Consider the following 133,031-nt stretch of genomic DNA (forward strand, 5'->3'; position numbering starts at 1 on the left):
ACGGGGTAATTGCTGGTCGGCGCGGACTCGGTTGGCCGAAGGGCCTGTTTCCACGCTGTATCACTAAATTCCAAAAGGTGAGCAGTCTGTTCAGTGGGATAGCCACGGCACAAACCGGAATAATTATCAGTCTGGGTTCCAATATCAGTCTGGAGCTTTTGAGAGGTTGTACTAACTCCCTCTGAGGCCAGAGGAAGAAACTGAGGCCAGAGTCTAGTCCAGGCTTTTATAGTTGGGCAACGCATCAGAAAGCAACTGATACCCATTGTAGGGAAGTGTGAGTTAGCAGCAGCCTATGGGTTGGAAGACTGGTTGGACACTGAAAATGTGATTTATAGCTGCTGGATAATGAATGCAGGCAGGTAACTGGAAACAAAGTCATCTTTGAAGGAGAAGGGGACCACACCAGGAGGTTTCAAACTCTTCCTCACCCGGTGATGCATTTTCACTGTACATTCCGATTAAATGAACATTCCTTGCCACTCTGGAACCACGCTGATGAGTAAATGTTTTGAAATTGTTTAAGATTATCGCAGCCTACCTTGCCATTATTTGCAATTACTGGACAGTTCTTATGAGTTGTTTTAAATAAAAAAAGTAATGGGCATCAGAAGGCAGGAGTAAGGCTTCAGTCACTGAGTGATCCAGAGGCATGCTCTTTGGTGCAACGATAACAAACTGACCATCAAATATCCAAGGTCCAAGCTTCTTCAATCATTCAATGCAATCTCGCCTGATCATCCATCTCAATGTCACATTCCCTGTATTTGCCACATATGGTGGCACGGTGGCCCACAGCGCCAGGGACCCAGGGTCAATCCTGACCCCTTTGCACTTTCTCCCTGTGACCGCACGGGTTTTCTCCGGTGCTCCAGTTTCCTCCTTCAGACTGCTAAAATGTCTGAAGAAGGATTCCAACCCAAAATGTCACCTATTATCTTTCTCCAGAGATGCTGCCTGACTCGCTGAGTTACACCAGGATTTTGTGTCTATTTTGGGTTGGTTAATTGCCTGCTATAAATTACCCCGAGGAGAGAGGAAGTGGCAAAATAATTAAAAAGGGAATTGATTGGCATGGGAGAGGAAAGGGGAAGAGGTAGAGGGGAAATGAGGGAAAAGGAAACTGAAAACTGGCATGAACCCAATAGGCTGAATGGCCAGCTCTTGTGTTGCATTGGGAAGTCAATTTGGAACTTGCTGCTTGGATGGAAGCAGCTAATCAGGAGCCCAGGTTGACAAGTTGACAAGTGAGATTACACAGTTACATGTCCGAGGGTGAAAGGCACTGATTAGCACACACAGCTGGCATGGATTTGATGGGCCACAAGTTTCTGATGAGCAAAGAAGCGGCTACCAGTGCTGTTCCCCAACAAGTTAAAGGAAAGATTCCCGGAATGAGAGTTTGCACAGGGACTGTACAGGATTACTCTCGCCCGATTAATCCCATTGTCCTGAAAGATTCAGTTGGGAGCTTGTTCGGAAGAATGTTTCTGTCTTTCCATCCGGAAGTGATAGAACTTGACACCCTGGGAAGTCCAAGCCAGGCTGTCTGATTCCATCCTTCCAAGGGATGTGTTTGGAAACCGGGCAAGTCATAGAATGACGCATCCAGAAGCTCAGCAACAGCCCATCAAAAATATGCTGGTTCTCCCGACATCTTACCAATCGGATCCATTCAAGTTCTCTTCCTATTTTTGATGTGCTCCTTAAAATAGAGACATTAGAGATGTACAGCATACAATTGGGCCCTTTGGCCCACCATGTCTATGGTACCTTCATGTCTATGGTACCTTCATACCCATCTACATGAATCCCATTTGTCTGCAGAGGTGCAGCTGGAAGAGCTGCTGACGCATCGATCCTAACCTCGGTTGTTGTCTTTGTGGAGTCTTTGCACATTCTCCCTGTGACCGCGTGGGTTTCCTCCGGGTATCTCGGTTTCCTGCAGCATTCCCAAGACGTGCGGGTTTGTTGGTTAATTGGCCCTCTGTAAATTGCCCCTAGTGTGGAGGGAGTGGATGAGACCATGGAATAACATAGAACCAGCGTGGATGGCTGATTGTGGGTTGGTGTTGACACAATGGGCTGGCCAGAGGGTCGTTTACATGCAATATCTTTCAACTAGGACTGTATCCTTCTGATCTGTGCCTATTTAAGTGTCTGTGTTACTGTCTGTTAAAGGTAGTGATCGTATCTGATTCCACCATTTCTGCCAGCATAATGCAGGTATCAACCATTCATTGTGGTCTCAATAAAAACAGAAAATGCTGCAAGCACTCAGCTGGTCAAGCAGCATCACAGCAAATCGGGGACATGTGGGAGACCGAATTGTTGGGACACTTATTTGGGAGGTTTGTGCAGCCTATCTGCTGACAGCATTTCTGAGAACTTCAGAATGGTCAGGGAATACGGAATAATCGTCAGGGCGGCACGATGGCGCAGCGGTAGAGTTGCTGCCTTACAGCGAATGCAGCGCCGGAGACTCAGGATCGATCCTGACTACGGGCGCCGTCTGTACGGAGTTTGTACGTTCTGCCCCGTGACCTGCGTGGGTTTTCTCCGAGATCTTCGGTTTCCTCCCACACTCCAGGTATGCAGTACAGGTATGTAGGTTAATTGGCTGGGCAAATGTAAAAACTGTCCCTTGTGGGTGTAGGATAGTATTAGTGTGCGGGGATCGCTGGGCGGCGCGGACCCGGTGGGCCGAAGGGCCTATTTCTGCGCTGTATCTCTAAATCTAGAAGGCTATGGGTCAGGTGCTGGGAGACTGGTCAGTGTGGACATGTTTCCGTATTAGTTTAGTTTAGAGATACAGCGTGGAAACAGGCCCTTCAGTCCACTGGGTCCGCACCAACCAGCGGTCCCCGCACATAAACACTATCCTACACACACTAGAGACAATTTTTGCATTTGCCAAGCCAATTTACTTACAAAGCTGTACGTCTTTGGAGTGTGGGAAGAAACTGAAGATCTCGGAGAAAGCCCACGCGGTCACGGGGAGAATGTACAAATTCCATACAGACAGCACCCGTACATGGGATCGAACCCGGGTCTCTGGCGCTGCAAGGACTGTAAGGCAGCAACTCTACCACGGCGCCACCCTATAGAGTTCAAAATAATGTATGGAATTTGATGCATTCGAACGAGGTAAATCAGCCTTGGTTTAACATCACACGTGTAAACTACACTGCAGCATTCTCAATACTGTGCTGAATCATCAGCCTGAACCCAACTCTGAGGACACACATAACTGCAGATGTTAGACAGGAATCCTGCGTAGAATACTAGAGCACTATGTTAGAACGGCACTGTAGCACGAGCGGTAGTTGCCGCCTTACAGTGCCAGAGAGCGGGATTTGACCCTGACTATGGGTGTTGTCTGAAAGGAGTTTACATGTTCTCCCTGAGTGAGACCAGGTGGGTTTCCTCTCACACTCCAAAGACGTACAGGTTTGTAGGTTTATTGGCTTGGGTAAAATTGTAAATTGTCCCTCGTGTCTGCACTGCTCTCTAAAGTCTGGAACACAAAGTGCTGGAATAACTCAGCGGGTCGGGCAGCATCCCTGGAGGACAAGGGTAGGTGGCGTTTTGGGTCAGGACCCTTCTTCAGACTGCTCTCTGGAGGAAGAAGGATCTCGACCGGAAACATCACCCATTCCTTCTCTCCAGAGATGCTGCCTGACCCGCTGAGTTACTCCAGCATTTTGTGTCCACCTTCGATTTCAACCAGCATCTGCAGTTATTTTTTCTATGCTCTCTGGAGGACATGGATAGCTGACGTTTCACATCGGGATATGCTCTGGAGTGACCCTTTGTACCCAGCGTCTCCTGAGTGCAAATCACTGAACCCATTGCAGAAATGGTGTTGCCGTTCCAAAGCTTTCTTTCGATAGTTATTTGACTGTTACACACTGTACTTAAGAGCAATGTTTAACAGAAGGAATGTGCATGTATTATAACGTTCCCTCCCATTACCTTGTCGCAGTGGTATATTTTGTGGTGTGAAATGTACGGAGTATGCAGATAATTAGTGAGTCTCCACTGGGTTCTTAAATCAGCCCTAAAGACTGATGTTTAAAGGCAGCAACAGAAAAACGATGCAGTTGTGGAGGTTTTATGGCAGGATTTGAATATGTGCTGCTTCGTTCGCTATTCTTCTGCTGTTAACGAGCCAAAAACATCACCCTCTCTGACCCTTCTTCCCTCTCGCTCTCTGTGAAATCATTTATTGCCATCGCACCTTAACCTGGACGTGGCAGCATTCCATTTTTACTACCCTTGCTCACAGAGGAACAATCTCCTTAGACCCAATTCCCCTTCTCCTTTATTTCCCCGAATTCGAGGGCACAAGCTTCTTTGTTTTTACATTAATCTATGCCAAAGAGAGTTCACCGTGACCAATTAATCTCCCAACACGCCCGTGTTCGTGATGTAAGAGGAAACCCACATGGTCACGGGGAGAATGTCTCATACTCCAGGAATAAAGGATGAATTCTTGATCCCCGCCCTACTTCTTGCATTTTATTTTAAACTGCATTTTCTCTGCAGCTGTGATGCTATTTTGCATTTGTTTTTTCTCTCTTGTACCCATGTGGAGTATGATTTGCCTGGATGGTCAGCATGGTTTTTCCACTATATCTCAGTTAAGTGACAATAATAAACCCACCCAACGGGACCCAAGGTCAGGATTGAACCAGCATCTCAGGAACTGTGAACTGAACACTGCAGTGTGTTGCCCTGACGGATGGCTCTTGGGAATTGCTTTTCGAATGTCAGACGTTGCCTGACAAAAACTAGGAATTTAAAATAATAAATTTTAACTTGACTTCACCTCGGTAAAAGTACAAGTTTTCTCCAAAAACAGAAGTTTGACGCACACGTGATAGTTGTCAACCAATTCATTTTAATTGCCATCAGGTTAACATTTCAGCTTTAAAATAACTTCCAAACAAAATATTGGTCACCAGTTACTTGGCAAAAAAAAAAAAGAAGCACAAATCAGAAAACTCGTTACAAACGTATTGGGATTTCCCCGTGGGCTCAAATCCTCCCAAGAAGGAGATCCGAAGGCCACTGAGACCAGAGTTTCCACACTAGAGTACAAAATAGAAATAGGCTTTACTCAACACCCTAATCTTGCAAAACTCCTTGGTACAAAACGTACACTAAATGGAAACAGTACTAAGCATTGCGTGCCACATTTACACGTAGGGAAATGGATCAGTGGTCAGTACAGAATGCACATTACATTTCAACAGGTTAGGTGGCTGGCTTTTTTGTCTTCCTCCGATGTTAATTATTAAAAGTTTCTGTTAGGTTGACCACTCGAAATGTAGATTTTGTCAGTCAATTAAGGCGTGTCTGCAAGATAAATGGAAGATTAGGTTAAGAAACATTTGTGTACATTAAAATAAGAAATTCTGCTTTTCAATGAGTAGAACATAGCACAATGCCTGTGCTGAACACGACACCAAGACCAATTCTTATCCACATGCACATAATCCATATCCCTCCATTTATCGCATATCCATACGCCTATCCAAGTCTTTTGAATGCCACTATATGTCTCCACTACCCTTGGCAGCACGTTCCAGACACTTACCACACTCTGTAAAAAAAACATTTCCAGACCTCCCAACATTTGACATTTAAAAAAATCAGAATTTTGACGTCCAAAATTCAGAATTTTACATAAAAATTCATAATATGGCGCGTAATGCAACTTTTCAGCAAAAAAAAAGTATGCACGCCAAATGCGCGTACGCGTTGCGCTACATTCATGTGTGAAAAAACGACTATTATTTCCAACAGCCTGTAGTTCTTGGACTACATGTACAATGTCAGGCCTCTCATGAGTATATTCTGCTATTTATAGAAAGGTTATTGAACAGAAATACTTGTTACAACACAAAGAAAAAAATGTTTTGTTTTCTCTATTTTGCTTTTTCCTTACACAAAATGTATGACTAAGTTATGAAGAGTTTCATTTAAAACTGCACATACCTAATTTCATTGAAGACATACTTGCCCCAGTGGTCTTCAACAGCACATCACAACAGTCCATGTGTCACTCCCACTCCCCTCCCACCCCACTCTCCCCTCCCACCCCACTCTCCCCTCCCACCCCACTCTCCCTTCCCCACCTTTTCCCCCCACCTCCCTCCCCTCCACCCCCACCCTTCCCCCGCACCCCATCCCCTCTCTGTGGAAGCAGGCCCTTCGGTCCACCGAGTCCACGCCGACCATTGCCGATCACCCGTTCACACTCGTTCTATGTTATCTCACTTCCTACATCCTAACACTAGGAGCAATTTACAGAGGGCCAATTAACCCACAAAGCCGCACGTCTTTGGGTTGTGGGTGGAACCCAGAGGAAACCCACGCAGTCACAGGGAGAACATGCAAACTCCACACAAACAGCACCGATGCAGCGGCTCTACTAGCTGTGCCGCCCACTGGAATGTATAGTGAATGTTTTCCTGCTGTATGAAATACTGACTTCTGCGGCAAGGGCAAAACTACAGAATGGTCCATTAGCTCGCTGGCACCAGGATCGTAATGTCTCTGATCAGGTACAGAACATTCTGAAGGGGGAGGGAGAACAGTCAGTACACATATTGGTTGTAATAACACAGATCGGAAAGAGGAAAAAACAAAGTGCTGGAGGAATTGCTCTGAAGGAAAGGATAGAGTGGACATGGAGATGATGTTTCCACTAGTGGGAGAGTCTAGGACCAGAGGCCACAGCCTCAGAATAAAAGGACATGCCTTTAGATAGATGAGAAGGAAAGATAGATCAGCCATGATTGAATGGCAGAGTAGACTTGATGGGCCGAATGGCCTGATTCTCCTACAACTTATGAACATGACACGCGGGTCAGGTAGCATCTGTGGAGGGAACCGGAGAGACGACATTTTGCATCAGGCATCTTCTTAAGACCCATCTGAAACTTCTCTCTTCAGTTCAGTTCAGTTTGTCACGTGTACTGAGGTACAGTGAAAGGCTTTGCCATACACAGAGGCTGCCTGGACTGCTAAGTTCCTCCAGCACTTTGTTTTTTTTTGCTCAAACTCCGTGCATCTGCCTCTCCTGGGATAGAAACGATAGGATACTGCAAAGTGAGATTAGGGAGTCACGCAGAAGGATAAAAAAACGACATCCAGCGCCAGTGGATTGCTCCCTGCACCATGTGCTAGAGAGGGTAGAAATACAGGTGCTCCTCAACTTACAATGGGGTTACATTCCGATAAACCCATCGTAAACCCAAAATATCATAAGTCAAAATGCATTTAATACACCTGATCATGTGGCCGGAAGCGAGTTGCGGCTCACTGCCGTTGCCCAGCGTTTGCACCATTGTAAAGTCAAAGCATCGTAAGTCGAAGCATCGTAAGTCGGGGAGCATCTGCAGGTGGATAGGACAGATAAAAAGCTGGTGCAGCAGGAAGGGCTTTAGTTACTTGGATCTTTAGTAATTTCAGGGGGTGCATGGGACCTGAATGGTGCCATTATGTTCCAATTCTATCCCAATCAAAACTAATCAGAGTTATTGGTTTACTTTGCAAAACTGGCTTTCTTAATCTGTTTTGGTTTAACGATTAAAGTACTTATTGCCGGATCCCAAAACAATTGAAGTCGCAACAATTAAAATTATGTCCCAATTGGGAGTGGGCATTATAAAACTAAACATATTAATCTAATGAATGCATTCTTATAGAAACTAGTGTGGCAGCAGTAGTGTCTCTGCCATACAGCACCAGAGACCCGGGCTCGATCCTGACTACGGGTCCTGTTTGTACGGTCCCCCTGTGCACCACGGTTTTTGTCCCGGGTGCTCCAGTTTCCTCCCACACTCCACAAATGGGCAGGTTTACAGGCTAATTGGCCTCTGTAAATTGACTCTTGTGTCCAGGATTGGACTAGTGTATGGGCACGTATTCAGTGGGCCTGGGGCCTTTTTCCAGGCTGTATCATGAAACAAAATCTAAACCGAGGGAAAACAAGTTAAGAGAACGGGTCGATAAAGTAGGTCAAGCGAGACGCGTAAATTCACCGTTCCACTTTGTTGAGTCGTAACACACTCGAATCAGCGAAGCAGCAAATGTAAATACTGAGTAACTATTGCAAGCCTGGAAAGTCCAAGGATCAGGGCCAAACATGTACAGTGTGGACAGTTACCAAGTCCACAGCTGGCGGAGCTGCCGCCTCACTGTATCCAGAGACCTGGGTTCAATCTTGATCTCCATACAGTGTGGAGTTTCCACTCTCTCAATAGACAGTAGGTGCAGGAGGAGGCCATTCGGCCCTTCGAGCCAGCACCGCCATTCAATGTGATCATGGCTGATCATTCTCAATCAGTACCCCGTTCCTGCCTTCTCCCCATACCCCCTGACTCCGTTATCCCTGTGACTATGCGGGTTTCCTCCAGGTGTTGTTTTTTGCCCCCGTATAAAAGACGGTGCCTCTGTAAAATTGCCTCTAGTGTGCAGGGAGTGGATGCGAAAGTAGCATAACATAAAACTAGTATGAACATGTGATTGGTGTGCATCCTTGCTGGGCTGAATGGCCAGTTTCCATGCCATAACCCTAAAACTAAAGGAACTAAGCTGATAGGCTTGGATAGAGTGGATGTAGAGAGGATGTTTCCACTAGTGGGAGAGTCTAGGAATAGAGGTCACAGCCTCAGAATTAAAGGACGTTCTTTTAGGAAGGAAGATGAAAAATCTCTGAAGAAGATTTCTCGACCCGAAACGTCGCCCATTCCTTCTCTCCTGAGATGCTGCCTGACCTGCTGAGTTACTCCAGCATTTTGTGAATAAATACCGTTGAAAAATCTCTCTAGTCAGAGAGTGGTGAATCTGTGGAATTCTTTGCCACAGAAGGCTGCGGAGGCCAAGTCAATGGACAATTTTAAGGCAGAGATAGATAGATTCTTGATTAGTACATGTGTCAGAGGTTATGGGGAGATGCCAGCAGAATGGGGTTAGGAAAGAGAGATAGATCAGCCATGATTGGGCCGAATGGCCTAATTCTATTCCTATTCCTTATGATAGAGCTGCTGCCTCACCGCACCAGCAACCCAGATCACGTATGACCTCCAATGCAGTGTGGAGTTTGCACGTTCTCTCTCTGACTGTGTGGTCACAAGAACGTGCAAACTCCACACTGCATGGTGTGGGTTTCTTCCAGGTGCTCTGGTTTCCTCCCATATTGTTTGGTAGGTTACCAGCTGCTGTAGATTGTCCCTTGATGAGTAGTAAAATCTTTGGGGAGCTGACTGAATGCGGGAAGGTTAAATAGTCAAGTAAATGGGTGCTTGTTGGGCCAGACTCCACTCCTCTCTCCATTGTCACGGTCAGTGAGTTCAGTGTCTTCAGAAGCAGCCTCCAAAATTCCCATGTGTACATTAACAGTGTGGTTGAGACATTAGCCCGTTTGCTTTCCAATTGCCAATGAAACTTAAAGTAGGCAAGATTTATACAGTGATTGATCGAATTAATTGGGACATGGCACAGAAACAGTGAGGTGAGTCTACGCCAACCATCGATCACACGTTCACGCAATTTCTATGTTATCCCGCTGTCTCATTCACCCCCTCGTCTCCATTCAAAAGGCACGCCATTTTATTCTGAGGCTGCGCCCTCTGGTCCTAGACTCTCCCACAACTGGAAACATCCTCTCCAATACCCACTCTATTCAGGACGTTCATTGTATCTAACAGACTCCTGATGTTTACAGGGAAATGACATCCAATGTAGCTGCTCTAGTCCTGGCGTTGAGGAGATTAATGCTGAAGGAGATTTAGATGACAGAACCCAAAGCACTTCCTACAGGGTGGAAATCAGAGGAGTGCGGTTTTACCCAGTCCACTCACTGCCTTGAAGGTTAATGCTTATTGAAACTTTATTGCCAAGGAATAACTGACACCCATCAACTATTCCTAAATATTACATCTGTAAGAAATAATGGAGAATTGCAGATCTACACCAGCACGAAAAGCAGACCAACAACCTTAACTATTCTTTTTTTACACAACTATCATAATCATACAGCGTGCAAACAGGCCCTTCGGCCCAACATGCCTCATTCTCACTAGTTCCACCTGCCTGCGTTTGGCCCATATCCTTTAAACCTGTCCTATCCATGTACCTGTCTAATTATTTCTTAAACATTGCAATAGTCCCAGCCTCAACTACCTCTTCTGGCAGCTCGTTCCATGCACCCACAACATTACCCCTCAGATTCCTATTAAATATTTCCCCCATCATCGTAAACCTATGTCCTCTGGTTCTCAATTCCTATTCTGGGCAAGGGACTGTGCATCTACCCGATCTATTTCGCTGATGATTTTATTCACCTCTATAAGATCACCCCTCATTCTCCTGCATTCCCAAGAATAGAGTCCCAGTCTGCTCAACCTCTCCCTATAGCTCAGACCCTCGAGTCCTGGCAACATCCTCGTAGTTGCACTCTTGTTACATAGCACACTTATTGTGCTTACGTATAGTATGATTTTACTGGACTGTATGGAAACCAAAGCATTTCACTGTGACAATAAAGTACTATTGAACTATATATACTAAACAACTCAAATAAATCCTGATAAAATGTTTCAAACTCCAGGCTGAAGTCCATCCCTTTCACCAGTCCTTATCCCTGGGTCATGCATCGTGGAATTAATGTAATCACAGATTGACCTTTGCTTTTCCATCTTAATGGGCGCTAACTCAGATAAACCTGATTTGTCACGCACGTCGTGAAGGTTTCAATTTCTTTTGAGGCAACATTAGCAAGAAGCACTGGAGAGTCTGGTGCTGCATCCATCCATCCAACCTCCCTCCCCGGATCACAGCATGGTTTGGGAACAGCTCTATCCAAGACTTGAAGAAATTGCAGTGTGTTGTGGACACATCCCAGACCATCACACAACCCAACTCAACCTCCCTTCCATTGACTCCATCTACACCTCATGCTGCCACCCGCATAATCAAGGACCAGTCTCACACCCAGTCATTCCCTCTTATCACCTCACCCATTGGGCAAAAAGTACATAGCAGGTTCAAAACGTGCACCTTCAGGGACAGTTTCTTCCCAGTTGTTATCTGGCAACTGAACCGTCCTCATCAGCTGGAGACGTTCTGACCGTTGAATTATCATTATTTGACTTTGTCTCACTACAATGTTATATCTTTGCCCGTTATCCTTTGTGCACTCGATTGTACTCATTGAGCAGGGTTCGTACACTTGGAACAGCAAAGAGTTGTGAAGCTGTGGAACTCTGTGCCTCAGAAGGCAGTGGAGGCCAATTCTCTGGATGCTTTCAAGAGGGAGCGAGATAGATCTCTTAAGGATAGCGGAGTCAGGGGGTATGGGGAGAAGGCAGGAACGGGGTACTGATTGTGGATGATCAGCCATGACTACAGCGAATGGCGGTGTTGGCTCGAAGGGCCGAATGGCCAACTCCTGCACCTATTGTCTTTATCTGAGTACTGTGGACTGCTTGGTTGTTTTCATGTAGTCTTTTCATTGATTGAATAGCCTGCAGGCAAAAGGGCTTTACTGTACCTCAGTACACGTGACGATTTACAAGCAAAAGGGTTTTACTGTACAGATGCTCCCCGAATAACGATGCTTCCACTTCCGATATTGTGACTTTACAATGGTTCATTCGCTGGGCAAGGGCAGTGAGCCGCAGCTCGCCTCCGGCTACGCGATCAGGTGTATTAAATGCATTTCGACGTACGATATTTTCGGTTTACAATGGGTTTATCGGAACGTGACCCCATTGTAAGTTGAGGAGCACCTGTACCTCGGTACAGGTGACTACGATAAATTAAACGACATTCCCTCTACCCCAGTACATGATCCACCAATAGTACCCTGCCCTGGGGCAAATCCTCACTGGTCATTGATCCAGTACCGTCAGCTCTGTTCCTGTATCCAAACGCTAACACACTTCTCCTCAGCTCCCCAGACCTGCGGCAAACAGCACGGGTCTCCACTCTGGTCAAACAACCGAGACCCCGACATGAATCCCTACTACTTTAATGGCCCTTCGGCCCACCGGGTCCACGCTGCCCAGCGATCCCCGCACATTAACACTATCCTACACACACGAGGGACAATTTTTACATTTACCCAGTCAATTAACCTACATATCTGTACGTCTTTGGAGTGTGGGAGGAAACCGAAGATCTCGGAGAAATGGGGTAGGTCATGGGGAGAACGTACAAACTCCGTACAGACAGCGCCCGTAGTCAGGATCGAACCTGAGTCTCCGGCGCTGCATTCACTGTAAGGCAGCCACTCTACCGCTGCGCCACCGTGCCGCCATTGTCACCTGTACCTAGGTACTAGTGAAATTCACTCTTTTTTTTTGTGCATCCAATTAAGAAACAATCTTACTATACATTGGCGCGATCACACTTAAGCACAAGAATAGTAGATGACACTGAGGCAGTACACAAGAGTCATCACATTCCTGGTGCAGGTCAAAGTTGTTTAAAATGTAGTGTCTTAACTCGGCAATAAAGGCCTGTTTCAGCACTAGGTTGGAGTTGCAGCCTGGCCTGTCTTCACAGATGCTGCCTGACCTGCTGTGCATTCCCCGTGTTTGCTCAGAGCAACCTCAACAGCTGCAGCAGGGTATTGATCTATTTTAGGTAGCAGGATTAATATAAATCTAGGCTTGCATATCATCCTCTCCTCCGTTACTTAGAAGCCTTTACGATATTTCTTTTATAATTTTCCTTTATCATTTTAAAACGGAAAGCAATAGATGCTGGGAATACTAAACCCGAAGCATCACCCATCCCAAGTTCTCCAGAGATGCTGCCAGACCCGCTGAGTTACTCCAGCTTTTTGTGTCTATCTCACTGAAAACCATATCATTATGGTGGTGGCGCAGCGGTAGAGTTGCTGCCTTACAGTGCCAGGGCTCCGTGTTCTACCCTGACTACGGGCGCTGTCTACGGAGTTTGTACGTTCTCCGTGACCATGTGGGGTTTCTTCAGGTGCCCGTTTCCTCCCTCGCTCCAAAGACGTGCAGGTTTGTTCGTAGGTTAATTGGCTTTGGTAAAAATTGTAAATTCACCCTCGTGTGTAGGATAGCGCGAGTGTAACGGAGATTGCCGGCCGGCGTGGACTGAGCTGGGCTGAAGGGCCCGTTTCCGCGCTGTATCACTAAAGTCTACAGGGCATTTAATCTTTTACTGTGAAACTTTGCAGAGACCTGCTGGAACACGGGCAGGGAAGAAACAGGCAGTCCATTGCAAAGAGGCGCGTTAGACAAGAGTTAAGACGAGTTTAGTAGCTTTTACCAGTGATCAATATCTGCATCGTCAAACTGCCCAGCCTCCACCAGCGTGGCATCTACCTCCATCCCATCTGCAGAGAGAAGTTAGAGGCCATTAGAGTTACAGAGTAACTGTGCTATAACTGTAGCCCCAATCTTCCAACCTACCTCATTGAGGCCGGTGTACGTTTAAAAATAGAATCTACGCTTTCTTTCTGCCGCTGTCATGGTATAACTTGATAATGCTACACCATAGACAGACACAAAATGCTGGAGTTACTCAGCGGGACAGGCGGCATTTCTGGAGAGAAAGAACGGGCGATGTTTCGGGTCGAGGCCCTTCTCCTGCACTCTGGTAACACAAGGAACTGCAGATGCTGGTTAACAGAAAAACCCCCCACAAAATCCTGGAGTAACTGAGCGGGTCAGGCAGTATCTCGGGGGAACACGGACCGGTGACGTTTCAGGTCGGGACCCTTCTTCAGTCTGAAAAAAGATCCTCACAAAAATCGCCACCTATCCATGTTCTCCAGAGATGCTGCCTGAGTTACTCCAGTGAGCAGGCAGTGAAGAAAGCCAATGGAATGTTGGTCTTCATAACAAGAGGAGTTGAGTATAGGAACAAAGAGGTCCTTCTGCAGTTGTACAGGGCCCTAGTGAGACCGCACCTGGAGTACTGTGTGCAGTTTTGGTCTCCAAATTTGAGGAAGAATATTCTTGCTATTGAGGGGTGCAGCGTAGGTTTACTAGGTTAATTCCCGGAATGGCGGGACTATCATATGTTGAAAGACTGGAGCGACTAGGCTTGTATACATTGGAATTTAGAAGGATGAGAGGAGATCTTAACTAAACGTATAAGATTATTAAGGGGTTGGACATGTTAGAGGCAGGAAACATGCTCCCAATGTTGGGGGAGTCCAGAACAAGGGGCCACAGTTTAAGAATAAGGGGTAGGCCATTTAGAACTGAGATGAGGAAAAACTTTTTCAGTCAGAGAGTTGTGAATCTGTGGAATTCTCTGCCTCAGAAGGCAGTGGAGGCCAATTCTCTGAATGCATTCAAGAGAGAGCTAGATAGAGCTCTTAAGGATAGCGGAGTCAGGGGGTATGGGGAGAAGGCAGGAACGGGGTACTGATTGAGAATGATCAGCCATGATCACATTGAATGGTGGTGCTGGCTCGAAGGGCCGAATGGCCTCCTCCTGCACCTATTGTCTATAGTAACCGCCAGTTACTCCAGCACTTTGTGTCTTTTTCTGCACTGTGGTGTATTTCCCTTTGCACTGCCTGTTACATTTGTGTAGGGTTTGATTGTACTCATGCATGGTATAACTTGGGCGACACAGTGGCGCAGAGGTAAGTTGCCGTCTTACAGCACCAGAGCAGCTGCAGTTGTTTAAGAAAATAGCTGCAGATGCTGGTACAAATCGAAGGTATTTATTCACAAAGTGCTGGAGTAACTCAGCAGGTCAGGCAGCATCCCAGGAGAGAAGGAATGGGTGACGTTTCGGGTCGAGACCCATTCCTTCTGGCCTGAGATGCTGCCTGACCTGCTGAGTTACTCCAGCACTTTGTGAATAAAAGCTGCAGTTGTTTGTTTAGTTTAGAGATACAGCGCGGAAACAGGCCCTTCGGCCCACCGAGTCCGTGCCGACCAGCGATCCCCGCACGCTAACACTACCCTACACACACTAGGGACAATTTAACATTTTTTTACCAGCCAGTTAAACCCACGAACCTGTGCATTCTTGGAGTGTGGGAGGAAACAGAAGATGTCGGAGAAAACGTATGCGGTCACGGGGAGATCAAACCCGGGTCTCCGGCACCGTAAGGCAGTAACTCCACCGCTACGCCACGGTGCCGCCCTTCCCGCCCAAGACACGGGATGAGCTCCCCTCACCTTCGTTGTCGGCGGCCGATTCGTCCGTCCGCACTCCAGCCATGTGGAAGGGCTGCTGGCTGACCGACTGGGCCAGCATGCCCTCCAGCCTCTGCAGCGTGGCGTGTCCATCCGGGTTCAGGTGGGAGAAGGCTTCGTCATAGGTGCAGAAGGTGGGGATGTCTCCCTGGCCTCGTTCTGTTGGGGAGGGAGGACGATGAGGTTTAAAACCGCAACAGGTTCAGCTCAGTTTATTGCCACGTGTACCGAGCTACGGTGAAAAGCTTTTGTAGCGTGCTAACCAGCCAGCAGAAAGACAAGAACTGCCTTACAGCGAATAATAATAATAATAATAAACATTTATTTTATATAGCGCTTTTCCAAATGCTCAAAGACGCTTTACAAAAACAGTCAAGACATAAAAACAAACAGATGAACTATCCTGACGGAGAAGCGCCGAACAAATAGCGCCAGCGTCCTCTCACGTCAGAGTCCGGCAGTAGACAATAAAAACACAAGACACACAATTACAATTTTAACACAAACAGCCATCACAGTGATTGCTCCAGGCACACCCTCATTGTGATGGAAGGCAAAGAAAAGTCTTATCTCCTCCTCATTCCTCTCCCGTGGTGCCACGAGGCGATCGAAGCTCCCGACTTTTGAAGCCCCCACCGGGCGATGGAAAGTCCCAGGCCGAGCCGAGCAGGCCGATGAAGGTCCTGAGCCCCCACCGGGCGATGGAAAGTGCCGCGGCCAGGCCACGCAGGGCGATGAAGGGCCTGCGAGTGGGTCGATCAAACCTCACGCTTCGGGGCGGTCGAAGCTGCTACGGCTGGAGCTCCCGAAAGCCGGTCGCCAGCCAGGGACCTGCGAACTCCAGATGTTGCGGTCTGCAGTGCCCATGGCCGAAGCCGCCGAGATGGTAAGTCCAGGCCCTGCGACCGGAGTCTTCAAGGTCGATCCCAGCTGGAGGCCGCCGACTCCACAGTGTTAGGCCGTAGCGCGAACGGAGACACAACACGGAAAAAGGTCGCATCTCCGTTGAAGAGGAGATTGGAAAAAAAGGTTTCCCCCACCCCCCCACACATATACAGAGTTAAAAATAGATCAAAACATACATTTAAACGATGACAATAGACAAAAACAAAAAAAGACAGAGACTGCCGGTGAGCCGCAGCTGCAGAACACAGCCACGCCCCTTATCAATGCAGCGCCGGAGACTCGGGTTCGGTCCTGACTACGGGCGCTGTCTGTACGGAGTTTGTACTTTCTCCCTGTGACCTGCGTGGGTTTTCTCCAAGATCTTCGGTTTCCTCCCACACTCCAGAGACGTACAGGTTTGTAGGTTAATTGACTGGGTAAATGTAAAAATTGTCACTAGTGTGTGTAGGAGTGTTAGTGTGCAGGGATCGCTGGGCGGCGCGGGCTCGGTGGGCCGAAGGGCCTGTTTCCGCGCTGTATTTCTAAATCTAAAATCTACGTGATTACAATCGATCCATTTACAGTGTGTAGATCGATGATAAGTGAATAACGTTTAGTGCGAGGTAAAGCCAGCAAAATCCCATCAAGGATACCAATGAGGTAGACAGTAATTCAGCACTGCTCTCTGGTTGTGGTCGGATGGTTCAGTTGCCTGATACCAGCTGGGAAGAAACTGTCCCTGAATCTGGAGGTGTGCGTTATCACACTTCTGTACCTTTTGACTGATGGGAGAGGGCAGACGAGGGAGTAGCCAGGCTGCGACTGGTCCTTGATTATGTTGCTGGCCTTGCTGAGGCAGCGCAGGGTATAAATGGAGTCAATGGAAGGGAGGTTCCGCTGCAAACCTGGCAGCCCCACTGCAGAGCAGTACACAGACCCCAGGTGGCCAGGGGGCTCCAGAACTAAACCATCTTTCCCTCCCCAACAACGCGCTGCCTGAGAAACGATTAGATCAAAACCCAAAGATGGACACAAAATGCCAGAGTAACTGGACAGGCAGCACCACTGGAGAGTAGGAATGGGTATGACGTTTCGGATTGAGACCCTTCTTCACGCTCGACCTGAAACGTCACCCATTCCTTTTCTATGGAGATGCTGAGTTACTCCAGCATCGTGTGTCTATCTTTGGTGTAAACCAGCATCTGCTGTTTCTTCCTACACAGAGTTCAGAACCCATCCAGCTTCCAACTGGGTGACTCAGGGACCACCACAGGCAGTGTTTGTCCAGTTTAGAGAGTATAGTGCGGGAACAAGCCCTTCGGCCCACCAAGTCCGCTCCAACCAACAATCGCCCTGTACACTAGTTCTACCTTACACACCAGGGACAATTTACAGAAACCAATTAACCAAACAAACCTGCGCATCTTTGCAATGTGGAGCACCCGGGGAATACCCAAGTGGTCACGGGGAAGAACATAAAACTCCGCACCCGTAGATAGCACCCGGAGCCAGAATCGAACCCGGGTCTCTGGCGCTGTAAGGCAAGCAATCTTACTCTGAAGGTAGGAACATTGAATACTCCAAATATAGGCATCTTAACCTACAAACCCCCACTCCAGTGCACCCATTTCTCCCTCCCTCCTTCCACCTATATTCCTTCCTCAGGCTTCACAATTTGTACCTCTCCTATCTTTATCTCACACATTTGGTCTTTTCATCTCTGGCCTTTGTCCAGCCATCTGCCTATCAAAACCGCCTCCCCTCACCTATCACGTCCCAGGGCACTGCATGGACCTGGTGGGCCCAAAGGCCTGTTTCCTCACTGTATCTTTCAATTAATTCAATGAATAAGCCACAGGGCAGCAACAGTGGTAGAGTTGCTGCCTCGCAGCTCCAGAGTCCCAGGTTTGATCCTGTCTGTATGGAGTTTGTACGTTCTCCCTGGGACCGCGTGGGTTTTCTCCGGGTGCTCCGGTTTCCTCCCACATTCCAAAGACGTGCAGGTTTGTGGCTTAATTGGCTTCGGTAAATTGTCACCGAACAGTGGTACGGGTGATTGCCGGTTGTCGTGGTCTCGGTGGGTCGAAGGCCTGTTGCCACGCTGCTGCATCTCCAAACTAAACCGTCCTGGACATTTATTGCAAGGGAGAGGTTGGCAACCTTTGCTCAGCTACTGCCATCTGGTGGTTGAAACCAAAATGTCCATGATTCAACCAAAACTAAATCCCGTAGAAGTATTATGACCGGGACCACGTCGATAATGCGAGCCCACTCTGCCCTATGGTTTAGTGCGATCATCATGCCAGCACCACTCCTACACTGAGACATATAGAACAGAAACAGTCCCTCTGGCTCAACTCGTCCATTCAAAACAAGTTGCCCACCAAGAACACGCCGATCGTCAAACACCCCTTCACACATTAGTTCGATGTTATCCCACTTTTGCATCCACTCCCTACACATTAGGGCCAATTTTACAGAGGCCAATTAACCTGAAAACTCCCGCATGTCTTTGGGATGGAGGAGGAAACTGGAGCGCCCAGAGGAAACCCACACGGTCACAGGGAGAATGTGCACACTTCTACACAGATAACACCCGAGGTCAGGATCAAACCCGGGTCTCTACCCATTGCATTTGAGTTTGACTTGATTATGTTTATGTATGGTATTAACTGATTTGATTAGATAGCAAGCAAAACAAAGCTTTTGACTGTACCTATACAACATTTAAAAGACATTTGGATGGGTACATGGATGAGAAAGGTTTAGAGGGATATGGGCCAAACCCGGGCAAGTGAGACTAGGGTAGATGGGAATCCTAATTGGCATGGACAAGTTGGGCTGAAGGGCCTGTATCCATGCTGTATGACTCTATGACTCTACCCGTGTACACGTGACGTTAAGTGTAGGAAGGAACTGCAGACACTGGTTTAAATCGTAGACAAAGAATGCTGGAGTAACTCAGCGGGACAGGCAGCATCTCTGGAGATAAGGAATGGGTGTTTATCGGGTTGAGAAGTCTGAAGAGGTCACCCATTCCTTCTCTCCAGAGATGCTCCCATCCCACGGAGGCTAGACGTGACGATAATATACCTCGACTTAATGGTAGGTACAGTTGCAAAGATCCAACAGGGTTGTAAGTGGCATCTTTAGGTCTACAGCCTTTAAAGAAGAAAGTGATACGCAGTGACATTACCGCCCTGATAATTGTGACACAGAGGAACGAGCTTTCACCCACCGTGTGCCTCCACATCATACTCCTCTCCCTCTTCGTTGTCCTCCTCAAAGTCGTTCTCCGAGTCCGTGTCGTTGGGGTCTGGGTGCAAGGCCTGGCAATCGCACATGGCTGTGAACATCTGCTCCACTGTGAAGGAACGGCAGCAAAGGACTCGTCTTAACAGGAGGTGAAGCTCCAGCCTTTTGGCTGGGGAATACTACAGCAATTAAAATATAAACGCAGAGGGACCTGGCACAAACAAGGAACACTCTGGCACAACTGGTATACCATATGACACAGGAGCAGAATGAAGCCATTCGGCCCATCGAGTCTACTCCGCCATTCAATCATGGATTGATTGGTAGCACTAGATGTTACAATCCCTAAGGTTTGCACTACAATTGACTGGTGTTGTTCTTGGGGGTGACCACTAGGTAATGTTGCTTGGGGGTGTTGCTCTTGGGGGTGACCACTAGGTAATGTTGCTTGGGGGTGTTGTTCTTGGGGGTGACCACTAGGTGATGTTGCTTGGGGGTGTTGTTCTTGGGAGTGACCACTAGGTGATGTTGCTACCATTCAGACACATCTTCAGTTGTGTACCTCAACGTCACTGGGCGTTTCGGCCTTTTATCACAAGACACCCTCAGTCGAGGCAGGCCCACCGCAGGGTGATCAGAACTGGGTGGGTGCCTTATGGTTAGCCTCTAGATGGTCACGTGGCAGCCCAGACAGCATCTTTTCTTTTCATCCACAGCCAGTGACTGCTCCACATTTGCAAGTTCTTTGATTGCCCTCCTTTGGGCCTGCCCTCTGACTCCTACTTCCCTCAGGAGCCCGGCGGTGGAACTGGCTACAAAGCCCCTGCACCCCACCTCCACTGGACGCACCCTTACACTACAACCTTGCTCCTCTGCTGATTTATCTCATTGTTTCCAAAAGGACCCCATTCTCCTGCCTTCTCCCCATAACCCCAGACACCCTTACTAATCAAGAATCTGTCAATCTCGACTTTAAAAATACCCAATGACTTGGTGTCTACAACCTTCCGTGGCAATGAATTACACAGACTCACCACCGTCTGGCTAAAGAAATTCCTCCTCATCTCTTTTCTAAAGGTACGTCCTTTTATTGTGAGGCTGGGCCCTCTGGTTCTAGACTTTCCCGCTACTGGGAATATGGTTTCCACATCCACTTTGTGTGTGGAGTTTGTACGGTGTGGAGTGGAGTGTGTGGAGGTGTGGGTTTCCTCCCACATCCCAAAAATGTGTGGGTTTGCAGGTTAATTGGCCTCTGGAAAACTGCCCCTAGTGTAAGGCGTGGATGTGAAAGTGGGATAACATAGACTAGTATGAACGGGTGATCAATGGTCTCGCGGGCTTAATGGCCCCTTCCCACGCTGGGCCTTTCAATCAATCAACCATTTTGGGGCGAATGAAGGAGGGAACAGAGTTACCGACAGCATTTTCTGCAGACCTGGTACTCACGTGCTGTTTTGTCCACTGGTACAAACCGAACCTCGGTGATCGGGCTGGCGTCTTCATCGTCCTCATCCTCCTCTCCCTCGGATGCCTTTTCTTCCATATTTCCATCTTTACTCTCGTCTGTCACGTGCAGAGATATCAATCAATTAAACTAGCACCGCCACAGTGTTTCCTGATCTCATAACTCCCCCCACGACTGGTGACTTTCCGCTGACTGGTTAGCATGCAACAAAAGGGCGGCACGGTAGCGCAGCGGTAGAGTTGCTGCTTTACAGCGAATGCAGCGCCGGAGACTCAGGTTCGATCCTGACTACGGGTGCTGCACTGTAAGGAGTTTGTACGTTCTCCCCGTGACCTGCGTGGGTTTTCTCCGAGATCTTCGGTTTCCTCCCACACTCCAAAGACGTACAGGTATGTAGGTTAATTGGCTGGGTAAATGTAAAAATTGTCCCTAGTGGGTGTAGGATAGTGTTAATGTGCGGGGATCGCTGGGCGGCACGGACTTGGTGGGCCGAAAAGGCCTGTTTCCGGCTGTATATATATGATATGATGCAATAAGGCTGCAGGGTGACCTGGACAGGTTGTGTGAGTGGGCGGATACATGGCAGATGCAGTTTAATGTAGATAAGTGTGAGGTTATTCACTTTGGAAGTAAGAATAGAAAGGCAGATTATTATCTGAATGGTGTCAAGTTAGGAGGAGGGGGAGTTCAACGAGATCTGGGTGTCCTAGTGCATCAGTCAATGAAAGGAAGCATGCAGGTTCAGCAGGCAGTGAAGAAAGCCAATGGAATGTTGGCCTTCGTAACAAGAGGAGTTGAGTATAGGAGCAAAGAGGTCCTTCTACAGTTGTACCGGGCCCTGGTGAGACCGCACCTGGAGTACTGTGTGCAGTTTTGGTCTCCAAATTTGAGGAAGGATATTCTTGCTATGGAGGGCGTGCAGCGTAGGTTCACTAGATTAATTCCCGGAATGGCGGGACTGTCGTATGTTGAAAGGCTGGAGCGATTGGGCTTGTATACACTGGAATTTAGAAGGATGAGGGGGGATCTTATTGAAACATATAAGATAATTAGGGGATTGGACACATTAGAGGCAGATAACATGTTCCCAATGTTGGGGGAGTCCAGAACAAGGGGCCACAGTTTGAGAATAAGGGGTAGGCCATTTAGAACGGAGATGAGGAAGAACTTTTTCAGTCAGAGGGTGGTGAAGGTGTGGAATTCTCTGCCTCAGAAGGCAGTGGAGGCCAGTTCGTTGGATGCTTTCAAGAGAGAGCTGGATAGAGCTCTTAAGGATAGCGGAGTGAGGGGGTATGGGGAGAAGGCAGGAACGGGGTACTGATTGATAGTGATCAGCCATGATCGCATTGAATGGCGGTGCTGGCTCGAAGGGCTGAATGGCCTACTCCTGCACCTATTGTCTATTGTCTATTGTCTATGATATGATATGATATGAAAAGCTTTTCAATGTATCCAGGTTCACGTGACAATAAACTAAACTCTAAAGCTCTCATAGACATCTTTTAAACTTCTGATGCACTTTGTTTTGTACTTGAAGCTAACAGGATTCTTCACAAGCACAAAATGCTGGAGTAATTCAGCGGGCCAGGCAGCGTCTGTAGGAATGGACGGACTTGGTTTTAGATTCCTCCATTCTAAATCTAGTGGATATAATTTTAAGGTGGGAAGGGGGAAAGATTTAAATAGAACCTGAGGGGTGGCTTTTTCCACACAGAGGGCAGCGGGTGTATGGAACAAGCTGCCAGAGGTAGTTGAGGCAGGGACCATAGCAGCATTTAAAACTATATTTGGAGAGGTACATTAATAGGAAAGGTTTAGAGGGATATGGGGCAAGATCACAGCAGGTGGGACCAGCGTAGATGGGAACTCTTGGGCCGCGTGGGCAAGTTGCTCTGAGGTGCCTGTTTCCATGATGTATGATTCTATGACTCTACATTTTAAATGTTTAAAACCAAAGATACCAAAACCAATCCCAAAACCTTAAACAAGAGGACCAGGGCTGGGAACTGAATATTCAGGGGTACACAACGTATAGAAAAGACAGACAGGTGGGCAGAGGGGGTGGGGTCGCTCTGTTGGTAAGGAATGATATTCACTCCCTTGCAAGGGGTGACATAGAAACAGGAGATGTAGAATCAGTATGGGTAGAAATGAGGAATTGTAAGGTGTAAAATGGGAGTTATCTACAGGCCCCCAAACAGTAGCCTCGACATAGGGTGCAAGTTGAATCAAGAGCTAAATTTGGCATGTCGCAAATGTAATGTTACGGTGGTTATGGGAGATTTCAACATGCAGGTAGACTGGGAAAATCAGGTTGGTACTGGACCCCAGGAAAGGGAGTTTGTGGAGTACCTCCGAGATGGATTCTTAGAACAGCTTGTACTGGAGCCTACCAGGGAGAAGGCAATTCTGGATTTAGTGTTGTGTAATGAACCTGATTTGATAAGGGAACTCAAGGTAAAAGAGCCATTAGGAGGCAGTGATCACAGTATGATAAGTTTTACTCTACAAATTGAGAGGGAGAAGGGAAAATCGGAAGTGTCAGTATTACAGTATAGCAAAGGGGATTACAGAGGCATGAGGCAGGAGCTGGCCAGATTTGACTGGAAGGAGGCCCTAGCAGGGAAGACGGTGGAACAGCAATGGCAGGTATTCCTGGGAATAATGCAGAAGTTGCAGGATCAATTTATCCCAAAGAGGAGGAAAGATTCTAAGGGGAGTAAGAGGCACCCGTGGCTGGCAAGGGAAGTCAAGGACAGCATAAAAATAAAAGAGAAGTTAACATAGCAAAGCAGAATGGGAAGCCAGAGGATTGGGACTCTTTTAAAGAGCAACAGAAGATAACTAAAAAGGCAATATGGGGAGAAAAGATGAGGTACGAGGGTAAGCTAGCCAATAATATAAAGGAGGATAGTAAAAGCATTTTTAGGTATGTGAAAAGGAAAAAAATAGTCAAGGCAAATGTGGGTCCCTTGAAGACAGAAGCAGGGGAATTTATTATGGGGAACAAGGAAATGGCAGACGAGTTGAACCAGTACTTTGGATCTGTCTTCACTAAGGAAGATACAAACAATCTCCCAGATGTTCTAGTGGCCAGATTCACATTAGGGGGGCAATGGTGTTGAGTAGAATGATGGGACTGAAGGCTGATAAATCCCGAGGGCCTGATGGTCTGCATCCCATGGTACTTAAGGAGGTGGCTCTAGAAATTGGTGATCATTTTCCAATGTTCTATAGATTCAGGATCAGTTCCTGTGGATTGGAGGGTAGCTAATATTATCCCACTTTTTAAGAAAGGAGGGAGAGAGAAAACTGGAAATTATAGACCAGTTAGTCTGACATCAGTGGTGGGGAAGATGTTGGAGTCAATTATAAAAGACGAAATTGCAGAGCATTTGGATAGCAGTAACAGGATCGTTCCGAGTCAGCATGGATTTACGAAGGGAAAATCATGCTTGACTAATCTTCTGGAATTTTTTGAGGATGTAACGAGGAAAATTGACAGGGGAGAACCAGTGGATGTGGTGTACCTCGACTTTCAGAAAGCCTTCGACAAGGTCCCAGATAGATGTGGGCAAAATGAGAACACATGGTATTGGGGGTAGGGTACTGACATGGATAGAAAATTGGTTGGCAGACAGAAAGCAAAGAGTGGGGATAAATGGGTCCCTTTCAGAATGGCAGACAGTGACTAGTGGGGTACCGCAAGGCTCGGAGCTGGGACTGCAGCTATTTACAATATACATTAATGACTTGGATGAAGGGATTAAAAGTACCATCAGCAAATTTGCAGATGATACAAAGCTGGGTGGCAGTGCGAACTGTGAGGAAGATGCTATGAGTTTGCAGGGTGACTTGGACAGGTTGTGTGAGTGGGCGGATGCATGGAAGATGCAGTTTAATGTGGATAAGTGTGAGGTTATCCACTTTGGTGGTAAGAATAGGAAGGCAGATTATTATCTGAATGGTGTCAAGTTAGGAAAAGGGGACGTACAACGAGATCTGGGTGTCCTAGTGCATCAGTCACTGAAAGGAAGCATGCAGGTACAGCAGGCAGTGAAGAAAGCCAACGGAATGTTGGCCTTCATAACAAGAGGAGTATAGGAGCAAAGAGGTCCTTCTGCAGTTGTACAGGGCCCTAGTGAGACCGCACCTGGAGTACTGTGTGCAGTTTTAGTCTCCAAATTTGAGGAAGGATATTCTTGCTATTGAGGGCGTGCAGCGCAGGTTTACTAGGTTAATTCCCGGAATGGCGGGACAGTCATACGTTGAAAGACTGGAGCGACTAGGCTTGTATACACTAGAATTTAGACGGATGAGAGGGGATCTTATCGAAACATATAAGATTATTCAGTCTGAAGAAGGGTGTCGACCCGAAACGTCACCCATTCCTTCTCTCCCGAGATGCTGCCTGACCTGCTGAGTTACTCCAGCATTTTGTGAAAAAATCGATTTGTACCAGCATCTGCTGTTATTTTCTTATAGATTATTAAGGGGTTGGACACTTTAGAGGCAGGAAACATGTTGCCAATGTTGGGGGAGTCCAGAACCAGGAGCCACGGTTTAAGAATAAGGGGTAGGCCATTTAGAACGGAGATGAGGAAAAACATTTTCAGTCAGAGAGTTGTAAATCTATAGAATTCTCTGCCTCAGAAGGCAGTGGAGGCCAATTCTCCGAAAGCATTCAAGAGAGAGCTAGATAGAGCTCTTAAGGATAGCGGATTCAGGGGGTATGGGGAGAAGGCAGGAACGGGGTACTAATTGAGAATGATCAGCCATGATCACATTGAATGGCGGTGCTGGCTCAAAGGGCCGAATGGCCTATTCCTGCACCTATTGTCTATTGTCTAAACCTGTACCGAACACTTCCTAGAATGGGAGGGATATGGGCCAAATTGGACTAGCTCAAGGTGACACCTTGGTTGCCATGGATAAGTTGGGCCCAGAGGACTCGCACCCTGTCCTGTATAACTCTACCAAACAAAGATAGACACAAAACGCTGGAGTAACTCAGTGGGTCAGGCAGCATCCATGAAGAAAAAGAATAGGTGACATTTCAGGTAACTCTTCCATTCCCTCCCCTCCCCTTTCTCTTTCCTGTTTAGTCATCCTGGTTCTACTGGTCTGATCTTTGCATTGTTATCACACCTTCCCACACCTTGATTAGTATGGGCGTCTGGGGTTATGGGAAGAAGGCAGGAGAATGTAGTTAAGAGGGATAGACTTGATGGGCTGAATGGCCTAATTTTGCTCCTATCATTAATGAACAATGGGCCATTATGGTTTTCACCATTCCCGAGGTCAGCTGTTGCCGGCCCCGATTAGTTCTGGCCTTTTCTCACCTGCAGATTACCTCCTGAAATGTAGGTACATCCCACATTTCAGTCTACAGAAGGGTTCCAACGCGAAACATCACCTATTCCTTTTCTCCAGAGATGCTGCCTGACCCACTGAGTTACTCCAGCCTTTTGTGTCTATCTTAGATATAGAAACATAGAAAATAGGTGCAGGAGGAGGCCTTTTGGCCCTTTGAGCCAGCACCGCCATCCATTGTGATCATGGCTGATTATCCACAATCAGTAACCCGTGCCTGCCTTCTCCCCATATCCCTCGATTCCGCTAGCCCCTAGAGCTCTATCTAACTCTCTTTTAAATTCATCCAGTGAATTGGCCTCCACTGCCCTCTGTGGCAGAGAATTCCACAAATTCACAACTCTCTGGGTGAAAAAGTTTCTTCTCACCTCAGTTTTAAATGGACTCCCCTTTATTCTTAGACTGTGTGGCCCCCTGGTTCTGGACTCCCCCAACATTGGGAACATTTTTCCTGCATCTAGCTTGTCCAGTCCTTTTATCATTTTATATGTTTCTATAAGATCCCCTCTCATTCCTCGAAACTCCAGTGAATACAAGCTTAGTCTTTACAATCTTTCCTCATATGTCAGTCACGCCATCCCAGGGATCAATCTCGTGCACCTATGCTGCACTGCCTCAATTACAAGGATGTCCTTCCTCAAATTAGACGACCAAAACTGTACACAATAGAAGACTCTGAAAATCATTCCTAACATGATTTTATTTATTTATATATATGCTTGACCAAGTGGACCCATTGGGCCCAAACCTCTCCTGCATTGGTGCAGCACCCTCTCCTCACCTCCTCTTCCCCTCACCCCCAGCACCCTCAACCCCCCCTTATCCACCAGCATCTGCACTTCCTTCCTTCCTACACATGCTGTCTACTGTGGGAATGGCACGCACTCACCCCCCAGCTTGGCATTCACCATCACATACAGGTGCTCCTGCGGATAAACCGTCGAGTCTCGGGACACTGCGTGTAAACTGATGGTCGGATATTCCAGCGAGAATCCCATACCAGATCCATCAAACCAAGATAGTCGGCTGCAAGGCAAAACAAGGTGCAGATATGAATGAACAAAAGGCATGCAAACAGTAACACTCCATGCTCTAAGATTAACGAGGATTTGCCAGGATTCAAGGGCCTGAGCAATGGGGTGAGTTGGACTTGGAGTGCAGGAGGCTGAGGGGTGATCTTATCTTATATACTAAAACTCTTGTTTGTTTGTTTGTTCCTGAACGACAGCCAAAACGATACAGGATAGCACGAGTATTTTAGGCCCACCTTACTCATTGGTGATAATGGAAGAAGTTTCATTGAAATCGGGTGTTATATATTTAAAGTTATTCACATTTTTAAGTTTAAATCTATCTCCTAGCGAGGGAGGGATGGGGGTGGAAAAGGGGGGGTTGAGGGTGCTGGGGGTGAGGGGAGGAGGGAAGGGGGAAGGAGGTGAGGAGAGGGTGCTGCACCAATGCAGGAGAGATTTGGGCCCAACGGGTCCACTTGGTCAAGCATATATATAAATATATAAAGTCACGTTAGGAATGATTTTCAGAGTCTTCCACTTGCAGCATCAGTCTAGCAGGTTCGTTAACAGAGATAGGGAAATATGCACAGTATTTTGTCCAGAGTATTGGGAATCAAGAACCAGAAGACATCGGCTTAGGGTGAGAGGAGAAAGGTTTAATATGAACTTGAGGGGCAAATTATTTACAGAGGGTGGTGGGTGTATGGAACGAGCCGCCAGAGGAAGCGGTTGAGGCAGGTTCTATAATGGCATTTAAGATATTTGGACAGGTACATGGATCGGAAGATTTAGTGGGATATGGGCCAAATGGGACTAGCATAGATGGGACTTCTTGAGTTATAGACAATAGACGATAGGCCATTCGACCCTTCGAGCCAGCACCACCATTCAATGTGATCATGGCTGATCATTCTCAATCAGTACCCTGTTCCTGCCTTCTCCCCATACCCCCTGACTCCGCTATCCTTAAGAGCTCTATCTAGCTCTCTCTTGAATGCAATGAACAAGTTGGCATGAACAAGTTGAGCTGAAGACCTTGTGTCCCGGCTTGTCTGGTTCTTAATTCTGTAAAATAATCCGAAATGAATAGCAACCACGCAACAAAAGCTTTTCACTGTACCTTGGTGCATGTGACAATATACTAAACTCAACGATTCCTTCTGAAGTTATCTGACACTCTAGGCATCAGAAAGTACAGACAAGCCACTGTAGTCATGGACTCTGTACGTAAAGCCACACACATATCTCTAACCAGTGTTTAAAGATCACATTACAATTGCTTTTTCCTCTATAATAACCAGTTACCTTTCATAACAGTCAAGGAATAAGCTGCCCACGCTGGGCATGCTGCAGACAGGCAAAAAACAGGCAGGATTGCCAGAGGATCTACCAGGTACTGGTCTCCTTAAATAAGCAACCAATGGATTCATGATTCATGTTTCTAGGTTTCTCGCTCTGTCTACCCGGCTAGAATTAACCAAGGATAACACCAAGGACCCTGTGTTTCAGCACTTCAATGACACCAACTTCTGCTTATGCAATATCTCCAACATTGCAGAAACATCAAAAGGTACTTCACGGAACATAAAACAGAACAGCAAAGGAATGGGGCCCTTTGGCCCACAGTGTTTGTGCCGAACATGATGCCAAGTTAATAAAAAGGAACTGTGGACGCTGGTTTATACCAAAGATAGACACAAAATGGTGGAGAAACTCAGCGGGTCAGGCAGCATCTCTGGAGAAAATGGATAGGTGAAGAAGGATCCCGACCCAAAGTCTGAAGAAAGGTCCAGACCCGAAATGCCACCTATCTATTTTCTCCAGAGATGCTGCCTGACCCGCTGAGTTACTCCAGCATTTTGGGTCAATCAATGATGCCAAATTAAACTGATCTCATCTGCTGGTACATGATCCATATCCCTCTTTTCCCTGCACTTCCATGTACCTATCTAAAAGCCTCGTAAAACACGACAATGGTATCTGCCTCCACCGCCACTTGCCCTTCACATCTCCATTGAAAAGTCCCCCTTCACCTTATAGCTATGACCTCCAGTATTGGACATATCCACCCTGGGGAAAAGAGGTCCGACTGTCTATCCTATCTATGCCTCTCATGAATTTACGAGAGCCATTCATGGGAGCATTTAGGAAGATACCCAGAATCTTAAGTTAGAGAGACAGGCGTTCAGCCGCATATTGAAAGAAGCACAAAGGTAGCTCAAGACTCAAGTTGTACAAGACTCAAGGCATGTCCATCGAGGATGTGAGGAGATAGTTCCTAGGGAAATAAGAGATAGGGAAGGGCAAGGCAAGGAGGATTAGAGCACAAGGATGATGAGGCTGTTACAACGAAAACACTGATAGACCGGGAACCAATGTAGGTCAGTGGATAAAGAGGGCATAGGTAGATTAGGCAAAGCATAAACCAGGATAAGATTAGTTTAGATCAAATTATCTCAGTTACCTTAGGCCGGAGAGTCAACCGATACTCTTTCCATTAGTTCTAAAACCACTAATCATCCATTTAAAATGGCCTTTTCTTTCTAATCGCCATCCCTGTGCTTGACAACATCAGATGCAAACCGAGTCAAAGTTGAAAAGGACATAAAGTGCTGGAGTAACTCAATGGGTCAGGTAGCATCTCTGGATAGAGGACATTTCAGGTCAGGACTGTTGTTCAGACTGCCAACGTTTCATATTCTATTACTTAGCTTGCCTGTTGTCAATCTGATTATCGTTCAGATTTAATCCCAACTGTTGGGAGGACGACAAAAAGGTGATAGGAGCATTCGGTCCATCAAGTCTACTCCGCCATTCAATCATGGTTGATCTATCTAACCCCATTCTCCTGCTTTCTCCCCTTAACCCCTGACACACATACTAAGCAAGAATCTATCTATCTCTGCCTGAAAAATGGAAGGAAACAACGATTCTGAAGAAGGGCCAGGGCCCGAGACGTTGACTGCCCATTTCCCTCCACAGATGCTGCCTGACCTGCCATGCAGAATTCAATGGCACCTTATTGTCACATGTACCCAAGAATAGGGAAATTCCTTTTCCACACACAGTTGGTTCTGATTCTAATGCAGAGTTCATACAACTCTGTCAGCTGAGTCAAATCATACTGTACACGAACACACAACTCTGTGGCAGCCTTGTATCCAAGTGAAACTTCATGTCGATGCCAGCCCCTTGATGAATGAAATAATCGGAGCTAATGATAGCATCCAGAGAAACAACCCCCCAATTTAAGAGTAGCGCTGGCACTGGCTCTGCCACGTCGCCGGGTTACACAAAGGATGGAGAGTTCTTCCCACACTGCCTGGGACCAATGCCAAAGCTTCAACTATGGGCTGGGTCAAAGGAAGCAAATGAACACGGGTGGCAAAAATGCCAGTGGGATTTTGATGCAACAACTCACAGGCAGTGGATAGTCAGGGAACATGAACTGTGTAGAAAGGCTGAAGAAGGGTCCCAACCCAAGACGTCACCTATCCTTTTTTTCCAGAGATGCTGCCTGACCTGCTGAGTTATTCCAGCACTTTGTGTGTAACTGGAAGAACTGCTTGTTTTCCCACGTAACTGCTACCCCAGGAGCTTTGATTAACAACTCCCCCCTCGCTTCATGTTTACTTTAGAGATACACACGGAAATAGATCCTTTGCCCACTGAGTCCACGTCGACCATCGATCACCTGTTCCCACCCGAGACGTCACCCATCCTTTTCCTCCAGAGATGCTGCCTGACGCGCTGAGTTATTCCAGCAGTTTGTGTCCAACTGGAGAAACTGATTGTTATCCCCCCATTTTCTCATCCACTCCCTGCACACTAGAGGCAATTTACAGGAGGTAAATTCATCGTCTTTGGGATGAGGGAGGAAACCGGAGCACCCGGAGGAAACCCACAAGGTCACGGGGAGAATGTGTAGCGGTGGGCTATAATCCAGCTGGATGCTTTTTATTGGGAGGTTAAAATAGGCAGTTGGCTTTACCTTTGTGCCACTGTGCTGTAAGTAAGCATTGCACCTTGTCAGTGCAGACAAACACTCGTCTCGACATCATGAAACACCATTAGCACTGCACGTAGCATGATTACTGGACTTGTGTGTAGGAAGGAACTGCAGATGCTGGTTTAAACCAGATAGATATAAAACAGCCATAATCATAGAAACATAAAAAATAGGTGCGGGAGTAGGCCATTCGGCCCTTCGAGCTAGCACCGTTCTTGCCACCAAAGCTCACATTTATCCACATTCTACTGCATCTGCCCATTCACCCAACCTATCCAAGTCACCCTGCAGCCTCGTAGCATCCTCCTCACAGCTCACACTGTCACCCAGCTTTGTGCCATCCGCAAACTTGGAGATGTTACATTTTATTATTTCATCTAAATCGTTAATATATATTGTAAATAGCTGGGATCCCAGCACCTAGCTTTGCGGCACCCCACTCATCACTGCCTGCCATTCTGAAAAGGACCCGTTAATTCCTACTCTTTGCTTCCTGTCTGCCAACCAGTTCTCTATCCATGTCAATACCCTGCCCCCAATACCATGTACTCTAATTTTGCACTAATCTCTTGTGTGGGACCTTGTCAAAGGCTTTTTGAAAGTCCAGATACACCACATCCACTGGCTCTCCCTTATCCATTCTACTTGTCACATCCTCAAAAAATTCCAGATTAGTCAAGCATGATTTCCCCTTCATAAATCCATGCTGACATTGACCGAATGCGCTGCTATAACATCTTTAATAATCGACTCAAGCATCTTCCCCACTACCGATGTCAGGCTAACTGGTCTATAATTACCTGTTTTCTCTTTCCCTCCATTCTTAAAAAGTGAGGTTAGATTAGCTACCCGCCAGTCCACAGGAACTGATCCAGAGTCTATAGAACATTGGAAAAAGATCACCAATGCATCCACGATTTCTAGAGCCACTATCTTGAGTACTCTGGGATGCAGACCATCAGGCCCTGGGGATTAATCTGCCTTCAGCCCCAACAGTTTACCCAACACCATTTCATGACTAATGTGAATTTTCTTCAGTTCCTTCTTCACGCTCGATCCTCAGTCTATCATCCATTTATTTGTCTGATGTGCCTTTTATACATCTCTCTTTCCCCTTTCCCCTGAGTCTGATAAAGGGTCTCGACCCGAAACGTCATCTAATCTTTTTCTCCAGAAGTGCTGCCTGACCCGCTGAGTTACTTCAGCTTTTTGTGTCTATTGGTGGAGTTACGACAAGCCCGGGGAACACGAGCTGAACCGCAGTGAGAATCCTACTTTTTTAGCAAAAACAACCGGCCGCTTTTCCCTTTCACATTGGGGCTATTGTTCACGAGCTGCAGAGTCAGCAGACTGCAGGAGCGAAGCACCCGGCTGCTTCGCTGGAGTGAGAATGGCCCTCGGGCTCCGAGCTGCCCAACGCGCTTGTACGAGCCGTGCACACGCCGACAGAGGGGGGCAACGTGTGAGTGGGACACAGAGTGGCAGAAGGATGGTGGATCTGTGGGATTCATTGCCACAGACGGCGGTGGAGGCTGTTAATGGATATTTTCATGGCAGAGATTGACATATTTTTTATTATTACAGGTGTCAGGGGTTATGGGGTGAAGGCAAGAGAATGGGGAAAGAAAAATCAGCCATGATTGAATGGCGGAGTAGACTTGATGGGCCAAATGGCTTAATTCTGCTCCTAGAACTTGTGAACAGGCAGCACTGACTACAGAGGTGACTGGGGATGGCTGGCACTTAACCAACGCCGGGCACGATGGCGCAGCGGTATTGCTGCCTTCCAGCGGCGGATACCCGGGTTCGATCCACGGGTGCTTGTTTGTACGGAGTTTGCACGTTCTTCCTGTGACCGTCTGGGTTTCCTCCAGATGCTCCGGTTTCCTCCTACACACCAAAGGCGTGCAGGCTTGCAGGTTAATTGGCTTCTGCAAATTGTCCCTAGTGTGCGGGACGAAATGAGTGTATGGGTGATCGCTGCTTTGCGCAGACTTGGTTGGTTAAAGGGCCAGCTTCCACGCAGTATCTCAAAGTTAAACTAAAGCTGGTGGAGCAACTTCCACTGGCCAGAGTGAGGCCACACGCAAACGACACCTCGTATTCTGCTTGGGGAGCTTACAACCCAATGGTATGAACACTGAATTTTCCAATAGGTAACACTCTTCCCCCACCTTCCAACTCTTCTTCCCTGTGCTTCCCCCCACCCCCAGACCCGACCCCATTCCTCCCACAATCTCCCCCCCCCCCATATCTCTACATCTGGCATCACATTTCAACAGTCGAGAGCGTTTTATTGTCGTAAGTTCCAAAACGGAACAATGCAGCACCATGACAGATGTGTAAGCAGGGTGGTCAGGAAGGAACTGCAGATGCTGGTTTATACCGAAGGTCGACACATAATTCTGGAGTAACTCAGTGGGTCAGGCAGCATCTCAGGAGAAAAGGAATAGGTGATGTTTCTGGTCAGAAGCGAGTCTGATGAAGGTTCCCGAACCGAAACTCTACTGGCGGAGTAGACTTGATGAGCCGAATTTCACTCATAACACTTATGATCTTATGACCATGCACACACAATAAGTCTGAAGAAGGGTCTCGACCCAAAACCCCACCTATTGCTTTTCTCCAGAGGTGCTACCTGACCCGCTGAGTTACTCCAGCTTGTGTAGGAAGGAACTGCAGATGCTGGTTTAAACCCAAGATAGACACAAAAAGCTGGAGTAACTCAGCGGGACAGGCAGCATCTCTGGAGAGAAGGAATAGGTGACGTTTTGGGTCGAGACCCTTCTTCAGACTTATTGTGTGTGCATGGTCATAAGATCATAAGTGTTATGAGTGAAATTAGGCCATTCGGCTCATCAAGCTTACTCCACCATAAAATCATGGCTGAGCCAACTTTCCCTCTCAACCCCATTCTCCTGCTTTTCCCCCCATAACCCCTGACACCCACACTAATCAAGAATCTGTCAATCTCCGACACCAATGGCGACCTCAATTTAACAAAAACAAATATCTGTGAAAATAGTTGGGTCATCACAGCTTGCCAACACTGAACGACAGCCAACTAAAGGAAGGAGTGAATCAGAAAACACTTACTCCCTGCCCACACTTTACACAGTAACCCTCTTTGTGCCCCCCCCCCATCACCCCCACCTTTTCTCCATCTCCCCACACCCCTCCTCCTCTCCCTACTCTCTCCCTCCTCCCACCCACAACTCTCCGTCCTCCAAACCCTCATCATCCCCCCCCCTTCACCGTCTCCAATACCCCCTTACCCCATCCTCCCATTCGTCCCTCTCCTTCAACAACTCCCGCCCTCCCTCCTCCCAACACCCCTCTCATTCCCCCTTTCCCTCCTCCTCCCATCCGTTCATCTCCCTCCTCCCTCATGAACTCTCCCTCTTTCTCCACCCTTCCCTTCTCCTCTAACTCCCCTCTAGTCCTCCCTCTCCCTCCTTCAACAACCCCTCCCTCCTCCCAGTCCCCTCCTCAAAACACCCCTCTCATTCCCTCCTCCCCATCCATCTCCCTCCAACTCCCTTGTGAACTCTCCCTCTTTCTCCACCCTTCCCTTGTCCTCTAAGTCCCCCCTCTCCTCCAATACCCACTCCCACCACCTCTAAGTCCCTCCTCCTCGCCCATCCCATCCCACCCAACTCCCCATCCTCATACTCCTCCTACTCAACCTCTCGTTCCCCAAACCCTCCTTCCTCAACCTCTCCCTCCTCCTACCACCCTCTCGCCCTCCAACTCCTACCCACTCCTTCCCCCAAACCCTCCTCTCCCCCTTCAACACTCTCCACATATCCCCTCTCCCCCAACTTCCCCTCCTCATCCTCCCTCCGTCCACCCATCCTTCCCTCTTCCTCTATCTCCCTCTCTCCCATCTTCAACTATATCCCCATCTCCCCTTTCCCTCCTCCAATTCCTCCTCCAATTCCCCCTTCACCTCCTCCCTCTCTTTCTCCACCCTCTCCCCAATTCCACTTTTCCCCTCCCTCTCCCCCCACCCCCCCTCCATCTTCCACCCTCTCTCTTTCCCCCCCACCTCCCATCCTCTCTCCCCCTCCCTCTCTCTTCCCCCCCCCACCTCCCCCATCCCTCTCTCCCCCCTCCATCTCTCCCCCCTCCATCTTCCTCCCTCTCTCTTCCCCCCCCTCTCTTCCTCCCCCCATCTCCCCCCTCTCTCCCCCTCCCCCTCTCTCTCTCTCCCCCGCTCCCCCGCCCCCCCCCCCTCTCCCCGGGCCTCACCTCTCGGCGATGTACAGGGTGCCGGTGCCCAGGCCCAGTCCGCCCAGCACCGCCGTGATCTCGGACTGCTGCAGCCGCACACCCTCGGCCGGGGGCGGGAAACACTGCAGGAAAACCATCGTCTCGCCCGGGCCCGCCGCCGCCGCCGCCGCCGCCTCTCCTCCTCCTCCCGTCGCTATCACCGCCCCGACCCCGGGCCCTCGGAGCCGCCGCCGCTCCCGCTCCTCCCTCAGCACTCCATGCGGCTGCCCGCAGCAACGACCACCCACAGCGCCGCCAGCGGCCGGGAGGTGTCATGTCGTCGTTCACACCGCAGCGCCACCAGCGGCCGGGAGGTGTCATGTCATCGCTCACACCGCAGCGCCGCCAGCGGCCGGGAGGTATCCTGTCATGTCGTCGCTCACACCGCAGCGCCGCCAGAGGCCGGGAGTGTCATGTCGTCGCTCACACCGCAGCGCCGCCAGAGGCCGGGAGTGTCATGTCGTCGCTCACACCGCAGCGCCGCCAGCGGCCGGGAGGTGTCAATTCATCGCTCACACCGCAGCGCCGCTAGAGGCCGGGAGGTGTCATGTCGTCGCTCACACCGCAGCGCCGCCAACGGCCCGGAGGGCGGCATCAGAAACCTCACGCTACAATGCCGCCAGCGGGCGGGAGGTGTCACTGTTCACACCATCAATGGTCGGGTCGGAGTGGTCTGAGGAACAGTGTCGGGTGACCCGAAGCGTTGCCCATTCCTTCTCTCCAGAGATGCTGCCCGTCCCGCTGAGTTACTTCAACATTTTGTGTCTACCTTCGGGGGTGACTACCTTCGGGAGTCATAACTGACTCCACAGCGCCACCTGCGGCCGGGAGGTGTCATAACTGACGATACAGCGCCCCATACCGCAGCGCCGCCGTCGGCCGGGAGGTGTCATTGTTCACACCATCAATGGCGGGGTATCATAACTGACACCGGCAGCGCCGTCAGCGGGCGGGAGGTGTCATAGCTGTCTGCGCCAGCGGCCATCACAGTGCCGTCAGCGGCTGGGAGGTATCATTGTTCACACCATCGCACCCCCCACCGGCCGGGGGATGTCATTGTTTGATCTCAAAGCGCTACCATCCCGAGCGCTACCATCCCTAAAACTCTAACCTAACCATCAATGGTACAATCTCTGGCGAGAATGAATGGGTGACGTTTTGGGTCGAGACCCTTCTTCAGACTCGACCCGATCCAGAATGTCACCCATTCTTTCTATCTAGAAATGCTGCCAGTTACTCCAGCATTTTGTGTCTATCTTCAGTTTAAACCAGCATGCATCACCCATTCATAATAGTTCTATGTTGCCCTACTTTCTCATCCACTCCCTGCACACTAGGGGGCAATTAACCTACAAACCCCGCACGTCTTCAGGATGTGGGAGGAAACCGGAGCACCCGGAGAAAACCCACGCGGTCACAGGGAGAACCCGCTGGCACGGTGAAGCAGCAGCTCTACCTGCTGCATAGCTATGCCACCCATTCAGTTTGCAACTAAACGAGGCCTGCCACTTTTTCAGTTGACGACTGTCCTTCCTGTTGAAATTCTGAGGAATGTTTGATTTTCAAATTGATTTGGGATAACATTTTCAACCTGACTATATTGTCATAAACTGCAGAATATTTGCAGCATTCTCAGTTTTCGTTCAGATTTTCAGCATCTGCTTTATTTCCGCTGCTTGTGTAACGACCAGCCTGTTGGTTAATGGGGTTAAGTGTATGACAAGTCAGGGGTGGACGGTGCACACACTGTTCCTGTTAGAAACAGGAACATAGAAAATAGGTGCAGGAGGAGGCCATTCGGCCCTTCGAGCCAGCACCACCATTCATTGTGATCATGGCTGATCGTCCCCAATCAATACCCCGTGCCTGCCTTCTCCCCATATCCCTTGATTCCACTAGCCCCGAGAGCTCTATCTAACTCTCTCTTAAATCCATCCAGTGATTTGGCTTGCACTGCCCTCTGTGGCAGAGAATTCTACAAATTCACAACTCTGGGTGAAAACGTTTTTTCTCACCTCAGTTTTAAATGGCCTCCCCTTTATTCTAAGACTGTGGCCCCTGGTTCTGGACTCCCCCAACATTGGGAACATTTTTCCTGCATCTAGCTTGTCCAGTCCTTCTATAATTTTATATGTTTCTATAAGATCCCCTCTCATTCTTCTAAACTCCAGTGAATACAAGCCTAGTCTTTTCAATCTTTCCTCATTTGTCAGTCCAGCCATCCCAGGGATCAATCTCGTGAACCTATGCTGCACTGCCTCAATTACAAGGATGTCCTTCCTCAAATTAGGAGACCAAAACTGTACACAATACTCCAGATGTGGTCTTACCAGGGCCCTATACAACTGCAGAAGAACCTCTTTACTCCTATACTGAAATCCTCTTGTTATGAAGGCCAACATTCCATTAGCTTTCTTCACTGCCTACTGTACCTGTACGCCAACTTTCAGTGACTGGTGTACAAGGACACCCAGGTCTCGCTGGACCTCCCCTTACCTAACCTAACTCCATTGAGATAATAATCTGCCTCCTTATTTCTGCTGCCAAAGTGGATAACCTCACATTTATCTATATTATACTGCATCTGCCACGCATCTGCCCACTCACTCAACCTGTCCAGGTCAACCTGCAACCTCCTAACATCCTCTTCACAGTTTACACTGCCACCCAGCTTTATGTCATCCAAAAGCTTGCTAGTGTTCCTTCTAATTCCTGCTTCCAAACCATTAATATGTATGGTAAACAGATGTGGCCCCAACAGTTGTGGCTCTAATTTTAGTCACCAATCTCCCGTGCGGGACCTTATCAAAGGCTTTCTGAAAGTTTAGATGCACTACATGCACTGGCTCCCCTTCATCCATTTTACTTGTCACGTCCTCAAACAATTCCAGAAGATTAGTGAAGCATAATTTCCCTTTCATAAATCCATGCTGACGTGGACTTATCCTTTTACTGCTATCCAAGTGCACCGTTATTACCTCTTTAATAATTGACTCCAGCATCTTTCCCACCACCGAAGTCAGGCTAACTGGTCTGTAATTCCCCGTTTTCTCTCTCGCTCCTTTCTTGAAAAGTGGGATAACATTAGCTATCCTCCAATCCACAGGAACTGATCCCGAATCTATTGAACATTGGAAAATGATCGCCAATGCGTCCACTATTTCTAGAACCACCTCCCTGAGGACCCTGGGATGCAGACCATCAGGCCCAGGGGTTTTATCATCCTTCAGTCCCATTAGTCTACCCAATACTATTTCTCGCCTAATGAAAATTTATTTCAGTTCCTCTACCCCCCTTGATCCTCTGTCCTCCAGTACATCTGGGAGATTGTTTGTGTCTTCCTTAGTGAAGACAGATCCGAAGTACCTGTTCAACTCTGTCGCTGTAAAAATATTCTCGTTGTTGGGGGAGTCCAGACCCAGGAGTCACAGTTTAAGATTAAGGGGTAGGCCATTTAGGACTGAGATGAGGAAAAACTTTTTTCACCCAGAGAGTTGTGAATCTGTGGAATTCTCTGCCACAGAAGGCAGTGGAGGCCAATTCACTGGGTGTTTTCAAGAGAGAGTTAGATTTAGCTCTTAGGGCTAACGGAATCAAAGGATATGGGGGAAAAAGCAGTAACTGGGTACTGATATTGGATGATCAGCCATGATCATATTGAATGGCGGTGCTGGCTCGAAGGGCCGAATGGCCGATTCCTACACCAATTGTCTATGTTTCTATGTCTCTATGTGCAGTTCTTTCCTACACATTCCGTAGCACCGCCATCAATGGTAGGGATTCATAACTGACTCCGCAGCGCCCCCAAGCAGCCGGGAGGTGTCAATGTTCCCACCTCAGCGCCATTGTTCACAGCGTCATTGTCAATCCTGGTGGTAAACCGAATAAAACTCGTGTTATAGCGGCATGGTTCTTGCCAAGTTCAAAAGTAACCTGCCTGCGAAGGGCATGTGATCCTGTGCCCATCCAGAGTTTAAAGCAAAGGTGTACATTCATTGAAAAATAAGTAGTAAATTGGTTTAAAATAAATGTTCCCAGCACAGCGCCGCCAACGGCCGGGGGAGGCATTGTGTGGTCCCAAAGCGCCGCCATCAATGGTCGGTTATCATAACTGACACTGCATCGCCAGTCTGAAGAAGGGTCTCGACCCGAAATATCACCCATTCCTTCTCTCCTGAGATGCTGCCTGACCTGCTGAGTTACTCCAGCATTTTGTGAATAAATACCTTCAATTTGTACCAGCATCTGCAGTTATTTTCTTATGCTACAGCGCCGCCACCGGGCGCGAGGTGTCATTGTGTGGTACCAAAGCGCCGCCAGCGGCCGAGAGGTGTCATAACCGTCTGCGCCAGCGGCGGCCGCAGTGCCGCCAGCGGCTGGGAGGTGTCATAACAGTCTGCGCCAGCGGCGGCCGCAGCGCCGCCAGCGGCTGGGAGGTGTCATAACAGTCTGCGTCAGCGGCGGCCGCAGCGCCGCCAGCGGTCAGGAGGTGTCATAACCGACTCCGTCGCGCCTCCATCAATCAGATCTTTCACTCTGGAAAAGTACCTTGAGCAAACTTCGGAATTAAAGTCTGACGCAAAAAGGCCCATAACGCTCTCGAGTCGAGACCCTTATGGGACGTCCTAAAACATGCAGGCGCCATAGGGGAATGTCAGCGCAGCGTCGCTTCCCTGTTTAAGCGCAAGGGGGGGGGGGGGGGGGGGGGGCGGCGTCGGCGTCGGGGCGCGGATCACGTCGGCGTCGGCGTCGGCGTCGGCGTCAGCGTGAGCGTCGGCGTCCCCCATCGCTAACGGCGGCCCTTAGCAACCGGCCGCCGGGCCGAGCCTAGCCTGCGGATAGAAATAATCGGTGAACCAAGCTGCTGCTACCGGGCATTGATGCTGTCCTCTGCTGGCGCCGCCCTCCCTACCGTGAGTGTGGGGCCTGGGAAGCTGAACCTAGATGATAAATAATCCATAAATACCAAATGTCACTGACTGTATCCTCTCCAAATACAATATATCTTACAATTAATCCAACAAACAGCATCCCTCTCCCCATCAGAACTGCCCCCTTCATCGACTCCTTTAAGTCCAGGCTCAAAACCTATTTCTACTCCCTAGCGTTTGAGGCCCTCTGAGGGGGGGGGGCCGCTGTGAACTGTTTATGTATGTGCTGTTATGTTTGTGTGCCATTGTATGTTCGTCCTTGGTACCTGAACTGATGTACAACACTTTGATCATCGTGGGTTGTTTTTAAATGTGCTATACAAATAAAATTGACTTGACTTGACTTTCTGCCATGGCTGGGGCTTCCTCCATTGTCTATTGTCTATTGTCCATTGTCAGAGTGAAGTTAACCGCAAATTGGAGGAACAGCACCTCATATTTCGCTTGGGATAGCCTGCAGCCCAGTGGTATGAATATTAATTTCTTTCACTTCAATAGACAATAGGTGCAGGAGGCTGCCATTCGGCCCTTCGAGCCAGCACCGCCATTCAATGTGATCATGGCTGATCATTCTCAATCAGTACCCCGTTCCTGCCTTCTCCCCATACCCCCTGACTCCGCTATCCTTAAGAGCTCTATCTAGCTCTCTCTTGAATGTATTCAGAGAATTGGCCTCCACTGCCTTCTGAGGCAGAGAATTCCACAGATTTACAACTCTCTGACTAAAAAAGTTTTTCCTCATCTCTGTTCTAAATGGCCTACCCCTTATTCTTAAACTGTGGCCCCTGGTTCTGGACTCCCCCAACATTGGGAACATGTTTCCTGCCTCTAACATGTCCAACCTGTTAATAATCTTATACATTTCGATAAGATCCCCTCTCATCCTTCTAAATTCCAGTGTGTACAAACCTAGTCGCTCCAGTTGTTCAACATATGACCGTCCCGCCATTCCGGGAATTAACCTAGTAAACCTACGCTGCATGCCCTCAATAGCAAGAATATCCTTCCTCAAATTTGGAGACCAAAACTGCACAGAGTACTCCAGGTGCGGTCTCACTAGGGCCCTGTACAACTGCAGAAGGACCTCTGCACAGGTTGCCCCGACATTCCCTCTCTCTCTCCCCATCCCTCCCCCACCCCCAAGTCGCACCAGCTTCTCGTTCTCACCCAGCAAACAACACTGGCCTGTTTCTGTATTACCATTAGACAATAGACAATAGACAATAGGTGCCGGAGTAGGGCCAGACGCACCAGCTTCTCCTTCTCACCCAGCAAACAACTAACAATGCCCCTGTTTCCTTTTTTTGCCTGTCATTCTTTTTGCCTGTCTACATCGCTCGCTGATTCACATGCTGTGATTTAAGTATGTATGCTGCTTGACCCGCTGTGTTACAGTTATCTGTGATTTAAAAAAAACAAACTTATTTTCCAATTTCTCCACCATGTTCTTGATACAATACAATACAATACAATACAATACAATATATCTTTATTGTCATTGTACCCAGGGGTACAACGAGATTGGGAATGCGCCTCCCATACGATGCACTAATTTAGGTAATTTAGACAGCAGCAACCCAACGAAACGAACAGTTGTAACAGTTTTGGACAGGGTAAAGTGCAAGTTGATCTATGCGTTGTGGCCATCCGGCTCAGCAGGACCGGTTCATAGCAGCTATGGCCCTGGGGATGAAGCTGTTCCTGAGTCTGGAGGTGCGGGCATAGAAGGCCTTGTATCGTCTGCCCGATGGAAGGAGTTCGAACAGACTGTTGCAGGGGTGTGAAGAGTCTTTGTGGATGCTGGTGGCTTTTCTGAGGCATCGTGTGTTGTAGATGCCCTCCAAGTCTGGTAGCTGTGTTCCGATGGCCCTCTGAGCTCTATGGACTACCCGCTGTAGAGCTTTCCTTTCTGCCTCCGTGCAGCTGAGGTACCACACAGGGATTCCATGCGTTAGGATGCTCTCTATGGTGCAGCGGTAGAAGGTCGTCAGCAGCTGTTGGGGTAGACCAGACTTTTTCAGTGTTCTTAAGTAGAACAGTCTTTGTTGTGCCTTCTTGACCAGCGCAGCAGTGTTATTGGACCATGTTAGGTCCTCCGAAATGTGAGTGCCCAGAAACTTGAAGCTGGACACTCTCTCCACACTGACCCCATTGATAGAGATCGGGGCATATTCCCCGTTATGTGACCTACGGAAGTTGATGATCAGCTCCTTGGTCTTGGTGGTATTTAGGGACAGGTTGTTATCCGAGCACCAGTCCGCCAGGTTCTGCACCTCCGCTCTATAGTTTGTTTCATCCCCGTTGGTGATCAGCCCGATCACCGTTGTGTCATCTGCAAACTTGACAATGGTGTTGGTGTCGAATGCAGGAACACAGTCGTGTGTGAAGAGGGAGTAGAGCATGGGGCTCAGAACACAGCCCTGTGGTGTGCCGGTACTCAGGGTGATAGTGGAGGACAGGTGCGGGCCCATTCTCACTGCCTGCGGTCGTTCCAGCAGGAAGTCCAGGATCCAGTCACATAATGACGAGCTAAGGCCTAGCTGGTGGAGTTTGGTGATGAGCTTGGTGGGGATGACCGTGTTGAAGGCGGAGCTATAGTCTATGAATAGCATCCTCACGTACGTGCCCTGTCTCTCTAGGTGAGTCAGGACAGTGTGAAGAGCCAGAGAGATGGCGTCCTCTGTAGATCTATTTGCCCTGTATGCAAATTGATGTGGGTCCAGTGAGTCAGGGATGCTGGATTTGATGTGTGAGAGGACTAGCCTCTCAAAGCACTTCATGACAATCGGCGTTAGGGCAACCGGGCGGTAGTCGTTCAGGTTGGAGATCTTTGCTTTTTTCGGCACCGGAACTATGATAGCCGACTTCAGGCACTTGGGGACCGTAGCCAGAGATAATGACAGGTTAAAGATCCTGGTGAATACCTCAGCCAGCTGTTCAGCACAGTCCTTCAGTACCCTTCCTTGAACACCATCCGGTCCTGCAGCCTTGCGTGGGTTGACCCTTTGCAGAGCGCGTTGTACCTCCTGTGTGCTCAGTTGCAAGACCTGTCCCACCGCCTCGGCTGGGGTTCTTTCACTCAAGGTGGTTTTGCCAGTTTCAAAGCGGGCAAAGAAGGTGTTAAGCTCGTTGGTCAATGCCATATCGCTGTGGGGGCAGGCAGGGCTGCTCTTGTAGCCAGTGATGTCCCTGACACCCTGCCACATGCTTCTGGTGTCCGTGGTGTTGACCATCTTGGTATTTCCTAACCCTACAACCTTCAGCATCCCCTTCCTCCTCCAATTCTGACCTCTTTATCATAAGCATAGAGTCCATACAGCGTAGAACAGGACCTTCAGCCCAACTTGCCCACGTTGACCAAGATGCTCCATTTATACCAGCACCACGAAACTAGCTTCTCTAACTAGTATCTCCAAACTAAACTAAACCACCTGCCCTCGTTTGGCCCATATCCCTCTGAAGCTTTAATATCCATGCAGCTGTCCAAATGCCTTTTAAATGCTGGTGTAGTACCTGCCTCAACTACCTTCTCTGGCCTGAAGAAGGGTCTCGATCCGAAACGTCCACCCATTCCTTCTCTCCAGAGATGCTGCCTGTCCCGCTGAGTTACTCCAGCATTTTGTGTCTATCTTTGGTTTAAACCAGCAACTTCAGTTCCTTCCTACACTTATCTTCTCTGGCAGCTCGTTCCACATATCCACCACCCTCTGAAAATGTCACCTTTCAGGTTCTATCAAAGCTTTTCCCTTTCACCTTTCACTTCTGGTTCTTGATTCCTCTACTTTGGGTAAAAGACCCTAACGATTCCCCTCATCATTTTACAATATCACCTCTCAGCCTCCTGAGCTCCAATGAATAAAGTCCTAGCCTGCCCAACCTCTCACTATAGCTCAAGTCCTCAAGTCCTGGCAACATTCTCATGAATCTTCGCTGCATTCAACATCCTTCCCATAGCATGAAGAATGTATGAATAAGGAGCAGGTGTAGGCTATTTGGCCTTACAAACTTGCAACGTCATTTAGTAAAATTATAACTAGTCTTGCCGTAACTTCAACTCTGCTTTGACATCTGCTTCTGATAATCCTTCATCCCCATACTTATGAAATGTCCAGCTACTTCTGCCATAAACATATTCAAAGACGCAGTTCGTAGAAGATCATAGGCACTGAGGAAGGTATTTATTCACAAAATCCTGGAGTAACTCAGCAGGTCAGGCAGCATCTCAGAAGAGAAGGAATGGGTGACGTTTCGGGTCGAGACCCTTCTTCAGACTGAAGTTACTACAGCATTTTGTGAATAAATACCTTTGATTTGTACCAGCATCTGCAGTTATTTTCTTACACTATAGGTATTGAGGAAGTAGGTTGGGTTGTATAGTGTTCAAGCGCCTGATGGTTATTAGGAAGAAACTGCTCTTGAACCTGGTGGTCATGTTTTTCAGGCTCCTATACCTTCCTTATGGTTGGAGTGAAATGAGATTGTGGCCAGGGTGGCGTGGGTCCCTGATGCTGGCTGCCTTTTTGAGGCAGTGACTCCTGTAGATCCCTTCAGTGGAGGGGATGTCAGTACTAAGGGTGCCAACTTTCTCACTCCCAAATACGGGACAAGGTGACGTCATCGCCCCGCGTCCCACGTGACCTCACCCAGCCAACGGCCACGTGCTCCCGCTCCCCTAATAGCGGTCGCCCGGGCCCGGAGGCAGGTTGCTACGGAACTCCGGACCTAGACTATCCGGAGCTAAAATGTCGTAAACCTAGAGTGTCGGGACCTAAACTGTCGGGACCTACAGCGTCCGGGCCTACAGCGTCCGGGCCTACAGCGTCCGGGCCTACAGCGTCGGGGCCTACAGCGTCGGGGCCTACAGCGTCGTGGCCTACAGCGTCGTGGCCTACAGCGTCCGGGCCTACAGCGTCCGGGCCTACAGCGTCCGGGCCTACAGCATCCGGGCCTACAGCGTCCGGGCCTACAGCGTCCGGGCCTACAGCGTCGGGGCCTACAGCGTCGGGGCCTACAGCGTCCGGGCCTACAGCGTCCGGGCCTACAGCGTCCGGGCCTACATCATCCGGGCCTACAGCGCCCCCCCGGGCCTAACAAGGGACAAGGACAGTCCCGTATGGGACAAACCAATTTAGCCCAAAATACGGGATGTCCCGGCTAATAGTGGACAGTTGGCAACCCTAGTCAGTACCCATGATGGACCAGACAGTGTTCACCACTTTATGTAATTACCTTCCTTCCTGTGTGTGTACAAGTTACCAAACCAGGCTGTGATGCAACCAGTCAGTAAGCTCTCTACCATACTTCTATAGAAGGTCAAGAAAGTCTTTGTCGACGTACAGAATCTCCTCAAAGGAAATAAGGGAAATGACGGGCATTCTTTGTCATTGCACGGGCTGGGCCAAGGACAGATCTTCAGAAATATGCATTCCCAGGAACTTGAAGTCATTGACTCTCTCCACCGCTGCCCAGTCGATGAAGACAGGTCATGGATCCTTGGCTTTCCCTTCCTGAAGTCAAGTCAACAATCAGCTCCTTGGCCTTGTTGACAATGAGAGAACGATTGTCGTCCTGACACCCTTCAATCAGATTTTCAATCTCCCTCCTGTACTCTGACTCAGCATTACATGCAAGTGGTCCATCACCGCTGGTATCGTCAGCTAAATTAAAGATGGCATTGGAGTTGTGTCTGACTACACAACCAGAGGTATAGAGAGAGAGTCAGGCAGCATCTCTGGAGAACACGGATAGGTGACGTTTCGGGTTGGGACCCTTCTTCAATCTGAAGGGGACTTTCAGCAGGGGACGAGAGCAGGGGACTGAGTACACAACCTTGACGTGCTCTTGTGTTGATGGCTATTGAGGAGGAAGAGAAGAATATGAATGCAAGTTGTTTTAGATTTATATTTTTAGATTTAGAGATACAGCGCGGAAACAGGCCCTTCGGCCCACCGGGTCCGCGCCGCCCAGCGATTCCCGCACATTAACACTATCCTACACACACTAGGGACAATTTTTACATTTGCCCAGCAAATTAACCTACATACCTGTACGTCTTTGGAGTGTAGGAGGAAACCGAAGATCTCGGAGAAAACCCACGAATGTCATGGAGAGAACGTACAAACGCCGTACAGACGGCGCCCGTAGTCAGGATCGAACCTGAGTCTCGCGCTGCATTCGCTGTAAGGTAGCAACTCTAACGCTGCGCCACCGTGCTGCCCTGTGTTATAAAGCATATTTTTGGTGAGAGTACTAGTATTCTATTGTGCAAAATGTAGTGTTAACGGGATGTGTCTGTACCATCAAGACCACAAAGACTGAGTAGTCTCAAGTTTCAAGGGCGGCACGGTGGCATTGCGGTAGAACTACTGCCTTACAGCACCAGAGACCTGGGCTCAATCCTGACTGTGGGTGTTTGTCTGGACGGAGTTTGTAAAGTTCTCTGCATGATCTGTGTGGGTTTTCTCCCGAGATCTTCGGTTTCCTCCCACACTCCAAAGATGTACAGGTTAAGTGGCTTGGTATAAAATGTAAACATGTTCCTTGTGTGTGTAGGATAGTGTTTCTGTGCGGGGATCGCTGGTCAGTGCGGACTCGATGGGCCGAAGGGCCTGCTTCTGCACTGTATCTCTAAACTAAACTAAACTAAATAGGGGGACGGTGCATCCTCAGGTCAGACGAATGAATAATACTGTGACTGAAAGAAGATAGCAAGAATGCTCCCCGGGGCACGTTAGTCTTTTCAATACTTTATGAAATACTGTCACTGGTAATACAGCAGGCAGTTTATGCACACATAATCTGCTTTGTTTTTGTTTTTGTTTTAAACCCATTTTGTGGGCTACGGATGCCACTGGTAATGTTAGCATTTATTAGAGTCAGACAGCATGGAAACAGACCCTTCGGCCTAACTTGCCCACGCCGACTAGCATGCGGTCAACAACCTCCACTGTGCCGACACCTCGAGTCCCCGTGAACGGTTCCGTCCCCTCGCCTATCGCAACCCCCAGACCTAGCAACCCCCAGAGCGAAGCCACGGGGTGGTCAACGCCACTGATCCTCTCCTCCGTCCAACACCGCTGCCATCTTGAAGGACCATCCCGGGAACAAAATGGCCGCTCAGGCTAGAGTTCTGAGCTTGAGGCTCTGGAGTGGGATTCGGACATTATTGCACTGTTATTGTTTATTTATTTATCTGTTTGTTTATTGCACTATTATTTATTAATTTGTCTATTTTCTTTTATAGTTTAGTTTAGTTTAGAGATATAGCGTGGAAACAGGCCCTTCAGCCCACCGAGTCCGCGCCGTACACTAGTGCTATCCTACACACACACACACACTAGGGACTATTTTTCATTTACAATTATACCAAGCCAATTAGCCTACAAACCTGTATGTCGTTGGAGTGTGGGAGAAAACCGGAGCACCCGGAGAAAACTCACACAGTCAGGGGCAGAACGTACAAACTCCGTACCGACAGCACCCATAGTCAGGACCAAACCCGGGTGTCTGGCGCTGTAAGGCAGCAACTCTACCGCTGCAGCACCGTGCCGCCCCTTTTATACGTACTATTTATTATGGGTTTTGCAGAGTACTATGTCTATTTATCTGTTGTGCTGCTGCCAGTAAGAATGTAATTGTTTTGTTTGGGGACATTTGACATTAAAATACGCTTGACTCTCTTGAACAACCAGTCAAGAGGTGCTCCTAGCCTTCCACATCGAGTGAAATAATGTGAAAGGAACTCCATTGGGTCTTCAAATTATTTTTGCATGCATCTAATATTAATTTATTTGGCCAGTGATCCAGAGACCAGGGCTAACGATGCAGAGACAGGAGTTGCAGCACATGGCTGCAGGGGAATTGGTACAGTTAATGAAGTAAATCCGAAGAGATAATAAAAGCAGCTCGGCCGGCACAGTGGTGCAGCGGGTAGAGCTGCTGCCTCATAGCACCAGAAGCCCGGGTTCGATCCAGACCTCAGGTGCTGTCTGTGTGGAGTTTGCACGTTCTCCCTGCGACCGGTGGTCCGGCACGGTGGCGCGGCGGTAGAGTTGCTGCCTTACGGCAAATGCAGCGCCGAAGACCCGGGTTCGATCCCGACTACGGGTGCTGTCTGTACGGAGTTTGTACGTTCTCCCCGTGACCCGCGTGGGTTTTCTCCGAGATCTTCGGTTTCCTCCCACACTCCAAATACGTACAGGTTTGTAGGTTAATTGGCTTGGTAAATGTAAAAATTGTCCCTAGTGTGTGTAGGATAGTGTTAAGGGCCTGTCCCACTTTAGGCGATTTAAAAGCGACTGCCGGCGATTAGGCTGTCGCCGACAGTTCGCCGGGGTGTCGCGGGCATGATCGTGAGGAGTCTTCCAAGAATCGCAGCGCGTCGCTGAGAAATCAACCGGAGTGAAATTTCTCGGCGACAGCTGGCTTGTCGCCAGGTATCATTGCTTATTGCGGGCACTGTCGCATGCTGTCCCCAGGTTTGCTAGGTTGTGTTAGATGTATTTAGAAGCACATAATATTAAAATAAGTAAAGTTGTTTCAAGATACCATAAAATACTTGTGTTTAACCAATTTATTTACCGTCAGGCCATTTGACAGATAGATTGGAGGCGACAGTTTGACAGTCAGGTAAGCGTGGGAATCTTCACGATGTTTATGGCCATCAGCCATTACATTTAAAGTGGGCTCCCAACCCAGATATGCAACCCAGGAACCAGATATGCATCTCCCGTACATTTTCAAAGATTGCCCACACACTTTTCACAAAAATCCATTTGACCACTTTTAAAATTAAATTTTTTAATACTGCTAATAGTAAACTGGAAGTCATCCAGTTTATGCCTTGTTACCGTGAAGCTTGGCTTTCAAGTAACCCGGGCAAGATGTTATATTTCAAAACTCTCAGGTACTTACCGACTTGTCAGTGATTTCAGCGAAAATTAGGACGCCGGAGAAGCATTGCAGCGTGGGAATTTTCGCGATGTTTCCGAAGACGCTGTAATCTCGACCTGACTCGGCATTGTCGTGGTCATTGTCGTCGGGTAAAAGAAAATTTCAACGATCTGCTACAACTTTGACAGTCGCCTAAAAAATCGCCTAAGTGGGACAGGCCCTTTAATGTGCGGGGATCGCTGGTCGGCGCGGACTCGGTGGGCCGAAGGGCCTGCTTCCGCACTGTATCTCTAAACTAAACATAACTAAAGACCGCGTGAGTTTTCTCCGGGTGCTCCGGTTTCCTTCCGCGTCAGAAAAGATGTGCGTGTTTGTAGGTTAATTGGCCTCTGCAAACACCTGTCATTTGCCAGGCTTTGCCCTGGAGCCTTCCTTGCTTTTCAAACTTTCTCCCCATTACTCTTTGTCGTTGCACGGGTTGGGCCAAGGACAGATCTTCAAAAATATGCATTCCCAGGAACTTGAAGTCATTGACTCTCTCCACCGCCGTCATCGATGAGGACAGGTCCTTGGCTTTCCCTTCCTGAAGTCAAAAATCAGCTCCTTGGTCTTGTTGACAATGAAAGAAAGATTGTTGTTCTGGCACCCTTCAATCGGACTTTCCACCTCCCTCCTGCGCCCTGTGACTCATCGTTACCAGCGGCGGCGTTACCAGCAGCGGATGGAGGGGAGGTTGGTTTGTGTGATGGCCTGGGCTGCGTCCACGACTCTCTGCAATTCCTTGCGGTCTTGCATGGAACTGTTCCCAAACCGTGCCATGATGCATCCCAATACAATGCTTTGTGCGGACCCTCTGCAGAGGTTGGGACGAGTTGTTGGAGAGATGCCGAGCGGACTAAGTCTTGTAGTCCAGGTGTTCCAGAGGTGGGTTTGGGGTCTGGGAGATGGCCTCTGCTGTGGACCTGTTGCGACGGTAAGCAAACTGGAGAGGATCAAATTATTTTACCGTGCTATCTCGTCGGAGAGACGAGGCCCCTCGGGACTCATGCGCTCGATGGAGTACTCGGTCCTTGTCCCTGCACTGTGCTGCAGGTGGACATGAGCACGGCTATTTAATGCCAGGCTTCGGCTTAAAGGATGTTCAGTAGAAAAGCTGGCATTGTTATCTCTGGAGCTGAGGGAGATGAGAGAGATTTTAACAGAAGTGTTCAGAGTCATGAATAGAGATTCGCGCTGGCAGCAGGGATCAGTAAGCAGAGGTCAGACTCTCGGGGTAATCGGTGAAAGAACTGGAAGAGAATGGAGAATTGTCTTTGATGCGGCGAATTTTTGTTCATCTGCCCTGACAGGTGGTTGGGGCGGGATAGTATTTTTCCTAAGAAACTTGAAAGGAACGGGATTAAGGGCGGGTAGACGCACAGTGCTGGGACAGGCAGCATCGCACGAGAGAAGGAATGGGCGACATTTCGGGTCGAGACCCTTTTACAGACTGAGATTAACAGCCTTACTGTTCAGTGGCTGTGTCTGGCTTTGTGAGATAACAGGCCACTCTAAGGTGGCACAACACGATACTGGTATTGCAGATAGCAGACACTAACTCTTGCGAGTGTAATATCTTAAACACACGCCTCTGGGATCTCCCGAAGGCGGTGAAGCTGCTGCCTTCATGTTTTGAGCAAAAAAGGCATAACATGGATAGGTGTTCTCCAGAGATGGTTCCTGATCCACTGAGTGACTCCAACACTTTGTGTCATTTTCATAAGTTCGTGTCATAGGAGCAGAATTAGGCCATTCGGCCCTTCGAGTCTACTCTGTCATTCAATCATGGCTGATCTATCTTTCTCTCTCAACCCCATTCTCCTGCTTTCTCCCCATAACCTTTGACATCCTTACTAATCAAGAACCTGTCAATATCTGCCTTAAAAATACTCTCCCCAATGCATCATAGAGTGATACAGTGTGGAAACATTCCCATCACCCAACACCCTGTCGCCGGTTTGTGATTTGTCCCTACTCAGACCACTGTCGGCAGGTGCTCACCACTGCTGACCGGGAGCACCCCACAAGCCTTGCCGTTTCAGAGATGCTCTGACCCAGTCGTCTGGCCATAACAATTTGGCCCTTGTCAAAGTCGCTCAGGTCTTTACTCCTGCCCATTTCTCCAGCATCCTACAGATCAATTTCAAGAACTGACTGTTCACTTGCTGCCTAATATATCCCACCCCTTGACAGGTGTCATTGTAACAAGATAATCAATGTTATTCACTATACACTGATCAGCCAAAACATTATGACCACTGACAGGCGAAGTAAATAACAATGTTACAATGGCACCTGTATATATATATATATATATATATATATATATATATATATATATATATATATGTGTATATGTATACACACATACGAAAACACAAAAACCCCCAATAATAGTTCAATGATAATGAAAATAGTTTATGTAGTTCAGAGCTTATTTGAGGTTGTAATGTTTAATAGCCGAAATCTTGCTGTTTCAGCAATGACTATGATGCACCTGACCTTCAGTGCCTGTGGCTTCATGGCGATCTATCAACTGGGGGCAGCAGTGGCCCTCCACAGACATGGCAGCAGAGTGCTCAGTAAGATACAGAACTACGCCGGAGCCTCAGGTGGGGCTTTAGTTGCTGCCGTTCTCCTCTCACAGCCCGAAACACTGGAGGTGGGTAGTGTTTCTTTGACCAACAATCGTGGTCTTATATTTTTTAAGTTAGAGAGATTTTAAAGTTTCAAAATTTCAATTCAAATTTCATTTCAAACCAAATTTTTCAAAGTGCTCTGCGTATGACGTCACTATGGGGCACGTACGACCACTCTCCTCACTTGACCGAACAAGATGGACGCCATTAGCGAGGCCGCTGCCCACCCCTCTCCTCTCTCTCCTCTCTCCCCTCTCCCCACTCTCCCACACCCGGGGGACACTCCGAGCAGGAGGGAGATGGTCGGACTGATGGTCCGCTGATCCTTCCCTTCCGTCCCTTCAACCCACGGCGTCCTCGAGTCGCCGTTCGCGCCCGGGCCCAGCGCGCCGCCCATTACCGCAACAGAAGCCTCAGCGGGCAGCTTCTTCTCCTCCTCCTTCAGCGGCCGCTTCCACCGATGACGTCGTCGACGAGGGCCGCTGCCACCGACGGCCCCGTCGCGACTTCAGAAAGACGGCGGCCGCTCTCCTCCTCCTCCTCCTCTTCACGCTCCGCCATCTTGTGCACGCCTCCCGCCACGCCACCAGCCTCGAGTAGTCCCGCCGCCCTGCCACGCTGTCCGCCTCTCACCTCTGCCGGGTCACAGCCACTGCGCTGTCCGCCTCGAGTAGTCCCGGCTTGGCCAGGCCACAGCCGCCGCCGCACTCCGCCGCACTCCGGAGCTCCCTCCTCCTCCCTCCACGCATGGATAGTGGTTAGTGTCTTTCGCCGCCAACGGGTCCACGGAGGGGAGTGGGCGTGGGGGCCGAGTGGGTGGAGGGGAGGGTGGGGGTAGGAGGGGAGAGGAGAGAGTGGGAGTGAGGGGGAAAGGGGGGGGTGGTGGAGAGTGAGAGTGCGGGTGGGGGAGGAGAGAGTGAGGGAGAGGGGGTGGGGGAGGAGAGAGTGAGGGGAGGAGAGAGTGGGGGAGAGTGGGGCTGGGGAGGAGGGCAAGCTGGGGTAGGGAGGAGGGAAGAGTGGGGATGGGGAGAGTGGGGGTGGGGAGGAGGAGGGGTGGGGGGAAGGGGGACAGTGGGGTGGGGGCGGGGAAGGGGAGTGGCGGTGGGGGGAAGAGAGAGTGGGGGTGGGGGGGAAGAGGGACAGTGGGGGTGGGGAAGAGGGGAGAATGGGGGGGAGGGGATGGGGAGGAGAGAGTGGGGGTGGGGCGAAAAGGGGTGGGGGAAATGGGGGGTGGGGAGAGGGAGGGGGGGTGGGGAGGAGAAAGTGGGGGGGTGGAGGGGGAGGGTGGGGTAGGAGAGGGGGTGGGGGGAGAGTAGGGCAGGGGAGGAGGGGGGGTTGGGGAGGAGGGAAGATTGGGGTGGGTGGGAGAGTGGGGTGCGGGCAGGGAGTGAGGGGAATGGCGGCCAATCGGGGGGTGAGGAGAGCTCTCCTGCTGCTGGCCGCCCGGGGCTGAGGTGAGTGGTTCCCTCGCCCCTTTCCTCTCCCCCCTCGCCCGCCCCCGGCCCCGGGGGAGACTCCCCGACCGGCAACGGGTCCACGGGTCGCCAGTTGGGAGAGGGTTGCTGGGCCTGCAGGAGAGTTTTGGGCCTAGCGGGAGTTGCCGGGCCTGCAGGAGAGGTTTGGGCTCAACGGGAGTTGCCGGGCCTGCAGGAGAGGTTTGGGCCCAACGGGTCCACGCCCGGCTAGTATATTCTAAAAACCATCATCTTGGGAAAAAAACCTTTTTCCAGCACAAATTCTAGATTTAACTAGGTACTACATATTCATTAAAGTACATTTAGTCAGTCTGAAGAAGGGTCTCGACCAGAAACGTCACCCATTCCTTCTCTCCTGAGATGCTGCCTGACCTGCTGAGTTACTCCAGCATTTTGTGAAATAAATACCTTCGATTTGTACCAGCATCTGCAGTTATTTTCTTACACTTTAGTCATGAAGTCATACAAGCACGGAAACAGGCCCCTTCTGTCCAACTTATCCATACCGGCCAAGGTGCCCCATCTAAGTTGTCTTTCTCCCCTTACTACAATTAGACTGAAGAAAAGTCCCAACCTGAAACGTCGCCAGTCCATAGCCTTCACACCTGCTGCCTGACCTGCTGAGTTACACCAGCACTTTCTGCGCAAGATTCCAGCATCTGCAGTTCCCTTTGTCATCAAATTCACGGTCTTTAAGGCATTACTTTAGACTTTAGAGATACAGCTGACCGAGTCCGCGCCAACCAGCGATCCACAGACCGACACACTAGGGACAATTTACAATGTTATAACCAAAACCTATTGACCTACAAACCTTGCATGTCTTCGGAGTGCGGAAGGAAATCGGAGCACCCGGAGAAAACCCACGCAGGTCACGGGGAGAACATACAAACTCCGTACAGACAGCTCCCGTGGTCAGGATCGAACCCTGGTCTCTGGCGCTGTAAGGCAGCAACTCTACCGTGCCACCGTGCCGCGTTGAGTTAACCATTTATTTCTGCCATTGTGGTGCATTGCCCTGAGTGGACCGCGCAAGGAGGGATAGGGATAGGCTATTCATCCCAGTGAGTCCAATAGACTGCATGGCAAACTCCTGCACTCTGAAGGCAACAACTCTACCGCTGTGCCATTGTGCCGCTGTACAGTGACGCAGCGGTATTCATATTTGTCCGAGGGTCTAATGCCTTGCAGTACATCAATATATATATTTGCTCGGTGTTGAACTGGCCACTTGCACCACAGGTTTCCTCTCCTGGAGGTGATAACTGAAGCGATTTGTTGGCACATTTCCAATATCTTATCCATGGCATAAGCCTTGACAGTGATTTTTGGCTCGTTGCAAGAACTGGGAAACACAATTTCAGTTATGTAGAGCATCTTGTTCAACTTGGAGCAGAGAAGGTGAAGGAGAGATTTGAGGGACGTGCTCAGAATCGCAAAAGGTGCAAAGGAACTAATTGGATATCTCTTTCCAAAAGCTGACACAAGTACACCCCCCCCCCGCTGTGTCAGCAACTTGTTCTTACAAAACAGTACAGCAGGGGAACAGACCCTTCAGCCCACGGTGTCTGTGCTGACTATGATGCTGAGTTGTACTAGTTATTATGACTGGAGGCCTATGACTAGTGGTTTAGTTTAGTTTAGTTTAGAGATACAGCGCAGAAACAGGCCCACCAGGTCCGTGCCGACCAGCGATCCCCGCACATTAACACTATCCTACCACCCACTAGGGACAATTTTTACATTTACCAAGCCAATTAACCCACATACCTGCACGTCTTTGGAGTGTGGGAGGAAACCGAAGATCTCGGAGAAAACCCACGCAGGTCATGGGGAGAACGTACAAACTCCGTGCAGACAGCGCCCGTAGTCGGGATCGAATCCGGGTCTCCGGCGCTGCATTCGCTGTAAGGCAGCGACTCTACCGCTGCGCCACTGTGTTAGATTGTATTTTAGAGACACAGCGTAGAAACAGGCTCTTCGGCCCACCGAGTCTGTGCCGACCAGCGATCACCCCGTACACTATCAGTTTTATTCGTTTAGTTTATTGTTACGTGTACCGAGGGACAGTGAAAAGCTTTTGTCGCGAGCTAACCGGACAGCAGAAGGACAATACATGATTACAATGGAGCCATTTACAGTGTGTACATACATGATGTGGGAGTAACGTTTAGTGCAAGGTAAAGCCGGTAAGGTCCGATCAAAGATAGTCCGAGGGTCACCAAGATAGTAGTCCAGGACTGCTCTCCAGATGTGGTAGGATGATTCCAGCACTATCCTACGCACGAGAGACAATTTACAATTTACAGATGCCAATTAACCTACAAGCCTGCATGTCTTTGGAATGTGGGAGGAAACCGGAGCACCCGGAGAAAACCCACGTGGTCTCAGGGAGAACGTTCAAACTCCGTACAGACAGCACCCGTAGTCAGGATCGAACCCTGGTCTCTGGTGCTGTGAGGCAGCAACTCTACCGCTGTGCCACTATTCCACCCCGGGGATTAGTGCTGGGACCTCTGGTGTTTGTGAATATATATGAATGACTGAATGAAAATGTAGATGGGCTGATTAGTAAGTTTGTAGATGACACAATGGAAAATTGGTGGGGTAAAAAAAGCTGGTGTAACTCAGCTGATCCGACCTGAAACGTCACCTATCCATGTTCTCCAGAAATGTTGCCTGACCTGCTGGGTTATTCTAGCACTTTCACTTAAAAAATTTTTTTCAACCACATCTGCACTTATAGCAGAGTCATACAGCATGAAAACAGGCCCTTCGGCCCAACTTGCCCACACCGACCAGCATGTCCCATCTACACTAGCCCCACCTGTCTGCGTTTGGCTCATATCCCTCTAAACCTGTCCTATCCATGTACCTGCCTAAATGTTTCTTTAACGTTGCAATAGACCCTGCCTCAACTACCTCCTCCGGCAGCTTGTTTCATGTTTTTTGTTGTTCACTCCCTTGTTTTTTCACAAAATTTGTGGAGTTGGGAAAGATGTGTAGGCTGGTCGGTTAATTGGCCTCTTTAAATTGCTTCTGTTACATGGACGAGTGGTAGAATCTGGAGGGAACTGTTGGGAATGTGGCAAAAATAAAAAAAACTAAGGTGGGATTAAGGTAGGATTAGTTGATTAGTTTAGTTTAGAGATGCAGTGCGGAAACAGGCCCTTCGGTCCACCGGGTCCGCACCGACCAGCGATCCCCACGCATTAACACTATCCTACACACACTAGGGACAATTTACACATTCACCAAGCCAATTAACTTACATGCACGTCTTTGGAGTGTGGAAGGAAACCGAAGATCTCAGAGAAAACCCACGCAGGTCACGGGGAGAACGTACAGACAGCACCCGTAGTTGGAATCGAACCCGGGTCTCCGGCGCTGTAAGCGCTGTAAGGCAGCGACTCTACCGCTGCGCCACCGTGGCCGCCTTAATTGTTGGCACGGACTTGGTGGGCCGAAGAGCCTGTTTCCATCCTGCATCTCACTATGACTCTGAAGTTGTATACAGCCTGGTAGAGATCCATTTGGTATCATTTAACTTACCAAATAGTGAAAGGCCTGGAAAGAGTGGATGTGGAGAGGATGTTTCCACTAGTGGGAGAGTCTAAGACTAGAGGACACGGCCTCAGAATAAAAGGACGAACCATTAGAAAGGAGATGAGGAGGAATGTTTTTAGTCAGAGGGTGGTGAATCTGTGGAATTCATTGCCACAAACTTCTGTGAAGGCCAAGTCAAGGGGTATTTGTAAAGCAGAAATTGCCAGGATCTTGATTAGTAAGGGTGTCAGGGTTTATGGGGAGAAGGCAGGAGAATGGGGTTGAGAAGGAAAAATAGATCAGCCATTATTGAATGGCGGAATAAACTCGATGGGCTGAATGGCCTAATTCTGCTACAATGACTTATGAACTTATTAGATAAGTGTCTAATGAGGAAAAACGTTTTCAGTCAGAGAGTTGTAAATCTGTGGAATTCTCTGCCTCAGAAGGCAGTGGAGGCCAATTCTCTGAATGCATTCAAGAGAGAGCTAGATAGAGCTCTTAAGGATAGCGGAGTCAGGGGGTACGGGGAGAAGGCAGGAACGGGGTACTGATTGAGAATGATCAGCCATGATCACATTGAATGGTGGTGCTGGCTCGAAGGGCCGAATGGCCTACTCCTGCACCTATTGTCTATTGATACTTTCCCCTGACTCCGGTCTGAAGAAGGGTCTCGACCCAAAACGTCACCCATTCCTTCTCTCCAGAGATGCTGCCTGTCCCTCTGAGTTGCTCCAGCATTTTGTGTGTAATGATACTGTTCTAATGACAGTGTTATCTATCATTTGACCTGACACACTGGCGGGTAATTTGGAGCTTAAATAAACAATGTCTGTTCTATTAGGCTCAGTCAGCTCCCTAAATGACTGCAGTGAGGCCATTTTAATCATTTGTTTCCTTTCCCACTTCCAGCAATGTAAAGAATTTACTTTCGAGTTTGCAGCTGACGTCAGGCGACAGATGTTTGGAGCAATAACTCCCGGCTATGACTTTATGAAGCTACTTAGGTAAGAGACAAATAAAGGAGAGTGCAGGAGTTTGCCATTCAGTCCTTTGGATTTACTGGGCTGAATAGCCTATTCCTATCCCTGCTAGAATGGCCCACTCAGGGCGATGTACCAGAATGGCAGAGATAAATGTTTAACTCAAGGCGGCACGGTGGCGCTGCGGTAGAGTTGCTGCCTTACAGCGCCAGAGACCCAGGTTCGATCCTGGCCACGGGTGTTTGTCTGTACGGAGTTTGTGCATTCTCCCTGTGACCTGCGTGGGTTTTCTCCGGGTGCTCCGGTTTCTTCCCACTTCAGCAAGGTTTGTAGGTTAATCGGCTTGTGTAAATTGTAAATTATCCCCAGTGTGTAAGAAACGTGCTGGTGTGTGGGGTGGTCAGCACGGACTCAGCGGGCCGAACGGTCTGTTTCCCCACTGTATCTCCAAAGTCTAAAGACATAAACATGGTAAAAGTAGATGCATATTTAATTTAGCTTGAATATGTAAAGCCTGTGTACAAGACATATGGGTTGTTTATTTCAATTTTATAAAAAGGCAATTTATAGTTATGGTGATAGTAAAAGGGAAAGAAACCAGATACAGAATAATGAGAGGCATAGATAGAGTGGATGTGGAGAGGAGAGCACACAAACTCCATACAGGCAAGCACCTGTAGTGAGGGCAGACACAAAATGCTGGAGTAACTCAGCGGGACAGGCAGCATCTCTGGAGACACAAAATGCTGGAGTAACTCCAGAGATGCTGCCTGTCCCGCTGAGTTACTCCAGCATTTTGTGCCTACCTTCAATTTGAACCAGCATCTGCAGTTCTTTCCTACACCTGCAGTCGGGATCGAACTCGGGTCTCTGGCGCCGTAAGGCAGCAACTCAACCGCTACGCCACCATGCCACGCTGAGAACTGGGGGCATTGCTTTGGTATTCACCAAGGGGAAGGACATGGAAAGTCCTGGGGTGGCAGGACTTTCATATGAAGAAAGACTGGATAGACTCGGCTTGTACTCGCTGGAATTTAGAAGATTGAGGGGGGATCTTATAGAAACTTACAAAATTCTTAAGGGGTTGGACAGGCTAGATGATTGTTCCCGATGTTGGGGAAGTCCAGAACAAGGGGTCACAGTTTAAGGATAAGGGGGAAGTCTTTTAGGACCGAGATGAGAAAGTTTTTTTTCACACAGAGAGTGGTGAATCTGTGGAATTCTCTGCCACAGAGGGTAGTTGAGGCCAGTTCATTGGCTATATTTAAGAAGGAGTTAGATGTGGCCCTTGTGGCTAAAGGGATCAGGGGTATGGAGAGAAGGCAGGTACAGGATACTGAGTTGGATGATCAGCCATGATCATATTGAATTGCGGTGCAGGCTCGAAGGGCTGAATGGCCTACTTCTGCAACTATTTTCTATAGTGAGATCAGGGAATGGTAGCCTTATAAAGGTTAACCTAGGTTAACCTATGATGAGCGTTTGTCGGCACTGGGCCTGTACTCGCTGGAGTTTAGAAGGATGAGGGGGGGGGACCTCATTGAAACATACAGAATAGTGAAAGGCTTGGATAGAGTGGACGTGGAGAGGATGTTTCCACTAGTGGGAGAGCCTAAGACTAGAGGTCATAGCCTCAGAATTAAAGAACGTTCTTTTAGGAAGGAGATGAGAGAAATTTCTTTCATCAAAGGGTGGTGAACCTGTGGAATTCTTTCCCACAGAAGGCTGCAGAGGCCAAGTCAGTGGATATTTTTAAGGCGGAGATAGATAGATTTTTGATTAGGACAGGTGTCAGGTTATGGGGAGAAGGCAGGAGAATGGGGTTAGGAGTGAGAGATAGATCAGCCATGATTGAATGGCTGGCTGATGGGCTGAATGGCCTAATTCTAGTCCTATCACTTATGACCTTATGACATTCTCGGAACATGTTGATATTAAGGTCTAATAAAGAACATTAAGTTTGTTAAGTCTCATTTCTTTAAAAAAAATAAACGTTATTATACAGTCACTGACAATACAGCAGGTGGTTTATGCACACATAATCTGCTTTATTTTTGTTTTAAACCCAATTTTGAGTTGTGGATGCCACTAATAATGTCAGCATTTGTTCGTGTCATAGAGTCATACAGGCTCCATTAGCCCACCCCGACCAACATGCCCCATCAACACTAGTCATGGATAGGACAGGTTTAGAGGGGCTTGGGCAAATGCAGGCAAGTGGGACTAGTGTAAATGGGACATGTTTGGTCGGTGTGGGCAAATTGGCAGAAGGGCCTGTTTCCACACTGTATCACTCTCTGACCCTAGTTCCACCTGCCTGCGCTTGGCCCATAACCTTCTAAACCTATCCTATCCATGTTGCTGTCTAAGCGTCTCTTTTAAATGTTATAATAATCCATGCCTCAACTACCTTTTCCGGCAGCTCGTTCCGTACACCCACCACCTTTAGTCATTGTACTTTCTGTTCGGCCCACTCTTTAAATGGGCAGATTTCTGATCTGCTTGCCATTGTTTATTGTACGAGGGAATATCAGCTGTGAACCATTGCCCTGCTCAACCCCAATCTCGTTGCCTGATGAAATGTTGTCAATAAATATTGTTGATAGCAGTTCAGCCAGGCCGGGAGCATGACTGAGAAATGTTGTGATTTGCTGTTTCTCCTTCGAAGGGAGGGCATGGACTCGATCCTTACGGCAGACGCCCATGAAGAGGCCCACGGCCGGCTTTACGTCTCGGTCACAAATGCCAAGACGCTGAAGAATTGCCTGATCTCCTCGTTTCCCACCAGGGACGATCTCATGACGGTAACTACCCTCGGGGTTCAGTTTCGCTTGTTGTCACGTGAACCGAGCTGCCGCGAAAAGCTTCTGTTCACGTTCAGAAGTGATAGGAGCAGAATTTGGGCCATTCGGCCTGTCAAGTCCACTCCGCCATTCAATCATGGCTGATCTATCACTCTCTCCGAACCCCATTCTCCTGCCTTCTCCCCCATAACCCAGTATTAATCAAGAATCTATCTATCTCTGCCTTAAAAATATCCATTGACTTGGCCTCCACAGCCTTCCGTGGCAATGAATTCCACAGATTCACCACCCTCTGACTAAAGAAATTCCTCCTCATCTTCCTAAAGGAAAGTCCTTTAATTCTGAGGCTGTGACCTCTGGTCTTGGACTCTCCCACGAATGGAAACACCCTCTCCACATCCACTCTATCCCTGGCCTTTCACTATTTGCTGATTCAGTGAGGTCCTCCCTCATCCTTCTGAACTCCAGCGAGTACAGGCCCAGTGCCGTCAAGCGTTTTGTCATGTTTTAACCCACTCATTCCTGGGATCGTTCTCGTAAACCTCCTCTGGACCCTCTCCAGAGCCAGCACATCCTTCCTAAAAATACGGGGCCTAAAATTGCTCACAATGCTCCAAATGCGGCCCGACCAGCGCCTTATAGAGCTCCAGCATTACATCCCTGTTTTGGTTTTCTAATTCTCTCGAAATAAATGCTGTCTGTTGTGTTTGTTTGTGTACGTTGTGCGCTAACAACGTTTGTTGTGTGCTAACCAGTCAGCGGAAATGCAATACATGATTACGATTGAGCCATTTCCAGTGTACAGATACACCATAAGGGAATAACACTTAGTGCAAGTTTGTGAATGCTGGTAAATGTGAGTGTGGTGAATCTGTGGCATTCATTGCCACATACGGCTGTGGAGGGCAAGTCTTTGAGCATTGTTAAAGATGAGATTGGCAGGTTCTTGACTAGTACGGGTGTCAAAAGTCATGGGGAGAGAGTAGGAGAATGGGGTTGAGAGGTTAGAATGGGGTTAGATCAGCTGTAATAGAATGATGGAGTAGAGCCGATGGGCCGAGTGGCCTAATTCTATTCTGATGACTTATGAGTGGGTATTTGGATGATGCTAAAGGAAATAGGTATTTGCTTATCGGTTAGGCCTTTCAAAATCTCAAGAGGGGAGAAGAGGGAGTGAGAAGAGGGGAGAAGAGGGAGTGAGACTCATCCTTGATAAATAATGCTGGTGATCTTGCCAAGGTAATGGAATGAGAGAATGTTAGCTACAGCGAAGGCTCTTGATCCATAACGTCGCCTATCCACGCTCTCCGGAGATGCTGTCTGACCTGCTGCGTTACTCCAGCACTTTGTGTCCTTGCTTGGCAGCAAGGCAGAGATCATAGAGTCATAGAGTGTGGAAATAGGCCCTTCGGCCCAACTTGCTCACGCCGACCAACATGTCCCATCCACACTAGCCCCACCTGCCTGTGTTTGGCCCGTATCCCTTAAACCTACCCTGTTCACATATCTGTCTAAATGTTTCTTAATCATTGCAGTAGTACCTGTCTCAACTACCTCCTCCGGCAACTCGTTCCATGCACCCACCACCCTTTGTGTAAAAATGTTACCCCTCAGGCTCCCATTAAATCTTTTCCCCCCTCACCTTAAACCCACGTCCACTGGTTCTCGATTCTCCTACTCTGTACCTTTCCATACCTCCACTTTCCTCTCCCCTGACTCTCAGTCTGACGAATGGTTGTTGCCAAAGCGTCACGTATTCCACATCTCCAGAGATGCTGCCTGACCCGCTGAGTTACTCCAGCACTTTGTGCCTTTCTTCGGTGTGAACCAGCAACTGCTGTTCCTTCCTACACAGGGTCCACCGCTCTTATGTACATTAACGATTAGGCTGACAATGCAGTTAACATTGTTCGTAAATTTACAGATTATTCCTCTCGTGATTTTGTCTAGGGGTCTAGAATATTTGGAGACCCTGAAAAATGTTATGGACGGAGGGTTTAATGAGGAAGACGAGAAATGATAGATATAAGGGTCATAATGTTGATGTCCAAAACTAACACAGGGGAACTTTTATCACAGAGCTGATTCTGGTCGTAACATTACTCATTGCCCACTATATTTCTTGCTTTACTGTTCACTGCCGTGATTTATTACCACTGACCTTCCCTTAATATTAACAAATTCTTATAAATGTCATGTTTTGTTCACCAAACAGTTTTAATTTAGATCCACCTTGGACATTGCAAATTAGATCTTGTCCAAAGTATGAAAAATTGCTTTTTTTGCCCCTCTGTTGAAATAACCAGGATTTCAAAAATGTCGTTTTTCAGAAGTTTATAAATAATTTCTGGGCCTATTTATAATTCTTAAACTATAAAAATGTTATTATTTTTGTATTCCTTTCCGTTCCACTGAGATTGATGAGAGGGGATCCTATTGAAACATAGAAGGATGAGAGGGGATCTTATTGAAACGTATAAGATTATTAAAGGATTGGACACGCTAGATGGAGGAAACATGTCCCCGATGTTGGGGGGAGTCCAGAACCAGGGGCCACAGTTTAAGAATAAGGGGTAGGTCATTTAGAATAGAGATGAGGAAAAACGTTTTCACCCAGAGAGTTGTGAATCTGGAATTCTCTGCCTCAGAAGGCAGTGGAGGCCAATTCTCTGGATGCTTCAAAGAGAGAGTTAGATAGAGCTCTTAAAGATAGCGGAGTCAAGGGATATGGGGCGAAGGCAGGAACGGGGTACTGATTGTGGATGATCAGCCATGATCACAGTGAATGGCGGTGCTGGCGCGAAGGGCCGAATGGCCTACTCCTGCACCTATTGTCTATTGTTTATTGTATCATTCCCTGCTGGAGTGTAAGATGGGAAAGATTTACTAGGAACCTGAGCGGCAACTTTTTCCACACACAGGCTGGTGAGTATATAGAACGAGCTGCCATAAGAGGTAGTTGAAGCAGGGACTACAACATTGAAAAGACATTTGGACAGGTACATGAAGAGGAAAGGTTTAGAGGGATATGGGCCAAATACGGGCAGGTGTGTCGGAAGGAACTGCAGATACTGGTTTATACCAAAGATAGACACAAAATGCTGGAGTAACTCAGCGGGTCAGGCTGGAGAACATGAACGGGTGACATTTTGGGTCGGGACCCTTCTTCAGACTGATTGTTGGGGGTTGGGGAACTGGTAGCAAGAAATGACCAGGACAAATCAGGGCTGGCAACAGATGACTTCAAGGCAGGGTGTGATCCCATCATAAGGGTGTCACGGTGGCGCAGCGGTAGAGTTGCTGTCTTACAGCGAATGCAGCGCCGGAGACCCCGGTTCGATCCCGACCACGGGCGCCGTCTGTACGGAGTTTGTACGTTCTCCCCGTGACCTGCGTGGGTTTTCTCTGAGATCTTCGGTTTCCTCCCACACTCCAAAGACGTACAGGTTTATAGGTTAATTGACTTGGCAAATGTAAAAAATGTCCCTAATGGGTGTAGGATAGTGTTAGTGTGCGGGGATCGCTGGGCGGCGCGGACCCGGTGGGCCGAAGGGCCTGTTTCCGCGCTGTATCTCTAAACTAAACTAAACTGTGGAACCGGTGAACTACATTTTCGTGGAGGAAAGGAAGGGAGGGAAGAGTGTTTGTAGAAGTTACTTAAAATTAGAGAATTCAACGTTCATACCACTGGGTTGTAGGTTACCCAAACGAAATATGGGGTCGTAATCCGAAACGTCACTTGTCCATGTTCTCCCGAGCTGTTGCCTGACCCGCTGAGTTCAGCTTTTTTGTGTCTATCTGCTAAATGAATTAAGTCTCATGCACGGTCTGAAAAAGGGTGTCGACCTGAAATGTCACCTATCCATGTTCTCCAGAGATGCTGCCTGACCCGCTGAGTTACTCCAGCACTCTGTGAAACGTCACCTATCCATGTTCTCCAGAGATGCTGCCTGACCCGCTGAGTTACTCCAGCACTCTGTGAAACGTCACCTATCCATGTTCTCCAGAGATGCTGCCTGACCCGCTGAGTTACTCCAGCACTCTGTGAAACGTCACCTATCCATGTTCTCCAGAGATGCTGCCTGACCCGCTGAGTTACTCCAGCACTCTGTGAAACGTCACCTATCCATGTTCTCCAGAGACGCTGCCTGACCTGCCGAGTTACTCCAGCACATCGTGTCTAAGTGTCTAAGAACGGCACGTTCATTCTTCGAATGAATCACGGACTGAGCATGAATGCAAAGTTTAGCAAGGACATAAATCTTTGCAGATTCACCACTGACGCTTGCTATTTCTCGACAGGTTCTACTTGCCAGCAGCTTTGTGCCATTCTATGCTGGGATCAACACAGTGAAGTACAAAGGAGAAGTGAGTATAAAATTAAATAAAGATTGCTGGAAATAACCAGCAGGTCGGGCAGCAGCTGTGAGGAGAGAAATTATTAAAGTTGCAGACCAACCAGCCAAGTCGAGTTTATTGTCAGAAGGATGACACACAATGCTGGAGTAACTCAGCGGGTCATGCAGCATCTCGGGAGAGAAGGAATGGGTGACGTTTCGGGTCGAGACCCTTCTGAAGATGCTGCATGACCCGCTGAGTTACTCCAGCATTGTGTGTCTTCCTTCGATTTTATCCAGCATCTGCAGTTTATTTCCTACACGAGTTTATTGTCATGTGCATTAGCATGATAAGGTAGAGGTACAATGGAAATCTTGCTGGCACCAGCAGCACAAGAATCTAGACCATGACAATGCACAAAAACATATCGGATAGGATAGGTATAGAGGATGAGGCCGCATTTAGAGCATTGTGTTCAGTTCTGGGCACCATGTTATGGGAAAGATGTTGTTAAGTTGGAAATGGTGCAGAGAAGATTTACGAGGATGTTTTTTTAGATTTAGATTTAGATTTAGAGATACAGCGCAGAAACAGGCCCTTCGGCCCACCGGGTCCGCGCCGCCCAGCGATCCCCGCACACTAACACTGTCCTACATCCACTCAGGACAATTTTTACATTTGCCCAGCCAATTAACCTACATACTTGTACGTCTTTGGAGTGTGGGAGGAAACCGAAGATCTCAGAGAAAACCCACGCAGGTCACGGGGAGAACATACAAACTCCGTACAGTACAGCACCCGTAGTCAGGATCGAACCTGAGTCTCCGGCACTGCATTCGCTGTAAGGCAGCAACTCTACCGCTGCGCCCGATGTTGCCAGGACTAGAGGGAGCTCTAGGGAGAGGTTGAGCAAGCTGGAACTCTATTCCCTGGAGCGCAGTTGAGGGGTGATCATAGGTGTATTAACTTATGAGAGAGATAGATCTAGCAGTTGCGCCACTTAGCTGTGCTATGACCTTCTTTAACTGAAATGGCCGAATCCCTTATTCCAGAAAGCTGCAATCCCAACCCGAAACGTCAACAATCCGTGTCCTCCAGATATGCTGCCTGACCCGCTGAGTTACTCCAGCACTTTGTACACCAAAATCTGCAGAAGGTATTTATTCACAAAGTGCTGGAGTAACTCAGCAGGTCAGGCAGCATCTCAGGAGAGAAGGAATGGGTGACGTTTCGGGTCGAGACCCTTCTTCAGACTGATGTGAGGGGAGTGGGCGGTACATAGATAAGGAAATGTAGAGATAAGGAAGTGGTGGGTGTGAAAATAGGACAAAGGGAATGAAGATCAAGGAAAATGTAGAATAGATCATTGTTAGCTGGGAGAAGGTAACGACAAAGCAAACAGAGATAAAATGTAGTCGGAGACAGTAAGACTGGTCGGAGAACTGGGAAGGGGGAGGGGATGCAGAGAGAAGGAAATCAAGGGTTACTTGAAGTTAGAGAAGTCAATGTTCATACCGCTGGGGTGTAAGCTGCACAGGTGAAATATGAGGTGCTGTTATTCCAATTTGCACTGGGCGTCACTCTGACAATGGAGGAGGCCCAGGACAGAAAGGTCAGTGTGGGAATGGGAGGGGGAGTTAAAGTGTTTAGCAACCGGGAGATCAGGTTGGTTAAGACGGACTGAGCGGAGGTGTTCAGCGAAACGATCGCCGAGCTGCGCTTGGTCTCGCCGATATTTAAGCGTCCATACCTGGAACTGCGGATACAGTAGATGAGGTTGGAGGATGTGCAAGTGAACCTCTGCCTCACCTGAAAAGACTGTCGGGGTCCTTGGACGGAGTTGCGGGGGGTGGTATAGGGACAGGTGTTGAGAGGGGGTGGTTTGGGTGGGGAGGGATGAGTTGACCAGGGGAGTCGCAGAGTGAACGGTCTCTGCGGAAAGTGGAAAGAGGTGGAGACGAGAAGGAATCGCCAGTGGTGGCATTCCATTGGAGGTGGCGAAAATGACGGAGGATTATGCGCTGACTGCGTGCGACGGCTGATGGGGTGGAAGGGGAGGACTAGGGGGACTCTGTCCCCGTTTCAACTGGGGGGAGGGGGTGCAAGAGCGGAGCTGCGGGATATCGAGAAGACCCTAGTGAGGGCCGTATCCACGATGGAAGAGGGGAACCCCCGCGTTCCCTGCAGTTCTTTGCTTTTAATGTAATACCGCATCTGGAGTACTGTGTGCAGTTTTGGTCTCCAAATTTGAGGAAGGATATTCTTGCTATTGAGGGCGTGCAGCGTAGGTTCACCAGGTTAATTCCCGGAATGGCGGGACTGTCATATGTTGAAAGACTGGAGCGGCTAGGCTTGTGTACACTGGAATTTAGAAGGATGAGAGGGGATCTTATCGAAACGTATAAGATTATTAAGGGGTTGGACACGTTAGAGGCAGGAAAAATGTTCCCAATGTTGGGGGAGTCCAGAACAAGGGGCCACAGTTTAAGAATAAGGGGCAGGCCATTTAGAACGGAGATGAGGAAAAACATTTTCAGTCAGAGAGTTGTAAATCTGTGGAATTCACTGCCTCAGAAGGCAGTGGAGGCCAATTCTCTGGATGCATTCAAGAGAGAGCTAGATAGAGCTCTTAAGGATAGCGGAGTCACGGGGTATGGGGAGAAGGCAGGAACGGGGTACTGATTGAGAATGATCAGCCATGATCACATTGAATGGCGGTGCTGGCTCGAAGGGCCGAATGGCCTACTCCTGCACCTATTGTCTATTGTCTATTGTCTAAACATCGAAGCTCTACAGCAGTTCCAGAGATGGACACTTGAGGGCAGAAGTGTAACAGTCTTGAGGTGCAGTTGATGCGAGGGTCAGGGTGGGAGGCTGCCTGTTTAAAATGGAGTGCGATTTCCTTTCACTCGATGGAAGGAGATACAGATTGAAATAACCTTGGATGGTTTAGCTGGGAATTACCCCTGTCAATGCTGGCCTGCTAAGTACATTCGCCTGAAAGTGGAGAAGACAGAGATTTATTTCTGGAAGATCATTCAATTGAAGGCTGTGGGAATCGGAACAGAAGAGTTGTAGAGACTTTTGAGACATAATCTTTGTCTTATTTTCTTTTGTTCTTCTGCTGGCTGCATTACAGAGTCAATAGAGCACAGAAATAGGACCTTAGCCCAACTTGTCCATCCCAACTGAGATTCCTATCTAATCTAGTAGCAGAGAGTCAGAAGATAGACACAAAAAGACTCCTCAGACCGCAGTGACAATAATACACTGAACTAAACCGCAGAGATCCTGCCTGGCGTTGTTATTCCGGCACATTGTGTTTTAGTTTAGGAAGAAGCCTATCCATACTTTTCAATCCTATTAATTTCCTTTAACGTAACAAATCGAGTGATTTGTGGCCTCCATAGATCATAATTTCATTGTCCTAGGAAGGAACTGCAGATGCTGGTTTAAATCGCAGATAGACGCAAAATGCTGGAGTAACTCAGCGAGACAGGTAGCATCTCTGGAGAGAAGGAATGGACGACGTTTCGGATCGAGACCCTTCTTCAGACTCGTTCCTTCTCTCCAGAGATGCTGCCTGACCCGCTGAGTTACTCCAGCATTTTGTGTCAATAGACAATAGACGCAGGAGTAGGCCATTCGGCCCTTCGAGCCAACACCGCCATTCAATGTGATAGAAACATAGAAACATAGAAAATAGGTGCAGGAGTAGGCCATTCGGCCCTTCGAGCCTGCACCGCCATTCAATATGATCATGGCTGATCATCCAGCTCAGTAGCCTGTACCTGCCTTCTCTCCATACCCCCTGATCCCTTTAGCAAAAAGGGCCACATCTAACTCCCTCTTAAATATAGCCAATGAACTGGCCTCAACTACCTTCTGTGGCAGAGAATTCCACAGACTCACCACTCTCTGTGTGAAGAAATGTTTTCTCATCTCGGTCCTAAAAGACTTCCCCCTTATCCTTAAGCTGTGACCCCTGGTTCTGGACTCCCCCAACATCGGGAACAATCTTCCCGCATCTAGCCTCTCCAACTCCTTAAGAATTTTATATGTTTCTATAAGATCCCCTATCAGTCTTCTAAATTCCAGCGAGTACAAGCCCAGTCTATCCAGTCTTTCCTCATATGCAAGTCCCGCCATCCCAGGGATTAATCTGGTGAACCTTCTCTGTACTCCCTCTAAGGCAAGAACGTCTTTCCTCAGGTTAGGAGACCAAAACTGCACACAATACTCCAGGTGCGGTCTCACCAAGGCCCTGTACAACTGCAGCAGAACCTCCCTGCTCCTAAACTCAAATCCTCTTGCTATGAATGCCAACGTACCATTCGCTTTCTTCACTGCCTGCTGCACCTGCATGCTTGCTTTCAATGACTGGTGCACCATGACACCCAGGTCACGTTGCATCTCCCCTTCTTCCAATCGGTCACCATTCAGGTAATACTCTGCTTTCCTGTTCTTGCCGCCAAAGTGGATAACCTCACATTTATCCACATTATATTGCATCTGCCATGCATTTGCCCACTCTCCTAATCTATCCAAGTCACTCTGCAGCCTCCTAGCATCCTCCTCGCAGCTAACACTGCCACCCAGCTTCGTGTCATCCGCAAACTTAGAGATGTTGCATTCAATTCCCTCGTCCAAATCATTAATATACACTGTAAATAACTGGGGTCCCAGCACTGAGCCTTGCGGTACCCCACTAGTCACTGCCTGCCATTCCGAAAAGGACCCGTTTATTCCTACTCTTTGCTTCCTGTCCGCCAACCAATTTTCTATCCACCTCAAAACTGAACCCTCAATACCGTGTGCTTTAAGTTTGTACACCAATCTCCTATGTGGGACCTTGTCGAAGGCCTTCTGAAAGTCCAGATATAACACATCGACTGGTTCTCCCTTATCCACTCTACTAGTTACATCCTCGAAAAATTCTATAAGATTCGTCAGACATGATTTGCCTTTGGTAAATCCATGCTGACTTTGTCCGATGATTTCACCACTTTCCAAATGTGATGCTATCACATCTTTAATAACTGACTCTAGTATTTTCCCCACTACCGATGTTAGGCTAACTGGTCTATAATTCCCCGTTTTCTCTCTCCCTCCCTTTTTAAAAAGTGGGGTTACATTAGCTACCCTCCAGTCCTCAGGAACTACTCCAGAATCTAAAGAGTTTTGAAAAATTATCACTAATGCATCCACTATTTCTGAGGCTACTTCCTTAAGCACTCTGGGATGCAGCCTATCTGCCCTGGGGATTTATCTGCCTTTAATCCATTTAATTTACCTAACACCACTTCCCGACTAACCTGGATTTCCCTCAGTTCCTCCATCTCATTAGACCACCGGTCCCCGACTATTTCCGGCAGACTGTTTATGTCTTCCTTAGTGAAGACAGAACCAAAGTATTTGTTCAATTGGTCTGCCATCTCCTTGTTCCCTATGATCAATTCACCTGTTTCCGACTGCAAGGGACCTACATTTGCCTTAACTAATCTTTTTCTCTTGACATATCTATAAAAGCTTTTGCAGTCTGTTTTTATGTTCCTTGCCAGGTTTCCCCTCATAGTCTATTTTCCCTTTCCTAATTAAGCCCTTTGTCCTCCTCTGCTGGACTCTGAATTTCTCCCAGTCCTCTGGTATGCTACTTTTTCTGGCTAATCTGTATGCTTCATCTTTTGTTTTATGGCTGTGTTTTGTTTTGTGATCATGGCTGATCATTCACAATCAGTACCCCGTTCCTGCCTTCTCCCCATACCCCCTGACTCCGCTATCCTTAAGAGCTCTATCCAGCTCTCTCTTGAATGCATTCAGAGAATTGGCCTCCACTGCCTTCTGAGGCAGAGAATTCCACAGATTCACAACTCTCTGACTGAAAAAGTTTTTCCTCATCTCAGTTCTAAATGGCCTACCCCTTATTCTTAAACTGTGGCCCCTTGTTCTGGACTCCCCCAACATTGGGAACATGTTTCCTGCCTCTAACGTGTCCAACCCCTTAATAATCTTATACGTTTCGATAAGATCCCCTCTCATCCTTCTAAATTCCAGTGTATACAAGCCTAGCCGCTCCAGTATTTCAACATATGACAGTCCCGCCATTCCGGGAATTAACCTAGTAAACCTACGCTGCACGCCCTCAATAGCAAGAATATCCTTCCTCAAATTTGGAGACACAGTACTCCAGGTGCGGTCTCACTAGTTGCCTGATAGCGGCTGGGAAGAAACTGTTCCCTGAATCCGGAGGTGTGCGTTTCCACACTTCTCACATGTGCGTGCTTCAAACCAGCATTACCACTGGAAAGTCATAACTTCCCCCAGGTGAAGACCATATTGCCATGAATTGTACATCGTGCAGGTCACAATGCAAATAAGCATCATTGTTTATTATTCCGGTCTATACGTGGGCTTTATAACGATGGGACCCGTGTCACGCCAGCTGTGCCAGCCCCAAGAGCTCTCTGTCTTTGGCGGGGATTCAGCAGATGGAGACACAATGGGGCTCCCTGGTACCAGCTGGGGCGGAAGGTATGTGTGTGCAACACATTGGACGTGCTGCGCGCGGTGGGGAAGCCTGCCTTTACGCACAACACCATGCACCCTACGCCAGTGCCGAAGAGAAGAGGGAACAAGTTACACGGAACCATGTGGAGGAATAGGAGTGACTGATCAGAATAGAATAGAATAGAATAGAATAGGAGCAGCTGCTATCAGGCAACTGAACCATCCTACTGCAACCAGAGAACCTAAACTACAATCTACCTCATCAGGCACCCTTGATGCTATGAGGTTGCAGGGTGACTTGGACAGGTTGTGTGAGTGGGCGGATGCATGGCAGATGAAATTTAATGTGGATAAGTGTGAGGCTATCCACTTTGGTGGTAAGAATAGGAAGGCAGATTATTATCTGAATGGTGTCAAGTTAGGAAAAGGGGACGTACAACGAGATCTGGGTTTCCTAGTGCATCAGTCACTGAAAGGAGGCATGCAGGTACAGCAGGCAGTGAAGAAAGCCAATGGAATGTTGGCCTTCATAACAAGAGGAGTTGAGTATAGGAGCAAAGAGGTCCTTCTGCAGTTGTACAGGGCCCTAGTGAGACCGCACCTGGAGTACTGTGTGCAGTTTTGGTCTCCAAATTTGAGGAAGGATATTCTTGCTATTGAGGGCATGCAGCGTAGGTTTACTAGGTTAATTCCCGGAATGGCGGGACTGTCATATGTTGAAAGACTGGAGCGACTAGGCTTGTATACACTGGAATTTAGAAGGATGAGAGGGGATCTTATCGAAACGTATAAGATTATTAAGGGGTTGGACACGTTAGAAGCAGGAAACATGTTTCCAATGTTGGGGGAGTCCAGAACCTGGGGCCACAGTTTAAGAATAAGGGGTAGGCCATTTAGAATGGAGATGAGGAAAAACATTTTCAGTCAGAGAGTTGTGAATCTGTGGAATTCTCTGCCTCAGAAGGCAGTGGAAGCCAATTCTCTGAATGCATTTAAGAGAGAGCTAGATAGAGCTCTTAAGGATAGCGGAGTCAGGGGGTATGGGGAGAAGGCAGGAACAGGGTACTGATTGAGAATGATCAGCCATGATCACATTGAATGGCGGTGCTGGCTCAAAGGGCCGAATGGCCTACTCCTGCACCTATTGTCTATTGTCTATTGGACTATCTTTGATCGAACTTTGCTTGCACTCAACGTTATCCCCTTATCATGTATGTATGCTCTATAAATGGCTTGATTGTAATCATCTATTGCCTTTCCGCTGGCTGGTTAGCACGCGACAAAAGCTTTTCACTGTACTTTGGTACACGTGACAATAAACTATACTGAACTGAACTGAAGGGTGAATGCATAGAACCTTTTACCCAGAGTTGTGTAATCAAGAATCAGGGGATATAGGTTCAAAGTGATGGGGGAAACATTTAATGGGAACCCGAGGGACAACTTTTTCACACAAAGGGCGGTGTGTATATGGAGTGAGCTGCCAGACGAGGTAGTTGAGGCAGGGACTATCACAACATTTAAATGACATTTGCACAAGTACATGGATAGGACAGGTTTGGAGGGATATGGGCCAAAGGCAGGCAGCTGGGACTAGTTTTGATGGGACGCGTTGGTCAGCGTGGGCAAGTTAAGCCAATGTCCTGTTTCCATTCTGGATGACTCCAAGATTGGTGTTGGATTGTTGTCACGTGCACTTGTGTGTTAACCAGGCATGTCATTCAATGCACACAGAATAGACGCAAGGAACAGCGGTTGCTGGTTTTATAAAGAAAACACATAGTGCTGGAGTAACTCAGCGGGTCAGGCAGCATTTGTGAAAGACGTGAAAAGGTGACATTTCCGGAAGGGTCCTGACCCAAAACGTCACCTATCCGTGTTTTCCAGTGATGCTGCCGGACCTGCTGAGTTACTCCAGCACTTTATGTCTTTTTTTAATACATGAGAACAGCAGGTAGTGCAAATAGAGACAGGAAACGGAGTGAAGAATACAGTGTTAAAGCTGCAGAGAAAGAGCAGAGAAAACAAAAGTGCGAGGGGTGCAACGAGGTAGGTTGGAAGATTGGGAATACACCCTAGCTTCGGAGCGGTCTATACAATAGTTTGATGACAGCAGGAAAGAAGTTGTTCTTGAACCTGGTGGTACGTGCTTTCCAGCTTTTGTATCTTCTGCCCGACAGAAACGGGAAACTGGGGAGTGAGTGGTCCTTGATTAAGTTGGCTGCTTTAGTTTACTTTGGTTTAGAGATACAGCGCGGATACAACGCGGAAACAGGCCCTTCGGCCCACCGAGTCCGCGCCGACCAGTGATCCCCTCACACTAACGTTATCCTGCCATCTTGGGCCAATTTTACCAAGCCAATTACCCTACAAACCTGCACGTCTTTGGAGTGTGGGAGGAAACCGGAGCACCCGGAGAAAATCCACGCAGATCACGGGGAGAACGTACAAACTCCGTACAGACAACATCTGTAGTCAGGATCGATCCCGGGTCCCTGGCGCTTTAAGGCAGCAACTCTGCCGCCCTGAGGCAGCGTGAGGTATCAATCTGGGGAGTGGTCCCGACCCGAAGCGTTACTTATCCATGTTCTCCAGAAATGCCGCGTTACTCCGGCACTTTATGTCCCTTTGTGTAAACCAGCATCTGCAGTTCCTTGTTTAATTTAGTTTCGGGATACAGCGTGGAAAGAGCCCCTTCGGCCCACTGAGTCCATGCCAACCACCAATCACCTGTATACTAGTTCTATGCTACTCAATAGGGACAATTAACCTACAAAACCTGCAAGACTTCAGAATGTGGCAGGAAACTGGAGCATCCGGAGAAAACGCATGCAGGGTTAGAGGGAGAACGTAAAAACTGAGGATCTGTGGTTGGGATGGAATGCTGGCCTCAGGTAAGGCAGCAACTCATCCACTGTGATATTCCGCCGCCCTTTCTATGGGGTGAGGTATAGATGGGCACGGAGGAACTGCAGGTGCTGGTTTATACCGAAGACTTGACACAAAATGCTGGAATAACTCAGCGGGCCAGGCAGCATCTCCGGAGAGAAGGAATGGGTGACGTTTCCGGTTGACGTCCTGCTGGGATTTGTTCTGAGAGCTGGCATAGATTGGATGGGCCGAATGGCCTCCTGTGCCGCTCGAAAGATGAGAAAGAGCGAAAACCATTCCAGACTCTCCGCACAGCAAAAATATGCTGCGTTTAAAATGTGCCATTAACACAATAAAATAGCCCAAGGTGTTTCACAGCGAGTTGGCAGAGCAAATTTGATATTGGGCTCAGTATGAAATGTTAGGTCAGGAACCTAATAATGGTGTTACAAGAGGCTACACCTGCTGGAATCTGCAGCAAAAAACAAACTGCTGGATGAATTCAGTGCGTCAGGCTGCATCCGTGGTGGGAAATGTATGTATAGTGGAGGGACATGTATCGTGGATGGGTTGAGACCCTTCATTTGGGGGGGGGGGGTTAGGGTTGCCAACTGTCCCGTATTAGCCGGGACATCCCGTATTTTGGGCTAAATTGGTTTGTCCCGTTTGGGACTGCCCTTGTCCTGTATTAGGCCCGGACGGCGCTGTAGGCCCAGACAGTGTAGGCCCGGACACTGTAGGCCCGGACACTGTAGGCCAGGACACTGTAGGCCCGGACACCGTAGGCCCAGGGAGGGGGTGGTGGTGGGGGGAATTAGTGAAACCATTCCAGAAAGGGTGGTAGCTATATGGAAGATGAGGCGGGTAATATCAAAACGTTTAGGAGACATTTGGGGAAAATTAGGATAGGTTTCGAGGGACATGGGCCATGCGCAGACAAATGAGACGCATGTTGTTGGATTGGGCAAGTTGCTGATGGCGCATGTTGTTGGATTGGGCAAGTTGGGCCGAAGGGCCTGTTTCCACGCTGCAAGGCTCGCTGGAGTGCCGCAAGGCTCGATGTTGGGCCGCAACTATTTACCATATATATTAATGATTTGGAGGAAGGAATTAGAAGTAACACTAGCAAGTTTGCAGATGACACAAAGCTGGGTGGCAGTGTGAACTGCGAAGAGGATGTTAGGAGGTTGCAGGGTGACCTGGACAGGTTGAGTGAGTGGCAGATGCAGTATAATGTAGATAAATGTGAGGTTATCCACTTTGGAGTCAAAAAATTATTATCTCAATGGTTTTAGGTTAGGTAAGGGGGAAGTGCAACGAGACCTTAGTGTCCTTGTACACCAGTCACTGAAAGTCGGCGTGCAGGTACAGCGGGCAGTGAAGAAAGCTAATGGCATGTTGGCCTTCATAACGAGAGGATTTCAGTATAGGAGTAAAGAGGTTCTTCTGCAGTTGTGTAGGGCCCTGGTAAGACCACATCTGGAGTATTGTGTACAGTTTTGATCTCCTAATTTGAGGAAGGACATCCTTGTAATTGAGGCAGTGCAGCGTAACCTCACGAGATTGATCCCTGGGATGGCGAGACTGTCATATGAAGAAAGATTGAAAAGATTAGGCTTGTATTCACTGGAGTTTAGAAGGATGAGAGGGGATCTTCAACAGTTCAACAGAGCTTTATTTGTCATTCGGTACCAAGGTACCGAACGAAACTACATAGCAGTCACACACAAAAAAGAACACAAGACACATGACCCCAACACAAACGTCCATCACAGTGACTCCAAACACCCACTCACTGTGATGGAGGCAACAAAACTTCCACTCTCTTCCCCACGGACAGACAGCTCGTCCCCGACCGACCCGCACAGTCCCCGCAAGGGGATGGAAGTCCCCGCGGCCGAGTCGCACCGGGCGCTGAGACGTCTCGCGGCCGAACCGGGCGATGGAAGGCCCCGCGACCGAGCCGTGCGCAGCTAAGTCCCGCGGCCGAGCCGCACCGGGCGATGTTAGGCCCCGCGGCCGAGCCGCACCGGGCGATGGAAGGCCCCGCGGCCAAGCCGCACCGGGCGATGTTAAGTCCAGCGGCCGAGCCGCACCAGCGATGAAAAGTCCCGCGGCCAAGCCGCGCCGGGCGATGTTAGGCCCCGCGGCCCGGGCACTGTTAAGTCCAGCGGCCGAGCCGCACCAGCGATGTTAGGCCCGGCGGCCGAGCCGCACCGGGCACTGTTAAGTCCAGCGGCCGAGCCGCACCAGTGATGTTAGGCCCCGCGGCCGAGCCGCACCGGGCACTGTTAAGTCCAGCGGCCGAGACATAGAGACATATAAAATTATAAAAGGACTGGACAAGCTAAATGCAGGAAAAATGTTCCCAATGTTGGGGGAGTCTAGAATCAGGGCCCACAGTCTTAGAATAAAGGGGAGGCCATTTAAAACTGAGGTGAGAAGAAAGAGTTGTGATTTTGTGGAATTCTCTGCCACAGAGGGCAGTGGAGGCCAAATCACGGGATGAATTTAAGAGAGAGTTAGATAGAGCTCTTTGGGCTAGTGGAATCAAGGGATATGGGGAGAAGTTGGGCACGGGGTACTGATTGTGGATGATCAGCCATGATCACAATGAATGGCGGTGCTGGCTCGAAGGGCTGAATGGCCTCCTCCTGCACCCATTTTCTATGTTTCTATGTCTCTACGACTCCATAATGGGTTGATGCAAGTCAGGGGAGTTGTTTGACAGACAAGTGGTGGGACGAAGGGCTGAGATTAAAAAGACAAAGTGTGAGACAAAAGGGTTGAAGATTTGTGAACTTTTAAGCGAATGGTCAGAATGTAGATGGAAGGGGAAGGGAGAAATAGCTGTGAAAAGACTGATTATCTAAAATAGTTGTTGAATACTTGTACAGGAGATGCCTGCCTAGTTTTATTTATGCTTGCATCATTTTTGGGACTTGGACCCCTAAAATGTCTGTGCTACCACCCACTGATACACAACTGAAGAATGGTTAGTTTAGTTTAGTTTAGAGACACTGGGCGGAAACAGGCCCTTCGGCCTCTGAGTCCGTGCTGACCAGCGATCACCCCTTATACTTGTTCTATTCGACACACTCGGGATAATTTTGCCAAAGCCAATTAACCTACAGACCCTTTGGAGTATGGGGCAAAACCGGAGCACCTGGAGAAAACCCACATGGTCACGGAGAGAAGGTGCAAACTCCAGACAAACAGCACCCGAGGTCAGGATTGAACCCGGGTCTCTGGCGCTGTGACGCAGCAGCTGCACCACCCTGTGCCACCCTGAGAAGCTTTTAGTCGTGTGCCATCCGGTCAGCAACAAGTCTACACATGATTACAATCACAGTGTACAGTGTCTGAAGAATGGCCTCGACCCGAAACGTCACCCGTCCCTTCTCTCCAGAGATGCTGCTCGTCCCGGCTGAGTTACTCCAGCATTTTGTGTCTACCTTCGATTTAAACCGGCATCTGCAGTTCTTTCCTACACACAGTGTACAGATACAGGACAAAGGGAAAACGCATACCTACATACATACATATATACATACATACATACTCGGCTTGTACTCGCTGGAATTTAGAAGATTGAGGGGGGATCTTATAGAAACTTACAAAATTCTTAAGGGGTTGGACAGGCTAGATGCAGGAAGATTGTTCCCGATGTTGGGGAAGTCCAGAACAAGGGGTCACAGTTTAAGGATAAGGGGGAAGTCTTTTAGGACCGAGATGAGAACGTTTTTTTTCACACAGAGAGTGGTGAATCTGTGGAATTCTCTGCCACAGAAGGTAGTTGAGGCCAGTTCATTGGCTATGTTTAAGAGGGAGTTAGATGTGGCCCTTGTGGCTAAAGGGATCAGGGGGTATGGAGAGAAGGCAGGTACGGGATACTGAGTTGGATGATCAGCCATGATCATATTGAATGGCAGTGCAGGCTCGAAGGGCCGAATGGCCGACTCCTGCACCTATTTTCTCTGTTTTTATGTTTCTACAGGTTCAGGAGCAGTCAGAAGAAGGATCCCTTTCTTTAGTGGGAGATAAAGTCTGATAAAAGATAGTCCGGGTATCTCCAATGAGGTAGATGGTAGGTCAGGACCATTCTCTAGTTGTCGATAGGATTGTCCAGTTGCCTGCTGACAGCTGGGAGAAACTGTAGGTAGGAACGTTGGATATACACCGACGATCAACACAAAATGCTGGAGTAACTCAGCGGGACAGGCTAGCATCCCTGGAGAGAAGGAGTGGGTGACGTTTCGGATCGGGACCCTTCTTCCGACCGCCCCTGAACCTGGAGGTATGCGTTTTCACACCTCTGTTTGAGTAAAGTTCAAAGACGCAAGGACGCTGGAATCTTGAGCAGAAACGGTAAAGGGGGCTGGTGCAACTCTGTGACCCCGCTGAGTCAATGATTAAAGTTTGATGGAAACATAGGCTATCAGTCGTCGGAAGCACGAGCGTTGAGGCATAGATTTGGGGCACGGTAAACCGTGGGTGGAAATTATCCAAAGAAAACAACAATGTAAAGTCAGACAATTGCGGAGAGCCTCAGCCTCAAACTGATACCTTTCCCGCAGTCGTGCACTATTGGTTGCCACATGCTGGGTTTGAGATTAATCAGATCTGAAACCAAAATAACTGACCACTGTTTGCATCAGAAGCCCAAAGTGCTACGCACCGTATCAGATTTCGTGCTTCTTTATCGGAAAGCAAACTAGTTTTCAAAATATGTATGTGGTGGGAGATTGTTAAAGGAGATAACAAAGTAAGATGGTATGACTGAGTAAGCGGGGAAGTCAAACATACTACAGGAAGTGTAACGCAATGCTGTATTCATGTCTCCGTCTGTTATAACCATATAACCATATAACCATATAACAACTACAGCACGGAAACAGGCCCGTTCGGCCCTACCAGTCCACGCCGACCACTCTCCCTGACCTAGTCTCATCTACCTGCACTCAGACCATAACCCTCTAATCCCCTCTTATCAATATACCTATCCAATTTACTCTTAAATAATAAAATCGAGCCTGCCTCCACCACTTCCACCGGAAGCCCATTCCATACAGCCACCACCCTCTGAGTAAAGAAGTTACCCCTCATGTTACCCCTAAACTTTTGTCCTCAATTCTGAAGCTATGTCCCCTTGTTGGAATCTTCCCCACTCTCAAAGGGAAAAGCCTACCCACGTCAACTCTGTCCGTCCCTCTCAAAATTTTAAAAACCTCTATCAAGTCCCCCCTCAACCTTCTACGCTCCAAAGAATAAAGACCCAACCTGTTCAACCTCTCTCTGTAGCTTAAGTGCTGAAACCCAGGCAACATTCTAGTAAATCTCCTCTGTACCCTCTCCATTTTGTCGACATCCTTCCTATAATTTGGCGACCAGAACTGCACACCATACTCCAGATTCGGCCTCACCAATTGTTAAAGGAGATAACAAAGTAAGATGGTATGACTGAGTAAGCGGGGAAGTCAAACCTACTACAGGAAGTGTAACGCAATGCTGTATTCATGTCTCCGTCTGTTATAACCATATAACCATATAACCATATTTTAACATTACATCCCAATTTTAACATTACATCCCAACTTCTATACTCGATGCTCTGATTTATAAAAGCAAGCATACCAAATGCCTTCTTCACCACCCTATCCACATGAGATTCCACCTTCAGGGAACAATGCACAGTTATTCCCAGATCCCTCTGTTCCACTGCATTCCTCAATTCCCTACCATTTACCCTGTACGTCCTATTTTGATTTGTCCTACCAAAATGCAGCACCTCACACTTATCAGCATTAAACTCCATCTGCCATCTTTCAGCCCACCCTTCCAAAATGCCCAATGCCCAATGCCCAACTACACCATCTATCTTAGTATCATCTGCATATTTACTAATCCAATTTGCCACACCATCATCCAGATCATTAATGTAAATGACAAACAACAGTGGACCCAACACAGATCCTTGGGGTACTCCACTAGACACTGGCCTCCAACCTGACATACAATTGTCAACCATTACCCTCTGGTATCTCCCATTCAGCCATTGTTGAATCCATCTTGCAACCTCACTATTAATACCCAACGATTTAACCTTCTTAATCAACCTTCCATGTGGAACCTTGTCAAATGCCTTACTGAAGTCCATATAGACAACATCCACAGCCTTGCCCTTATCAATTTCCCTGGTAACCTCTTCAAAAAATTCAAGAAGATTAGTCAAACATGACCTTCCAGGCACAAATCCATGTTGACTGTTTCTAATCAGGCCTTGTTTATCCAAATAATTATATATATTGTCCCTAAGTATCTTTTCCATTAATTTTCCCACCACAGACGTCAAACTAACTGGTCTATAATTGCTAGGTTTACTTTTAGAACCTTTTTTAAACAAAGGCACAACATGCGCAATGCGCCAATCTTCCGGCACCATCCCCGTTTCTAATGACGTTTGAAATATTTCCGTCATAGCCCCTGCTATTTCTGCACTAACTTCCCTCAATGTCCTAGGGAATATCCTATCAGGACCTGGAGACTTATCCACTTTTATATTTTTCAAAAGTGTCCGTACCTCCTCTTCTTTAATCCTCATAATTTCCATCACTACTCAAATTTATCAAATTTAGTCAAATTTAGTCATTCAAACCAGGAAAATCAGGCAAATCCTACCTACAACCGAAAGGACCTTCTGATCATCGGATTCCAGTGCAATCGGGACCTTGTGCGCGAATTTCCACACCCGCGAAATATACCGGAAGAGATTGCCAGGACACCGGGCGCTCCGTGGATAGTTGTCGGCGCGAACAGGCGTCGCAGACGGAGGAGAAACAGGAAGCAAAAGCGAGGATGCCGGTCCGGTATACTTGCCAAGCTAAAGAGACAGCCACACAAACCACCGCTACCTAGCATGTTCCTCACCAACGCCAGATCCATCATCAACAAAATGGACGAACTTAAACTACAGATATCAGCAAACAAACTCGTGGAGGACTGTTGCATTCTCTTAGTAACAGAGACATGGCTTCATCCACTTATCCCAGACGGAGCCATTGAGCTAGCCGGGCGCACAGCGTTTCGTTGGGACAGAAACATCGACTCCGGTAAGAGCAAGGGGGGGGGGTTATGCATTTATGTGCACAACAGCTGGTGCACTAATATCCAAACCATAGATAGCCACTGTTCTCCTGATCTGGAGTCCCTAACAGTTAAATGCAGGCCTTTTTACCTTCCTCGCGAATTTACAGGGGTTATAGTAACAGCAGTCTACATCCCACTGAATGCTAACGCTAGCACAGCTTTAGGCTACCTGCTAGGTGCAATAAACTCACAACAGAGCACATATCCAGAAGCAGCCCACATCATAGCCGGGGACTTCAACCATGCAGACCTAAAGTCAGTTCTCCCGAAACTTGAACAACACATAAGATGTGCTACCAGGGGGAAAAACACACTAGACAAGGTTTACTCAAATATTAAGAAGGGGTTCAGGTCAGCACCACTACCACACCTGGGGCAGTCAGATCACCTGTCCATATTCCTAACCCCAGCATACACCCCACTCAGGAGGAAAGCTCCAGTCACCATAAAGACTGTGAAGACATGGCCTGAAGGAGCTTCCTCGCAGCTGCAGGATTGCTTCGAAAGGACCAACTGGGATATTTTTGAGGATCAGGACTTGGAGGAGTACACATCAACTGTACTTTGCTACATCAAAAACTGCGTTGACAATGTCACCGTCGACAAACGCATCCGGTTGTACCCCAATCAAAAACCCTGGATGACAAAGGATGTCAGGTCTCTCCTCAAGGACCGTAACACCGCCTTCAGGTCTAGTGACAGAGCTCTATACAGTGCTGCTAGAACCAACCTGAAGAGAGGCATCAAGGATGCCAAAGCGTCCTACAAGAGGAAGATTGAGGACCACTTTTCCAACAATGACCCACGGCGGGTATGGCAAGGCATCCAGCACATCACCAATTACAAGACCAGCAACCGCACGACTGCCGACGGCGACGCCTCGTTGGCTGAGGAACTTAACTGTTTCTTTGCTCGTTTCGAGGTGAAAGCTACAGTGGCAGACATTACACCCTCTCCAGCACCTGAGAGCAACACCTTCACTGTGCAGGAGTATGACGTTAAGCGAGTGCTCAGAGCAGTGAATCCCAGGAAAGCTGCAGGCCCCGATGGTGTGACGGGCAGAGTGCTGAGGGAATGTGCAGACCAATTATCTGAGGTCTTCACAAAAATCTTCAACCTGTCCCTTTTAAAATCCACCATCCCTCCCTGCCTGAAGTCCGCCATAATCATCCCACTGCCGAAAAAGCCTGTCATCAGCGGTCTTAACGACTACCGTCCGGTAGCACTCACACCGGTCATCACAAAGTGCTTCGAGAGACTGGTCCTGCAGCACATCAAAGCCAGCCTCCCACCCACCTTCGACCCATACCAGTTTGCCTACAGAGCAAATAGGTCTACAGGGGATGCCATCGACACTGCTCTTCACACTGCACTGACCCACCTTGAACACCAGGGGAGCTATGTGAGGATGCTCTTTCTCGACTTCAGCTCTGCCTTTAACACGGTCATCCCGAGCAGACTGGTCACCAAACTTTCCGACCTTGGATTTTCCCTAACCATCTGCAAATGGATCAAGGACTTCCTGACCAACCGCCCCCAGACAGTCAAAATAGGCCCTCACCTCTCCTCCACCATTACACTGAGCACCGGCTCACCACAGGGCTGTGTGTTGAGCCCCATCCTTTACTCCCTCTACACTCACGACTGCGCCCCCACCCATCCCACCAACACCATCATCAAGTTCGCGGATGACACGACTGTGGTTGGACTTATCTCAGAAGGAGATGAGACAGCCTATAGGGATGAAATCCAAAGGCTGGCAGCATGGTGTTCAGTGAACAATCTGGTCCTGAACTCCTCCAAAACAAAGGAACTTATAATTGACTTTAGAAAAACCAGTGGAGATTACGACCCACTCTACATCAATGGGGTCTGCGTGGAAAGGGTACCAGCTTTCAGGTTCCTGGGTACGCACATCGCAGAGGATCTCACCTGGTCTACCAACACCATCACCACAGTAAAGAAGGCACAGCAGAGACTCCACTTCCTGAGGATCCTCAGGAAAACCAACCTGCAGGAGAAGCTCATGTTGTCCTTCTATCGCTGCTCCATCGAGAGTGTGCTGGCATACTGTATAACCACATGGTATGCCAGCTGCTCAGAAAAGGACAGGAAGGCCCTTCAGAGGGTCATCACGACGGCCCAGAAAATCATCGGCTGCTCACTGCCCTCCCTGGAGCACCTGTTCAGCCTGCGCTGCCTCAGTAGAGCAGGCAAAATAATAAAAGATCCATCCCACCCCGGCCACCGTCTGTTTGTTCATCTGCCCTCTGGTCGACGTTTCAGGTCAATCAAATCCCGAACAAACAGACTTAAGAACAGTTTTTACCCCAGGGCCATACGAGAACTGAACACTACCTGTGCACTAGGCAACACCGTTAAAAAATCTTGTACTTAATTTAATTGTATTTATGTATTTATTTGTTTTTGCATTTATTGCATATATGTTTGTACGCACCGTCAGGATTGGCTGTTTTTTAATTTCGTTGTACTCGTTGCAATGACAATAAATGAATATTATTATTATTATTATTATTATTACTTGTTTCGCTTACCTCACATAATTCAATATCCTTCTCCTCGGTGAATACCGAAGAAAAGAAATTGTTTAATATCTCCCCCATTTCTTCCGGCTCAGCACATAGCTGTCTACTCTGACTCTCTAATGGACCAATTTTATCCCTCGCTATCCTTTTGCTATTGACATATCTGTAGAACCCCTTGGGGTTTACTTTTACATTACTTGCCAAAGCAGCCTCGTATCTTTTTTTCGCTTTTCTAATTTCCTTCTTAAGATTCCTTTTACATTCTTTATATTCCTCGAGAACCTCATTTACTCCCTGCCGCTATATTTATTGTATATCTCCCTCTTTTTCCGAACCAAGTGTTCAATTTCCCTGGAAAACCATGGCTCTTTCAAATTATCATTCTTTCCTTTCCACCGAACAGGGACATAAAGACTCTGTACTCTCAAAATTTCACCTTTAAATATCCTCCATTTCTCTATTATATCCTTTTCATAAAATAAAAAGTTCCATTTCACTCCTTTTAAATCCTTTCTCATCTCCTCAAAATTAGCCTTTCTCCAATCCAAAATCTCAACCCTTGGTCCAGATTTGACCTTCTCCATAATTATATTGAAACTAATGGCATTGTGATCACTAGACCCAAAATGCTCCTCAACACATACCTCCGCCACCTGACCCATCTCATTTCCTAACAGGAGGTCCAACACTGCCCCTTCACTGGTAGGTACCTCTACGTATTGCTGCAAAAAACTATCCTGCACACATTTTACAAACTCCAAACCATCCAGCCCTTTAACAGAATGTGATTCCCAGTCTATATATGGAAAAGTGGTGAAGTGTGGTGATGTGGTGATGTGGTGAAGTGTGAATTAGCTGGGACCTGCGTTTATCTTATCTATTCTCCAAGATGCTTGTTTACTGCAGAGCGTTGCAGACGGTAGAACCGCTACCTCACTGCGCAAGACTTTAGACTTTTAGACTTTGGAGGCACAGCGCGGAAACAGGCCATTCGGCCCACCGAGTCTGCGCTGACCAGCAAATGCCCCATACACCAGCACTGTCCGACACACACGAGGGTCAATTTGCAATTTTACCCAAGCAAATTAACCTCTAAACCGAGGAAGGAAAACTGCAGATGCTGGTTTAAATCGAAATGGAAGACACAAAATGCTGGCGTAACTCAGCGGGTCAGGCAGCATCAGTCTGAAGAAGGGTCTCAACCCGAAACGTCACGCATTCCTTCCCTCCAGAGATGCTGCCTGACCCGCTGAGTTACTCCAGCATTTTGTGTCTAACCTCTAAACCTGTACTTCTTTGGAGTGTGGGTGGAAACTGGGCCACGCAGAGAAAACCCACACCGTCACAGGGCAACAAACAAACTCCATACAGACAGCACCCGTGGTCAGGATCGATCCCGGGTCTCTGGTGCTGTATGGCAGCAACTCTACTGCTGCGCCACCGTGCTGCCCCTAACAGAACCCGGTTGGATCCTGACCTTGGGTGCTGTTAGAGTTTACATGTTCTTCCGGTGACCACGTGGGTTTCCTCCCACATCCCAAAGACGTGCGGGTTAGTAGGTTAATTGGCCCTCTATAAACTTGCCCCTTATGAGTAGGGAATGGGTGAGAAGGTTTGGTAACGCGACCTGGGTGTCCTTGTACACCAGTCACTGAAAGTAAGCGTGCAGGTACAGCAGGCAGTGAAGAAAGCTAATGGCACGTTGGCCTTCATAACGAGAGGATTTGAGTACAGGACCAAAGAAGTCCTTCTGCAGTTGTACAGGGCTCTGGTGGGACCACATCTGGAGTATTGTGTGCAGTTTTGGTCTCCTAATTTGAGGAAGGACGTCCTTGCTATTGAGGCAGTGCAGAGTAGGTTCACCAGGTTAATTCCCGGGATGGCGGGACTGTCATATGAGGAAAGATTGGAAAGGCTGAGCTTGTATTCACTGGAGTTTAGAAGGATGAGAAGGGATCTGTTAGAGACGTATAAAATCATAAAAGGACTGGACAAACTTGATGCAGGAAAAATGTTCCCAATGTTGGGGGAGACCAGAACTAGGGGCCACAGTCTAAGAATAAAGGGGAGGCCATTTAAAACTGAGGTGGGAAGAAACCTTTTCACCCAGAGAGTTGTGAATTTGTGGAATTCTCTGCCACAGGGGGCAGTGGAGGCCAATTCACTGGATGAATTTAAAAGAGAGCTAGATAGAGCTCTAGGGGCTAGTGGAATCAAGGGATATGGGGAGAAGGCAGGCACGGGTTACTGATTGTAGATGATCAGTCATGATCACAATGAATGGCGGTGCTGGCTCAAAAGGCCAAATGGCCTCCTCCTGCACCTATTTTCTATGTTTCTATGTTTCTAGAACTAGTGTGAATGGGTGATCACTGGTCGACGTGGGCTCGGTGGGCTGAAGTGCCTGTTTCCATGCGGTATCTTTAAACTAAACTAAACTAAATTAAACTAAAGCAAACATAACTTTCTTATGGTATTGAGTGTGGTTCAGATTGTCTTGAGTTGCAGTCCTTTGTGGGTGAAAAGAAACGAAAGACATGTATATCTGACTAATCTGTAAAGACAATCACACTGCAGCACAGAAACAGGCCTTTCGGCCCAGCTAGTCCATGCCAACCAGGAAATCCCATCTAAGCTAGTCCCATTTGCTGCATTTGGCTCATAACCTTTCCAATCTATGTACAAGCCCAAATATCTTTTAAATGCTATTATTGTCCCTGCCTCAACTACTCCCTCTGAGAGCTTGTTCCAAATACCCTCTGGTGGCACGGTGGTGCAGCGCGAGAACTGCTGCCTTACAGCCCCAGAGACCCGGGTTCCATCCCGACCACAGGTGCTGTCTGTACAGAGTTTGTACGTTCTCCCCGTGATCTGCGTGGGTTTTCTCTTGGAGCTCCGGTTTCCGCCCACACTCCGAAGATGTACAGGTTGGTAGGTTAGTTGGCGTAGGATAATGTTAGTGTGCAGGGATCACTGATCAGCGCGGACTCGGTGAGCTGAAGGGCCTGTTTCCACGCTGTTTCTCTGAACTAAACCTGGGAGCCGGTGAGAATGGAGGGGGGGGGGGGGGGGGAGGGGGAGGGGTGGAGAAGGAAGAGAAGAGGGACTATTTTGAATACATTTGTAACTTTGTTGGGGCCCTTTATGTGGCGGCTTTTTGCCTACTTGTGTGCTGTCTGCAAAACTCTACCAAGTACTCATGACAATAAAGTATCGAGCAATCAATCAATCAATCAATCAGATAAAATGAACAAAACCTGCATTGGTTTGACTGGAACGAGAGCAGTGGTATTCTAAGCAGAGGTCAGACATCATAACAGTTTCTAACCACGTTTACATGTCTTCCTTTTGTGTGTTTTGATTAATCTCGGTTTCTTCTGCAATTTTTATATCAGTCTTGGATTGATGGCGGATTGACCAACAGACTTCCGATCTTGCCTGGTAGAAGGACATTGACTGTGTCGCCCTTCAGCGGCAAATTGGACATCTGCCCTCAAGATAATGACCAAGACAATTTATACATCACCATTGCAAAGCAAGATTTCATCGTGAGTACTGGAATGTTGGGATTTACGAGGATGTTGCCAGGACTTGAGGGTCTGAGCTACAGGGGGAGGTTGAGCAGGCTGGGTCTCTATTCCTTGGAGCGCAGGAGGATGAGGGGTGGTCTTATAGAGGTGTATAAAATCACGAGGAATAGATCGAGTAGACGCACAGAGTCTCTTGCCCAGAGTAGGGGAATCAAGGACCAGATGATATAGGTTTAAGGTGAAAGGGAAAAGATTTAATAGGAATCTGAAGGGTAACTTTTTCACACAAAGAGTGGTGGATGTATGGAACAAGCTGCCAGAGGAGGTAGTTGAGGCAGGGACTATCCCAACATTTAAGAAACAATTAGACAGGTACATGGATGTGGTTTGGAGGGATATGGACCAAATGCATGTAGGTGGAACTGGTGTAGCTGGGATATGTTGGCCGGTGTGGGCAAGTTGGGCCGAAGGACTTGTTTCCACGCTGTATCACTCTATGGCTCTACTGTTCAGAGTGAATTCACTGCTCAGATACTCAAGAAAAAGAAAGGTTTCCTTATCTCAAATGTTGATGTAAGTATTTTATGCGGTTCAAATGCATGAATCTCTATACCATGTGGTTATTTTTTAAGAAGGTCATATCCACCAACACAACTGCACATTTGCTGCAGTTATGCCAGACAGTTGTCTAGATTCTGAGCTGGGTTCTGATTTAACATAGGACATAGAACCAACAGTACAGCACAGGAATCGGCCCTTCGGCCCACAATGTACGTGGCGAGCATAATGCCAAAATAAACTAATCACAATCACAATCAAGCACGATCATACTGTATGAGCCAAGTATGTTTTGCAACATACGAGGAATGTCATTTGCCGTACAGTCATAACAATAAAAAGCAATAAAAGCATGAAATGCAGTCATGCATTTCAACATGAACATCCCCCACAGTGACTCCTCCACATTCCTCACTGTGATGGAAGGCGAAAAAAAGTCCAATCTCTCCCTCCTTTGTCCTCCAGCGGTCGGGAGCCTCTAACCTTCCGTTGACGGGATGACCTTGACTCCCGTAGCCGGCAGCGGGTTTTCCTCGTCGGGGCGATCAAGCTCCTGCATCGGGGGGGGGGGGGGGAGTCTCGGTTCCCCCGCTCCGGGCGATCTACCCTGGGTCAGGGCTTGTCGAACGTCGTGCAGCTTTTGCAGCTCCCGACCGGTCTCAACCCAGGACTGAGAGCTCCGCGATGTTAAAGTCCGCAGGCCGCGTTGGAGCGTCGATCTAGGCAAGGGATCGCAGGCTCACATGGTAAGTCCAAGGCCCCGCAGTGAGGCTCAAAGTCAGTCCCAGACAAGGCCGCCAGCTCCACGATGTTAGGCCGCAGAGCGACCGGAGATACGATCCGGAAAACAATCGCATCTCCGGCAAGATAAGAGATCGAAAAAAAATCTCCCACGATCCCCGCCCCCCCCCCAGCCACCACATAAAACAAACCAGAGAACATTAACACAAACTTTTAAAACTTACCAAAAATAACAAAAAAAAGTTTGAAAAGACAGACAGACTGTCGGCGAGGCAGCCATCGTGCGGCGCCCCCTGGTGGTATCCCCGGTGTAATCTCTGAGAGATGAAAGGAACGGCAGATGCTGGAATCTTGGGTAAAGCACTAAGTGCTGGAGTAACCTAGCAGGTCAGGCAGCATTCCTGGAAAACATGGATTGGCGACATTTTGGGTCTAAGGAAGGGTGCCGACCTAAAACGTCACCCGCCCATGTTCTCCAGAGATGCTGCTTGGCCCACTGAGTTTCTCCAGCACTTTGTGTCTTCTTAAAAAAACAATTGGGGTTGGGTCTTTTATCAGACACCCTTCAGCTCAGAATGGGGCATTTTGGATTTTTCAATCTCAAATTGGTGTCAAAAGAGTTTTGAGGCTTTACAATAGACAATAGGTGCAGGAGTAGGCCATTCGGCCCTTCGAGCCTGCACCGCCATTCAATGTGATCATGGCTGATCATCCACAATCAGTACCCTGTTCCTGCCCTCTCCCCATACCCCCTGACTCCGCTATCATTGAGAGCTCTATCTAGCTCTCTCTTGAAAGCATCCAGAGAATTGGCCTCCACTACCTTCTGAGGCAGAGAATTCCACAGATTTACAACTCTCTGAGTGAAAAAGTTTTTCCTCATCTCCGTTCTAAATGGCCTGCCACTTATTCTTAAACTGTGGCCCCTGGTTTTGAACTCCCCCAACTTTGTGTTGCTCTGTGCTATTTATTAAAACAAAAATTTAAATAAATACATGCACAATGCCCATAATCACTAAGTTATGCAGGTAGGTAGATTAATTGCCCCAAGTGTGCCAGTGGGTGGTGGAATCTGGGGGCAGAAAGTAAAGTGTTTGGGGTGGCATTAGTGTCAACATGGGTACTTGATGGTGGACACGGACTTGGTGGGCCGAAGGGTCTCTTTCCTTGCTGTACAACTCCAATGTTCTTGGAGGTAAAGGCAGCTCCTGAGCCCAAATTCTGAGCAGCTCATCGTAGCTATCAGTAGGATCTCCTCTTGTGTGTCTTGTATAAGATGTTGGCGAGGGCACATTTGGAGCATTGCGTTCAGTTTTGGTCACCCTGTCAAAGGAAAGATGTTGTTAAGCTGGCAAGGGTGCAGAAAAGATTTACAAGGATGTTGCCAGGACTAGAGGGCCTGAGCTATACCGAGAGGTTGAGCAGACTAGGATAATTATCCCTTGGAGTGCAGGAGGATTTACGAGTGACCTGATAGAGGTGTATAAGAACTTGGTGGGAATAGATAGGGTGAATGCATGGAGTTTTTTTTAACCAAGAGTAGGGGAATCAAAAACGATAGGACATAGATTTAAGGTGTGAGGGGAAAGATTGAATAGGAACCTGAGGGGCAACTTTTTCACATAAAGGGTGGCGGGTGTATAGAGTCATAGTTACGACCAATGTGTCCCGTCTACACTAGTCCCACTTGCCTTCATTTGCCCCAGATCCCTCGAAACCTGTCCTATCCATGTACCTGTGTCAGAAGACTTCAGTCTGAAGAAGGGTCTCGACCCGAAACGTCACCCGTTCCTTCTCTCCAGAGATGCTGCCGGTCCCGCTGAGTTACTCCAGCAATTTGTGTCTCTTATCCACGTACCTGTCTGATATGGAATGACTATAATAGGTCAGAGGAATTAGTGGAGGCAGGTACTGTCACAACCTTTAAACGCCATTTAGACAGGTACATGGATAGGAGTTTTTTTATAGGGATACGGGCCAATCGCGGGCAATTAGGACTAGCGTAGATAGGGCACCTTGGTCGGCATGGGCAATAGATAATAGACAATAGATGCAGCAGTAGGCCACTCGGCCCTTCGAGCCAGCACCGCCATTCACTGAGATGGTGGCTGCTCAGGTTGAGCCGAAGGGCTTGTTTCCTGTGCTATATGTCTCGTTGTATGTCTTGTTCATCGTCTGCCATCATTAGATCCTGCTATTGACATTGAACCGGCTTGGAATTAAGGAAAACCTTGTAGAGTTGGCTGTTTGCTGAGATAAACCTTGAGCTATTCATACAGTTTGCACAGGCAGCGGAGAAGATAATTTAGGAGAAATAAGTTTGTCCTTACCTCCTTATGTTTACATTTCCTTATTTATGGCTGTTCAGCCATCCTTACTGGCTGTAAATGATTTGTCCCATGCAACAATATTCTTTGTGTTAGTGAGAAACTAAATTAAATTGTCACGGTGGCGCAGCGGTAGAGTTGCTGCCTTACAGGGACAGAGACCCAGATTCGTTCCGGACTACGGGTGCTGTCTGTACGGAGTTTGTACGTTCTCCCCGTGACCTGCGTGTGTTTTCTCCGAGATCTTCAGTTTCCTCCCACTCTCCAAAGACGTACAGGTTTGTAGGTTAATCGGCTTGGTGTAAATGTAAAATCATCCCTAGTGCGTGTAGGAGAGTGTTAGTGTGAGGGGATCGCTGGTCAGTGCCTACCAGGGAGAAGGCAATTCTGGATTTAGTGTTGTGTCATGAACCGGATTTGATAAGGGAACTCAAGGTCAAGGAACCATTAGGAGGTAGTGACCATAATATGATCAGTTTTAATCTGAAATTTGAGAGGGAGAAGGTAAAATCAGAAGCGTCAGTGTTGCAGTTGAACAAAGGGGACTATGGAGGCATGAGGAGGAGCTGGCCAGAGTTGACTGGAAAGGGACTCTAGCAGGGATGACGGTGGAACAGCAATGGCAGGAATTTCCGGGAATAATCCAGAAGATGCGGGATCATTTCAATCCAAAGAGGAGGAAAGATTCTAAGGGGAGTAAGAGGCAACCGTGGCTGACAAGGGAAGTCAAGGACAATATAAAACTAAAAGAGAAGACATATAACATAGCAAAGATGAGCGGAAGCCAGAGGATTGGGCAACTTTTAAAGAGCAACAGAAGGTAACTAAAAAGGCAATACGGGGAGAAAAGATGAGGTACGAAGGTAAGCTAGCCAAGAATATAAAGGAGGATGGTACAAGCTTCTTTAGGTATGTGAAAAGGAAAAGATTAGTTAAGACAAATGTGGGTCCCTTGAAGACAGAAACAGGTGAATTTATATGGGGAACAAGGAAATGGCAGACGAATTGAACAGGTACTTTGGTTCTGTCTTCACTAAGGAAGACACAATCTCCCAGATGTACTAGGGGACAGAGGACCTAGGGTGACGGAGGAACTGAAGGAAAGTCACATTAGTCAGGAAATGGTGTTGGGTAGACTGATGGGACTGAAGGCTGATAAATCCCTTGGATCTGATGGTCTGCATCCCAGGGTACTTAAGGAGGTGGCTCTAGAAACCATGGACGCATTGGTGATCATTTTCCAATGTTCTATAGATTCTGGATCAGTTCCTGTGGATTGGAAGGTAGCTAATGTTATCCCACTTTTTAAGAAAGGAGGGAGAAAAAGAGCAGGGAATTATAGACCAGTTAGTCTGACATCAGTGGTGGGGAAGATGCTGGAGTCAATTATTAAAGATTTAATAGCGGCGTATATGGATAGCAGTCAGCATGGATTTACGAAGGGGGAAATCATGCTTGACTAATCTTCGGGAATTTTTGAGGATGTAACAAGTAAAATGGATTAGGGAGAGCCAGTGAATGTGGTGTATCTGGACTTTCAGAAAGCCTCCGATAAGGTCCCACACGGGAGATTAGTGGGCAAAATTGATTTAAAAATTGGTTGGCAGACAGGAAACAAAGAGTAGGAATTAATGGGTCCCTTTCAGAATGCAAGGCAGTGGAGAGTGGAGTGCCACAAGGCTCGGTGCTGGGACCGCAGCTATTTACAATATATATTAATGATTTAGATGAAGGAATTAAAAGTAACATTAGCAAACTTGCAGATGACACAAAGCTGGGTGGCAGTGTGAACTGTGAGGAGGATGCTAGGTGGCTTGGATAGGTTGGGTGAGTAGGCAGATGCATGGCAGATGCAGTTTAATGTGGATAAATGTGAGGTTATCCACTTTGGTGGCAAGTGCAGGAAGGCAGATTATTATCTGAATGGTGTCAGATTAGGAAAAGGGGAAGTACAACGAGACCTGGATGTCCTTGTGCATCAGTCACTGAAAGTAAGCATGCAGGTACAGCAGGCAGTGAAGAAAGCTAATGGCATGTTAGCCTTCATAACAAGAGGATTTGAGTCTAGGAGCAAAGAGGTCCTTCGCCAGTTGTACTGAGCCCCAGTGAGACCACATCTGGAGTATTGTGTGCAGTCTTGGTCTCCTAATTTGAGGAAGAACATTCTTGCTATTGAGGGAGTGCAGTGTTGGTTCACAAGGTTAATTCCCGGGATGACAGGAATGTCATATGATGAAAGAATGGAACAACCAGGCTTGTATTCACTGGAATTTAGGATGAGAGGGGATCTTATAGAAACATATAAAATTATTAAGGGATTGGTCAGGCTAGATGCAGGAAACATGTTCCCGATGTTGGGGGAGTCCAGAACCAGGGGCCACAGTTTAGGAATAAAGGGTAGGCCATTTAGAACGGAGATGAGGGAAAGCTTTTTCACCCAGAGAGTTGTGAATCTGTGGAATTCTCTGCCTCAGAAGGCAGTGGAGGTCAATTCACTGGATACATTCAAAAGAGAGTTAGACAGAGCTCTTAGGGCGAGCTGACTCAAGGGATATAGGGTGAAGGCAGGAACGGGGTACTGATTGTGGATGATCAGTCATGATCACATTGAATGGCGGTGCTGGCTCGAAGGGCCGAATGGCCTCCTCCTTCACCTATTTTCTATGTATCTATGTATCTATGACTCAGTGGGCCGAAGGGCTTGTTTCCGTGCTGTATCTCTAAACACAACTAAAATTGTAAATTGTGTTTAGTGTAAATTGTTAAAAGTGTGTAGTGTAGTGTTAATGTGCGGGGATCGCTACGGACTCGGTGGGCCGAAGGGCCTGTTTCTGCGCTTTATGCTTTATCTCTAAAACTAATACTAAACAGTGCATTTTAACAATATGTAATCTCTTAATAACTCCTCTGCCTTTTCCTTCCCCCACCCCCATTTTTGTCTGCAGTTCTCCGTCGCGAATTTTATCCGACTCAATCATGCCTTGTTCCCACCCAGTCGCGAGAGGATGGAGTCTCTGTATCACAAGGGCTTTGATGATGCTATGATGTTTCTACAGAATAAAAACAGCTTTCAATAACCCGTTAAACCTTACTGGCCATTTCTCGTGTGTGTACACTATTTCACGAATCAAGCAAAACAGATTTATAAAATAATCCACAAATTGTTGCAGGAACTCTAAAGGCTATGGGTGTCAGCTCTGATTTGTCTACCTTTTCATACTTCTAGTTTCCCTCTCCTCAGTCTGAAGAAGGGTCTCGACCCAAAACATCATCTATTCCTTCTCCCCAGAGATGCTGCCTGACCCGCTGAGTTACTCCAGCATTTTGTGTTGTATGCAAGTAGGGTTGCCAACTGTCCCGTACTGGCCGGGACATCCCGTATTTTGTCCCGTACGGGACCGCCCTTGTCCCGTATTAGGCCCGGGGGGCACTGTAGGCCCGGACACTAGCCCGGGGGCCACAGCAGTCCCAGACAGTGTAGGCCCAGGTGCCGCCTAACGGATGTTGCGTAGCAACCCACCTCCCGGCACGAGCGGCCGCCATTGGTGGACTGGGTGCACGTGGCCGCTGGCTGGGTGAGGTCACGTGGGGAGCGGGGCGGTGACGTCACATTGTCCCTTATTTGGGAGTGTGGAGGTTGGCAACCCTATGTGCAAGGTTCCAGCATCTGCAGATACTTGTGTCTACTCTAAAACTGATCTAAGACGTAAAGTCAAACTCTTGAATGTATTAAGTGGGATTTTGTGCTTTTTGTTGTTGCCTAGCAAGCCGTATTAAGATAGAACATTGAACAGTACTGCACAGAAACAAGTCTTTCGGCCTGCAATGTCTGTGCCAAACATGATCCAAGATAAACTAATCTCATCTGCCTGAACATGATCTATTTCCTCCTGCTCCCTGCATATCTGTAAGCCTCTCTAAAAACCTCTTAAATGCCACTATCGTATCTGCCTCCCTTTTAAAAAAATATATATTTCAAAATATACTTTATTCGAGAAATAAATATATTCAATACATGATCCTTGCAAGACTCCATGCAACATTCTTGGAGGCTATACATACATTCAATACTGTTTACACAGATTACACAAATTTACCCTTGCCACTCATGTGGCCCACTGGCGTGGAATCCCTTTCCTTATTTGGAGGGGCGTCTTCACCACACCCTGCCCCCCATGACCAGCAGCGGAAGGACCCTAGACTGTGGTCCTCCCCCACAGAGCCTTGGCATTGGCTGCACCGAGCTTCAGTGCGTCCCTCAGCACGTACTCCTGCAGTCTGCAGCGGGCCAGTCGGCAACATTCCCCCACGGACAGCTCGCTCCGCTGGGAGGTCAACAAAGCTCGGGCAGACCAAAGAGCGTCTTTCACCGAGTTGATGACCTTCCAGCAGCACTCGATGTCAGTCTCTGAATGCGTCCCTGGGAACAGTCCGTAGATCACAGAGTCCTCTGCTGCGGAGCTGTTCAGAATAAATCCTCCACCACCACCCCTGGCAGCGTGTTACAGGCACCCACCACTCTCTGTGTGAAAACATTTGCCCCACACATCTCCTTTAAACTTTGCCCCTCTCACCTTTAAGCTATGCTCACTAATGTTTGTTATTTCCACAGTGGCAGAAGGTTTCTTTCTGACTGTCCACCCTATCTATTACCTCTCATATTTTTATATACAATCTGTTTTTAAAATTCTAGCAGTTTAACATAAGCATGGATGCTTTTGAGCAAACTGCCAACTTCACGAAGCATTTCTCCAATTGATTGCTCAGCTGGAAAGGGTACAGAGAATAGACACAAAAGGCTGGAGTAACTCAGCGGGACAGGCAGCATCTCTGGAGAGAAGGAACGGGTGGCGTTTCGGGTCGAGACCCTTCTTCAGACGGAGAAGGAGAGGGTCTCGACCCGAAAGGTGTCGAGACCCCCGGGAAGGGAGGGAGGGGAAGGGGGAGGGAGGGAAGGGGGGGAGGGGGACGTGGGGGGAAAGAGGGGGGAGTGTGGGAGGAGAGGGTGCTGCACCAATGCAGGAGAAGTTTGGGGTCCACTTGGTCTAGTTCACACTAATTCTATGTTATCCCACTTTCTCATCCACTCCCTACACACGAGGGATTAGTGTCCAGGATGCAAAAATGTTTTAGAGATTCAGCGTGGAAACAGGCCCTTCGGCCCAACAAACCCATACCAACCATTGATCACCTGTGCACTGATTCTATCCTACACCCTAGGGACAATTTACAGAACTGACAAACCACATCTTTTGGAGTGTGTGAGGAAATGAGAGAAAACTCACAGGGAGAACGTACAAACTCTTTACAGGCAGCACCTGTAGTCAGGATCGAACCCGGGTCTCTGGCGCTGTGAGGCACCATTGTGGCACCCTGTGAGATCGCATAAAACTAGTGTACGGGTAATCGATGGTGAGCACGGACTTGGTGGGCCAAAGGGCCTGTTTCCACGCTGATTTTCTAAACTAATCTATGTCTTTGACCGAACCATCCTCTCCCATCACTCCAGCCCCTAGTTATGGCGGCACGGTGGCGCGGCGGTAGAGTTGCTGCCTCACAGCGCCAGAGACCCGGGTTCCATCCCGACTACGGATGCTGTCCGTACGGAGTTCGTACGTTCTCCCCGTGGACCGCGTGGGTTTTCTCCGGGTGCTCCGGTTTCCACCCACTTACTCCAAAGACTTTACAGGTTTGTAGGTTAATTGGCTTCGGTAAAAATTGTAAAAAATTGTCCTTACTGTGTAGGATAGTGTTAGCGTGCGGGGATCGCTGGTCGGTGCGGACTCGGTGGGCCGAAGGACAATAAACTATCGTCCTGGCACAACCCAGTTAATTCCACACAGCAAGCGCTCTCTAAATCTGCCTGTTCCTTTATTGACCGCAGCCTAAAACATTGATGAAGACATCTGGTCTCAGAATGAGAATGTAATTGAAGTCATTGCAAAGTGAAATAATGTCTGCTGTTTCAATTGTTGGATATTTCATTATGAACAAATGCATTGAGTTTTTCATTATGTATTATTATTGTGCATTGATGACAAATCAAATCAAGCACAATACTTCAGTATATGTTATCATCAGGTTATTTTGAAAGTGTTCAAATCAGCGGAATATTTGCAGTATGTTTATTTTCATGGTGTTTTTGATGTAGTTGTTTCTAAATCTATTGGAAGCAAACTACTAAGACGGGGTATAAATTGGCAAGGGTGGTTTGGGAAACTGCATTAAAAGTCAAGATAATAGATAAGGCAATAACTTACATCTAAAGATTTAACACAGAGTTTACATAAAATAAAAAAATCCACTTCAGGACAACAGCAGAAATAATCCAACTATGGCTAACAGGGGAAGTTATTAGACCATCACACAAACCAACCTCCCTTCCATTGACTCCATTTATACCTCACGCTGCCTCGGCAAGGCCAGCAGCATAATCAAGGACCAGTCGAACTCTGGCCACTCCCTCTTTTCCCCTCTCTCATCAGGCAAAAGGTACAGAAGTGTGAAAATGCACACCTCCAGCTTCAGGGACTGATTCTTTTTCCAACCTGTATCCTTTGTTCAAGATGTGGACTCTTATACGTCGGCAAGACCAGACGTAGACTGGGCGATCGTTTCGCTGAACACCTACGCTCAGTCCGCCTGAACCTACCTGATCTCCCGGTTGCTAAACACTTTAATTCTCCTTCCCATTCCCACACAGACCTTTATGTCCTCAGTCTCCTCCATTGCCAGAGTGAGGTTAAACCCAAATTGGAGGAACAGCATCTCATATTTCGCTTGGGCAGTTTACAGCCCAGTGGTATGAATATTGATTTCTCTAACTTCAAGTAACCCCGGCATTCTCTCTCTGTCTATCCTTCCCCCACCCAAGTCTCACTAGCATCGTATTTTCACCCAACAAACTGCTAATAATGGCCTCCTTTATCATCCTTTATCTTTTTCCTTTATCATCATTACTTTTTTGAATATCTTTCAGTCATTGTTCTTTATCTCTCTACATCATCATCTAGATCTCTCATTTGCCTTATCCTGAACCAGTCTGAAGAAGGGTCTGGACCCGAAACATCACCCATTCCTTCTCTCCAGAGATGCTGCCTGATCCACTGAGTTACTCCAGCTTTTTGTGTATATCACTAACTATCAGGCAACTGAACCATCCTACCACAACCAGAGTGCAGTCTTGAACTACTATCTACCTCATTGGTGACCCTCGGACTATTCTTGATCATACTTTGCTGGCTTTACCTTGCACTAAGCGTTATTCTCTTATCAAGTATCTGTACACTGTAAATGGATCGATTGTAATCATGTTATTCACAAAATGCTGGAGTAACTCAGCAGGTCAGGCAGCATCTCGGGAGAGAAGGAATGGGTGACGTTTCGGGTCGAGACCCTTCTTCAGACTGATGTCAGGGGGGCGGGACAAAGGAAGGATATAGGTGGAGACAGGAAGATAGAGGGAGATCTGGGAAGGAGGAGGGGAAGGGAGGGACAGAGGAGCTATCTGAAGTTGGAGAAGTCGACGTTCATACCACCGGGCTGCAAACTGCCCAGGTGAAATATGAGGTGCTGCTCCTCCAACTTCCGGCGGGCCTCACTATGGCACTGGAGGAGGCCCATGACAGAAAGGTCAGACTGGGAATGGGAGGGGGAGTTAAAGTGCTCGGCCACCGGGAGATCAGTTTTGTTAATGCGGACCGAGCGCAGGTGTTCAGCGAAGCGATCGCCGAGCCTGCGCTTGGTTTCACCGATGTAAATAAGTTGACATCTAGAGCAGCGGATGCAATAGATGAGGTTGGAGGAGGTGCAGGTGAACCTTTGTCTCACCTGGAAAGACTGTTTGGGTCCTTGTAATCATGTATTGTCTTTCCGTTGACTGGTTAGCACGCAACAAAAGGAGATCTGAGACAACTTTAATATCTGGATATCTCCCCTTTTATTTCAAAACATAGAAACATAGAAAATAAGTGCAGGAGGAGGCCATTTGGCCCTTCGAGCCAGCACCGACATTCATGGTGATCATGGCTGATCAACCACAATCAGTAACCCGTGCCTACCTTCTCCCCATATCCCTTGATTCCACTAGCCCCTAGAGCTCTATCTAACTTTCTTTAAAATTCATCCAGTGAATTGGCCTCTACTGCCTTCTATGGCAGAGAATTCCATAAATTCACAGCTCTCTGGGTGAAAAAGTTTTTTCTCATCTCAGTTTTAAATGGCCTCCCCTTTACTCTTAGATTGTGGCCCCTGGGTCTGGACTCCCCCAACATTGGGAACATTTTTCCTGCATCTAGCTTGTCCAGTCCTTTTATAATTTTATACATTTCTATAAGATCCCCTCTCATCCTTCTAAATTCCAGTGAATACAAGCCCACTCTTTCCAATCTTTCCTCATATGACAGTCCCGCCATCCCGGGGATTAACCTCGTGAACCTACGCTGCACTGCCTCAATAGCAAGCGCGTCCTTCCTCAAATTAGGAGACCAAAACTGCACACAATACTCCTGATGTGGTCTCACCAGGGCCCTGTACAACTGCAGAAGGACCTCTTTACTCCTATACTCCAATCCTCTCGTTATGAAGGTCAACATGCCATTAGCTTTCTTCACTAATTCTATTGATAGATCCCAGAAAGAATAATGGGATGACCACACTGTCCAAAGGAGGATCCTGACCTGAAACGTCCCCTATCCACGTGCTCCAGAGACCTGCTGAGTTACTCCAGCGCTTTGTGTCTTGCTATTGAGGGCGTGCAGCGTAGGTTTACTAGGTTAATTCCCGGAATGGCGGGACTGTCATATGTTGAAAGACTGGAGCGACTAGGCTTGTATACACTGGAATTTAGAAGGATGAGAGGAGATCTTATCAAAACGTATAAGATTATTAAGGGGTTGGGCACGTTAGAGGCAGGAAACATGTTCCCAATGTTGGGGGAGTCCAGAACAAGGGGCCACAGTTTAAGAATAAGGGGTAGGCCATTTAGAACTGAGATGAGGAAAAACTTTTTCAGTCAGAGAGTTGTGAACCTGTGGAATTCTCTGCCTCAGAAGGCAGTGGAGGACAATTCTCTGAATGCATTCAAGAGAGAGCTAGATAGAGCTCTTAAAGATAGCAGAGTCAGGGGGTATGGGGAGAAGGCAGGAACGAGGTACTGATTGAGAATGATCAGCCATGATCACATTGAATGGCGGTGCTGGCTCGAAGGGCCGAATGGCCTACTCCTGCACCTATTGTCTATTGCCTATTGAAAACCTCATGGGGTATTTTGCATCCATTAAATTGGGCATAATTATCTTACCCAAAAGACCGGGCTTTAGAGTTGCTGCCTTACAGCGCCAGAGACTCGGGTTTAAATCTGACTACGGGTGCTGGTTTGCCGAAGGACAATAAACTACCGTCCTGGCACAACCCAGTTAATTCCACACTGCAAACACTCACTGAATCTGCCTGTTCCTTTATTGACCGCAGCCTAAAACATTGATGAAGACATGAAGTCTCAGAAAGAGCATGTAATTGAAGTGATTGCAAAGTCTGCTGTTTCAATTGTTGAGTATTTCATTATGAAGGGATGTATTGAGTTTTTCATTATGTATTAGTACATAACCCTAGTGTATAGGATAGTGCTAGTCTACGGGGTGATCGCTGGTCGGCACGGACTCGGTGGGCTGAAGGGCCTGTGTCAATGGTGTATCTCTAAAATTAAAAGATTTTGGGGTTAATTGGCTTCAGTAAAAAATTGTCCATAGTGTGTGTAGGATAGTGTCAGTGTACGGCACGGCACGACCATTGGTCAGCACGGACTTGGTGGGCTGAAGGGCCCGTCTCAATGCTGTATCTCTAAAATTAAAAGATTTTGGGGTTAATTGGCTTTGGTAAAAAATTGTAAAAATTGTCCCTAGTGTGTGTAGGACAGCGTGGGTGTATGGGGTGATCTCTGCTTGCCAACTGTCCCTTATTAGCCGGGACACCAACACAAACAAAAAAAAAGAAACATTCATCACAGTGAGTCTCATCCAGTCACCTCCTCACTGTGATGGAAGGCCAGAATGTCTTTTCTCTTCCCCTGCCGTCTTCTCCCGCGGTCAGGCTGTTGAAGTTGCCACGATGAGAGGAGATCTTATCGAAACATATATGATTATTAAGGGGTTGGACACGTTAGAGGCAGGAAACATGTTCCCAATGTTGGGGGAGTCCAGAACAAGGGGCCACAGTTTATGAATAAGGGGTAGGCCATTTAGAACGGAGATGAGGAAAAACATTTTCAGTCAGAGAGTCGCAAATCTGTGGAATTCACTACCTCAGAAGGCAGTGGAGGCCAATTCTTTGAATGCATTCAAGAGAGAGCTAAATAGAGCTCTTAAGGATAGGGGAGTCAGGGGGTATGGGGAGAAGGCAGGAACGGGGTACTGATTGAGAATGATCAGCCATGATCACATTGAATGGCGGTGCTGGCTCGAAGGGCCGAATGGCCTCCTCCTGCACCTATTGTCTATTGTTCCAGGATGGTGAAAGGTTCAAGCCCAAATCTTATACACTTTGAGAACTTTATGAAATCTTTTGATATGTAGTTACTGCTACAGTGTGCAAAAACGCTATTGCATGCTCAGCCACAGAACAGGGCTTAATTCATCCACTTTTGGGAGTTGACTGAAGCTTAAACATAAGCAGAGAGATCAGGGGTAAATCTCTTGATCTTCCTCGGATTCTGCGATGGATTCTCCTGTGCTCATCCAATAGAGGAGAGTCTTTGTCTGACCACTTCAGCAAGTCTGACAGTGCAGCTCACATAACCCTCACTGAGATTTCTCTGCTCTAATGGGAGTTTAATGCACTACAGTCTCTAATCGAGAGCCTATTTATATATGGTTCCATAAGTACAAAATCGTGAGAGGAATAGATCGCGTAAGCGCACAGAGTCTTGCCCAGAGTAGGGAGAATCGAGAACCAGAGGACATAGGTTTAAGGTGAGGAGGTTAGATAATATAATAGGAACCTGAGGGGTAACTTTTTCACACAAAGGGTGGTGGGTGTATGGAAGGAGCTGCCATTGGTGGAGGGGGAGTACGTGGCCGCTGGCTGGGTGAGGTCACGTGGGGCGCGGGACGGTTCTTCTTGAGTTTGAGGCAGCAGAAGCAATGTTACGCCCTCCAGGCACTTCTGCTTCTGCTGTCTCTGTTTGTTGTCGTTCGCCTGACTGAGGTCAGTTGACAGGGCTCACCACGGGGAGGTCGACAACGGTAACGTCACCTTTTGTCCCTTATTCGGGAGTGAGAACAATAGACAATAGGTGCAGGAGGAGGCCATTCGGCCCTTCGAGCCAGCACCGCCATTCAATGTGATCATGGCTGATCATTCTCAATCAGTACCCCGTTCCTGCCCTCTCCCCATACCCCCTGACTCCACTATCCTTAAGAGCTCTATCTAGCTCTCTCTTGAATGCATTCAGAGAATTGGCCTCCACTGCCTTCTGAGGCAGAGAATTCCACAGGTTCACAACTCTCTGACTGAAAACGTTTTTCCTCATCTCAGTTCTAAATGGCCTACCCCTTATTCTTAAACTGTGGCCCCTTGTTCTGGACTCCCCCAACATTGGGAACATGCTTCCTGCCTCTAACGTGTCCAACCCCTTAATAATCTTATACGTTTCGAAAAGATCTCCTCTCATCCTTCTAAATTCCAGTGTATTCAAGCCTAGTCGCTCCAGTCTTTCAACATATGACAGTCCCGCCATTCCGGGAATTAACCTAGTAAACCTACGCTGCACGCCCTCAAAAGCAAGAATATCCTTCCTCAAATTTGGAGACCAAAACTGCACACAGTACTCCAGGTGCGGTCTCACTAGGGCCCTGTACAACTGCAGAAGGACCTCTTTGCTCCTATACTCAACTCCTCTTGTTATGAAGGCCAACATTCCATTGGCTTTCTTCACTGCCTGCTGTACCTGCATGCTTCCTTTCAGTGACTGATGCACTAGGACACCCAGATCTCGTTGTACGTCCCCTTTTCCTAACTTGACACCATTCAGATAATACTCTGCCTTCCTATTCTTACCACCAAAGAACCCTACGGCAACCCTACTGGTCGGCGCGGACTCAAGTGGGCCGAAGAGACTGATCCCCGCTACATCTCCACTGTTTAAAGTCTAAAGACTGCACCAGAGATGATATAAGACTCCCCCTGCTCGAACCTAGGTGTGAGACGTGAATGTGGAACTGTCTGATTCATAACTGATCGTGAGGAGATGGGAGATTCCGCCGAGCCGACACATCTGAAATATTCACAAACCACTTTTATTTGAAACTTTGAATTTTACTGAAAAGAAAACGAAATGTGAATAAGGTGAAATGATTGTGGCTGGAATCTGGTCTAGGTGCCTGGATGTCGATGAGTTGGGACAGGTTCCATTGAACTCGCTGGAGTTTAGAAGAATGAGGGGAGACCTCATTGAAACATAACAGGATAGTGAAAGGCTTGGATAGAGTGGTTGTGGAGAGGATGTTTCCACCAGTGGGAGAGTCTAGGGTCAGAGGTTATAGGCTCAGAATTAAAGGACTTTCTTTTAGGAAGGAGATGATGAGAAATTTATTTAGTCAGAGGGTGGTGAATCTGTGGAATTCTTTGCTTCAAACATCTGTGGAGGCCGAGTCAATGGGTATTTGTAAGGCAGAGATGGATAGATTCTTGATTAGTATGATTGCAGAACTAGAGGTCATAGCCTTAGAATTAAAGGATGGTCTTTTAGGAAGGAGATGAGGAGAAAATTCTTTATTCAGAGGGTGGTGAATCTGTGGAATTCTTTGCCACAGAAGGATGTGGAGGCCAAGCCAGTGGATATTTTTAAAGGCAGAGACATAGATTTTTGATTAGTACAGGTGTCAGAGGTTATGGGGAGAAGGCAGGAGAATGGGGTGAGGAGGGAGAGATAGATCAGCCATAATTGAATGGCGGAGTAGACTTGATGGGCCGAATGGCCTAATTCTACTCCTATCACTTATGACCTTATGAGGACTTGAGAAGGAAATGGATAAATATAGGGCAAGGAAGCGCCGGTGGTGATGTGGCCCTGGTCATTGTTCTTGCAGGGAGCCAGACGTAAATGATGGGCCGAATGGCCAGATTTAATCTAACCATATTTTAATTCCATAAACCTATGTCGTCAATCCAAGAAATGTACCAATGGGTAAACAAGGTTGATGCTGGAGTAACTCAGCGGGACGGGCAGCATCTCTGGAGAGAAGGAATGGGTGACGTTTCGGGTCGAGACCCTTCTTCTGACTGAGTCAGGGGGGAGGGAGACAGAGGGATGTGTAAGGGTCAGGTGTGAAAACGAGAGATCAAAGGAGGCAAAGATCAAGGAATATGTGGAATAGATTTGAAGTCACAAGGAACTGCAGATGCTGGAGTCTTGCGTAGAACACAAGGTATTGAAGGAACTCAGCAGGTCAGGCAGCATCTCTGTGGGATATGTGTAGGTGACGTTTCAGGTCAGGACCCTTCTTCAGGTCGGTCTGAAGAAGGGTCCCGACCCAAAGTGTCACCTATCTGCCTTCCAGAGGGCCTGTTCCTGTGCTGTGCTGTTCTATGGCTCTATGTCCATCGGACCACCAGGTCGTAGGGAGAACGTGCAAACTCCACATGGACAGCACCTGAAGTCAGGATCGAACCCAGGGCTCTTCAACAGCTTTATGAAATCTTTTGATGCGTAGCTTAGTGTAGTTTAACAGAGATACAGTGGGAACAGGCCCTTCGGCCCACCGGGTCCGCGCCGACCAGCGATCAGCCGTTCACACTTGCTCTATCCTGCACACTAGGGACAATTTACAGAAGCCAATTAGCCCTGCAAAGCCACACGCCTTTGAGATGTGGGTGGAAACCGGAGCAGGGAGAACATACAAACTCCATACAGAGGGCACACGCAGTCAGGATCAAACCCAAGTCTCTTATACACTTTGAGAACTTTATGAAATCTTTTGATATGTAGTTACTGCTACAATGTGCAAAAAAAGCTATTGCATGCCCATCCACAGAACAGGGCTTAATTCATCCACTTTTGGGAGTTGACTGAAGGTTAAACATAAGCAGAGAGATCAGGGGTAAATCTCTTGATCTTCCTCGGATTCTGCGATGGATTCTCCTGTGCTCATCCAATAGAGGAGAGTCTTTGTCTGACCACTTCAGCAAGTCTGACAGTGCAGCTCACATAACCCTCACTGAGATTTCTCTGCTCTAATGGGAGTTTAATGCACTACAGTCTCTAATCGAGAGCCTATTTATATATGGTTCCATACGTACAAAATCGTGAGAGGAATAGATCGCGTAAGCGCACAGAGTCTTGCCCAGAGTAGGGAGAATCGAGAACCAGAGGACATAGGTTTAAGGTGAGGAGGTTAGATAATATAATAGGAACCTGAGGGGTAACTTTTTCACACAAAGGGTGGTGGGTGTATGGAAGGAGCTGCCATTGGTGGAGGGGGAGTACGTGGCCGCTGGCTGGGTGAGGTCACGTGGGGCGCGGGACGGTTCTTCTTGAGTTTGAGGCAGCAGAAGCAATGTTACGCCCTCCAGGCACTTCTGCTTCTGCTGTCTCTGTTTGTTGTCGTTCGCCTGACTGAGGTCAGTTGACAGGGCTCACCACGGGGAGGTCGACAACGGTAACGTCACCTTTTGTCCCTTATTCGGGAGTGAGAACAATAGACAATAGGTGCAGGAGGAGGCCATTCGGCCCTTCGAGCCAGCACCGCCATTCAATGTGATCATGGCTGATCATTCTCAATCAGTACCCCGTTCCTGCCCTCTCCCCATACCCCCTGACTCCACTATCCTTAAGAGCTCTATCTAGCTCTCTCTTGAATGCATTCAGAGAATTGGCCTCCACTGCCTTCTGAGGCAGAGAATTCCACAGGTTCACAACTCTCTGACTGAAAACGTTTTTCCTCATCTCAGTTCTAAATGGCCTACCCCTTATTCTTAAACTGTGGCCCCTTGTTCTGGACTCCCCCAACATTGGGAACATGCTTCCTGCCTCTAACGTGTCCAACCCCTTAATAATCTTATACGTTTCGATAAGATCTCCTCTCATCCTTCTAAATTCCAGTGTATTCAAGCCTAGTCGCTCCAGTCTTTCAACATATGACAGTCCCGCCATTCCGGGAATTAACCTAGTAAACCTACGCTGCACGCCCTCAAAAGCAAGAATATCCTTCCTCAAATTTGGAGACCAAAACTGCACACAGTACTCCAGGTGCGGTCTCACTAGGGCCCTGTACAACTGCAGAAGGACCTCTTTGCTCCTATACTCAACTCCTCTTGTTATGAAGGCCAACATTCCATTGGCTTTCTTCACTGCCTGCTGTACCTGCATGCTTCCTTTCAGTGACTGATGCACTAGGACACCCAGATCTCGTTGTACGTCCCCTTTTCCTAACTTGACACCATTCAGATAATACTCTGCCTTCCTATTCTTACCACCAAAGAACCCTACGGCAACCCTACTGGTCGGCGCGGACTCAAGTGGGCCGAAGAGACTGATCCCCGCTACATCTCCACTGTTTAAAGTCTAAAGACTGCACCAGAGATGATATAAGACTCCCCCTGCTCGAACCTAGGTGTGAGACGTGAATGTGGAACTGTCTGATTCATAACTGATCGTGAGGAGATGGGAGATTCCGCCGAGCCGACACATCTGAAATATTCACAAACCACTTTTATTTGAAACTTTGAATTTTACTGAAAAGAAAACGAAATGTGAATAAGGTGAAATGATTGTGGCTGGAATCTGGTCTAGGTGCCTGGATGTCGATGAGTTGGGACAGGTTCCATTGAACTCGCTGGAGTTTAGAAGAATGAGGGGAGACCTCATTGAAACATAACAGGATAGTGAAAGGCTTGGATAGAGTGGTTGTGGAGAGGATGTTTCCACCAGTGGGAGAGTCTAGGGTCAGAGGTTATAGGCTCAGAATTAAAGGACTTTCTTTTAGGAAGGAGATGATGAGAAATTTATTTAGTCAGAGGGTGGTGAATCTGTGGAATTCTTTGCTTCAAACATCTGTGGAGGCCGAGTCAATGGGTATTTGTAAGGCAGAGATGGATAGATTCTTGATTAGTATGATTGCAGAACTAGAGGTCATAGCCTTAGAATTAAAGGATGGTCTTTTAGGAAGGAGATGAGGAGAAAATTCTTTATTCAGAGGGTGGTGAATCTGTGGAATTCTTTGCCACAGAAGGATGTGGAGGCCAAGCCAGTGGATATTTTTAAAGGCAGAGACATAGATTTTTGATTAGTACAGGTGTCAGAGGTTATGGGGAGAAGGCAGGAGAATGGGGTGAGGAGGGAGAGATAGATCAGCCATAATTGAATGGCGGAGTAGACTTGATGGGCCGAATGGCCTAATTCTACTCCTATCACTTATGACCTTATGAGGACTTGAGAAGGAAATGGATAAATATAGGGCAAGGAAGCGCCGGTGGTGATGTGGCCCTGGTCATTGTTCTTGCAGGGAGCCAGACGTAAATGATGGGCCGAATGGCCAGATTTAATCTAACCATATTTTAATTCCATAAACCTATGTCGTCAATCCAAGAAATGTACCAATGGGTAAACAAGGTTGATGCTGGAGTAACTCAGCGGGACGGGCAGCATCTCTGGAGAGAAGGAATGGGTGACGTTTCGGGTCGAGACCCTTCTTCTGACTGAGTCAGGGGGGAGGGAGACAGAGGGATGTGTAAGGGTCAGGTGTGAAAACGAGAGATCAAAGGAGGCAAAGATCAAGGAATATGTGGAATAGATTTGTAGTCACAAGGAACTGCAGATGCTGGAGTCTTGCGTAGAACACAAGGTATTGAAGGAACTCAGCAGGTCAGGCAGCATCTCTGTGGGATATGTGTAGGTGACGTTTCAGGTCAGGACCCTTCTTCAGGTCGGTCTGAAGAAGGGTCCCGACCCAAAGTGTCACCTATCTGCCTTCCAGAGGGCCTGTTCCTGTGCTGTGCTGTTCTATGGCTCTATGTCCATCGGACCACCAGGTCGTAGGGAGAACGTGCAAACTCCACATGGACAGCACCTGAAGTCAGGATCGAACCCAGGGCTCTTCAACAGCTTTATGAAATCTTTTGATGCGTAGCTTAGTGTAGTTTAACAGAGATACAGTGGGAACAGGCCCTTCGGCCCACCGGGTCCGCGCCGACCAGCGATCAGCCGTTCACACTTGCTCTATCCTGCACACTAGGGACAATTTACAGAAGCCAATTAGCCCTGCAAAGCCACACGCCTTTGAGATGTGGGTGGAAACCGGAGCAGGGAGAACATACAAACTCCATACAGAGGGCACACGCAGTCAGGATCAAACCCAAGTCTCTTATACACTTTGAGAACTTTATGAAATCTTTTGATATGTAGTTACTGCTACAATGTGCAAAAAAAGCTATTGCATGCCCATCCACAGAACAGGGCTTAATTCATCCACTTTTGGGAGTTGACTGAAGGTTAAACATAAGCAGAGAGATCAGGGGTAAATCTCTTGATCTTCCTCGGATTCTGCGATGGATTCTCCTGTGCTCATCCAATAAAGGAGAGTCTGTCTGACCACTTCAGCAAGTCTGACAGTGCAGCTCACATAACCCTATCATCATATCATATCATATATATACAGCCGGAAACAGGCCTTTTCGGCCCACCAAGTCCATGCCGCCCAGCGATCCCCGCACATTAACACTATCCTACACCCACTAGGGACAATTTTACATTTTACCCAGCCAATTAACCTACATACCTGTATGTCTTTGGAGTGTGGGAGGAAACCGAAGATCTCAGAAAACCCACGCAGGTCACGGGGAGAACGTACAAACTCCTTACAGTGCAGCACCCGTAGTCAGGATCGAACCTGAGTCTCCGGCGCTGCATTCGCTGTAAAGCAGCAACTCTACCGCTGCGCCACCGTGCCGCCTCACTGAGGTTTTCTGCTCTGATGGGAGTTTAATGCACTAGTCTCTAATCGAGAGCCTATTTATACATGGTTCCATACGTACAAAATCACGAGAGGAATAGATCGCGTAAACGCACAGAGTCTTGCCCAGAGTAGGGGGAATCGAGAACCAGAGGTCATAGGTTTAAGGTGAGGAGGTTAGATAATATAATAGGAACCTGAGGGGTAACCTTTTTCACACAAAGGGTGGTGGGTGTATGGAACGAGCTGCCAGAGGAGGTAGTTGAGGCTGGTACGATTGCAAAGTTTAAGAAACATTTATAATAATAATAAGAAGAATAATAAACATTTATTTTTTATAGCGCTTTTCCAAATGCTCAAAGACGCTTTACAAAAACAGTCAAGACATAAAAACAAACAGACGAACTATCCTGACGGAGAAGCGGCGAACAAATAGCGCCAGCGTCCTCTCACGTCAGGGTCCGGCAGTAGACAAAAAAGAACACAAGACACACAATTACAATTTTTAACACAAACAGCCATCACAGTGATTGCTCCAGGCACACCCTCACTGTGATGGAAGGCAAAGAAAAGTCTTATCTCCTCCTCATTCTTCTCCCGTGGTGCCACGAGGCGATCGAGGCTCCCGACTTTTGAAGCCCCCACCGGGCGATGGAAAGTCCCAGGGCCGAGCCGAGCAGGCCGATGAAAGTCCTGAGCCCCCACCGGGCGATGAAAAGTGCCGCGGCCGAGCCACGCAGGGCGATGAAGGGCCTGCGAGTGGGTCGATCAAACCTCGCGCTTCGGGGCGGTCGAAGCTGCTACGGCTGGAGCTCCCGAAAGCCGGTCGCCAGCCAGGGACCTGCGAGCTCCCGATGTTGCGGTCTGCAGGGCCCACGGCCGAAGCCTCCGAGATGGTAAGTCCAGGCCCTGCGACCGGAGTCTTCAAGGTCGATCCCAGCTGGAGGCCGCCGACTCCACGGTGTTAGGCCGTAGCGCGAACGGAGACACAACACGGTAAAGGTCGCATCTCCGTTGAGGAGGAGATTGGAAAAAAAAGGTTTCCCCCCACCCCCCCACCACCCCCCATATATACAGAGTTAAAAATAAATCAAAAGAAACATTTAAACGATAAGAAAGACAAAAACAAAAAAAAGACAGAGAGACTGCCGGTGAGTGGCAGCTACAGAACGCAGCCACGCCCCCTATGTGTAGGAAGGAACTGCAGATGCTGGTTTAAGCCGAAGATAAATACAAAATGATGGAGTAACTCAGCGGGACAGGCAGCATCTCTGGAGAGAAGGAATGGGCGACGTTTCGGGTCGAGACCTTACTTCAGGTGGGTCTTGACCCGAAGCGTTACCCATTCCTTCTCTCCAGAGATGCTGCCTGTCCCGCTGAGTTACTCCAGCATTTTCTGTCTACCTTAAGAAACATTTTGACAGGTCTTTGGATAGGACAGGTTTAAAGGAATATGGGCCAAACGCAGGCAGGTGGGAATAGTGTAGATGGGACATCTTTGTCGGTGTGGGTAAGTTGGGCCGAAGGGCCTGTTTCCACACTGCATGACTATGACTCTGTGACTATCTGCTAAACCGTCGTTTCACAAATGCGACCTTTATTTTGTGCCTATGTTTAGAACATTTTTTTCACAAGCCCCCAAGGCCAATGTTGCAAGGAATTGTCCTATGAATAATGGGTCTTGCTGTCTTATTGCATCTTAACAGCTTCCGTTTATATTTGAGTAAGCCTTGCTCTCTGCGATTGTTTTAAAAGTCAAATTGCTAAAAGAAACCATGATTAAATGTTATCCTTTCTATTGTTAGATTACTAGCTGCTTCATAAAAGTTTAAGACTGACAAGATCATTGGAGGCCAGGCTCGAGAGAAGCCTTTCAGCTTACTGATTCTTTCCTCAAAAGATGGACACAAAATGCTGGAGTATCTCAGCGGGACAGGCAGCATCTCTGGAGAGAAGGAACGGGCGACGTTTCAGGTCGAGAAACCTTATCTTTAGGATTGGCATAATCCAGACTGAGGATTGTAGAAAAGGTAGTTGAGGCCAGTTCATTGGCTATATTTAAGAGGGAGTTAGATGTGGCCCTTGTGGCTAAAGGGATCAGGGGGTACGGAGAGAAGGCAGGTACAGGATACTGAGTTGGATGATCAGCCATGATCATATTGAATGGCGGTGCAGGCTCGAAGGGCCGAATGGCCTACTCCTGCACCTATTTTTATGTTTCTATGTTTCTATGTATTGCGTACAGTTTTGATCTCCTAATCTGAGGAAAGACATTCTTGCCATAGAGGGAGTACAGAGAAGGTTCACCAGATTGATTTCTGGGATGGCAGGACTTTCATATGAAGAAAGACTGGATAGACTTGGCTTGTACTCGCTGGAATTTAGAAGATTCAGGGGGGATCTTATAGAAACTTACAAAATTTTTAAGGGGTTGGACAGGCTAGATGCAGGAAGATTGTTCCCGATGTTGGGGAAGTCCAGAACAAGGGGTCACAGTTTAAGGATAAGGGGGAAGACTTTTAGGACCGAGATGAGAACGTTTTTTTCCACACAGAGAGTGGTGAATCTGTGGAATTCTCTGCCACAGAAGGTAGTTGAGGCCAGCTCATTGGCTATATTTAAGAGGGAGTTAGATGTGGCCCTTGTGGCTAATGGGATCAATGGGGGTATGGAGAGAAGGCAGGTACGGGATACTGAGTTGGATGATCAGCCATGATGATATTGAATGGCGGTGCAGGCTCGAAGGGCCGAATGGCCTACTCCTGCACCTATTTTCTATGTTTCTATGTTTCTATGTTTCTATGTCACCAATTCCTTCTATCCAGTGATGCTGCCTGTCCCGCTGAGTTACTCCAACATTTTGTTTTCTATCTTCGGTGTAAACCAGCATCTGCTGTTCCTTCCTGCATCTTTCCTCAAAAGGGTTCTTTCTTTTGCTTCTGATCCAGCTGTTTGTGTACAGGTCTGGTCGCTCCACTACAGCAAGGATGAAGTGGCCAAATCTGTGGAGAGGGTACAGAGGAGGTTCACCAGAACGTTCACCACAAGAGATCCAATCTCTCCACAGACGCTGCCCGACTCACTGAGTTCCTCCAGCAATTTGTGTTTTGCTCAAGATTCCAGCATCTGCAGTTCCTTGCTTGGTCATTCCATTGAAAGAAAGAGACAAAGTGCTGGAGTAACTCAGAGGGTCGGAATGGATTAGAGAGTTGGAGGTATAAGAGAGGTTGGTCAAACTCAGTGGCGCAGCGGTAGAGCTGCAGCCTCACAGCGCCAGAGACTCAGGTTCGATCCTGACTTCGGGTGCTGTCTGCACGGAGTTTGCACGTTCTCCCTGTGACCTCGTGGGTTTTCGCCGGGGGCTCTGGTTTCCTCCCGCACTCCACTTGCCTGCGTTTGGCCCGTAACTCCACAAAACATAGAAAATAGGTGCGCCATAGTCATGCTAGTCAATAATGCTCCCGTACAATGCAGACTCAAGTGAAAAGCCCCTCCCTGTAACACTTTTAGTTTAGTTTAGAGATGCAGCGTGGAAACAGGCCCTTCGGCCCACCGGGTCCGCGCCGACCAGCGATCCCCGCACACTGACACTATCCTACACACGTCAGGGACAATTGTTATATTTACCAAGCCAATTAACCTACAAACCTGCACGTCTTTCGAGAGTGGGGAGGAAACCGAAGATCTCGGAGAAAACCCACGCAGGTCACGGGGAGAACGTACAAACTCCGTGCAGACAGCAGCCGTAGTTGGGATCGAATCCGGGTCTCCGGCGCTGCATTCGCTGTAAGGCAGCAACTCTACCGCTGCGCCACCGTGACCGCCCACTTGTCCGTAACGAACAAGCTACCGTATCGTTCAAAGCAATTCCACGCAATTGTTTGTTTGAGGCATTTACAGAATAATTGGCAACAAATCTTTGTAGATGATATAGGTCCTCCAGACACTGTTAAAGTCGTTGTCCACCTGCATTTTCTTTCATCGCTTTTTTCTGGTTCATAGTTCTGAAGACCGTCATGTCTTCATACTCTTGGGAGTGTGTCTCTCTGGCCCGATCTGGAGCCAGTGAGCTTGTCTGTCCTCTGCATGTGTTTGGCCTTGGTTCTTCCGGCCCTCGGGATATCTCCTTGGTGATCAGCTTACCTTTAGACTTCGTATGAAAGTGCAACAGTACCTGGAACATATTTTAATTGCAAAGTCAGTTTCACCCGAACCCTAACTTCAAGTAACCTTTGCGCGCGCTCTCTCTCTCTCTCTCTCTCTCTCTCTCTCTCTCTCTCTCTCTCTCTCTCTCTCTCTCTCTCTCTCTCTCTCTCTCTCTCTCTCTCTCTCTCTCTCTCTCTCTCTCTCTCTCTCTCTCTCTCTCTCTCTCTCTCTCTCTCTCTCTCTCTCTCTCTCTCTCTCTCTCTCTCTCTCTCTCTCTCTCTCTCCTCCCTCTCCCTCTCTCTCTCTCTCTCTCTCTCTCTCTCTCTCTCTCTCTCCCTCTCTCTCCCTCCCTCCCTCCCTCCCTCCCTCTCTCTCTCTCTCTCTCTCCCTCCCTCCCTCTCTCCCTCCCCCCCCTCTCTCCCTCCCCCTCTCTCCCTCCCCCTCCCTCATCTCTGTTGTCCTGGCTAACAATGGTCTATTCTACATTTTCCTTGATCCTCATCTCTTTTGATCTCTTACACTTCCTTATCTCTGTAACTCCCTCTCCCCTGACGCTCATTCTGAGGAAGGGTCCTTCTATCCAGAGATGCTGCCTGTCCCCGCTGAGTTACTCCAGCAATTTGTGCCTGTCTAACGCTAAATATCATTCTCTGCTCATATTCTCGGCCTAGTGTGTGTGTCGGATAGTGTTAGTGTGCGGGGATCGCAGGTCGGTGCGGACTCAGTGGGCCGAAGGGCATGTTTCCGCGCTGTATCTCTAAATTTAACTAAACTAAACTAGAAGTAATTGGATCCAAAATTGGCTGAGTGCTGGGAGGCAGAGAGGCAGAGGTTAGTGGTGGAAGCTCCAGGTGCTCTAGTTTCCTCCAATGCTCCAAAGATGTACAGGTTTGGCGGGTAATTTACTTTGGTAAAATCGTAAATTGTCCCCAGTGTGTGTGTAATAGTGCTAGTAGTGCAAGGGGCGATCACTGGTTGGCACGGACTCGGTGGGCCGAAGGGCCTGTTCACACACTGTATCTCTAAAGTCTTAAGTATAAAGACTAGAACGTTAATTTTGCTTGCAGAGGAATGGAAAATCTTGTAGGTGTGGGAATAACATCATTTACTCAATTATATATCTGACTTTATGTATTATTGCTACTCGGTGTCGATGGGATTTATAGAATTCTCCAACTCTACAACTGGATATTGATCTTTCTGACCAATAGGCTAATCTATATTTGGAAGAATATATCAGCATCTTTCAATGTGCTATTGACTTGCTTGAAGCTCGGGGGATTAAAATAATCAAAAGACGAGGTGAAATGGGTGACACTCACTTTGTGTTGAGGGAAGTAAACCACGGTGAAATGGGGAAAGTCATACTGAGCATCAAAAATCCATACATTTGTAGATAAGGCCCTTGTCACTTCGAGTCAAAGAGTTATACAGCACGGAAACAGGCCACTCAGCTAGGGTTGCCAACTGTCCCGCATTAGCCAGGACATCCCGTATATCGGGCTAAATTGGTTTGTCCCATACCGGACTGCCCTTGTCCCGTATTAGGCCCGGGGAGGGGCGCTGTAGGCCCGGACACTGTAGGCCTGGGGGCCGCTGTAGGCCTGGGGGCTGCTGTAGGCCAGGACACTGTAGGCCCGGACAGTGTAGGCCCGGGGGCTGCTGTAGGCCTGGACAGTGCAGGCTCAGACACTGTAGGCCCGGACACTGTAGGCCCGGACAGTGCAGGCCCGGACAATGCAGGCCCGGACACTGTAGGTCCGGACACTGTGGGCCGGTACACTGTAGACCCGGGGGCTGTTGTAGTCCCAGACAGTGTAGGCCGGAGGCCCGGGCGCCGCCTAACGGAAGTTGCATAGCAACCCGCCTCCTGGCCCAGGCGGCCGTCATTGATGGGGCGGGAGCACGTGGCCGCTGGCTGGGCGAGGTCACGTGGGGCACAGGGTGTTGACATCACCTTTTGTCCCTTGTTTGGGAGTGAGGAAGTTGGCAACCCAAGATGCCCCATCTAAGCTGGTCCCATTTGCCCGTGTTCCTCAAAATCTTTCCTCTCCATGTCCCTGTCCTTTAAATGTTGTTACAGTAGAGTCACAAAGTCATAAATTTTCACCCAGAGAGTTGTGAATCTGTGGAATTCTCTGCCTCAGAAGGCAGTGGAGGCCAATTCTCTGGATGCTTTCAAGAGAGAGCTAGATAGTGCTCTTAATGATAGCGGAGTCAGAGGTTATGGGGAGAAGGCAGGAACAGAGTACTGATTATGGATGATCAGCCATGATCACATTGAATGGCGGTGCTGGCTCGAAGGGCCGAATGGGCTACTCCTGCACCTATTGTCTATTGTCTATCCCAAAGACGTGCAGGTTTGCAGGTTAATTGGCTTCAGTAAAATTGCCCCCTAGTGTGTAGGATGCGAAACTGGGATAACACAGAACACAACCTCTAGTGTGAACGAGCGATCACTAGTCGGCGCGGACTCGATGGGCCGAAGGGCCTGTTTCCACGCTGGATCTCCAAACTAAACTGATCAAAAAGTTTTGACAACGCCGCACAAAAGATCAATTTTTGTTACAGAAGTTACTTACAGCCAGAATTATCACAGCAACTGTAAGGGCCATGCTGTAAATGGAAAGGGCAGGAATAATGATAGCTTGCCACATCACGCTCGGTGTCTTCAGAGCCCGACATGAGGTTGACTCTGAAAAATAAATCACAAAGAGACTTTAGCAACAGGGGAAAATCATTAGGTCTCAGTAATCCTGTGTACTGTAAAACACCCCTGGTGTAGATGGACTGTGGAGCATCAGAGGGGAGCTGATGAGTATCTGAGTTTAATTTAGTTTAGTTTAGATTAGAGGTAGCCAGCAAAATGGAACCCTGAATCAGTTTAGTTCAGTTTCTTATTGTCACGTATACTGAGGTGCAGTGAAAAGCACTTTTTGGTGCGTCAGTGGAAAGACTATACGTGGTTATAATCAAGCCTTTCCACAGCTTGCACTGGAGCCGACCAGAGAGAAGGCAATTCTGGAGTTAGTGCTGTCCGATGAACCAGATTTAATAAGGGAACTCGAGGTAAAGGAACCGCTTGGAGGTATTGACCATAATATGATTAGTTTCAATCTGCAATTTGAGAGGGAGAAGGTTAAATCGGAAGTGTCAGTGTTGCAGTTGAACGAAAGGGACTATGAAGGCATGAGAGAGGAGCTGGCCAAGGTAGACTGGAAAGGGATCCTAGCAGGATAGAAACATAGAAACATAGAAAATAGGTGCAGGAGTAAGCCATTCGGCCCTTCGAGCCTGCACCGCCATTCAATATGATCATAGCTGATCATCCAACTCAGTATCCTGTACCTGCCTTCTCTCCATACCCCCTGATCCCTTTAGCCACAAGGGCCACATCTAACTCCCTCTTAAATATAGCCAATGAACTGGCCTCAACTATCTTCTGTGGCAGAGAATTCCACAGATTCACCACTCTCTGTGTGAAAAAAAAATTCTCATCTCGGTCCTAAAAGACTTCCCCCTTATCCTTAAACTGTGACCCCTTGCTCAGGATTGACGGTGGAACAGCAATGGCAGGAATTTCTGGGCCTAATCCGGAAGACGCAGGATCATTTCATTCCAAAGAGGAAGAAAGATTCTTAGGGGAGTAAGAGGCAACCGTGGCTGACAAAGGAAGTTAGGGATGGAATAAAACTAAAAGAAAAGATGTATCACAGCAAAGAGTAGCAGGAAGCCAGAGGATTGGGGAACTTTCAAAGGACAACAGAAGGTAACAAAATGGGCAATACGGGCTGAAAAGATGAAGTACGAGGGGAAGCTGGCCAAGAATATAAAGAATGTGTAGGAAAATAACTGCAGATGCTGGCACAAATCGAAGGTATCACAAAATGCTGGAGTAACTCAGCAGGTCAGGAAGCATCTAGGAGAGAGGGAATGGGTGACGTTTCGGGTCAAGACCCTTCTTCAGACTGATGAATATAAAGACTGAAGAATATAAAGAAGGACAGTAAAAGCTTCTTTAGGTATGTTAAGAGAAATAGATTAGTAAAGCCAAATGAGGGTCCCTTGAAGGCAGAAACGGGTGAAATTATTATGGGTAACTAGGAAATGGCAGAAGAATTGAACAGGTACTTCGGATCTGTCTTCACTAAGGAAGACACAAACAATCTCCCAGATGTACTAGAGGACAGAGGATCTAGGGGGATAGAGGAACTGAAAGAAATTTGCATTAGGCGAGAAATGGTATTGGGTAGACTGATGGGACTGAAGGTTGATAAATCCCTAGGGCCTGATGGTCTGCATCCCAGGGTCCTCAGGGAGGTGGCTCCAGAAATTGTGGACGCATTCATGATCATTTTTCAATGTTCAATAGATTCAGGATCAGTTCCTGTGGATTGGAGGGTAGCTAATGTTATCCCACTTTTCAAGAAAGTTGCGAGGGAGAAAACGGGGAATTACAGACCAGTTAGCCTGTCATCGGTGGTGGGGAAGATGCTGGAGTCAATTATTAAAGAGGTAATAATGGCGCATTTGGATAGCGGTAAAAGAATTGGCCCGATCCAGGTAAGCCCCAGGCTGCTGCAGGGCCTCCACCTGTTGCCTCGATCCTGAGGCTTTTTGCTGTAGCTCGGTAGGGTTGCCAACTTTCTCACTCCCAAATAAGAGACAAAAGATGACATCACCGCCCCACGCCCCACGTGACCTCACCCAGCCAGCGGCCATGTGCTCCCGCTCCACCAATGGCGGCCGCCCGGGCTGGGAGGCGGGTTGCTATGCAACTTCCGTTAGGCGGCGCCCCGATCCTCCGGGCCTACACTTTCCGGGCATACAGCGGCCCCCAGGCCTACAGTGTCCGGGCCTACAGCGGCCCCCATTCCTACAGTGTTCGGGCCTACAGTGTCCACTCCTACAGTGTCCGGGCCTGCAGTCCGGGCCTACAGTGTCTGGGCCTACAGTGTCCGGGCCTGCAGTGTCCGGGCCTACAGTGTCCGGGCCTACAGTGTCCGGGCCTACAGTGTCCGGGCCTACAGTGGCCCCTGGGCCTACAGTGTCTGGGCCTACAGTGTCCGGGTCTACAGTGTCCGGGCCTACAGTGTCCGGGCCTACAGTGTCCGGGCCTACAATGTCCAGGCCTACAGTGCCCCCCGGGCCTTATAAGAGACAAGAGCGGTCCCGTACGGGATAAACCAATTTGGCCCAATATACGGGATGTCCCGGCTAATACGGGACAGTTGGCAACCCTATAGCTCGGCCATGAGGCAGCTCTGCTGTACGAACAAATCCCGTCTGCTCACCTTGCACGTGTAACCTGGTTCCGTTGCCGTTTTGGCTGACGAGGGGTGGGGGCAGCGGGACGGACACTTCGCAGGTGTAGACCCCAGCGTCGTTCAGCGTCAAGTTGCTGATGACCAGGATGCGGTAGTGCTTGGAATGGCCGCCCTGAAGGTAGAGGCGTCCGGCTCGGGAAGACCTGGACTCCCTCAGGTTGGTCAGGGCGTTTGGCGGCGACGGTTCGCCCTTGTACCAGTACACGTCCACTTGGGCTGGGATCTGGCCGTGGTAGTGCGTGCCGCACGTCACCATCACCGTCCCCCCCACCAATGAGGTGGTCTCCCCGGGGTGCTGCCACACCGATAACGTGCCGTCGTAACCTGCGGGAAGCCAGCAAAACGCAACCCTGAATCGTGCGTGGCAAGGAAACCGCAGATTTTTAAATTTAGCTTAGAGCAAAGATAATAGAGCAGAGCAAGATAGACCACTCGACCCTAAAAGCCGTAGTACGTCACGGCGCCATTTTAGTAGGCGGAATCTTGCAGAAACATTTAAAAAGAAAAATAACAAAAATCTGTGAGTTGATAGATGAGATATATTCTGCATTTTAATGGTATCATCACACATACTGTTCCCCCAAAACATTGATTACACTGCGAGGGGCATAGCGAACGGTGGGTTTTGCCTACTAAAATGGCGTCCGTTATGCTCCTTTGCGTACTACACTTCAGTATAGGCGATTTCAATGGAATGGTCCATCTTGCTCCTCTAGTAGCTTTGGTTTAGAGATACAGCGCGGAAACAGGCCCTTTTGGCCCACCGGGTCCGTGCCAACCAGCGATCCCCGCACATTAACACTATCCTACACCCGCTGGGGACAATTTTTACGTTTACCAAGCCAATTAACCTACAAACCTGTACGTCTTTGGAGTGTGGGAGGAAACCGAAGATCTCGGAGAAAACCCCACGCAGGTCACGGGGGGAACGTACAAACTCCGTACAGGCAGCGCCCGTGGTCGGGATCGAACCCGGGTCTCCGGCGCTGCATTCGCTGTAAGGCAGCAACTCTACCGTTGCGCCACCGTGACTGCCCAAGATGCTGGTTTAAACCTAAAAACGGCACAAAAAACGGGCGGCACGGTGGCACTGCGGTAGAGCATGGTCAGTACGGACAGGATGGGCCGAAGGGCCTGATCATATGTTGTGTTTCTCTCCAGCGACAGCAAGGATGGCACGGTGGCACAGCGGTAGAGTAACTGCCTCACAGCGCAGGAGACCCAGGTTCGATCCTGACTACGGGTGCTGCCTGTGCAGAGTTTGCACGTTCTCCCTGTGACCTCATGGTCTTTCTCCGGGTGCTCTGGTTTAGACAATAGACAATAGGTGCAGGAGTAGGCCATTGGGCCCTTCGTGCCAGCATTCACTGTGATCATGGCTGATCATCCAGAATCAGTACCCCGTTCCTGCCTTCTCACCATATCCCTAGCTGTAAGAGCTCTATCTAACTCTTCCCACATTCCAAAGACGTGCGGGTCTGTAGGTTAATTGACTTCAGTAATAGGACAGTGTTAGTGTGTGGGGATCGCTGGTCAGTGCGGACTCGATGGGCAGAAGGGCCTGTTTCTGTGAGTATTGCTAAACTAAACAAAAAGCTGGAGTAACTCAGCGGGTTACAAAAGGTTGGAGTAACTCAGCTGGAGAAAAGAAATAGGTGACGTTTCCGGTCAAAACCTTTCTTCAGACTGAGAGTCAGAGGAGAGGAGCCGGAACATCCCGTATTTTGGGCTAAAATGGTTTGTCCCGTACCTGACTGCCATTGTCCCGTATTAGGCCCGGGGGGGCGCTGTAGGCCTGGACGTTGTAGGCCCGGATGCTGTAGGTTCGTACGCTGTAGGTCTGGACAGTGTAGGCCCGGACACTGTAGATTCGGACAGTGTAGGCCCGTAGGCCCGGGCGCCGCTTAAAGGAGGTTGCATGGCAACCCGCCTCCCGGCCCGGTCGGCCGCCATTGGTGGAGTGGGAGCCCATGGCCGCTGGCTGGGTGAGGTCACGTGGGGCGCGGGGCGGTGACGTCAACTTGTCCCTTATTTGAGAGTGAGATAGCTGGCAACCCTAGTTCCACTGTCTGTATAACTCGTCACCACCTACATCACAGCCAACAGTGGATGTTCCAGATGTCAACTTCTCTACATCGGCGAGACCAAATGCAGGCTTTCGCTCAACACCTTCGCTCAGTCCGCCTTAACCAACCTGATCTCCCAGTGGCTGAGCACTTCAACTCCCCCTCCCACTCCCAGTCTGACCTTTCTGTCTTGGGCCTCCTCCAGTGCCATAGTGAGGCCCACCGGAAATTGGAGGAACAGCACCTCATATTTCGCCTGGGCAGCTTGCAGCCCAGCGGTATGAACATTGACATCTCCAACTTTAGATAAATCCTCTGTCCCTCTCTTCCCCTCCCCCTTCCCAGTTCTCCCACTGTCTTCCTGTCTCCACCTATATCCTTTCTTTGTCCCGCCCCCCTGACATCAGTCTGAAGAAGGGTCTCGACCCGAAACGTCACCCATTCCTTCTCTCCAGACCCGCTGAGTTACTCTAGCATTTTATGATACCTTCAATTGGTACCAGCACCTGCAGTTATTTTCCTGCACATTGTGGGCTCCACATTTCCTTGATAGACAATAGACAATAGGTGCAGGAGGAGGCCATTCGGCCCTTGGAGCCAGCACCGCCATTCAATGTGATCATGGCTGATTAATGCTGCTTCTGCATATCTCCCATTCATTGTTCCCCACTTGTGTACTTATCTGTCTGACTGATGAAGACTAGCGTGCCAAAAACCCTCTTTATACCTAACGACTTTAGAGATTATTCAAGAGAGAGTTGGATAGAGCTCTTAGGGCTAACGAAATCAATGAACACGGGGAGAAAGCAGGAACGGGGTACTGATTCTGGATGATCAGCCATGATGAATGGCGGTGTTGGGTGCAAGGGACGAATGGCCTACTCCTGCACCTATTTTCTTTCTTTCTATGTTTCCATTCAGCGCGGAATCTGGCCCCTCAGCCCACCGAGTCCGTGCTGACCAGCGATAACCCCATACATGGAAACATAGAAACATAGAAAATATGTGCAGGAGGAGGCCATTCGGCCCTTCGAGCCAGCACTGCCATTCAATGTGATCACGGCTGATCGTCCACAATCAGTAACCCGTGCCTGCCTTCTCCCCATATCCCTTGATTCCGCTAGCCCCTAGAGCTCTATCTAACTCTCTTTTAGATTGATCCAGTGAATTGGCCTCCATACACTATAGCACTATCATACACACCAGAGACTATTTATAATTTTTACCGAAGCCAATTAACCTACAAACCTGTGCGTCTTTGGAGTGTGGGAGGAAACCGTAGTACCCGGAGAAAACCCACGCAGGTCATGGGGAGAACGTACAAACTCCATACAGACAGCACCCGTAGTCAGGATCGAACCTGGGACTCTGGCGCTGAAAGGCGTCAACTCTACCGCTGCGCCACCGTGCTGCCCCTAAACATCACTAAAGGGGCCGAACTGGAAACGTCACCTATCCATCTCCTCTAGAGATGCTGCCCGACCTGCTGATTTGCTCCAGCACTTTGTGTCACAATCCTGCTTCTAATATTCCATTACATCCAAGGTTCTTTTGCAGTTGTATAGGGCAGTGCAGCGTAGGTTCACGAGATTGATCCCTGGGATGGCAGGACTGTCATATGAGGAAAGATTGAAAAGACTAGGCTTGTATTCACTAGAGTTTAGAAGGATGAGAGGGGATCTTATAGAGACATATAAAATTATAAAAGGACTGGACAAGCCAGATGCAGGAAAAATGTTCCCAATGTTGGGGGAGTCCAGAACCAGGGGCCACACAGTCTTAGAATACAAGGGAGGCCATTTAAAACTGAGGTGAGAAGCGACTTTTTCACCCAGAGAGTTGTGAATTTGTGGAATTCTCTGCCACAGAGGGCAGTGGAGGCCAACTCACTGCATGAATTTAAGAGGAGTTAGATAGAGCTCTGGGGGATAGTGGAATCATGAGATATGGGGAGAAGGCAGGCACGGGGTACTGATTGTGGTTGATCAGCCATGATCACAATGAATGGCGGTGCTGGCTCGAAGGGCCGAATGGCCTCCTCTTGCACCTTTTTTTCTATGTTTCTATGTTGCCATGTGATGCATTAAAGGGGACTGTCGTGGTAGAAGCTTGGAAGGTACTCTTTCATGAATGCCACTAGTGAAAATATAATTTCTTACTATTGATCTTTAACTCTTGTCTGCTTGGTTTTGTCATGAATTTGTGGAGACAGAGAAAGATGTGATTAAATGGCTCGAAGAAACCGAGCATTTTTCAAGAGTAATCAAAATGCTCCCTGTGGAATAATGAAAGTGTTGCTTGTCAATCGGAAAAAATACATTAGTTTCTCTACAAGTGAATAAATATCTGCTGATACTTACAGAACATGGCCACGATTAGATTAGAGATACAGCGCGGAAACAGGCCCTTCGGCCCACCGAATCCGCGCCGACCAGCGATCCCCGCGCGTTAACAGCTATCCTGCACACACACACACACACTAGGGACAATTTACAATTTTACCAAAGCCAATTAACCTACGAACCTGTACATCTTTCAAGAGAGAGTTAGACAGAGCTCTTAATGACAGCGGAGTCAGGGGGTATGGGGAGAGGGCAGGACTGGGGTATTGATTGTGGATGATCAGCCATGATCACATTGAATGGTGGTGCCGGCTTGAAGGGCCGAATGGCCTCCTCTTGCACCTATTGTCTATTATCTATTGTCTATTTGGAGTGTGGTGGCAGTGTGAACTGTGAGGAGGACGCTATGAGGATGCAGGGTGATTTGGACAGGTCGGGTGAGTGGGCAGATGCAGTATAGTGTGGATAAATAAGAGGTCATCCACTTTGGTGGGGGCAAGAATGGGAAGGCAGGTTATTATGTGAATAGTGTCAGGTTAGGAAAAGGGGAAGCACAACGAGACCTGGGTGTCCTTGTACATCAGTCACTGAAAGTAAGCATGCAGGTACAGCAGGCAGTGAAGAAAGCTAATGGCATGTTGGCCTTCATAACGAGAGGATTTGAGTACAGGAGCAAAGAGGTCCTTCTGCAGTTGTATAGGGCCCTGGTGAGACTACACCTCGAGTATTGTGTGTAGTTTTGGTCTCCTGATTTGAGGAAGGACATTCTTGCTATTGAGGGAGTGCAGCGTAGGTTCACTAGGTTAATTCCTGGGATGGCTGGACTGTCATATGATGAAAGAATGGAGCGACTGGGCTTGTGTACACTGGAATTTAGAAGGATGTGAGGGGATCTTACAGAAACATATAAAGTTATTAAGGGATTGGTCACGCTAGATGCAGGAAACATGTTCCCGATGTTGGGGTAGTCCAGATCCTGGGGCCACAGTTTAAGAATAAGGGGGAGGCTATTTAGAACTGAGATGAATTTTGTGAATTTGTGGAATTCTCTGCCTCTGAAGGCAGTGGAGGCCGATTCACTGGATGCATTAAAAAGAGTTAGATAGAGCTCTTAGGGATAGCGGAATCAAGGGATATGGGAAGAAGGCAAGAATGGGGTACTGATTGAGAATGATCAGCCATGATCACATTGAATGGCGGTGCTGGCTCGAAGGGCCGAATGGCCTACTCCTGCACCTATTGTCTATTGTCTATGTGTCTAAACCGGAACACCTGAAGAAAATGACACGCAGGTCACGGGGAGAACGTACAAACCCCGTACTGACAACCCCCCATAGTTAGGATGGTACCCGGGTCTCTGGCACTGTAAGGCAGCAACTCTACCGCTGCACCACTGAGCCAGCACCGCCATTCAATATGATCATGGCGGATCATCCTAAATCAGTACCCCGTTCCTGCTTTCTCCCCATATCCTTTGATTACGTTAGCCCTAAGAGCTATATCTCACTCTCTATAGAAAACATCCAGTGAATTGGCCTCCACGGCCTTCTGTGGCAGAGAATTCCACAGATTCACAACTCTCTGGGTGAAAAGATCAGTCCTAAATGGCCTACCCTATTCTTAAACCATGTTCCCTGGTTCTGGACTCCCCCAACATCGGGAACATTTTTCCTGCATCTAGCCTGTCCAATCCCTTAGGAATGTTATATCCTCTCGTATCCTAAATTCCAGCGAATATATGCCCAGTCGATCCACTCTCTTTCATCATAAGAAATAATTCATAATAAGAGAACATTTATTTCATTTTGTATGTAGTTTAAAATAAGGTGATGGTAAATCCTGAGATTGATTTCTGAGTTTAATTTTGTTGGCAGCACTTAAAATCAAAGTGGGGTAACATGCTAACTGAGCTGCCAGTTACTGTCATAGAATCATACAGCACGGAAACAGGTCCTTCAGCCCACTCATTCATGCTAACCAATATGCCCCATCTGCACTAGGTGGCACAGCGGTAGAGTTGCTGCCTTACAGCGCTTGCAGCGGCGGAGATCCAGGTTCGATCCCCACTACGGGTGCTGTCTGTACGGAGTTTGTACCTTCTCCCCGTGACCCGCGTGGGTTTTCTCCAAGATCTTCGGTTTCCGCCCACACTCCAAAGACGTACAGATTTGTAAATTAATTGGCTTGGATTTGTATGCTTGGTATAAGTGTAAATTGTCCCTAGTGCGTCTAGGCTTGTGTTAATATGCAGGGATTGCTGGTCGGTGCGGATTCGGTGGGTTGAAGGGCTTGTTTCCGTGCTGTGCCTCTAAACTAAACTAAACTAATCCCATTTGCCAACGTTTGGCCCATTTCCTATCCATGCACCTGTCCAAGCCACTTGCTGTGAAAAGGTTCTGCCTCAACTACCTCCCCAGGCAGCACGTTTCATACACCCACCACCCTTTGCGTGAAAAAGTTACCCTCGGATTCCCATAAAATCTTTCCCCCCTAGCCTTAAACCGATGTCCTCTGGTTCTCGATTCCCCACCAAGTACCAAGAGTCAAGAGTGTCTTATTGTCAAATGTCGCAGACAGGACAATGACATTTCTTACTTGCAGCAGCACAACAGCAGAATACTATCTTTAGTGCAGGTGTCAGAGGTTATGGGGAGAAGGCAGGAGAATGGGGTTAGGAGGGAGGGATAGATCAGCCATGATTGAACGGCGGAGTAGACTTGATGGGCCGAATGGCCTAATTCTACTCCTATCCCTTATGATCTGATGTACACATAGTACTCCATAAACAAAGAAGTTCAATATATACTGTATATTCGTAGGAAAGAAGTGCAGATGCTGGTTTAAATCGAAGGTAGACACAAACTGCTGGAGTAACTCAGTGGGACAGGCAGCATCTCTGGAGCGAAGGAATGGGTGACGTTTCGGGTCGAGACCCTTCTTAAGACTGATATTATATACATATATATATATATATACATATATATATACATATATATATATATATATATATATACACGCACACACACACACACACACACACACACACACACACATGCATACATAGGGCAGCACGGTGGCACAATGGTAGAGTTGCTGCTTTCCAGCATTTGCAGCGCCAGAGACCCGGGTTCGATCCCGACAATGGGTGCTGTCTGTACGGAGTTTGTACGTTCTCCCCGTGACCTGTGTGAGTTTTCTCCGAAAACATCGGATTCCTCCCACACTCCAAAGGCTTACAGGGTTGCAGGTTAATTGGCTTGGTACAAGTGTAAACTGTCCCTAGTGTGTGTAGGATAGTGTTAGTGTGCGGGGATCGCTGGTCGGTGCGGACTTGGCGGACCGAAGGGACTCTTCGAATATGGGGGTAGGCCATTTAGAACTGAGATGAGGAAAAACCTTTTCAGTCAGAGAGTTGTAAATCTGTGGAATTCTCTACCTCAGAAGGCAGTGGAGGCCAATTCTCTGAATGCATTCAAGAGAGAGCTTGATAGAGCTCTTAAGGATAGCGTAGTCAGGGGGTATGGAGAGAAGGCAGGAACGGGGTACTGATTGAGAATGATCAGTCATGTTCCCATTGAATGGCGGTGCTGGCTCGAAGGGCCGAATGGCCTCCTCCTGCACCTATTGTCTATTGTCTTTCCGCGCTGTATCGCTAAATTAAACTAAATTAAATTAAACTAAACTAAACATACATCATACATACATACACACACATACATACTGTACATACATAGAGTCATAGAGTCTTAGAGTGATACAGTGTGGAAACAGGCCCTTCGGCCCTACTTGCCCACACCGGCCAACATGCCCCAGCTGCACTAAGTCCCATCTGCCAGAATTTGGTCCATATCCCTCCAGATCTGACCTATCTATGTGCCTGTTTAACTGCTTCTTAAATTTTGGGATAGTCCCAGCCTCAACGACCTCCTCTGGCAGCTTGTTCCACACACCCACCGCCCTTTGTGTGAAAAAGTTATCCCTCAGATTCCTATTAAATCTTTTCCCCTTCACCTTAAATCTATGTCCTCTGGTCCTCGATTCCCCTACTCTGGGCAAGAGACTCTACCCGATCTTTTCCTCTCATGATCTTACACACCTCTTTTAGATCACCCCTCATCCTCCTGCGCTCCAAGGAATAGAGTCCCAGCCTGTTCAACCTCTGCCTATAGCTCAGACCTTCTAATCCTGACAACATCTGCAGATGCAAATCTACAAACCAAGAAATGAAGTGCTGGATCAGCGGGTCAGGCAGCATCTCTGGAGTACATGGATCGGCGATGTTTTGGGTCGCGACTCTTCTTCAAACTTCCTATTTTGTGCATTTGTTTTCAGCACTTTGTGGCTTTTGGACTTTACTCTAGAGATACACCAAGATGTAGGAAATATGTTCCCAATGTTGGGCGAGTCCAGAACCAGTGGCCACACAGTCTAAGAATAAAGGGGAGGCCATTTAAAACTGAAGTGAGAAGAAACTTTTTCACCCAGAGAGTTATGAATTTGTGGAATTCTCTGCCACAGAGGGCAATTGAGGCCAATTCACTGGATGAATTTAAAAGAGAGTTAGATAGAGCTCTAGAGGCTACTGGAATCAAGGGGTATGGTGAGAAGGCAGGCACGGGTTACTGATTGTGGATGATCAGCCATGATCGCAATGAATGACGGTGCTGGCTCGAAGGGCCAAATGGCCTCCTCCTGCACCTATTTTCTATGTTTCTATGTAAGTCTGCGCCGACCAGCGATCATCCCGTACACTAACACTATCCAACACACACTAGGGATAATTTACAGAAGACTATTATCTACAAAGCTGTGCAATGCTCTTTAAAGTGAGGGAGAAAACCGGAACACCCTGGAGAAAACCCAGGCTGTCACAGAGAGTTTGTACAAACTCCGTACAGACAGCAACCCGTAGTCGGGATGGAGTCCGGATCTCTGGCACTGTGAGGCAGCAGCTCTACTGCTGAGCCACGCTGCCGCCCATTTTTTATGCCTATTCTCTGTTAGCCATTCAATCTTACCTCCTCTACCGTAAGCTTTTATTATCCACTATAACCTTTCATATGGCCACTTATCAATGTCTCTGGAAGTCTAGAAGTATAGAACATCCATCATTTCCCCTTCATCCACAACGCTTAACGTCTTAAGAGAACTCAAATGACTTTCCACCACTGTCAGGGCGAAGCCAGGAGGAACGATACCTCATATTTCGCTTGGCAGCGTACGACGCGGTGGTGTGAACATTGATTTCTCCAACTTCAAATAACCCTCAGCATTACCTCACAGAAGGCCGTGGAGGCCAAGTCAGTGGATATTTTTTTTTAGGCAGAGATAGATAGATTCAACATTAGTACAGGTGTCAGGGGTTGAGGGGAGAAGGCAGGAGAATTAGGTTAGGAAGGAGAGATAGATCAGCCATGATTGAATGGCGGAGTAGACTTGATGGGCTGAATGGCCTTTATTCTGCTCCTATCACTTATGAATTTATGAACAGCGGGTCAGGCAGCATCCCTGGAGGATAAGGATAGGTCACCTATCCCTTTTCGTCAGAGATGCTGCCTGACCCGCTGAGTTACTCCAACCTTTTGAGTCTGGCTCCGGTTTAAGCCAGCATCTGCAGTTCCTTCCTAAACATTAACGTACTGCCCTGTAGATTTCTACTTTCTGTCTCAACTCCTTTTTTTGAATAAAGGAGTTATATATTTTTAAGTTTCTGATGTTTTGGAAGCTTCTCCAAACTGAGAAGAACTTTGGAAATTAAAACCAACGCATCAAAACAACAACAACAGTAAAATAAATGTTGACATTTGGACAGGGAAAATGGATAAGAATGATTTAGAGGGAATATGGGGCTGGTGGGATAAGTATGATGGTCATCTTGGTCAGAATGGGCAAGTTGGGCTGAAGGGCCTGTATAATTCTATGACATCAGCGATCTCAAACAATGAAAGGCCTAGATGGAGTGGAAATGGAAAAGATGTTTCAACTAGTGGGGGAGTCCAGGACTAGAGGGCACAGCCTCGGAATAAAAGGACGCACCTTTAGAATGGAGATGAGAAGGAATTTCTTTAGCTAGAGGGTGGTGAATCTGTGCCACAGATGGCTGAGGAGGCCAAGACATTGTGTATTTTTAAAGCATAGATTGATAGGCTTTTGATTGAGAAGGGTGTCAAAGATTGCAGGGACAATGAGGTTGAGAGAGCAAAATAGATCAGCCATGATTGAATGATGCAGTAGACTATTCTAAGCTTAAAATATCCATCCCGGTCAGATTTTTAATCCCCTGAAACACCATTACATACATAGACATAGATAAACATAGAAAATAGGTGCAGGAAGAGGCCATTCGGCCCTTCATGGCTGATCATCCACAATCAGTAACCCGTGCCTGCCTTCTCCCCATATCCCTTGATTCCACTAGCCCCTAGAGCTCCATCTAACTCACTCTTAAATCCATAATTCTGCTGTAACATGATAACTATGTCCCTAGAAACATCTTATAGAAAATAACGTTATAGAGAGAATCGTGTCAATGTATTGAAGAGAGGGGAAGGGGGCAATAGCCCCGGGACTCTTGCCAGATACAGTGTGAGGTGTTTCACATAGAAACATAGACATAGAAACATAGAAAATGGGTGCAGGAGTAGGCCATTCGGCCCTTCGAGCCTATACCGCCATTCAATGAGATCATGGCTGATTATCCAGCTCAGTAACCTGTGGGCGCCACCCCGGACATCTGCCCCCTCGGGTTGGAGAGGGGCATCGCCCCGGACTGACTACAGAGCGGCCCTTGCAGTGCTTGCAGCGCCGGGGACCCGGGTTCGATCCCGACTACGGGCGCCGTCTGTACGGAGTTTGAACGTTCTCCCCGTGACCTGCGTGGGTTTTCTCCGAGATCTTCGGTTTCCTCCCACACTCCAAAGACGTACAGGTATGTAGGTTAATTGGCTTGGTGTATGTGTAAATTGTCCCTAGTGTGTGTAGGATAGTGTTAATGTGCGGGGATCGCTGGTCGGTGCGGACTCGGTGGGCCGAAGGGCCTGTTTCCGAGCCGTTTCTCCAAACTAAACTAAACTAAACCATTGTTTAAATCAAGAACTCATGTCCATAAAAGTTGTCAGATTTGCGCATTTAATTTCAGCATATTTTAACATAAAATGAATTGAAAATGAACTGATTCTGATTAAAAATAATGAATAAGGCAAATGATTAATTACATAAAGATATAATTTTGTAAACTTATTGATTATGCGCCGATAGGTTTACCATCTGATATTATTAAGTAATTAATCATGTAAATTATGTAATTAATTTATTTGTTAACAATTAAGTAAGACATCAACCTAATCATAGAAAATTGCTCATTACGGTCTAATGTTAATCGGTTTACTTGAAAAAATATTTCAAAGCTTTGATAATATAGAGTCATAGTCAAAGTCATAGAGTATATGGTGTAGAAACAGGCCCTTCGGCCCAACTTGCCCACACCGGCCAACATGTCCCACCTGATTGTGCTTGGTCCATATCCCTCCAAACCTATCCTATCCATGTACCTGTCTAACTGTTTCTTAAACTTTGGGATTGTCCCAGCCTCAACTACCTCCTCCGGCAGCTTGTTCCATACACCCACCAACCTTTGTGTGAAAAAGTTACCCCTCGGATTCCTATTAATTTTTTTCCCCTTCACCTTGAACCTATGTCCTCTGGTCCTCGATTCCTCTACTCTGGGCAAGAGACTCTGTGCATCTACCCGATCTATTCCTCTCATGATTTTATACACTTCTATAAGATCCCCCCTCATCCTCCTGCGTTCCAAGGAATAGAGACCCAGCCTACTCAACCTCTCCCTGTAGCTCACACCCTCTAGTCCTGGCAACATCCTCGTAAATCTTTTCTGAACCCTTTCAAGCTTGACGATATCTTTCCTATAACATGGTGCCCAGAACTGAACACAATATTCTAAATGCGGTCTCGCCAACATCTTATACAACTGCAACGTGACCTCCCAACTTCTATACTCAATACTCTGACTGATGAAGGCCAAAGTGCCAAAAGCCTTTTTGACCACCATATCTACCTGCAACTCGACCTTCAAGGAACCATGCAGCTGTACTCATAAATAGTGATGACATTTGGCAGTTACTCATTCTAGTGTGACCAATCTCGAGTCCAGTGTGGACCAATCCGAAGCTGACAGTGAAGACAACAATAACAAGGGGAGTTGAGTATAGTAACAAAGAGGTCCTTCTGCAGTTGTACAGGGCCCTAGTGAGACCGCACCTGGAGTACTGTGTGCAGTTTTGGTCTCCAAATTTGAGGAAGGATATTCTTGCTATTGAGGGCGTGCAGCATAGGTTTACTAGGTTAATTCCCGGAATGGCGGGACTGTCATATGTTGAAAGACTGGAGCGACTAGGCTTGTATACACTGGAATTTAGAAGGATGAGAGGGGTTCTTATCGAAACGTATAAGATTATTAAGGGGCTGGACAAGTTAGAGGCAGGAAACATGTCCCCAATGTTGGGGGAGTCCAGAACAAGGGGCCACAGTTTAAGAATAAGGGGTAGGCCATTTAGAACTGAGATGAGGAAAAACCTTTTTCAGTCAGAGAGTTGTGAATCTGTGGAATTCTCTGCCTCAGAAGGCAGTGGAGGCCAATTCTCTGAATCCATTCAAGAGAGAGCTAGATAGAGCTCAAGGATAGCGGAGTCAGGGGGTATGGGGAGAAGGCAGGAACGGGGTACTGATTGAGAATGATCAGCCATGATCACATTGAATGGCGGTGCTGGCTCGAAGGGCCGAATGGCCTACTCCTGCACCTATTGTCTATTGTCTATAGCACTCTACACGCCTGTGTCAACAGCACGCTGCTGTACAGCAGAGAGACATGAACTACATATGCCAGACTGGAGAGAAAGCTCAACACCTTCCACCTTAGAAGCATCCACCGTTTCCTGGGTATATCCTGGCAAGACAGAGTGTCCATCGCCAAGATTCTGCCTCGCGTTGGCCTTCCGAGTGTGTACACTCTACTCAGGCAGCACAGGCTGCGGTGGCTGGGCCATGTCCACAGCATGGAGGATGGACGTATTCCAAAGGACATCCTCTATGGAGAGCTGACATCTGGGAGGAGAACCATCGGCCGCCCCCAGCTACGTTACAAGGACGTCTGCAAGAGAGATTTGAAGGCGCTGGACATCGACGTGGAGTCCTGGGAGAGCCTTGCAGCTGACTGTACCAGGTGGAGAGGTACCCTGAACCAACGTCTCAAAACGGAGGGAGAGAAACTGATGAACGCAGCGGCAGACAAGCGGGCACGCAGAGAGGAGCGCAGCAACTTCAACAGACCGGAGACCACAAACACATGTGACCTTTGCCACAGAGACAGTCACTCCCACATTGGTCTCTTCAGCCACAAGCGAAGCTGCTCTAGCCGAGGTGTGGAGCAAGTAGCCAACTAGGATGCATCACCCATGGTCAGCCATGACCCAGGGGGCCTAAGAAGAAGAAGACTCACTCTAGTGAGTTAGTTTTGGAGTTTAGCAATCTATTGTATTTATGATGGCAATTTAGAAATAAATAGATGATATTGAGAAACTATGCAATTGTAGCGTGTTGATAAAGGCAAGGAGCCAGGTATTTTGGGAAGGTATATTTATTGGTTCGTGGGTCTCAGACGGGTCTAGTCTGCCGGAATGGCTTGGCGCCCAAACCTTGTCCTTTTATACCTGAGTCCAGGACCGCCTCCCGGGACTGGTCCATTCCCGTGCCGAGGGGTCGGTAGTAGTATGGCCCGACCCTTGGGAGCCGCCACAGTACCCCCCCCCAGATCCGGAGGCACGAAACGCACT

General features: G+C 48.1%; 2 protein-coding genes across 7 annotated transcripts; one reads left to right on the forward strand and one right to left on the reverse strand.

Moving 5' to 3' along the window:
- Nucleotides 1-4,883: 4,883 nt before the first annotated feature.
- Nucleotides 4,884-35,687, reverse strand: clns1a (chloride channel, nucleotide-sensitive, 1A). Of its 4 annotated transcripts, XM_078402031.1 has the most exons (7): nucleotides 35,464-35,680; nucleotides 27,080-27,216; nucleotides 20,799-20,915; nucleotides 19,336-19,461; nucleotides 15,195-15,371; nucleotides 13,321-13,387; nucleotides 4,884-5,361 (listed from the first exon to the last, which is right to left on the reverse strand). In XM_078402031.1, coding segments are annotated over exons 1-7 (744 nt in total). In that variant the 5' UTR covers nucleotides 35,583-35,680; the 3' UTR covers nucleotides 4,884-5,360. The 4 variants fall into 4 exon arrangements, with proteins under 4 accessions (XP_078258157.1, XP_078258159.1, XP_078258158.1 ...); XM_078402033.1 differs by lacking the exon at nucleotides 15,195-15,371 and having other exon boundaries at nucleotides 35,464-35,687; XM_078402032.1 differs by lacking the exon at nucleotides 13,321-13,387 and having other exon boundaries at nucleotides 35,464-35,681.
- A 4,558-nt stretch (nucleotides 35,688-40,245) lies between these two features.
- pnpla4 (patatin-like phospholipase domain containing 4) lies at nucleotides 40,246-94,603 on the forward strand. Of its 3 annotated transcripts, XM_078402953.1 has the most exons (7): nucleotides 40,246-40,397; nucleotides 51,827-52,008; nucleotides 57,919-58,013; nucleotides 60,658-60,793; nucleotides 65,096-65,161; nucleotides 87,597-87,749; nucleotides 94,303-94,592. In XM_078402953.1, the coding sequence occupies exons 2-7, from the start codon at nucleotides 51,829-51,831 to the stop codon at nucleotides 94,432-94,434; spliced, it is 762 nt and encodes a 253-aa protein (XP_078259079.1). In that variant the 5' UTR covers nucleotides 40,246-40,397; nucleotides 51,827-51,828; the 3' UTR covers nucleotides 94,435-94,592. The 3 variants fall into 3 exon arrangements, with proteins under 3 accessions (XP_078259079.1, XP_078259080.1, XP_078259081.1); XM_078402955.1 differs by lacking the exon at nucleotides 51,827-52,008 and having other exon boundaries at nucleotides 40,291-40,397; nucleotides 94,303-94,603; XM_078402954.1 differs by lacking the exons at nucleotides 51,827-52,008; nucleotides 57,919-58,013 and having other exon boundaries at nucleotides 40,273-40,397; nucleotides 94,303-94,599.
- The last annotated feature ends 38,428 nt before the right edge of the window (nucleotides 94,604-133,031 follow it).

The sequence above is a fragment of the Rhinoraja longicauda genome, chromosome 7, assembly GCF_053455715.1.
Source record: "Rhinoraja longicauda isolate Sanriku21f chromosome 7, sRhiLon1.1, whole genome shotgun sequence".
Lineage (NCBI taxonomy): Eukaryota > Metazoa > Chordata > Chondrichthyes > Rajiformes > Arhynchobatidae > Rhinoraja > Rhinoraja longicauda.

Bases quoted from the DNA above. Each gene is read 5' to 3' on its own strand.
- clns1a (XM_078402029.1), bottom strand. From the start codon at position 35,582: ATGGTTTTCCTGCAGTGTTTCCCGCCCCCGGCCGAGGGTGTGCGGCTG. The intron at 20,916-27,079 runs GTGAGTGCGTGC...TGCACGTGACAG, and splicing joins GGTGAATGCCAAGCTGGGGG to ACGAGAGTAAAGATGGAAAT. The intron at 13,388-15,194 runs GTGAGGGGAGCT...TTCTCTCTGCAG, and splicing joins ATCGGCCGCCGACAACGAAG to ATGGGATGGAGGTAGATGCC.
- pnpla4 (XM_078402953.1), top strand. From the start codon at position 51,829: ATGACTATGATGCACCTGACCTTCAGTGCCTGTGGCTTCATGGCGATC. The intron at 52,009-57,918 runs GTGGGTAGTGTT...TCCCACTTCCAG, and splicing joins CACAGCCCGAAACACTGGAG to CAATGTAAAGAATTTACTTT. The intron at 65,162-87,596 runs GTGAGTATAAAA...TTTTTATATCAG, and splicing joins CAGTGAAGTACAAAGGAGAA to TCTTGGATTGATGGCGGATT.